Here is a 144,179-nt window from a genome sequence, read left to right on the forward strand (position 1 = left end):
TACCTAATCTAAAGACCCTAAAACTAATCACCTAACCGACAAATCGCTAACCTATACTAAATCCTAAGAGACAAATAACTAGACCTACACTAATGGTAAAAAAGCCTCGACCAAGAGAACACCATCGACTGCGGATATATAATACTGTACTTTTCTACATTACATACCTGCACTCATCACCTGGTGACTGTCAGTCGAAGCAAAACCTAATATAGGGGACATCAGTATATGAAAGGGAACCAGACGAGTCAAATCTTTCCATATACGTCAGCTGTCGGCCCTAATTAGAATAACTTAGCAAGATGTTTTATTTGCATATGTAAAATAAGTGAAGAACCTCGCCCAACACACCACCATCGACTACAAGTGCCCAATACCTTTCTATATTGCACACTTGCACTCATCAGCCGGTGACTGTCAGGCGAGGAACAGGGTTTAATATAGGGGACATCTGTATTAGAAATAGATCAGTGGGAGGAGGAACTATTTCAAATATGTCAACTGTCAACCCTAATTAATAGTACAATATAATGTAAACACACACACACACACTTTTTATTTTTAATCTTACATTATTTATAAACAAAAATACCTAAAGACCCTAAAACTAATCACCTAACAGACAAATCGCTACCCTATACTAAATCCTAAGAGACAAATAACTAGACCTACACTAATGGTAAAAAAGCCTCGACCAAGAGAACACCATCGACTGCTGATATATAATACCTTTCTACATTACATATCTGCACTCATCACCTGGTGACTGTCAGTCGAGGCACAACCTAATATAGGTGACAGACGAGTCAGGAACATTTCCATATACGTCAGCTATCGGCCCTAATTAGAATAACTTAGCAATATTTGCATATGTAAAAAAAAGTGAAGAACCTCTCCCGACAGGCCACCATCGACTAAAAGTGCTCAATACCTTTCTATAATGCACACTTGCACTCATCAGCTGGTGATTGTCAGGCGAGGAACAGGCTTTAATGTAGGGGACACTATATTAGAAATAAATCAGTGGGAGGAGGAACTATTTCAAATGTCAACTGTCAACCCTAATTAATAGTACAATATATACATATTTACAGTTGATAAAAACCATAACCACACAGTAAAAAGGTCACATCACTGATCAGTCCGGTCTCTCTCAAGAAAGCCATCAATTTATCAGTCATATCAATGTCCCCATCACCCAGGATGGTGGAAAGGGTGGAGAGAATGGAATTGGTGGGAGAGGTGGAGAGAATGGAATTGGTGGGAGAGTTCAAATACCTAAGTAGTGATAGAAGAGAAGAAAATGTGCAAAAGAAGTGGAAAGTAGAGTGACACAAGGAAGGAAAGTAGCTGGTGTTTATGCTCTGATAAAAAACAAAAGGCTTGAGTGTTGCAGCTGCACGAGACTTACATGGAATGTAACAGATGCGAGACTATGGTGTGGCATGAAAATGAAAAGTAAAGAGTAAGAGCAGTGGAGATGGGCCTGCTGAGGAATGTATGTGGAGTACAAAGAGTGGATAGGATACGAAATAATGTGATTCATGAAAGATGCGGAGTGAGGAAGTCAATGGACTCCACAAAATATACTAAGATGGCTTGGTCATATGGAGAGAATGGATGACAAAAGTGGTGAAAAATGCATATCTAAGCGAATATGAAGGGAGGTAGGAAAAGGTGGAAGCATAATGGTGGATGAGTGTGCGAGTAAGAGAGGTATGGAAGCTTGTGAAGCTAAGGGACTGACAAAAGGCCGAGTTGGTTGGATAAATTTTGTACGGTAAAGCGCTTAACCAGGGATTCAGGACCCGTTTGAATGTGACAATGTTCGAACTATCAGATAGGTATATGTGAAGGTAGTCCCCCCCACCCCCCCCTACCTGATGAAGCCAGGATTCCGGGGGCTTGAATGATGAGTGAATGTAAGCGTGGCCCATTGAACTGGGCAAAACTTAAGCTGTCTGAACGCTGCTACTTCTCATCCTGCCCTAGGATGGAGGAGGTCCGGATGATGACTTACATTATACTGTTACCATAAAAAACAATCATTATGAATGTGTATCCCATTCAAAATGCCTATTTCTTGCCACCTTATTCAAGCCACTACACTGTTTCCCTCAAGTACAAAAGGGCCCCGGGCTCTGAAGGCTTACAATTACTTCAATGTCCTCCACTGACCCATTTATCAATGACTAAAGTTTGACACAACCTTTCTAACGACTATGTTAGAAGTTACCTTTTGCCTAAACAAAAAAAAATCCCTCAGGTCTGAATGATACCGTTTACTGATATATCTGCATCCCATTCTTAACAAAATACACATTAATCTGAGCAAATATATTAGCTTGCATGAAACCGGTCCAACATTTCATTAGTAAATGGTGTCAAATAATATCAAGCTAAGAACCCGGTCACATAACAGCACTGAAAACGATGTTCTTGAATAAATTTTTATCCAAAGAAGCCATATATAAGATATACATCTTAAATGATAACACAAGGCTTGAAACATCGTTTATATTAATTAATTTCCTAATTCACTTCACCATTTTAGAGAAATCAAATTTCAATTTCTTGTTCCTAATTTTCCACTTCCAACCCATTTAAAGCGGTCCTTCCCACATTTTTCACATAAACTTGGCCTAAAATTGCCATTAATCCATCCTGAATGCTGTTCTAATAATCTACTAATGAGAGTAGAATATTATGATAGTCGTCTATAATAATAAATAAGTTAAAACTGTTAACACAAAACAAGACTTCAAATATCATTTATGGCAATTACATTTCCTGTATTTATTTTCAATAAATCAAACTTCACTATCTCCAACACCAAATTTTCCATTCCCAATCTAATTCGGCCACACCCCTTCTCACTAATGTCACATTAACATGGCCTGAAATTGCCATTACTCCAATCTGAATGAAATTCTACTTCATTAATGCCGCAGAAGAATACTGTATTATGCTAGTCATGAAGGAGTGCTATGGAAAGGTCATGGATGCTACAGTGTTGTCTATATCTACCACTGAGCTCACACACACGATCTTACCACCCAATTCGAATCATCCTCATCACACAGTTCAAACTAGCCCCTCCACTCAGGTAAATACGCATGTGTGTTTTCCAATAAACACCAACTTTCTGTTAAAGTGGCTTTTTCCAGAGATTACTACTACATATCTTCCCACTTTCGCGTTTATAAGGGATTCCTTGCATGCAGCAGACTGGTTTTCTATATGGACGCTTGTACTCTGAAGCAGTTAGAACCACAGGTTTATACTCCTTTTCAAGTTTTCATCAGTACAGCACCTGTGAACAAGTGGGACTTAGTTAACATAAGTTATCTGTAGATCTACCTATCTATCTGCAAATCTCTTACCCACATGAGGAGTGGACACAAACAAATCACTTCCACGTCACTATGTCCTCTACCACCTGACTACTGTCTCTCCAACTTATATCCCACTCATATACGAGAACTTTTTCCACCCTATCGCTCCATCTCGTCCTGTCTCCCCCTCAACCACACTAACATTCTCCTTGTCAATCTCTCATTCACCATCCCTTCCACAAGGCCAACCCATCTCAGAGTTTCCCTCCAATGTTTTCTAGCACATCCACACCAACACCACTGCACCTTCACTTGAGGAATATAAGCAATGTACATCTGACCCCCTGAATCATCCGTTTACAGTTTCATATTGCTGCTACCAATCTATTCTATGCACCTTCGCATATTTTTTTGAAATGGAATGGTCGGATACAGCCTGAAAAAAAGTTCCTCAACACAAAAGGCCTTTCTTCACCCTTGCCAAGCTGCATACTTCTAGGTACAATGAAGGTCTGCTCGGGCTAAGACGCAAGACTCACAAGAGGTACAATTTACAAAACAGTGACTCGGGGAGGTTAACCACCTTACAAAGATTCTGCCCAGAAGGGGTAAAGTCGAATAATCAAGAAGTAGCAAGAATAAGCTGAACAAGACTTGATCTGGATTAGAGTCAATCTATTAAATCAATGACATAATTTCCTACTGAACACTAAGAGTTACTCCAACATTCGTCAAGTAAAAATTATGACTTGGAATAACATTTAAACAAGGCTTAGGCTACTGATGAAATACTGTCAATACAGAGCTTGTTGAAATTATAAGTTAGTATCAAGTACTGATGGACGTCACATGTAAATGTCAAAATCTGCTTTATACCAAATCTATTGGTATTACAATTATAAATTATACTGCTCTATAAAAAAAAGTATGCATCTAAAGACAAGGATAACAAGCCACAAACACCTTATGAACGTTAAACAGGCAATTAATTCCAAGCTAAGCTGCCCAGTCCAGATATTTAGGGCAAGAATGACAAAGCCAGATGCATCTGAGCAATATAATATGAGATTAATTCAGTTGCAGCACCTTTCATGAGTCCACCAGGTGTCAATTTGTTTGTTATGTGATTACTGCACAGAAACAAACATTACACACCTGAGTAAACTGATGAATGTTCCTCCTGTATGGCTGAAGGTCACCATCAAATGGTAACATTATCCTCCCATCCACCAACCTCTTCTTTACATGTTGTTTCCTCTGGTTAAAAAGCAAGTTTCTGTGTAGCAATTCCATCCCCCAATTCTGTGAAATTATGATTATTTGGGCTTAAAGCAATTACCATAAATATCCTCAACCATCCTTCATCCTCCCCACACGATAACCATGACAATTGCCTCCAAACTTCTATCCTCATATACAGTATCCCTGCCGTGCTTTTAATCCCTTACATGTGTCAGAAGTAACATTTTCACACAGCATCCTCTTCACCACTAAAATATCCTGCCCTCTAAATGCTACCAACTGTTTTCCTCTATCGCTTACCATTTGAATGCAAATTCTTTAAATTTCAACCAAATCGAGATGACACTGAGGTGACAAATTATAAATAATGTATTGGCAACCCTCACTTTGTGATAATGATACATTGCCCAAAAATGCATCATTAAGCCGGAAGGCAAGAACATGGGTTCAATGGGAATACATTACATACCAAACATTTCAGTTTACCTTCTGGGGGAAACTGGTACCAAAAAAGTGAAAATATTAAACATTGCATTCTGACAATCTTCTATGGCTTTGAAAACCATTTAACTGTAATGCAAAAGATCAATGTTTATGTCCAAAACTGTATATTTACTTTTAACTTACTGTACCCACCTGTTCCACCCAGAAGCACAACAATCTGGTGCTGCAGGTTTACTTGGCCACTGTGGCTGCCATGCTGCTCTGCTTAAACGTATCCTCTCAGCCCACTGGATTCACGTCCAGATGACTCTGGAGCAAAATACAACAACAGCAACAACAACACATCCACTACAAGCATCTCTCGCTTAATGACAAGATGTCAATGATCCTCAAACTTATCATTAAATGATGGGCTTGTATTCCCAGAGCTGATCCTTTGGAGAATTATACTTAATGCACATCCAAAAATGGCCGATAGAAGAGTTCATAATTTAACTTAGGCCGGGGTAATGGTGACAAACTGTGATAATAAGCAAAACATGCTGTAGAAACTCAAAATGGGCAAACAGATTAAAGAACATACACTAGCCTAAATTCAGACCTTACATACTCGGAATAAAAGTTTCCAATCCTTCCCCACTCTTTTCCTATCAAATACTGCTCCAGTCTATCAACCACTACATTTATCATCATGATCTGTCAACCAATAGACTCGATTCTTCTGACTCTCAGCTAATCCTCACCGAGTATGATCACTTGCGACCAATGCATCTCAACTCCATTTCCAGTCTTCTTCCATCCTCTAAAGCCATCGTTGCTCTGACTTAATTCAACCAATCATTGCTCACTACAATCTATCAACCATTCTTTGCACAGTTCTCTTCCAATCAAAACTTTGTCACTCTTCACAAGTCCTTTCTTCTTTCTCACAACCAAACTTTTCATTTTTTCACCCAATAAATTCTTTCTGCATCCTCACTTACTCCAAAAACAATGCATGCCACCTTTCTCTCCATCCTGATCCACCCTTTGCCAATATTCTAGCTACTGTACTGTATATATATCTTTCAGTCTCTCCTGAACAAACCTTCCCTTTCTTCAGCAATCTTACCAAATTCTACCATCCATACCATCATATCTCTCCTGCAAATTCTTCTTTCACTACTAACCTACCAAGAGGACTCGACTTAGGGGTAAGCCCGAAACAGGTGGAGGACATGGTGGGACCCAACTTCAGGATAAACCCAAAGAAGGGTATAACAACTGAGAGATCAAGCCCAGGGTGGATAACAGCAGGAAAGCGGAGCGAGCAACCCAGAGGGTTTCAACCTCGCAGGTTCCGCGGGGTCAGGGCCGAACCTTTTCCATTTATTCCTATTGGTTACACGGTACTCGGAACGACCCCTTACACTCCCAAGCGGACAATCGAGAACCCACTCCAATCTGCTGATCCCCAATCCGAGAACTTTCACCCCACAGAAGCAGCACCACCCGAACCCAATCCACCTTCTACCCTGGTTATGCTCCCTGATGAGGGGCACTCAGCCATCTTTCAACTCGCTATTTATATTCTAACCAATCCTCTTTTTCAACCATTCACTCATCTTTTCCAATTAATCATTCTCCAGTCTGTCTCCTAACCAGCCAGTCTAGTCTCTTCCTGAAATAATATCTACACTGTACTGTCCGATTCCTTTCCTATCCTCACTCGTCAAACCTATCTACCATTCCTTCCATTCACATTACTTATTACCTCAAATTATAGTCCTCCTGAAATAATCATACCTACGCACTACTATTGTTTTTCTATCCTTACTCTAGATATCTACCTACCATTCAACTTACTTATTGCATCAATTTTTTGGTCAACTAATTCTTACGGAATCCTATCCTCCATCTAAGCAATCCATCGCTGCTCTATATGTTTTCCTAATCATAACCAAGCCATTATCCTCTCTTCCATCTATCCTTCTTAAAACAATCATTACTAAATTATTATCCTCTCTTCCATCAACCCAATCCATCATTCCTTTCACATTTTCCCAATCATTTGCAATAATTCTCTTGTCTACCTAACCAATTCATCCTTCCTCTCACTTTCTCCCAATCATAACCAAGTCATTATTCCCTCTTCAAGCTATACTTCTTAAACAATCATTCTTGAGTCATTATCCTCACTTCCATCTAACCAATCACTTTCTCCCAATCATTTTTCATAATCCTCTTGTCTACCTAAGTAATCCATCCTTCCTCTCACTTTCTCCCAAACAATAACTGCTGTCATCATCTCTCGTAACTGTCTTGTCCTATATGTCAACCAATTCATGAAAATTCTTATCACTTCCAACCACTGCCTGCTTAACCTGATCTATCTCCTAATCCTTCAAATTCAGTCACTTTCACTCCTTCCCCCCACTTTTCTCTCTCCACACTTCCAGTCTCCAATCCATCTTTTGACTCCATACTTAATTTTTACGAATGCTGTTTGAAAGAAGAAATACTGTTAAGTGCCCATCCCCCCCCCCCACCATCCCCTCTTTTGTTATGGAAGGAGGGAACCAAAGGCCAAAGTCTGCAAGACTACTCCTTCCATGAAGTAAATAAATTACAGCCAACTTCAAGATCCGTTCATTTCGAGATGCCCAGAGACACTATTTAAAAGACTTGTGATCAGAGGCAGTAAGAAATACAGACAGAGGAAGACAGTTCCAGAGTTGACCTGTTGCATACATGAAAGATTAGGAGCAACAGTTAACTCTTGCATTAGAGAACTGGACAGAAAAGGGATAAAAGTTTGCTGCTATACGGGTGTAACGTGTCCACCGTAGTGGTGGAGGGATGCAAGCAGACAGTCCAGAGAAGAGGCAGTGAGCACTAAACCAGCGACAGAAAGGCGATGCAACAGAGTGGCGAAGTTGAAGGGAGCCAGTAAGAGGAGGGGAGTTAATGAGACGAAAAGCCTTTGACTCCACTTTGTTGAGAAGAGCTGTATGTGGACAGCCTCCCCACATGAGAGTTATTCTCTAGCAGGGGCGGAGGGTTAGTAACTCTCCCCATAACAAACGACCACCCCTTACGGGGTTGTGGCGTCTGGCTGTAGGTAGATTGATAAAGTCGACAACTGAGCAGGGATAAAGAAGACACAGGGATGGCTTAGAATTTACGAGATGTAATGTGATCTTTCCAAGATAAATCCCGAGAATGAAACCCGAAGTATGTTCAATGATGATGCAGGACTGAGGTGGATATTAGAGGAAACAGCTATGTATGCCTGTTTTGGTAAGAGCAAATATTTATACGACTTATTTAGGTTAATTACAGGAAAAAATTTATGTATCAACAATTTACTGTAATTTATTTAAACCATCACTGCCAAGAGCTCAATTGCATTTTCCCTGCAGTTCCCAATCAAAGAAGGTGGCATACTCAATTATTGTGGCATTCTCTATAATGTGCAATTGCCACACTCCACAAGTGGATTCCATTACCACAAACTCAACTGCATTGTCCCCGCAGTTCACAATCAAAGAAAGTGGCATCCTCAAACAATTATTGTGGCATTCTACACACACTCAGGTTGATCCCATAATTTGTTCGTATGCTGTCACTGTCGTGATGATATTAAGAAGCGTTAACAGTATGAAGAGTCGTCTTATATTACTGCATATCATTCAACCACTATCAGAAAACGATTGCAGACACCTTGAGCTTCACATCTTTCCCAGTTCTGGTATTTCACGGTCGCAGATGTGGCATCATACAACTGTGGACTCCACATATGTTTGAGCATACTAGCGTCGAGTGCGACTCCAGATCTCCATATTTTCGTTTACGCATATGGTCATTAATCTTATCTAATATTTAATAAAACACGAATCTCCACAGAGAAGAATCTTAATTACAATTATTTCTACACAACACAACACCGGCATTTTCATTTATCACGTATTTTCTAGCTAGAGAAGGCTGGATTTGGACGTCCATTCTGTTCTGCACACGATGTCCATGGGTCCCCGAGTGATACCCGCTTTAATGTAAGTCACTTCCTAACTTTCTGTCTAGCCTTATTCAACATAACACTTACACTTAAACTTATTTTCGAGCCTCATTCAGCATAACTTTCAATTTAGCATTTGTTTTCTGAACTCACTTAATGTAACACTCACTTTAGCGTTTGTTTCTAGCTTTAACATAACAATATCTGCATATTGAAGCACCATATCTACATGCACATAATCACTTATGGCTCCTTATTAACACTATAATTATACTCATAGATACTTTATTTTCCCTATTTTAAAAGAAGTTTAGTTTCTGCACACAGGAGCACCATACACGTATATTTACTGGACCCATAATGACTCCTTTATTATAGTTCACATTTTCCAAATTTATTCTAACAATAACACTTATTTTCGTCATTCCTCCTTTTCACATTTCCACACAAGCTTTCGTCATGTTTAGCCAACTGCAACACCTGGGTACAGTCTTTTTTCACTTAACTTTAAAATTTATCTCACAAGCTTTGCATCCAGTCGGCCACTTCCGCCTAATTTTAAAATCCTGTATTAGCACACTCTCAGTCAAACTTTGCCCCAGTCCAATCTGTCATAACCACTCTTTGCACAGTCCTCTCTTCATCGTAGTTTCCAGTCTCACTTATTTGATCACTTCTCTCTCAACCATAGTCTTCTATAATTCACTCTGCCAGTTCTTCTCGTCGTCTACCTACTAATTCTTCAACCTTTCTCTCATCCTCAAAAACGACTCTTTCAATCACTCTCTCCCTCCAGACTTATCGTTTGCCGTTTTTCTCACATGACCCTACCTTCCAGTCTTCCTCCCCGAATCAAGCATCTTTACTTACCCTACCCTCCCTCTTTTTTCATGACTATTGTCCAGCTCTCTTGCTCAATTATACTCTCAACCAACCAATCTTTCCTCTCTCAATCGATCATGTCTACTTCCCACAGTCCTTTTTTTTTTTTTTTACCGTAGCTTCCAATCTCACTTACCTAATCACTTCTCTCTCAACCCTAGTCTTCTGTACTTCATTTAGCCAATTTTTCTCGTCTACCTACTAATTCTTCTAGCAATCCCTCATCCTCAAAAACGACCCTTTCAGTCACTCTCTCCTTCCGTACTTATCTTTAGCCAGTCTTCTCACATGACCCTACCATCCAGTCTCCCTCTCCGAATCAAGCATCTTTACTTTCTCACATGACCCTACCTTCCAGTCTTCCTCTCCGAATCAAGCATCTTTACTTTCCATACCCTTCCTCTCTTTTTTCATGACTATATCTTCTACCTTTCTTGCTCAATTATACTCTCAACCAACCAATCTTTCCTCTCAATCGATCATCTCTACTTTCCATATCTTCCCCTATGAAGACCAGGGCTGCGGTGAATTATGAATTGAACTGACTGAATTGGAAAATATATAAATATTTTTTAATGTGAACTGGATTTGAGGAAAATATAAAAATAACTAACTGAACTGAACTGGAATTGATATAAATGAACTGATGACTGAGATGATAAAATATTTTATGCTGTAATATGCGAATTCATTACTGTACAATAATTAACTTACAGTATACCCAAATAAACAGTAAAATATAGTTTGCTGTACTGGGTAGATTAAAACTGATTTTTAATTGAATACATTTTAACTGAATGAATTATCGATCATAATGGATTGAACTGAATTGGAATTGAAGATTTCTTATTTTACAAATGAATTGAACTGAAATCAATTCAGATTTTATTCTTAATTGAAATTGAATTGAAATTAATTCAAATTTTATTCTTAACTGGAATTGAATTGACAAAAGTGAACTGACCCCAGCCCTGATTTAAGACATTATCTTTTTACTCTCCGCTAAACAGTTAACACCGAACCTGCTGAGGGAACTCAACTTCAGGGTAAACCTGAAGCATACGTTGTCTACTTCAAGATAAACCCGAAGTAGTGGGGGTAACGACTGGGACCCTACTTAGGGATACACCCAAAGAAGGGGGATAAAACAACTAGGAGATCAGTCCATGGTGGATCACAGCAGGAAAGCGAAGCGAGCAACCCAGGGGGTTTCCACCTCGCAGGTTCCACGGGGTCAGAACCGAACCTTTCCCGTTTATCCCAAATGGTTACACGGTACTCAGAACCCCTTCCACTCAAGCGGACAATCGAGAACCCACTCCAACCTGCTGATCTTCAACCTGAGAACTTTCACCCCATAGCAGCTACACCCAAATCCAATCCACCCCTTCTACACTGGTATTGCACCCTGGCGAAAGGGCACTCCTCAGCCATCTTTCATCTAGCTATTTATCTCCTAACCAATCTTTATCAGCCACTCATTCATCTTCTCCAGTTAAACTTCACCAATCTATCTCCTAACCAATCAATTTAGTATCTTCCTGAATTGACAAAATTTACATTCTCTACCAACCAATTCCTATCTATCCTCACTCAAGACAAACTTCTCTACCTTTCAATCCATTCCAATCACTTACTGCCCCAATTTTTTGGTCAGTTAATTTTCACGGAATCCTATCTTCCATCTAAGCGATCCATAGTTCCTCTCATTTTTCCTGTCATTACAAGGTCATTATCCTATCTTCCACCTAACCAATCTAATCTATCCTTCTCTCACTTTCCCCTAATCAGTAATTCTCTCTTCCACCTAACCAATCCACCTTTTCTCCCATTTGTTCCCAGTCATTCCTGAGTCATTGCCCTCTCTTCCGTCTACCCTATCCTCTCATTTACTCCAAAACACTCATTCCTGCGTCATTATTCTTTCTTTCATCTAATCGAGCCATCCTTTCTTTCGCTTCTTCTCAAACAATCATTCTTGTCATCCTCTCCTCCACCTCCATCCTTCCTGTCGCTTTTCCCCCCAATCATTCTTGTCATCCCCTCTTCCACCAAACAATCATTTCTTCCTCTCAGTTTCTTTTATCAGCCACTCATTCATCTTCTCCAATTAATCATTCTCCAGTCTATCTCCTAACCAATCAATCCAGTACCTTCTGAAGTAACAAAATCTACAATACTAATCAATTCCTTTCCTAACCTTGCTCGACCAACCGCTCTACCTTTCGGTCCAGTTCAATCACTTACTGCCTCAACCTTTTGGCCAACCAGTTCTTACAGAATCTTCTCTTCCATCTATGTAATCCATCGTTCTTTCACCTCTTCCCACTTGTTTTAAGGTTATGGTATCCTCTCTTGTACTTAACGAATCTAATTTATTCTTCCTTTCATTTTCTATCAATCATTCATCCTTTCATCCATCTATCCATCCTTTCTCTCACTGACTATCACTCTGAATCATTACCCTCTTCCGTCCCACGAAAATCCTCTCATTTACTCTCAAACATTCATTCCTGCGTCATTACCCTTTCTTTCATCTAACCAATCCATCATTCCTTTCGCATTCTCCCAAACAATCAGTCTTGAGTCATCCCCTCTTCCACCCACCAATCCACCATTCCTCTGTTTCTCCCAAATCATTCCTTTGTTGTCACTCTTAACTAATTTTTGTCCTAGCCCTCAACCATTCAATACAAAATTATTCTTGTTCCCAATCCACCTGTGCTCAATCTGATCTCTTTATCTCCCAAATACTCCCTAGCACTGTCTTTTCCTCCACATACACCTTTCTTCCCTCTTTACTAATCCTTTCAGCTCACCATCACAATAGTTTCCCAACTCCTCTCTCCAAATCTCCAGTTGCCAATCCATCTCTTGCCTACATGTTTTTCGTTTTCTCTAATATTCTTCTTCATATCAGTCTCTCTTCTCTCTTATTAACCTTTGTCTCACTTTGGTTTACTTAAGGGGATATATTTATTGACGAGTGTTACTTGGTGTACTTACAGAAAATATTTATGAACTGATGACTTAATTTTTCCTGTAGTGTATTTACACCATCCTTACCGCAAACTATACTGCATTTTCCTCGCAGTTCATCCACCACCCACATTTTTTTTTTCTTTTTCTTTTCTTTTTAAGCATAACACCGAATTTCCAAACAGAAGCACTTTCCTTGCGCTTATTTCAACGCAAGTAGAACACTGGCATTTTCGTGTTTACTTTGTTTCTGAGTTTACTTAACAAGACACACTTTAGCCTATTTTCTAGCCTTATGGAATGTAAAAAAAAAAAATCCTTGAACGATTTTTTTCCTGGCATTATTTGGCATAATTTATACCTATGTTTACTTTTAAATTGAGGTAAAGCAACACTGTTTCCATACAGAAGCACCTATACTTCAACTTATTTTTGTACAGGTGGGTCATTTCACTATAGTTACCGTGCTGATAGTAACTCTTATTTACACTTAATGCTTACAAATTTTCTGCATTTCTGGTCAATGTCCATGTTCTGGACATGGAAGCTACACTCTTAAGTTTACTTAACGAGATACTTTTTCATATTTTCTAGCCTTATTCAATGCAAAACTTACACTTAACGATTTTTTTCTAGCCTTGTTTAGCATAATTTTCACGTTAATGTTTACTTTTAGCATGAGCTAAGGGAACACTAAATTTCCAAACAGAAGTATGTATAAATCAACTTACTTTTGCACAGGTGAGTCCTTTCTTTCTCTAAATTTACGTACAATAACTCTCCTTTATTTACCTTTAATGCTTAAATATTTTCTACATTTCGGGTCGATGTCCAGGTTTTGCACATGGAAGCTACACTTGCTGCACAATTACGAGCACCTTTTATTAACTGCGTTCATAATGCTTTATATTTTCATATTTACATTTTTTGCTCATATTTCAGCACACAGGCACCAAATATACACTTATCACACCACAACCGGATCCTCTCTTACACTATTTATACTGACATATTCTATACTTATGTAACACCATCATATGAAAAATTTGGGATAAATGGGTGCACAATATATGAAGCAGTATTAGGGATACACTACGTGATAATGCTGATTTCGTGTGTGCTGTTTGTTGGGGAAAGCGTGCAGAGATGTCATGCATGAAAGGACTGCTCTTGCTGGTATGTCTCTTGAGTGTAAGAGTTTTATTATTTAGGCGACATATAATGTGTTGGAAGTAGAGCTGGAACTAGCTTTGTGGCTTGTGTAAGAAGTGGTTGGAGGAAGTTCTGGGAGGTGCTGCCTCTCCCGACACTGAGAGGGCTCTCTCTCTCTGTGCTCAGAGATCTTTGTATGCAACCTGTTACGAGTGTAATGCTGTTTGGTAGTAAGACTTAGACAATAAAGGAAGAGGATATTTTTATACCCAAACGTCCAGAAATTAAAATGATTTGTTGGATGTGTAGTGTTTCTAAATGCAAAGCCTGGGGGGGTTAGGTTTACGACTGAAGACTGAGAGGAAGGATAATGCTGAAATGTGCTGGTGTTGTGATGAGCAGGGAGATTGAAATAGTTTGGGCATGTGGAGAGGATGAAGGATGACAGTCGGGTGCGAAAAGCGAGAAGTGTGAATGTTGGGGATAGGGCTGCAAGAGGCAGACCCGAAAAAGACCAGGGACGAGGCCATTGAGTGTGATTAATAATAAGGAACTGAACCAGGAGGCTGCCAGAAATCGACCAGCGTGGAGTCACCATTAGGTAACCAAAGCCGACAGATGCATGCATGTTGAAGCCTTTAAAAACGACACGATACATGTACCCTAACATTTACATGTATTATCTGCATTTACATGTATTATCTGCATTTCTTGTCCTACTTTTTCTGTCCACATCAGCTTTTGACGTGGTTTGGCTCCCGCAACACCTGGGTGTACTGGCATTTCTCACTTTAATGTCTCTCTCAAACTATGCATACACTCTGCAATTTATGTATTTGTAAATATCTGTATCACAGATCTCCCGCTCTCTTCCTCAGTCACGCATTGCCTAATCCAGTCTATGTTCTACCCAATCCTTGTAGACATTATGACCATAACTCTTAATCTCTTGCAACCAAATCCTTCTGCACATCAAACACTACTAATTTTACCCGACTTGTCTCCCTACCAAATATTCCTGCATCCTCATCCTCCAAAACATTCCTTTGCATCATTCGCTCCCCTTACATTCCATGTTCCGATAACCATGTCCTTTGTCCGGTCCTTGGTCGTCATCGTTTGGTCAGTCCTTGTCCGAGGCTTATTGTTTGTTTTTTTAGTTAGTTGTTTTCCGGGGAGGGGCACTAACCCTCCGCCAACCCTTTTAGTCGCCTTTTACGACAAGCAGGGATACTGGGGGAGTATTCTTGAAACCCCCCCCTACCCCAAGGGGTACCATGCTTAATACTTATTGAAGCTCACTTACGTGATTTCATGACTGGACTTCCGTGAGAGATATTGCATGCTGATGACTCAGTGTTGGTTATTGGCTATGTGAAGGTAGAAGAGGGAAAATTTAGGAAATGGAGAGATGGAATAGCGTACAAAAGCTTAAGAGTAAGCATGGATAAAAGAAAAGTGTGATATCTTGGGCAGGTACTGTCTGAGCAAGAGGCGAGTGGCCATGTGCAGTTTATGAAAAGGGCACAGGACATGGGGAAAAGCTCCATTTTGTGCAGTGTTCGTGATAAATGGGTGTAAGATAGGCTGCAGGATAGTGCTGATTTTAAGTGTGCGGTATGTAAAGGAAAGCATACAGCATGAATGAGGCAGGAAATTAATCTTGCTTAAGTCTCTTGAATGCTTGGATGATTTCCCTCTCTTCAGTTGAGGCCACAGGTGGTTGCAATTATTTCGGAAAGATAATCCCTACTGGTGTAGGTGCAGTCTCATGAGGGAGACCAATGAATGAGATACGCAGCTGGAGGAGATCCCAACTTGTAAAGATGAACAACATGAAGCACAACCTCCACTAATAAAGCTGAGTTGTTAGACCCAAAAGACTATTTTAGTTCTGGGAATTCTCAGGGTCCAAACCATCCAATGGGGCAAAGTGGTTAACAATGGCGGCCCCAGTGAACCCTTAGGAGGAAGTACAGAAGCCAGCAGGCTAAATTTGAGCAGCGCCACTGGGCGACGAGCCTTGGGATACGAAGGTTTATTGTAGATCTCTCTCCAGAATTATCTTTCCAGAGTTAAAGTTCACTATGGATGGCACAAACCTCCTAATACAAGTCCCTCAGCCAGCCAGAAGTGATGGTAACTACAAAGAAGCAGATCCTGTTGCGACCAGAGACATGTGTAAAAGAGGAGTAAGCACATCCATGCAAAATGAGATGTGGCCAAATAATACCCGACTGTGGTGTTCCAGGTGTAGGGATGCAAACAAGCAACCTTAATGCCCCCAACATGGTCAAAGATCTGTTGACCAAGGGACAGTTCCACTAGTTACATGGTCGCTGAGGCTGACGTTCAAGAAGATTAGTCGACCTTGACATACTAATGGGATGCAACAGCACTCCTTAGCCATGTCTGATCATGACGTATTACATACGTTCATCCGGCAGTTAAGTTTCTCTTAAATCACATGCGTAAATTAAAGATCTCATGCCACTAATTTTTTCCATACAGAAATGGTCATAAAGTTGTACAATATTATTTACTACGACAACTGGGTACCCTAATGAGATAATCATCCCTGAGCTACCACAATATGCCTTGCCACTTTCGAAGAAGCAAGGAATTTGTCTTTTATACATTCATCTTTTGGCTGCATAGGTATATTCATTTCTATGACTTCCATTTTCATAAAATGGTAAAATACTTTAGTCAGAAATATCTAACATACGGCCAAACTCATTATGAAAATGTTCCAAAACCAACAGATAAAAGCAATTTAAGGAAACAGTGGAACAGCAATACAATTCATGTATGAATAACAGACAAACGGTGGCAAGACACGAATGCTTAAGTTAATATGAAAAATGCAATGAGGGTATAATCAATGGTGAATGAACAATTTAAAGAATTTATGCACTTGTTCGCATCAAACCAATATTACCCCTTCTCATTATAGTTTTTTTTTCTTCTTCTTCTTCTTCTCCCATACAAATACTGGCACCCATTTTTTCTACATCATTTTCCGAATCTTAGGAATTGCTAGCATTTTGTAATTTAAATTCTTTTCGTAACTCAAAGCAGTGGAGAAAAAAATCAGTTAACTTGTAAAAACTTCACCTGCTCCCAGCCACCTTCCTCCACTCCTTATGACACAGTTATCCAAAAAATAAACAGTAAATTTTATGGTATTAAGCGACATTTGTGAAGAGATGTGCGCAATATTTGCTCAGTTCATACACCACCACCATGAAGCCAAAGTCTGTTTAAACACTGGTAACCTTTAGGCAGGAACATTTACATATTTCCTTTGATTTTGTCAGTTAACTATTTAATCCTACCTATCCCTAACAATCTGTCCAGTTACTCTCACTACCAGTAATTCCTCGGTCGCCTCTCATCCACCCTTCCCTATTTAATCTTATCTATCCATAAACCTCTCTCTAACAGTTTGTCCAGTTACACTCACTTCCAGTAATTCCTCGGTCGCCCCTCTCATTCACCCTTCCCTAATCCTCGATCTCTCCCTACCATTCTGTTGAGTTCACTCTCATCCCAACCATCCTCAAGTTATCCGTTCCATCCTATCCTTCTCTTCCTCCTACTTACATCACATCTCTTTGGAACTCACTTCCCCAGAAGTTCCCCCCAAAACTTCAACCTACAGCAGTTCACGTCCAGCTGTTCCAGATTTTTTCATGAACGGAGGACACCTGTAATCTGGTGTATGGATTATTTTCTAATTTGTTTTTTCCTTCCACTGTTCATCTTACTTAAAAAAAGAAAAAAAGAAAAGAGAGAAAAAAAGAGGCCTGTGACATGCACTCAGTCTCTGCCCTCACTTCTCCCTATTGATAGTCACTGGGTTGGTTTCAAAATTCTAACTCCTACTACAACCTACCACAACTCTTTACGGGGCCTTTCTTCCTGCTGACAAATCACTCTCGACTAAGCCTCCCTTATCTTCTATTTCCCAGCCATTTTTTCTAGTTCACTCTCGCTCCCGATCATTCCATAGTCGTCTATCTCATCCTATTTTTCCCTCTTCCTGGCGCTCCAATTCATTCCCTGCAAAGCCCTGTCACACCCAACCCATCTCTGCCCACTTTATCACTTCCTGCCAATAGTCCACCGGGTTGGTTTCAGATTAACTCCTGCTACTACCTTCCACGATCCTTTACGAGGTCTTTTTTCCTGTTGACAAATCTCTCGCCTCCCTAATTCTGCATCTTTCCCTACTATTCTTTGTAGACTTTCACTCTGAATCATTCCTTAGTCGTCTATCCCATCATATCTTTCCCTCATCCCTTCTTCCTAATCCCATCTTATCCAGGCCGAGCCCTGTCACATCCAGTCAATCTCTGCCCACACTTATCTTTCTCCCTACCAGTAGTCCACTGGGTTGAGGTTTCACCCTAACTCCTACTACAACCTTCCACAATTCTTTACGAGTGCTTTCTTCCTGCCGACAAATCTCTCTCTCCCTCTCGCTCGATTAAGCATCACTAATCCTGTCTCTTCCTGCCATTCTTTCTAGTTCACACTCAGTCCTTGGTCGTCTATACCATCCTATCATTCACTCATTCTCCTACTCCCATCCAATCCATGCTGAACTCTGTCACATCCCACGAATCTCTGTCCACACTTAACCTTTCTCCCTACCAGTAATCCACAGAGTTGGTTTCAGACTAACTCCTACTACAATCTTCCCCAATTCTTTATGGGGCTTTTCTTCCGGAAGACCAATCTCTCTCGACTAGCCCTAATCCTCTCTCTCCCTACCATTCTTTCTTGTTCACTCCTAATCGTTCCCTTGTCGTGTATCCCATCCTATCCTTCCTTCATCCTCTCTTCCTGGTGTTTCAGTTAATTCCATGCAAAGCCTTGTCCCATTCAATCAATCTCTTCCCACACTTTCTCTACCAGTAATCCACCGGGTTGGTTTCAGACTAACTCCTACTGATACATTCCACAACTCTTTCGGAGGTCTTTCTTCCTCCTGGCAAACTTCCCTCTCTCTCTCTCTCCCTTGACAAAGCCTTCGAAACTATTCCACTGTCATGACCATTTCTTCCTGTCCTATCTCCTGACACTCATTCTAGTACATTCTGTACGAGGTCTTTCTTGCTCCTGACAAATTCCTCTCCTGACTAAACCTTCCTATTTCACCATCATGATAATTTCTTCCCGTCATATCTCCAGACACTCATTCCTGTACACATGACATCATCCCGTCCTATCGCCACTCACTCACTCCAGTACACATGACATTTACAGGACAGGAAAATAAAGGGCAAAAGCACAGCAGTCCTAAAATATGCCAGAATTGTTCCTATGGTGAAAAACAGTAGATACCCGATAAGAATAGGTTCGGTTAGTCTATGGTTAGTTAGGTTAGATTAAGCTTAGTTTAGACTACAAATTAGGTGTTATTGAACTACATACTAGTATCCTAATCATATGAAGTTGTCTACTGTTTTTCACCCCTAGACACTCCTTTCATATTACAGTACGGGCATAATCGCCTCATTTCCTTGTCCTGGGTGTCATGTGTGACGTTCTTTTGTAATCCCTCTCAACCAATCACACCAGACCAATCCCCCTGGTCTCCCACCTATTTTTCTGTTTTAGTCTTCCTATCAATCATTCCCTCCAGACCAATCTGTGGTCTCTCAACTCCTCTTACCAATCAATTTTGATCAATCATTTCCTCCAGACCAATCTCTCTGGTCTCCCACCTAATTTTTTACTCTCATCAATCATTCCCTTCACACCAATCTGCGGTCTTCCAATCAACCTCTGAATTCTTATCGATCAATCATTCCTTCCAGACCAGACTGTGGTCTCTCAACTCTCTCCTCTTACCAGTCTCGACCAATCATCTCTAGACCAATCTTTCTGGTCTCCCAACCATTATTTCTTAACTCTTAATACCAATCACTCCAGACCAATCCTGGTCTCCCAATTAACTTCTTGACTCAATGCCAATCACTCAAGACCAATCATTTTGGTCCCCCACTTAATCTCTATTGACTTCCAATTATCATACCATCAGACTAATCCTTCTGGTCTGCAACTAATCTCTCAACTCCTGCGACCAATTCATTTCGATCAATCATTTCCACCACATCAGTCAATCATTCCCTTCAGACCAATCTGAGGTCTCCCAACTATTTTCAACTCCTCCAATAAATTTCCAGCAATCATTCCATCCAGACCAATGTGGTCTCCCAACTAATCTCTCAGCTCCTACCAATCAATCTCGACCAATTATCTCCAGACCAATCTTTCTGGTCTCCCAACTAATATTCCTCAACTCTAAATACGAATCACTCTAGACCAATCTTTCTGGTCTCCCAACTAATCTTTATATTCTTCCTATGAATCATTCCCTCAAGACCAGTCTGTGATCCCCCAACTCTTCATACCAATCAATTTCGAACAATCACTCCTCCAGACCAATCTCTCTGGTCTCCCAAATAATACCTCGATTCTTCCTATAAGTCCTTCCGGTCTCTCAACTATTATTTTTGCCCCTTAACTTCCTGACAATCACTTATCCAGGACCAACCATTCTGGCCTCCCAACAAACCGCTAGACTTCCTACCAATCATTCCAAAACCAATCTTTCTGGTCTCCTAACAAACTACTCTTGATTTCTCACCAATCACACCAGACTAACCTTTTTGGTCTCCCAACTAATCTTTGACTTCTTCCTACCGATCTTTCAAGACCAATCATACCCTCCGGACCAATCTTTCTGGTCTCTTAAATATCTCGTCTTCCTATCACTCTTTCCGGTGTCTCAACTAAAAAAAAAATTCTTAACTTCCTGCCAATCACTTATTCCAGATCAATTTTTCTGGCCTCCCAACAAATCCCTATTAACTTCCTTCGAATCACTTCACACCAATCTTTCTGGTCTCCCAACAAATCGCTATTGACTTACCAATTACTCCAGACCAATCTTTTTGGTCCCCCAACTAATTTTTGATTTCTTCCTACCGATCTTTCAAGTCCAATCATACCCTCCAGACCAATCTTTCTGGTTTCCCAAATAATATTTCGATTCTTCCTATCACTCTGTCCGGTCTCTCAACTAAAAAAAAAAAAAAAAAAAATTATCTTCCTGCCAATCACTTATTCCAGACCAGTTTTTCAGGTCTCCCAACAAATCCTTATTAACTTCCTATCAATCACTCCAGACCCAACTTTCTGGTCTCCCAACTAATCGCTAATGACTTTTTACCAATCACTCCAGACCGATCTTTCTGGTCTCCAAACAAATCGTTATTTATTTCTCACCAACCACCCCCAACTAATCTTTGACTTCTTCCTACCGATCTTTCAAGACCAATCATACCCTTCAGACCAATCTTTCTGGTCTCTTAAATAATATCTCTTCTTCCTATCACTCTTTCCGGTGTCTCACCTAAAAAAAAAATTCTTAACTTCCTGCCAATCACTTATTCCAGACCAATTTTTCTGGCCTCCTAACAAATCCCTATTACCAATCACTCCAGACCAATCTTTCTGGCCTCCCAACAAATCCCTACCGACTTCCTACCAATCACTCCAGACCAGTCTTTCTGGTCTCAACTAACCTTTCACATCTCTTCTAGCCAATCTTTCTACCTCCCAACGAGTTATTTGCCATCAAGCTGCCCTTTCTCCAACTCACACTACACTCGTTAACCCTATCCATCTCATCCTTGGTCTAATTTCAGCTGCTTCATCTCATCTGTAATTCCAGCTCTTCATAAAGTTCCTATTATTCAACTGCTGCATGAAACTGATTTTTATTTCTCAGTTATCATTCATCTGCTTCACCTAATCTGTAGTTTTAATTTCTTACGAGCGCCACCTGCAAAGTTTTACTATAACTCAAATTTTTGTAGGGGTGCCAGTCGCAATATTTTAAAATTCAAATGCTTCAGCCTATCAGTATAAAGTAATCCCTCTACTTTCCGGACATTCCCCCCCCCCCCACACACACACTAACCGGACATAATCGTCCCGGGATCCAAAATTCCCAAAATGGTCGGGGGGAGAGAGAGAGAGAGAGAGAGAGAGAGAGAGAGAGAGAGAGAGAGAGCGCGCGCGCGCGCCCGTAATTTGAACTTGGCACACGGGGCGCGGGACAGCTTTGTTGTGGTGCGTCATTCATCCAATGTCTGCTAGAGCGCCCCTGCATCCTCCCCACTTTCTGCCTGTCTCTCGTTGCGAGTGAACGCTCGTCGTCATGGCTGCCCATGTGCTCGCTTTTGTGGTGGTGGCTTACCTGCTGCAGGCACTCCTGCTGCTCTCGTGCCTCTCCTTTGTGTGTGTGATGATGGCCCCGCCACCTGAGAAGAGGAAGAGATTGGTATTGACTCTGGAGAAGCAGGAGATATTGGAGAAAGTAGATGCGGGATGGTCTTCTTCACGCATCCTCCGTGAGTTTAACCTGGCCCGATCTACTTTGTTTGACATTAAGAGATCCCGAGACAAACTCATGCAGTACACGGCTGACTTCTCGTTGAAAAGCTAACGCAACATGGAGAGGAAGATGATGTTTACTCCCAAGTTTGCAGAAGTCAACCACTCCACGTTGATTTGGTATCGACAGCAATGTGCTGCTGGTGTGATGGTACGTGGTACAGAGCTGAAGGCTGCTGCTGAGAAGTTCGCAAGGCTTCACAACGCCCTAGACTTCAAGGCATCCAAGAGTTGGCTCTTCGCATTTAAGTTACGGCATGGCCATACCAACCGTAAGTCTCATGGCGAAGCTTTGGATGCTAACGAGGATGGAGTAGAGGAGTTTCGGCACAAGGTGAAGGGCTTGATCGACAGGGAGGGCCTCAATCTCGGTCAAGTCTACAACGCTGACGAAACTGGTTTATTCTATCGCTCTTTGCCAACGAACACTCTAGCCGAGGAGACGGAGAAGCGTGTACCTGGCCACAAGCTCTCCAAGCAACGGCTATCTGCTTTGTGTTGTGCCAATGCTAACGGCATGCACCAGCTTAAGCCTGTTCTTGTTGGCCGTGCAAAGCAGCCTCGGTGTCTTGGTGGGGTGATGGATGTCCTTCCTGTCGTCTCGTATCATCCTTTGAAGGCATGGTTCACAGCCCAGATCTTCAAAGACTGGTTCCACCGCCATTTCATCAAGGAGGTCATACATTACCAGACAGAGAAACTGGGAATCCCACGCGACCAGGTAAAGGCCCTCCTTCTCCACGACAATGCACCTGCCCACCCGTGCGACAAGGACTTGGTGGCTGAGAATGGCCGCATTAGGTGCATGTTTCTGCCACCTAATACTACTGCTCTCATCCAACAAATGGACCAAGGAGTGATCTTGGCAACGAAGCGCCTATACCGACGGAAGTTCCTGGACAAGGTGATGGTTGTTCTCAAGGACGAGGACGAGCGCAGGGAGGGACGGGACACGCAAGGCCAGCGGACTTTGGAAAACCTTCGCTGCTACAACATCGTCTGCCATTCACAACTGGGCCAGTGCATGGAAGGAAATCCCTGTCAAGACTCTAGAAAATGGTTGGTCTCGTCTGCTTCTCGGAACGGATGCGGAGTACGATTTCCTAGGTTTCGATGTGGATGACTTCCATGCACGTCTACGTGTGCACAGCGATGATGTTGATATGGACGAAGTGCGTGAGTGGTTGGATGACGACGAGGGCGATCCTGGGTATCAGACCCTGTCTGATATCGAGATCACATCTTCAGTTGCAGGTGTCAGTACCCAGCTTGAAGATTCCGACGAGGACGGCAACGATCATGCGGACTCCTCTCAGCATGACAACTCCAGCCATCCTCAAGCTGAGCGCACTCCGGGAACACCTAGAGTTCGTTCTGGACTACCTGGAACACCCAGACTGCGACAGGGAGATGGGGCCCTTGGGACTTGTGGAGGAAGTGTGTGCTTTCAGGCAGCGCATCATAAATAGCCGTTCCTTGCGTCAATCAATGACTGACAGCTTTTTCAGGCCCGTGACCCCCACTATGCCCAGCCCTGGCTCCACTCCGTTACCTCCCTAAGACAGGCCCTCATGCTCCGAGACACAGCCCAGCACATCAGCCAATGTGGAGTCACCGCTCGACGTGAGTATGCGTCTATCTTCAGAGTCGTCTGCAGTGGTTACCTCACCACGACCCAGCGACGCACCCCTAGGTCACCTCCCAGCGATACTCTCAGACTCTGACAGTGATTAAACGGCAAGAACTTCTCCACTAAACCACACGGGAATTTAGTGTTGTACAGTGAAAGAAAAACAGTGCATACAGTATTGTAAAGAAAGTAGAAATTTGAGTGAAAAGACAAAATTTTTGGACTAAATTTAACGTAAATACACTTGCAATTTGTTTTGGAAATGGTTTTATGAGTGGAACGACTTAAAGTGCAGAGTGCAACACTTATTAAGTTACGATGGAGCATAAGTAAGACAGAGTACGCAGTGTGAAGAGAATGGACTTCTGAGTGCGAATGACTAAGTTCAGTGCAAGACTTCATGAACAGTGTACTGAAAATGCTTCAGGAAATCCTTCTTACTGTCAGAGTCTGAGAGGAGGCGGTTATTCATCGAGATGGCCATGGACTTGCTGTAAGTAGGCAGAATGTTTCATACTGTACTCTACTGTATTTTCCATACTATACTTCAAACGCCTCATTTCACTCTTCTATGTCCCTTATTGGTGTGAATCAGTTGTGTCCTAGGTGCTATGCATGTGCAGTAGGGAGGTGTTTTTCTGAGTTAGGCTAGGTTAGGGTCCATAACTACCAGTCCAGGAGCCAGGGACTTGTAAGTACCCAGAATGTTTAATATTGTATGAACCTACCTCAAAAACTTCATTTTATGCTTCTTTTGCATTTATTTCAATCTTTTATGTCCCTTATTGGTGTGATTTGGGTCTTAAATAGGTGCTATGCATGTCCAGAGGGAGTTGTATAGGTGTTTTTTCTGAGTTACGGTCCACAAGTACAAGTGCAGGAGGCTGGTGCCCACTATCCGGACATGCCTATGGCTCAATTACGTCGGATAGTGGAGGGATTACTTTTAGTCTTGCCGGTCGCCATATTTTAACATCAATCGACTGCGCCACCTCTTATCTAATTATTTCTCATACGAATGCCCACTTGCCATATTTTACATTCAACTGCTTCAATTTATCTGTAGGAAAACACTGCAGACAGGACCTTCAGACGATGTACAATGCATCATGAACTATTTGGGACCTTGATAACTTGACGTATAATACATAATGAGCAACTAATCTCGCTGGGACTGGTATGGAGTAATTCACGATCAAGTATATGTGACCCAGGTGCTGGTTCTCATGATGGCCACAGTGAATATTGACTCCAAAAGACGCGTAAATCACAGAACACTTTTGTCAGTGCATCTACAGTTGATCATATAAATATTCACACCGTACAAGCACTCGTACTTATTCGCCAGAAATACTTTTGAGCTTCAGACAATTATCGGTTAACTGTTCATCTGCAATATTAGTTTCCTAAAGATCATATCTTTCACATGACCTGCAATTTTAGATTTCCATATGATCAGGTCATTCACCTGACAGCTTTTAGTTTCTTACAATGTTATATATCATCCATCTGATCTGTATACCTTTCTCATATGGTTACAATCGTTCAACAGCTTCACCTAGCTAATTTTAGCTTTTCATGTTCCTATCACTCAAATGTTATACCGGTACCCTATCAGTTATTTAAAGGTATATGTATTGGTGAACATATTTTTTTTTTACACTCCAAGCAACTCACCATAAATAGGATATGAACAGATCCTTTCTAATATTCCTTTCAACGGGCTGAAATAAGTTATAAGCATTTGGCAGTTGCATATAAGGATAATGAAAAGAACAAACAATCATATACAAACTGGGGGGAATTTATAAGCACAGGACACTATGATTACCCGATGTAAGCCGTGCTAACTGGCCCAATAATAAAGTCTAAGCCAGTTTTTAAACTTTACACAATAACATTATAGATACTGCATAACCTGCCAGAATCCAGTCCCCCAACAGTCGATAATTTACATGGAAACCTAGTTTTCAGTAGTATCAATAATAATAATAAATGTATGCAGACATCACATGTAGTCAACAAAAAAGCATTACACCCCATTGGTTCAATGAACGGTAAATTTTTACAAAGGCGAATCCATTACCCATACTGTACATCTCAAACACAACAGACTGTACTGAACTATTTTATATAACTTAAAGGTACCAAAAGTTAAGTATATGACTTACTTCATCATAGGGTGCTTCATTTATCATGATGTCTTACCCTATTTCAAAGTTACGTTAGGTGGTACCAGAATGAAACATGCTAGCAGCAATGTAAATGCTGCTTAGTTACAAAAACGTCCCCAAACTTCCTCCCTATACACCAAAAGGAGGATGGTGGACTGCATGAAAATGGAAACTTTAGCCTGCAGTACACAAAATTCACATTTTGATGAGATTAGGGCCACAAGTACAGCAGGTGGTAAGGTGTCTTTATTGTTGACTAGCATGTCTTTGTATAATTAACCATGCAAAAAAGTTAACCCATAAACTGCAGCATCAGTGTTCCAATTCATACCAAGTCAAAATATTCTCATGAAAAAGACATGTTAAACCTGTCACAATTTATGGCATTATATTAAATTCTGTTCCCAACATATATGCAAACAGATGATATAGCATATGAGGCTGTTTTATTTACTGTTAATAGTACTGTAGGCTACAAGTACGTACGGCATTACAATGACTTTCTAAAAATTATCACTATCTTACATTCCATATATAGCTTCTGACCCAAACATTCTGAATCACAGTACTGCATTACAGCAGTACTGCACTAAGAGCCTGTTCTTAAGCCGTGCATGGGACATGTTGTTTTGGGAGTACTACATCTGAACTAGCAACTAGTTGATTTTATAAGGGGGGAGGGGAGGAAATTCTACTTAATCCTGGATAGGTGATCGTATTTCATGGTACGCTATAGGTAATCATGGGTCCAGGAGACCCAGCTCAAGAAAATTAGATTTACACAACTACGTTTATTTACCCGACATGATGTAGAAGTAAAATGTAATGCATAAAGGAAATCATATCCAAAAATGGATAGAAAATTCTGATATTTAATTTTAAAAAATATATAAAATTCTCAAAATATGAGCAAACAAGATTGCATTCTTAGACCACCTGGGTGCAAATGGTTTATTATAAATAGGATATGTCTTATCTTTCACATGAAAAGTTGAATTTACTGGTTAGAGGATTACGATCATTGGGGCACTTATTACTTGAAGTCAGGTGGCCAAAACTGGCAATACTGGATTTGTGGGTCTAGAAGACTCACACCTACCTACAGGTAAGTACTTAGACGGCCGGGCGAGAGCTACTTCCCTCGTGCATCTGGTTGCCAAATGCAGCTACACAAGATATCTAGGCTTTGGGGGGGAGGGGGGGGATGAGACTCAGATTACCCATCTAGGGTTCATCTCTAACATACCTACCATCATCATCCAGACCTAAGGATGAGGCGAGTTAAGGTCTCTTCATCCAGACCTCTTTCCCACCTAAGGATGTGGCGAAGGTTGAGAGCAAATTCGTAACCCCTACAAAAGCAGAATATGTGGAATGTACTGTGGCACGGTTTACGAGTTAATAACTGAAAATCAAACACTCACCAGGGGCAACACCGATAAGCTCCAACAGGATGAAGACTAGTAGCATACCTCACCTACAAGACAAAACCAAACATAGAGATGGTCCCTTACCTAAAAAAAAAAAAAATCATACTACAAAGAGTTTCATTTTCCTAAACAAAACACCGTATTGCATTACTGAGAGTTAATGAGCTACTCCTAATTAATAAATCAAGCAGTAACAGAAAACATAGCACTGCAGTTATCAAAAATTAAATATTTTACATCACCCCTCATGGAATTAAGGCTTCCGGCCACATATAGGTATATACAGTATAAATCTCAGAAACTTTAATATACAGCAGGTGGTGTCAAGACCTATATAAACATGTATATATTATTTATATATACACATTAACACATACAAGTACATATGCCTATATTGCACCGTACATGACAGATTTTGCAATGTCCCATCCTTAGCAAGTTTTTCTGCAGTTATACTCAGTATCCCCTACAAGTATATCTTATTAATGCAAATTATGTCTATATGAAAGAGAATGTTGAATCTCTATGTAAAATAAACTGCCAAAAACTATCCTGTTTTATATCAATGCAAGCTATACCAATATTTAAAAATATATGTGTTAAGGCAAAAAAAATTAAAATGGAAATCACAAAGAAAAAGGTGATACGAATCCTACTCAAGTGCTGAAAGGATTACCACACCTGTGCTATCTTCTCCATTGGCAAGGGCGTCTGGGTCATCTCCCGGATGCTCCAGCCTGGACCATTCTCGAAAGCAGTCACAGAACAGGAGGGATGATCACTAGCTGAGGGAGTCCCAGGGTTGTCACCTGCTCATCACTCCTGCAATACAATCAAGAATCATTATCATCGTCTTCAAATCATTATCATCAACTCCAATATCATGAACGCTATATTACTATCATCAGAGTTCATCATCGCCATCCCCTCTTGACCCACTCAGAGAAAATGCAGACTGGAGAGCAATAAGAAAAACACGACAAAGCAAACTCAACAACGTACCAATGAAACAATACACACACATTTCAAGCCTCGGAAATTCAAATCCCTTCCCACAAGCATAACCTTACACACACAAACACTGATGATAATCAATTTTAGAAAGGTTCAACAATAAAAAAAATGTAAATAGGAGCATATCAAAATTACACCTGTAAAAAGTACAGGTGATACAGCTGCCCTTGAAAAAGTCAATGCTCATTCATTAAGCACACTTATTTTAAGCTGGACAGCAGCTTCAAAATTAACTTTCAAACTAATGATTTGCAAGTATGATTAAATAAGAAGTTCGGGATATTATGTGGAACAATACTGTATGAATACATTAAGCTGGATCTGGTTTAATAACCGATAGCCTATTATCTAGAAATCATCGCTAGCTACTTTACAAAAGTTAACTTAAAACTACATTGACAAACCTAACCACCCTAATGGGCACTGTTACTTTAAATACTGTAATTACCACACTTTATTTATTTTTTAAATCGAGGCGAAGATGCACTTGACAGGTTGATGATGACAGGCTGAATGCTACATGTCCGAATAACATCGTTGTACTTCAAATAATTACCAATAATTATTTGAAATGCATCTGTTAATCGGGCATGTTGCATTCAGCCAATCATCACCAACCAGTGAAGTACATCTTCGCTTTGGGGGGAGGGGGGGGGGTATATACTCTAGTTCCATTTTGCTTCAGTCAGGCAAATTCATAAGTGCTGCTGACAGAACTGGGGCCAATTTCACAATACTCTTCACTTTAACGAACTCAAATAGCCACCTCTCCAAACTTAATGTTAAATAGCAACAAGAGACTAATACATCACTGTATAGTGCTAGCCATTAAACTGCTATGGAAAGGATGTAGAACTCCCCTCCCCCCAAAAAATCCTACTGAACATAGCTGCAAGTGAACAGAAATCTTGGCAAAATTTGAGTTAAACGTTTCTCATGCAGCAGGAGCATGTCACTTTACAGCTTCGCCAACAACTAAGCTGTAAAGGGCGACCTTAAGTTAAACTCATTACAGTGGGGATGCTTACCCAAACATAGTACTGTACTTAAATGTCTACAGGTTCTTCCACAGTCCGCACGCCCCATTGCTGCATCTTTTCTTGATAACCAGCATCCAGGATAGGTTGATACTGCCGACTCTGCCCTGACGAACTTGCATGAGCTGGTACTGCAGGTCACTTGGGATAGTACTATTGATGTTACCTAGTCTATTTTCACTGGGAAGCAGTTGAAGTTCTGCTGTTTAAACTGAAGTCATCAGCCAGAAATCTTGTTAATACTCTCCTTCCAAAATGTGCATGAGATGAGGGGACTATTCTGTCTGATGGGAGATGGATCAACCTGAAAGAAGATGCGGAGTTCAACTACTTATCTACCTTCCACCCACGCTACCTATCTTCCCTTTACTCTTTAAACAACCTTTCCCCTCCAGAAAAACTACGAGCGGAAGAGCTCCCACTCTACAATACTGTAAACTTTAACAAGAGCCCATTCCGCTCTGACCAAGGCCAATAAGTCTTATTGGCCTTGGCTATGACCTTAATCGAGGTTAGGACCAACATCTACTGTTTTCAATTAGGATTCCATGAGGCTTGGTTTGAATATGAAATTGATCAGGTTCTATTTTTCAAAAATCTTTCCACCTTTTAAAACTATATATATATATATATATATATATATATATATATATATATATATATATATATATATATATATATATATATATATATATATATATATATATATATATATAATGTGGGTGTTTCATAAAGCACAATATTGTACTGAATTAATAGTGGGAGCTTCCCTATATTACTCCCCCCTCCCCAACAATTTCTTCCCTCCAGAACATACTGACCCTATAATTTGTTCTAAGCAACACTGCTTGCCCTTATTGAACTATAACTTGAATGCTGTTATAATTACAGATTAATGCTAGTGATTGTGACAACGGCTATGAAAAGTTGTATCGCCAGAACATTACTGTAATCCGCCACTCAGCTATATTAAATAGGACACAAGATGACAAATCGGGGCATGATATCTGTGCAGCTACAGAAATAACAATCCACGTTGCCTAAAATTGCCATGTCTTTGATCCTTTATCACTACCTTACTCCGATAATCTGGAAGGCCCTTTCCGGAACTTTTGTTTGGTGAACGTTCTCTAATTTTTATGTAAATTTCAACAGTAGATTTTTAAGCTGACTCCAAATGATTTTTTTTTCCCCCGTTAGGTTACGAAAGTTAATAAAACCAAATAACAAATAATGGAATCAGCTTAAACTATATTAAGGATGAAACTTACATAAAAATGGGAAAACATACACCAATCACAAAAGATCTGAAATGAGCAAAACTATGGAATTCAGTAACCGAATTTCCAATGTCTTGTGTTTGGTGCATGTTCTCCCATTTGTGTAAATTTCGCCCCTAATAGCTTTTTAAGCTGATTCCATTATTTGTTACTATTTGTTTTATTATTTATAAACTAACCTAACTTAAAATTAGCCAACTTTTTAACAATTAATTCAAATTTGGAATCAGCGTAAAAAACTGACGAATATTACATAAAAATCGGAGAACATGCACCAAATAAAAGGTCCGCCGTTTCTTCAATGATTTACAATATTCTGCACATGGCATTTCAATACTTAGGTTTTAAAGACAAATTCCACAATAAATCAAACACACCTAAGAAACCAAAACATTCTGAAAAATTTATCGTGGTATATGGAAGAATTATTAGAGAAAGATACAAGAACACCTAACGAGTGATGAACAGGGCGACTTTAGGAGTGGCAGAGGATGTGCGGATCAAACACAATGAGACAGATAGTGGAGAAGGCTTGTGCGGAAAATAAGGTGTTTATGGCATTTACGGACCTGGAAAAAGCATACGACAATGTAGACAAAAGAATTGTGGAAGGTTTTGCGTAGTTATGGTGCAGATGGTAGGCTGCTACGTGCCTTTAAGATTTTTATGATGGTGGTGAAGCATGTGTAAAGGTAAATGAGCATCTAAGTAAATGGTTCACGTTCAATGTGGGCGTAGGTTGTGTGATGTCCCATGATTGTTCGATATAAATTTGGATGGGATAAGAGAAGTACAAACAAGATTAACGGAGAGAGGGATGGCGCTGGTAATGAATGGAGTATCTCAAAGCTGATATATGCTGATGATGCAGCACTACTTTCACATACCCAACAAAAGCCTGGTAGACAGTTTAGATGTCTGTGAGCGTCGTGCCATGAAAGTAAATGTACAAAAGGGTAGTGATGGTGACTCCCAATGTGATGTTACGGTGAATGGAAAGAAACTGTAATTGGAGTTCAAATACTTGGCAGTGACAGAAAAGAGGAAAATGTGCAAGCAGCAGAAAACAATGACACAATGAAGGAAAGAAGCTGGTGCTAAGGCCTCGGTAAGAAACAGGCTTGAGTGTTGCAGCAGCGCGAGGCTTACATGAAGGAGTGTTAGTACCAACTTTAACATACGGGTGAGACTACGGTGTGGCATGAAAATGAAAAGTCAAGAGTAAGGGCAGAGGAAATGGGACAGTTGAGGAATGTATGTGGAGTCCGGAAAGTGGATAGGATACGGAATAATGTGGTTCGTGAATGATGTGGTGTGAGGAAGTCTGTGGACACCAGAATCGAAGTGTAGTGAAATGGTATGGTCATGTGGAGGGAATGACGACAATAGAGGTGAAAAAGGTATATCTGAGCGATTTTGACGGAAGGGAGTGGAGTAGGCCAAGAAGGTGGAGAGATATGGTGGATGAGTGTGTGAAGTTAGTGAGGCTAAGGGACTGACAAAAAATCGAGCTGACTGGATGAATTTTGTGCGAAGCGAATGACAGGGATTTGGCACCCTTTTTTAATCACATAATATTCAATTAGGAAAGAGCGATTGTCATAGGAAATTTGCAGCGCTGCGTAAGACAAGTCCGCCTGGAAAATTTAAATCTCACATTTCTTCAATTATACTTGTCAACCACCGTGAACGGAAGCGCTAAATCACTACCGTCCGCACTGCTTAAGTCGGAATGTGTTGACCCCTCCCCCCACACACACACACACAAAAAAAAAACGTACCGGCCTCACATCATTTAGACATACAATGGCGGGGTCGGTTCGAACCTCACCGATGAGAGTAGCTACTTGAGGATACGAAGTTATTTGTGATTATGAAATTTTTTTGATCACCTTCCCTATTTTGGAATTTTCCGCATTTTGGGATCAGTCAAATGGCTAATGTTGAGTCAAACAACCCAGTCGAGTTTTTCCAGCAGTCATCGAATCACACGCCTCTACAGCTTCCGCTGCAAATTCTTAATCAGATTTTCAGGTGGCAAATGAAAGTGGAAATGGTTTTTGAATGCAACTAAAGGAGGCCTTTGCAAAACGCAGCAGAAACTGATAGTTATGGTGAAAAAAGCATACGATCAGCCCAACGGAGAGATAATGTTATGTTCCCTCAAGTTAAATTCCATATTCTCAAGTGAAATACCATATTCTAAAGTGGCTGGAATTTAACACGTAAAAAGAAAAATGCTTTTATCATCTGGTTAGGAAATCTTTAGCTTTAGTTGGCAGCTCATTCCGAATAAAATGAACTGGAATGGCGGGCGTTTTAAATTTGAAGTGCCGGTGGGAGACAATAAATGATAAGCTTGTACGTATATTATCTGAAGCGTATTATACGTAAATAATAATAATAATCTCCTAATTCTACGGAGAAATATTCAGTTTAGGCACGATGAGGAAAGGGGCGGCTCATGAGATAGTGGGGCGCGCGGGAAAGGCAGGCAGTTCAACCGCCTTTCCCGCGCGCTGCTCCCCCCCCCCCACCGGTCCAACAAACCGCTCCCTCTCTTCCCGCCAAAACTAAATATTTCCCCGGTGATGTAAGTTTTTCACTTATACCTTGCTAGCTGGTTTTCCAACAGAAAATTTTGAGCTACACATTTTCAACCTTCCATTCCCATGGTGTTATTCATTTAAATTTTGCTAAGGTAGAACTGTTTTCTCCACTGGGTGTAGACCGCTGGTACTGACGTTTTTCATGAGGGTTACATAACCCGTCTACTTCAAAACATCTATCTTAAAAGGAAACTACATCTGGAGATGGCAAGAACAAAAGTACGAATATCACTGGATTCATGGAGTTAGGCTAGTCCACCAATTTCTCAAATTTCCGAAGTCCATATATCACCCATTATCGCCCCCCCCCCCATTCGAATGCTAAATTCCGATAATGAACAGTCGAAGGCGATATTCGTTACGGAAAATGGGTGGTCACGTAGCCACGGTATAGCGCCGGCAACTTCACGTTCCTCCGGCTGAAGCTTACTCCAACTGGTTTCTTACTTTTCCACATCACACTTAAAACCATCCTTCCTTCACAAATACTTATCCTTAATAGTAAAAACAAAATATTTATTTTTTACTAGGACTTACCCGTTTTTTCGGGATAGAGCAGCAGACCCCAGCGTCCCAAACCCCCACCACTGTTAACCTATGAGTTCAAATTTCAAAGTTCCCTGGCTGGGGGCCCGGCGCGTGCTCTCCCTCCGAGTCACGGCGCGCTGTGATTGGCTGATTCGAATTGGCGCCAAAATACCTATAATAATAATGACCCTGACAAAGACCACATAATAGACAGCTCGTAGTCTATGCTCAAACTGAAAACTGCAATTGACTACACCTGGCAATCAATTGTTAAACGTTTGGGATACTTTTGACTGAGTGGACGCACTAAAACTGAAAGTCATTATCATGTCCGTCGTAAAGCAATGGCTGACCTCTATAGGGTGGTAAATTTGCCATTTCGGACCTCTTTGGAAGACAAAATTATCAAACCTAACCTCACCAAGAATAGCTATTCTTGAAAAATCATAAATTTGCTACATAACAATACTGACTGGTAATAAAAAAGAAATTGGAAGTGTCGTCTGAAAGCGCAACAATACCGGCACTTTCAACACTTTTCATGCTTTATGATTGCCTTTGAACGCCGTCTACAAGGTTGACTAGTAATTTCATGCCGACAAAATGCCTGCTCTGCATAAAAAGGCTGAGCCGTCCACGCAACACGACTGAAGTTAAATGTTCGAACCACCCTGTATATTCAATTTTCTCAACTTTATATTTGGGTTCCACTAACATACACCCTTCGTCCCCGATTGTATTATTTCTGCAACCGCTGTTATTTTTCCCCATTTCATGTAGACTTATAGTAAAAGGTATTAATGAAGGCGATATGTAACGCGTCTTTCAAAATATCTATCCTAAATGGGAATCAGATCTGGATACCAAAAATAAATGTAAAAAGGCCACCGGATTCAAGGGGTTAGGCGGGGGCAACTTATAACCCATTCTCAATTTTTCAAAGTATACTCACCACCAATTCTTTCCCTACATTCGAATACTTATTCGCGACAGTAATTAACACTAGAAGGAGACATTCGTGGTGCAAAATGGGTGGTCACGTACAGCCACACTGTAACGCAAGCTGCCGTCATGATCCTCCGGTCAATTTTTCAACTTTTCTTATCACACACTTAACACTACTGTCTTTCCTACACTAGTACTTATAGACATAATACAAACATTTTACTAAAACTTACCCGGTTTCTCTGGAGGTAATGCAAGAGCAGATATGCGCACTCCCTACCCCCCCCCCCACGGTCTACCAGGAACTTTCCCGGGCAGGGGCCAGGGGGCGCGCTCCCTGAGACATGGCGCGCTGTGATTGGCTGATTCGAATAATTGGCGCCAAATCGAATACCCACAATGCTGAACTGACCAAACCCAGACAAATACAAGACAAAAGGCTGCATGCTTAAACTAGAAACAGTAAATAGGCACTTGGTCATCAACAGATCTGAAACGTTAGGGGTATTTTTGATCAGAGTGAACGCTAAATAGTATTTCAAAATTTTCTCAACGGTTGTCGAAAATCAGTGGCCGACTATTATACTGGGTGGGTCAATATATTACGCAACTCGATCTGGAGATGGCAAGAATAAACCAAAATGTCACTGGGCTCCATGGGTAGGCAAGATCTGCCACCATACTTTTCAAACTTCCAAAATCCAATCATCACCCATGAAGTACTTCTTTTTTCCTTCATTCTAATGTTTAATTGCGACAGTAATTAAAATCCGGAGGCGCTATTCGTAGAAGAAAATGGGTGGTCGTACAGCCACGTTGCACCGTCGGCGGCTATGTGAAGTTCCTCCGGCGTTCTCCACACGATTTCTCGCCCTTTTCTCACATCTCTAGTCACATACTTAACACGGCCGTCTTTTTTTTTACTAATATTTACAATCTTTACTCGTAAAAATAAACTACTGTTAGAACTTACCAAATTATTCTGGAGGTAAGGCAGAGCAAACCCCAACACCCCTACCCCCTACCAGGCAACTTGAGACTGAATTCAAATTTTCTAGGCAAGAGGCGCGCTCCCCCGATGCAGAGTCGCGGTGCGCTGTGATTGGCGGATTCGATTAGGCGCCAAAAAGAGCGCCCACAATGAACAACGGGCAAGACTTGCCAAATACCCGCAAAATACTGTCTATATGCTTATCAGTAACTTTCGCCACAGAGAAGTTTATCAATACATCAATGACAGTTTCTTTTATCTGATGGAGCTGCAACAAATACATTTTTTTTTAATGTCATCCTTTTACCGGTCGCCAAATATCAACTAATTTTTTCACATCTAATGGAATTTGGCCACTCAATTTGGAAACATAGCTATATGAAATTTGATGCGCCTTTATGGGCTATGAATAGATCTACTTGGTTACAATACGATTTTATCCCCGTTGAGCCTTATGTCCACGAGAGGGAGTAGGGGTAAACTAAATACCAGAAAATGTTATTTCCAAATTATATAATGCATACCAACGAAACTTTTTCACCTCCACACTTACACCCATTTCCTGCCCAATTCAGTTTCCTCTCCTCACTATTTTCCTCAAGATGTCCTTGTTGATTATATCCGAAATAAAATACGGTAGGGTAGGCCCACAAAGGGCCCGCACCACGCGTTCCTTTGGCCGCCTTTTTCTTCCTGGCTTTTCGACGTAATTTCTTCTAGTTTCACCCTTTTTCTTATTATATGCCTTCTCCACACTCATACCTTACTTTCCCTACCGTTAACAATCATGAACAATGCTTACTTACCTTACATATTGTCCAATACAGGAAGTGCATGGCCCACGCAGGCTACCTTATCTCACCGCCATTGTCGCCATATTGAAATTTTTGAAACTTCTGCAGGACAACAGAGGTGCCAAATCATCGCTAAACATGTTCTCAGATATCGCTGAAATGCAAATCAAACTTCAGAAAATGACAAGGTAGAGGGCCAAGATCCCTGGTATACCCCAAAATCTTTGGATAAACATCTAGAACACAGCAACTGGATTTCTTGCCTTAAAATTGGCATCTGCGTTTACTGTTGCATGGATGGAGAGCGAGCTATGGTTGCGTGAAATTCGGGTCTTTGGTTATGAAGTAGGATTTAAGCAAATCACCCATCCATATTACGTGTCCATGAAGTAAGCTAATGTATTCGAGTGAAAATCTGTTACGACTCAGTATTTCACATGGGGAGACTGCAATTTTTGGACAAGTTGGAGTTAAAAGAATAAAGAATATGCTAATCTCAAAGAAATGCTGAGAAAAATATACAGAGCTGAATTATTGTCTCATTCTGTCACTGAGCTACGGGAAATATGCTGCAAAATGACGAAAATCTCGGCCAAGTTAATGAACTGTAGTTATGACATCTATAGACAGGGAAGTGCCTACGGGTTGGGCGGGAAATTTGAATCTACCAAAGGATTAATTGACAAGATGCACCGCCACCATGAAAAAAAAAAAAAAAGCAAGCTTCTTTCACCCCATAATGTACCTCATTGGGAAATTGATATATTCACAGTTCTTTTATATATCAGTCGAAATATATGATTATTAACAAGGGAAAAAAAAAAGTCAAAAGAGTGTGCTTGGAACGGCTTTATTTCAGTTAGTTTGATCTCACGTCGTGTGAAATCGCCTTTTTTTTTTTTTTTTAATCTTAAATCCTGAGCTGTAGTAATATATTAATGCTAGATTATGGGGCTAGTCACAAAGAAGTTCTATGGAATGGATGTGGTTATAGCAATGTCTTATTCTGACACTGAGCCACAGGAAAATAATCTACAAAAGAACGACAGTCCCCGCCTACACTCCTTTCCCTCCATTTTTGGTGTAAAATTTTCATCTATCCCTGAGTGCTGAGCCGTAACAGTAGACTGACACTTAAATTGACACTAGTCGCGAATTTGTCTTATGGAATGGATGTAGACCTGCAATGTTGGCTTATGCTGAACTACAAGAAATACTCTATACTCTTATGCTGAGCTACAAGAAATACTCTATACTCTGAGAGAGAGAGAGAGAGAGAGAGAGAGAGAGAGAGAGAGAGAGAGAGAGAGAGAGAGAGAGAGAGAGAATCTCCGCCCAAAGTTAATAGAGGATAGCATATCTTTAGACAATTATATTCAACAATTATATTCAGCCCTAGTATGGAAGAAGTTACGTAGGCAGTATCTCATCATTTAAGTTCGAAAGGTCTCTGAGCTGAGAGAAATCGTTTTCATAAAGTCTATATACTCGTATAATGCTCCATTTCCACTCCGAGCGATATCTCGTACGTGTGTTGTGAGGACGGCTCGGCCAGTGTTAATTAATGTCTAACCTGCGTCATTTATTCAATTCCTGTTTCTTCTTACACACCCACGCTGACAGCAGCAGGCTAACCCATCCCTGCAACATTTAAGATACAAACAGGAACATTTTTTGTGAAGCGCTATTTACGGACCACCCCTGACAACGAGCCTTAGCACCTTTCAGCTCGGTTGATGGCAGGGTGTAGTCAGACTGGAGAGTTGTTTTGACTTATAACCAAGGAGACTCATTCCTACCTCATAATTAACGCTCATTGTACTTGATGCAAGCACGACGTTGCATGCAAATTGTGAGTGTGGTTGCAGTTCCCTCAGCTGAAACAAACCAATTACAATAGTAGTAGTAACAGTGGTAGTAGTGATGGCAGCAGCAGCAGCAGCAGCAATATACTACTGCTGCTACTACTACTACTAGTGGTAATAGTTGTAGTAGCAGCAGCAGTAGCTGTAGTTGCAATCCAGGCTTATCTGGACATGAACCCCATGGACTGCAGGCTGAAGTTACCCTTCTCTAGCAGTCCACCACTATCTTTTCGGGGGTTGGGAGGGAGTTGAGGGTTTGCATAACCGGCCAGTGGATCCACTCGATTATACATGTACCACCACGTGAAGGCGTTCCACTCTAGCATCAGAACTTCGAGACTGGTAAGGAAATCGATTGGAATAGGATGAAAAACAAGAAAAAATAGCCACAGTCAACTGACTTCGAAGATTTCGTAATACCTTTCCCTCAGAGATGCATTCAGCACATTACAAGAAAATGCCAAGGTGAAATATGAAAAATAAATCTTTACTTACGAGGTGCCACAAAACTCCCCGTGTCACCTAGAATATAGCCTGGTGAAGAAAGAGAATGGAGAATTAGAGTCTGACTGCGAGAGTGTGAGATGAAAAGGGGGAGGGGCTGCGGGCGACCAAGAATGAGATGGAGAGATGGGATGGAGTAATATATGACAGAATGGTGTGTGTGCTCGGGTGAGGGCAGCTTGTTGGCGGACAGAGTGGCATGGGAGCGATCTGCTTGTAAACTCCCCTTCCAGCCACAAACAGAGAAAGAGAGAGAGAGAGAGAGAGAGAGACCGTGAATATTATTTGATAATATACATGCATATAGATACTACGGACAGAATAGACAGACAGATGAATAGAGAAACAGACAGACACAGATGGATAGGCAGACATGGTCAAATACCGGTAGACATAGACAGACAGATAGTTTGAGTTGCTATACAAACTCCTGAGTCGGTGAACATAATTATGGGCTGCCTGAATGTTAACCAGCTGGAAGAGGGGAAACATTCAACAATTATATTCCCCCCTCTGGCCTGTTCACGCATTGACAGATTTCCTCCATGAACACATTTTTTCTCCCTTAGACCCATATTCCCCCAATGATCCATGTCTCCCATAGATATATTCCCTTGGACCTAGTCAACAATATAAAGCTTTTACTCAGGAACCTATCCTACTTTCTAAAATTATTTTACTCAGGGACCTATTTAACTGTGAAGTGTTTAACTCAAAGAACTATCTTGCCCTCTCATACCGTTTTACTCAGGGACCTATCTTACCCTCTCATACTGTTTTACTCAGGGACCTATCTTACCCTCTCATACTGTTTTACTCAAGGACCTATCATACCATCTCATACTGTTTTACTCAGGAACCTATCTTACCCTCTCATACTGTTTTACTCAGGTCCCTACTTAATTAACTCATGAGGCTGTTTTGCTCATGGACCTATCTTGCCTTCTGAAACTATTTTCCTCATGGACCTACTGTATTATTTTTGTCTATGGAGATTTTTTCATGTGGACCTCTTCTTGGGCTCATTTCCCAAGGGTTATATCCTCTGTGAACCTACTTCTACCATATACCTAGTCACTCCAGGGACCTAATCTCCAAGGACTTATTTTTTCCCCTATCCACCCACCCTGTCAGCTAGCCTACACACCCCATCCTATTTACTGCCCACCCACCCACATTCATCTCACCAAATTCCAACCCATGCCATTTACCCACCCAACCAGCCTCGTCTGCCTGCCCTCCAGCCCCACCAACCCCACCCCACTCCACTCCATTCCTCCCACCAACCCAACCACCCCACCTACTGCGCCCCAGTTCACCCATCACGCTCACTCTGCTTACCTCAGCCACCCCGTTCACCCTGCCCCCTCCACTCACCCATCCACCGCGCCTCACCAACCCCTTCTATCCCGCCAACCGTACCTTGTCCATTAATCCACTCACCTAGCTCATTCTGCCCACCGCACTTATCCGTCCACTAACCTACCCACCCGGCCATCAATATGCACCTTGGAAGTTTACAGACTGAGCGAGAGAGAGAGGGATGCTTTTACTGTAGCCTATAAAAACAAAAGTACTGAAATTAGGCGCTTGAACTTCTATAAAACATATTTATCCATAGAAAGTTGGTTTTCTCTCACGGATAATAAAAAAACGTTTTCTATAACAACACATGTGGCTGTCAGAACGTAAACAACACTGCAAATTCGACCTAACGTTAGCAAATATTTTTCGTTGACAGATTCCTCGGTCTCATCAACGTACATATAGTGATCTCATTGTACCAGGACATTGACTGAACCAAGAACGATAAGTACGTGATTTTTATTTTCCAGGCACATGTAGAAGTGTGAGCCTATTTTTAATGCTTTAGGGTCCACACTATTCTTCTGTGGTTACATGAAAAGCAGTATAGATGAGGTTTGTTTGCTTGTGTGTCTTTACATTTGTTTTTGGCAGGAAGCGACTCTAACATTGTCTGATCTCAAAAATAAGTGCCTGTTATGCTTCTAACCTAGGGGTATCTTGATTAAAAACCAATATGCTTGTAGACCTACCAGTAAAGGTATAAAGATCATGCAAGTTCATGACCTGTACCATTGGCAAAATATAAGTTTAGCCTGTTTGGTCAAAGTAGAGATTGATAATATCGCTTTTTTTTTTTTTCTGCATTAATTCCAATATTAAAATAAAAAGGTCTCTAGTAGCCTTTGCAGTGCAAGCAGAGTTTATGGTAGGCTTGTAACTTAAGTGAATTATTGGTTGCTCCTGTATTACCATAGAACCTTTCAGTGCCATACCAGACTCTGTGATGCATAAACTGTTCCCAGCACCAGAGGTCTTAACTCTGATAACCATATGGAAATACAAATTTTTATGAAAATGTAGGAGTGCTCCCATTCTTAAAAAATATTTTTTTGCCACTATTATTGCCAAATTATCATAGTCATGGCTTTAAAAAGTTGTGAAAATGTTTAATTTTGTAGCTGCTAATTATACTTCATCAGTTTTAGACATAGACAGTGGCAAGTGGTTGCCAACAATGTTGGGCTTTCAGGTCGATTCAACTCCAGGTTCAGTTTGTCACCAGTCACTTTTTCCCTACTAGGCTAACCTGCCCTAACATAATCCAGCCTATCCTAATAGTCTGACCCTAACCTAGTTTAATTTAACCTACCCTAACCTAATGTAACAACCTACTCTAATTTAACCAGGCGACTTGGCAACAAATGAATTCCGTGCCCAAATTGATTTGTTGTCCCCAATTGGATGCTACTACTGGTGTTAAACAGTATGTCTATCTGTCTGTTGCCAGACACCTTAATCTCGTAAGGGGTGGCCACAAACAAATCGCCTCCTTGTTGCCCTGTCCAACGCCATTTCACTGTTAAACAAACCTAACCATATTACAGTACGGTACTTTTAGTATCATTTGTTATTTGTATGGAATTTGAATGTCAGATGAGTTACACAATTATGATTCTAACGTCAAAATTTTCACTATTCGTTGATGGGGGGTCTCCTATGTTTTATCCCAGTCTTTCAATGTGGGATGAGACCTTGGCCTTCAGAGCTGAGCTGGGATTTGTTTTAGGAATACATTGCAACTCTGTTCACTTTTGAATAGTACCCAGTTCAGTACCTAACTATTTCTAAAGTATCAGTATTATAAAGTTTGTAGATTAGCACATTGCAAATACTGTAATCAGTGATTATTTCAGTTATTTCTTAAATCTAAACTGGTAAGCCTATTAAAGCTCGAGTAATTTGTCAAATTTGCATAAAAGATTGCCTTTAAAAATGATGAGGTGTTGCAGACTGTTAGATGCTCATCTCTTCAGTCTACAGTATACAGTAGGTACAGCTGCTTGTTACTTTTTCTGTGCCCTTCTGTATTTGCTCTAAGATATTTGCTCTGTGTTAATAACAATGCTGATCCAGCAATTGGCCAGCAGACAACAGTGATGTTGGATGATGGTCAGGCGACAATGCTGGTAGAGGCAGGACCAGATGATGATGATGATGAGGCCCCTGAGCTGGTGGAGGCCCCAGAACTTCCCCGTGTCCCTGTGACCATTCTGTCAGGGTACCTTGGAGCTGGCAAGACCACTCTCCTTAACTATATCCTCACACAGCAACATAACAAGAAGATTGCAGTCATTCTCAATGAATTTGGTGAAGGTGAGAAAGTGACTTACAGTATTGTCTTTCAGTTGAGTTTCATCTGGGCAATCAAGACACCCAATTATATTGCTGTTCATTACTTATACTGTAGCTTGAGCAATTCATCATGCTGCCATGTTGCCTTTATTTTCTTATTTAATTATTCCATAAAAAATGACTGAGACACTTTTAAGTAGTATTCTGAAGTACAACTTTTCTGCTTAATGCTCAAAATAAGCACTGTGACTGTAAAGCCGTTGCTACAACATATTTCGGTTAACCCTCAGAGGACAGTTAGGACACTTAGGATTTTGTTCTGGGAATCACTGGATAGTATTTTTCTTTCATGTAAAGGAATAAGAAATGATCCTTTTAAGGGAGCAGACATTTCTTTCTAGCACTGTTTAAAAGCAGAAATGTACATGGACAGGTTCACATTTTTGTAGAACATTTGATAGATGAAAAATTAGGATAACAAGAGTTGCAACCCAGAGATGGAGTGAGAAGAAGTGTAGGAAGAAAACCAGATGAAGGAACAAAGTCTATAAATATGATGAGTAGAGGTGGAACAGGCTGGCATTCAGCACTGTATGTAGGGAAAGTTTGGAGAGACCTCTGTCCTGTAGTCCATCCATCCATCATCAAATCCTATGTCGCCCCATGAGGAGCGTAGGAAACTGGGGCTAGGCAAGTTGATCCTGACGTTTAAGATGAGAGTGACCAGCCTCACTCATCCCTGAGTGGCATTTACATGAGCAGTAAACCCTAACTACCCCCTGGATATAAACTTACACAGGCTCAGTCCGATTGGAATGCCTTAATTACCCACGGAACCACCAGCACCATAATTTGCTTATATGGTTACCGTACCACCCAGTGTAGTAAATAGTTTCCTGGTGTACGGGAAACCATTTGGCTTGTCACTCAGTGTAGAGTCACCCACAGGCAGAAGGAAGAGGAAAGAATGAAGGAAAGAAAGACAGAAGGAGTGTAAAGTCTGTAGTAGACTGATAAAATCTGATGGTTATGATAATGAAATCAAAAGCCTTTGAGGTCTTAGGAGCAGTATTTTGTTGGTAAGTGAAATTATTTTATATTATGAAGCTCTTTGTTATATAGATTATTGTATAATGAAGAATGTTATTGTACAGTGTCATGTTAAAATATGTAAAGAACCTCCAGTTCTGGTACTACGAAGAAATGTTTGTTTCATGGTAAAGTATGACATGGACCTTGACTGCCAACAGTCTGAATAAACATAAAATGCTGTTGACTGATCTATCACATTATTCGCAGGGAGCTCCATTGAGAAGAGTCTAAATGTGGGCCATGCAGGTGAACTGTATGAGGAGTGGTTGGAGCTGAGAAATGGATGCCTTTGCTGCTCTGTAAAGTTAGTTAACTGCATGTTTACTTTTGTGTTCACTTTAGTTAAATGCAAAATTTACAGTACCTGCAGAACTTTTCACTGTTTGACATTTTGAGAAATTCTCTTCGGCACACAGACATTGATGTGGCATAATATTAGTATGAAAAATGGAGTGTAAGAGCATTTCTATGTATGTGTTTTTCACAGATTTAGCCTGTGATTCACCACCTGAATTTTGGATTGTTAGGCCATGAACTCCTTAAGAAATGCAGGAAGTGTACTGCATTATGAAGAATAGGCTGATACTGGGAGATGGGTGGAAGCAGGTAAAAAGGCTGTTTATGTTGGTTTGATATTATTATGCCAGTGAGTGTAAGGTAAGCACAATAGAGTTCATTATGCCCAAGTTATGCTTGCTGTAAATACTGGTTTGCTGCATACTAAAAATTCTTTGAAAGTTGCTTGTAATCTTTTGTTATGTGGGATGCAAGTACAGTACTTTCAGTGCCATATCATGAGAATCAGTGGCAGTGCCATATGCCCCTTATTGGAGCAGTGAATCATACTAAAACTATCAAGGTCTGTTTTTGGGGAGCCAGTCCAGGTATTTAATGACGAAAAAGTTGTTTTGTTGCTTTCGTTGTTGGCTTATACTAGCACGTAAAGAGTTTGTGAAAGTGGAGCCAGGATTCTGGGGGCTTCACAAGTGAGTGAATTGGAGTGTAGCTCCTTCAGTTGAACAACCTTTAAAATCTCATTCTGTCAAGCTTTTTCTGGCTCTCTGGACCTTACCTCAGCCCACCTTGGGGTAGGAAAGGTCTGGATGATGATGATGATTATGTGGAAGTGCTGGCAGAGAAATTGCACTCAAATACTGTTGATAATGGCAGCTATGACACAACAGATATAAAGTTGTTACGAAAGTGACCTGTTGTTTTGAGGAAAAAGCATATAATTAGAGTGTACCATCTCACTTGTGACATTGTTTTTATCGTAAACTGTCCAAAGGAAACATGACAGTGGCGTTGGGTGCTCTGGGAGGTGGAGACTGCATGCTGAAGCTTTTGGGTGTTCATGAGTCTTTACATCTGTGTGCTTTGCAGCATCGGGACCCATACTACTAGGGGATGTGCTTGACAATGATGAAACTTATGTTAGTGACAAGCCTGCCGAGGATTGACTGAGTTAGCCACATTTACAAAGGCTTCTGAGATTTACTGAAAGGCTGTCTGGAACTTAACATTCCACCTGTGGTGGTCAAAATGCCTGAATATGTTGTCCATTAGTTCTCAAAGTTGAATTTCCCCTATTGAGAGCAGAGTGAAGTGGTTGTTGGAAATATATAAGAAGGCATGGATGAGTGAAACTGTGCCAGCAGAGTGGAAGAAGGCTGTGATTGTACCCTTGTACAAAAATAAAGATGAGCAAAGTGAGTGCAAGAATTATCGTGGCATAAGTTTGTTGAGTGTTTAAGGGAAGGTGTATGGAAGAGTTATTGTAAAGAAAGTAAGAGAGATATCAGAAGTCCTGGTGAGTGATGAACAGGGTGGCTTTAGGAGTGGCAAAGGATGTGTGGATCAAATATTTGCAGTAAGACAGACATTGGAGAAGGCATGTGAGAACGTCTGTGAGGCGTTTATGGCATTCGTGGATCTGGAAAAAGCTTACAACAAAGTAGACAGAGAAGGATTGTGGAAGATTTTTCGTATGTATGGTGTAGATGGTGAGCTGCTAGGTGCCATCATGAGTTTTTATGATGGTATGGTGGTACCATTCATTACGGAGGTTATTCTCTCGGGCATTGAAGCATACTTTCCTTTCTCATATCCTTTGACTAATGCAAGAAAGCCTTGGTTTAATCACGCTTGTTCTAATGCTGTCCGCAACAAGGAGAGGGCCTACAAAAGGTACCGGAGCCAACCCACCCCTGAATCACATCATCTTTACGTTTCTGCCCGGAATCGTGCTAAGTCTGTTCTTCGCTCTACTAAAAATAATTTCATCCGTACTAAATGCTCTCAACTCTCCAACTCGAATTCTTCCTGCTCCTTCTGGCACCTTGCCAAAAATCTTTCTAACGACTTTACCTCATCATCCTTCCCTCCTCTTTTCTACTCTGATGGTTCTGTAGCTATTTCTTCTACTGATAAAGCAGATCTCTTTGCACAGACTTTCTCCTCCAATTCCACCTTAGACGATTCCGGTGCTGTTCCTCCATCTCTTCCCCCCTCTGACTTCCTCATGGCTGACATTAAAATTTCTTCAGTTGATGTATTTTCTGCCATTACTGGCCTCAGTACTAACAAGGCATATGGGCCTGATGGGGTCCTTCCTGTTGTTCTCAAGAACTGTGCTTCTGTGCTTACACCCTGCCTAGGCAAACTCTTTCGCCTTTGTCTGTCAACTTGTACCTTTCCTTCTTGCTGGAAGTTTGCTCTCATTCAGCCAGTCCCAAAGAAGGGTGACCACTCCCAACCCTCCAACTATGGTCCAATTGCTTTAACGTCTTGTATTTCAAAAGTTTTTGAGTCAATTCTCAATAGAAAAATTTTAAGGCATCTTTCCTATCACAACCTTCTTTCCGATCGTCAGTACGGGTTCCGTCAGGGACGCTCCACTGGCGATCTTCTCACCTACCTTTCAGACTCCTGGTCATCCTCCTTTCGGGACTTTGGCGAAAGCTTTGCCATTGCACTTGACATCTCAAAGGCTTTCGATCGAGCCTGGCATAAATCTTTAATTTCCAAACTGCCCTCCTACGGTTTCTATCCTTCTATCTGTGCCTTCATCGCTAGCTTCCTTTCTGGTCGTTCTATAGCCGCTGTTGTAGACGGCCATCATTCTTCTCCTAGATCTATCAACAGTGGTGTTCCTCAGGGCTCTGTCCTATCACCTGCTCTCTTCCTTTTATTCATCAATGATCTTCTAAGCTGTACATCTAACCCTATCCACTCATACGCTGATGACTCCACCCTTCACCTTTCCATTCGGTTCCCGCAACGCCCATCTCAACAGTTACTTCAACAAACAAGGGATGAGGCTATGGGACACCTAATGTCTGACTTGGCTCGTATCTCTGACTGGGGTAAAAATAATTTGGTTGTTTTTAATGCATCTAAGACTCAGTTCTTACACCTATCAACCCGACAAAATCTTCCACAGGTATACCCACTAATGTTTAATAATATTCAGCTTAATCCTGCATCATCCTTGAACATACTTGGGTTTTCATTTACTCGGGGCTTATCTTGGAAAGATCATATTACATCTCTTGTAAAATCTGCTTCCAAGAGATTGGGTGTGCTAAGCCGACTCCGCTCTTTCTTTACCCCTGCACAATTGTTGACTCTATACAGGGGTTTTATCCACCCCCTGTGTGAAGTACAACTCTCATGTGTGGGGAGGCTCCCCACATACAGCTCTACTCGATAGGGTGGAATCAAAGGCTTTTCGTCTCATTAACTCTCCTCCTCTTACTGACTCCCTTCAACCTCTGTCTCTTCGCCGCACTGTTGCATCTTTATCTCTTTTCTATCGCTACTTTAATGGTCACTGCTCCTCTGAACTGTCTGCTTGCATTCCTCCACCTCTACGACGGGCCCGTAGCACCCGTCTGGCAGCAAACTCTCATCCCTTTTCTGTCCAACTCTCTAATGCAAGAGTTAACCGTTACTCCCAGTCTTTCATGTATGCAACAGGTCAGCTCTGGAACTGTCTCCCTCTGTCTGTATTTCCTGCAGCCTATGATCTCCAGTCTTTCAAAAGCAGTGTGTCCAGGCATCAGATCTTGAATTTGGCTCTCTATTGTATTTTGTTTTTCTCTTGGAGGGAACTGTTACTGCGGGCTCATGGCCTTTGGTTCCTTCTTCCTCGCATTAAAAAAAAAAAAAAAAAAAAAAAAAAAAACTGGCAGTTTGGGTGGGGCACGAACCTCTGTACAGTGTTGTTACGTTTTCCATACCCGCAATGCCTCTCTCTCTCTCTGTCTTGGGGGGAGATGTGCATCACCCTAGGGAATTTTGTTTCTTTTATGTTTTTTTTTTTTTTTTTTTAAATAACAGAACGGAGGAAGGAAAAACAAATGGAGAAAAAAAATAATCCATACACCAGATTACTGGTGTCCTCTGTTCATAAAATATCTGTAACAGTTAGACTTGAACAGTTGTAGGTTGAAATTTGGAGGAAAACAACTCTGGGGAAGCGAGTTCCAGAGAGATGCAGTTCGGGGAATGAAAGAATTCTGATAGGCAGAAGTTCTGCAATATGGTTGAGTGACATTCCAGTCATGAGCGCTACCAGATGCCCGTGTAGCACGAGGGAAGGCATGGAGAGGTGGCACCATGGACGCAACTTCATCTGAGCATTTGCCAAAAAAATATCTGTAAAATAATGCAAGGGAGGCAACATTCCTTCTTACTTGCAGGGGAGGTAGTTTATATGTAATGGCAGGGTTGTTAATGATTCTAACAGCTTTATTCTGAATTTTGTCTAGTTGTCTTAATGCAACCTCTCCACAACCATTCCACAAGGGTGAGCAATATTCAAGCTGAGAGCGCACATGACTCTTATAAATTATAGCTAACTGCTCATCGGCGAAGAAGTTACGGACTCTGTACAATAATCCAAGTTTCTTTGAGGCGGTTTTAGCAAGTGATCTGACATGAGAGGTCCAGCTGAGGGCACTGTTAAGTGAGACACCAAGAATTTCAATACTTTTGGAGATGGGAACATTAGTAGCACTGAAGGTAATGTACGAATCTGGCAATATCTGTCTATTAGTAAACTGTATATATTTAGTTTTACTAGCATTAAAAGAGACAAGGTTGTTTTGTCCCCATTCACTGATTGTAGATAGATCTTGATTTATGGAGATAGCTGTATTGAGCCGAGAGGTAGAGATATTAGACTTTGTAAATGGATGTCTGAGTGTGAATGAACTATGTAGTGTTGAGTCATCTGCATATGAGTGAATGGGATTGTGAGTGACAGATAAGAGATCATTAATATGAACCAGAAATAGGGTTGGCACCAGAACTGATCCCTGCGGCACGCCGGCGTTAATTGAGTGGAAATTCGAATATACATCATCTACTTTTACTCTTATTTTCCTGTCACTAAGATAAGAAGAAATCAAAGGAACAAAAGATGTTAGTCCATAGCAAGGGAGTTTGGACAGCAGGGAACGGTGCCATACTCTGTCGAAAGCTTTAGAGATATCAAGAGCTACTGCATGAGTTTCTCCAAAAAGATCAATTGATTGATGGATGGTATGAGTTAAGAGATTGAGTATGTCAATGGTGGATCTTTCGTGGCGAAAACCATATTGTCTATCATTAATTAAGTTGTTGGATTCAAGATGTTTAACAATATGCTTATTAATTAAAGTTTCAAATACCTTACCAAGAGAAGATGTGATAGCTATTGGTCTGTAATTGGAGGGGTCAGACGAACTTCCTTTCTTCGGAACTGGGTGGATATTGGCTTCTTTCCATGAATTTGGGAATAAAGACGTACGTATGCATAGTCTGAATAATTTAGCTAGGACAGAGGCAAGTTCAGGGGAACACTTTTTCAAAACAATTGGCGGAATTCCATCTGGACCTGGAGCTTTGTTGGTAGGTAAATTGTCTAGGATGGATTTTACAAATCTTGTCTGTATTTTAAGTGGGGCAATGTGTCTTATAAACTTGTGCTTTCATTTCTTTATTTTGTTTTTTATTATATTATTGTTTTACATATGGCGCCAGATGACCTCGGTGTTGCGGCGCCTTGATTTGTTTTCATTGAATCATTCTCGCCCTCCTTCCTTCCCTCCCTTCATCTTTCCCTCAGCTTGACAATGCACTCAACACTGCCCCTGGCCTGCCTTCTCTCTTTCTCTCTCTCTCTCTCCTGGGGGGAGATGTGCATCACCCTTGGGAATTTTGTTTCTTTTATGAGTGACATAAATTTGTGCTTTCATTTCTTTATTTTGTTTTTATTATATCTAATTATATTTCAAAATATTATTGTTTTACATATGGCGCCAGATGACCTCACTATTGTGGCACCATGATTTGTTTCATTCAATCACTCTATCCCTCCTTCGTCCCCTCCTTTCCTCCATCTCTCACTCAGCTGCACTCAACACTGCCCCTGATCTGCCTTCCCCCCCCCCCTCTCTCTCTCTCTCTCTCCTCTGTGGTATTTTAGGATACATTTTGGTTATTTTCTTTTACGTTATAATGTACATATTGTAAATTTGACTTTATTTCCACACCACCCAGGAGGTAAAAGTCTTGGTGCATTTTTTTTAAAGTGTCCCCAAACAGGCCTAGGATAGAGGAAGCTCTGGCCAGGTGGGACTGGGTGTGTGTGAGTGTTGCCACGTACGAGGGTTTAATGTATTATTATTTTTTTTTAATAAGAAATTGACATATTTTTACTTATATTCCTGCACATTATCTTATAATCATAATTGTGACATTATTACCAACCCCAGAAATATGGTAACAGCCAATAAAAGTGACTACTTTTTTTTTAAGCAACACTGTAAAATATTTATGCCACATTTCTGTATTGCCATATAAATATTTTACACATAATATGTTTACTGTTCTTTCGTATATTATAATACACACGTTACCATTATATTCTTATGTGTTTATCTTATTGTGATGCCTATTACATATATCAGAGCTGTTCACATAGCGGGTATGGAACACGTGGCAACACTGTACAGAGGTTCGTGCCCCACCCAAACCGCCACTTAAGAGTGGTACCACCATAGTGAAGCATGTGTATGGGTAAATGGGCATCTAAGTGAGTGGTTCACGATCGGTGTGGGCGTGTGGCAAGGTTGTGTGATGTCCCCATGGTTGTTCAAAATATACATGGATGGGGTCATGAGAGAAGTTAAAACATGAGTAATGGAGTGATGGATGGAATATTTCAAATTTGTTGTATGCTGATGATGCAGTACTACTTGCAAATACTAGCCAAGAGCTTGGTAGACTAGTGCAGAGTTTTGCTGATGTCTGTAAGTGTTGTGCCTTAAAAGTAAATGTAGAAAAGAGGAAAGTGATAGTTATTAAGAGAGAAGGTGACTCCCAGTGTGATGTTACAGTGAATGGAGAGAGACTGGAATTTGTGAGTTCAAATACTTGGGTACAGTGATAGAAAAAGAGGAAAATGTGCAGAAGAAGTGAAAAAGTAGAGTGACATAAGGAAGGAAAGTAGCTGGTGCATTGAAGACCTTGATAAGAAACAGAGTCTTGAGTGTTGCAGCAGCGCGAAGCTTACGTGAAGGAATGTTAGTGCCAACACTAACATACGGATGTGAGCCTACGGTGTGGCATGAAAATGAAAAGTCAAGAGTGAGAGCAGTGGAGATGGGACTGCTGAGTAATGTAAGTGGAGTACAGAGAGTGGATAGAATACGAAGTTGTGGTTTGTGAAAGATGTGGAGTGAGGGGGTCTGTGGACACCAGAATCAAAGAGAGTGTACTGAGATGGTATGGTCATGTGGAGAGAATGGATAACGATAGAGTGGTGAAAAGGTATATCTGAGAAAATCTGAAGGAGGGGGGAGGCGAGGTAGGCCAAGGAGAGGGTGGAGGGATATGGTGGATGAGTGAGTGAGGAAGAGAGGTTAGGAAGTTGATGACACTAGGGGACTGAGAATGCAAGCTGGCTGGATGAATATTGTGAGGAGAAGTGCATGATGAGGGATTTGGCACCCCTTTTTAACGTGACAGCATCCGGATTGACTCAATTGGATATGTTTATGTGAAGCTACAGAATGTGGTGAATATTTTTGGGTATCAGATAGAGCCAGGATTCTGGGGGTTTGAATGGTGAGTGAATGGAAGTGTGGCCCATTGGATTGGGCAAATTCGGGCTGTCTGGATGTTTCTACTCCTCACCCTGCCCTAGGGTGGGAAAGGAGGTCCCGATGATGGTGATGATGCTGATGATGATGAACAATACATCCGTTTTAAAGTCCATTGACCAGGAAACCGTATTACCTGTGGTAAGAAAATTTTTTCAGTAGACTTTTAAAGTCTTACGCATTATACGGGAAACTTATTATAGATGTGTATTTGAGATTTTACGTACAAATGTGGGCAATTGTGTGTGTGTATGCACCAACGCAAGATCGTGCTAGAAGAGTGAGAGAAGAGTTCTGGACAAATGTGGAAGTGTGCATGGAAAAGTTTGGAAGGAATGAGAGAGTGTTTTTGATTGGTGATATGAATGGAAAAGTGGGGAATGTGAAGGTGGATGGAATAGTTGGTGAGTGGGGTGTGCCTGCTGAGATAGATGAGAATGGGAGTGCGTTAGTGGACATTTGTGCTGGGAGGGGGTTGGTGATAGCCAATACCCTCTTCAGGCATAAAATGATCCACAGGTATACATGGCGAGTGATGAGAAGGGTGGGTGGTGAACTGAATGAAAGGAAGGCAATGATTGATTATGTGTGTGTGGATGAAAGGATGCGAAGATGTGTAAAGGATGCAAGAGTGTATAGAGGTTGGGGGAGTGGACTTTCTGACCACTACTTGGTGGTGGCCAGAATTAGAATGCAAGTAAGGTGGAGGAATAGAAGAAGGGAAAGACGAGAGGAAGGAGTAGTTGCAAGGAGAGTGGAAAGGTTACAAGAGGATGAGAAAAAGGCAGAGTATAAGAGAGAAGTGGAGGAACGATTGGGCAAATATGAATTGGAGCAGATGGGAGACGTGGAAGGTGTGTGTAAGATATTTACAGAAGAAATGTGTGCAGCATGTGATGCGGTGTGTGGAAGGAAGAGAAGACGGAGGGGGGTACAAGGAACAGCGTGGTGGACTGAAGAGGTGAAACAGGCTGTGGCACAAAAGAAGAAAGCATACAGTGAATGGATGAGAAATAGGGGCGTGGAAGAAGTTGAGAGGCGGAAGAGAGAGTTATATGTGGAAAGAAGGAGAGAGGTGAAAAGATTAGTAAGAGGGAGTAAGAAGAGAGTGGATGAGGAATTTGGAAGGAATTTGAGTGTAAAGTGGAGGGACTGTAAGAAAATGTTCTGGAGAGAAGTGAAAAGAGTAAGACAAGGTGGAAGTGAAGTTAGCAGGGGAGTGAAAGATAAAAATGGTAGATTACTAGTGGAGAAGGGAGAAAAAGTGAACAGATGGAGAGAACACTTTAAGGAATTGTTGAACGTAGAGGATGGAAGTAATGCGAGTATAAGTGGCTGGGGAATGGCTGGGAGAAGGAGGGAGGTGAGAAGACAGGAAGAAATCATTAGGATAGAAGTTGTGGAAGCAATGAAGAAAGTTAAATCGGGGAAAGCCCCAGGAATTGATGGAGTGTGTGGTGAAATGCTGAAGCATGGGGGAGAGATAGTAGTAGAATGGATGTGGAAGATGTGCAGATTGGCCTGGGAGGAAGGTAGAGTCCCGGAGGATTGGAAGTCAGGTATAATTATTCCCTTGTACAAAGGAAAAGGGGAAAAAGAAGTGTGTGGTAATCATAGGGGCATTTGTCTTCTTAGTATAATAGGAAAAGTGTATGGTAGGATACTTATAGACAGAGTTAGAGAAAGAACAGAGAAATTAGTTGGAGAAGAACAGGCAGGCTTTAGGAAGGGAAGAGGTTGTGTAGATCAGATATTCATTCTTAGATCTTTAGTGGAAAAGTTTCTAGAGAAGGGAAAGAAGTTGTATGGGGCTTTCATGGATTTGGAGAAAGCATATGACAGGGTGGGTAGACAAGGATTGTGGAAAGTGTTAAGAATATATGGAGTAGATGGGAAGTTGTTGAATGCTGTGAAGAGTATGTACGATGGTGCGAAGGCTGCAGTGCGTGTGGATGGTGAACTAAGTGAATTTTTCTCTTTGAAAGTTGGTTTGAAACAGGGATGTGTCATGTCTCCATGGTTGTTCAATCTGTACATGGATGGGGTAATAAAAGAGGTACTACAAGGTAGGGTAGTGGATGTTGGAGTGGCCCTGGTGAGAGAGGATAGTGTTTGGAAACTCCCTGTACTGTTGTTTGCAGATGATACTGTGTTGTTGAGTGAAGACGAAGGGGACCTGCAAGGCTTGGTGGATGAGTTTGGGAGAGTGTGTAAGAAACGGAATCTAAAGGTGAATGTAGGGAAGAGTAAAGTGATGGTCTTTGAGAGAGGTGAAGTTAGTGAATGTACAGCGAGGTTGGATGGTGAGGAATTGGAAAATGTGAGTACGTTTAAGTACTTGGGTAGTGTGATGAGTAAGGATGGAGGTTTGGAGGGTGAAGTGCATGAAAGGGTACAGCAGGGAAGAAAGGTTGCTGGTTCTTTGAAAGCAGTGATAAGAAACAGGGAAGTGAGCATGGAAGTGAAAAAGTTACTACATGACAGTATTGTGATACCAACTCTAACGTACAGTAGTGAAGCTTGGACATTGTTGGAAGGACACAAGTCAAGGATGAGAGCAGTGGAAATGAGTTATTTAAGAGGAGCCTGTGGAGTCACGTGGAGAGACAGGCTGACGAATGAGGATATAAAGGAGCGTTGTGGTGTGGATGTGGATGTGATAGGAAGCGTTATGAGGAACACACTGAGGTGGTTTGGGCATGTGGAGAGGATGGAGGGTGAAAGACTGACGAAGAGAGTGTATGTGAGTGAGGTGGAGGGGGGAAGAGGGAGGGGGAGGCCGAGGATGAGATGGAGGGATGGGGTGGAGAGGTATATGAGAGAGGGGGGTGTGAGTTGGGAGCAGGGCAGTGAAATGGCGGGGGACAGGGCGACTTGGAGGCGATTTGTTTGTGGCCACCCCAAACGGGATTGAGGCGTCTGGCAATAGATAGATAGATAGATAGATGTACATTTGACAAGAAGAACGGTAGAGTGCTGATAGTGTATCCCGCTGATAAATTGCTGTATAGCTACTTGACTTGTAATACATACTGTTCAGAAGTTGGTGGATTTTTTATTGCAGATTGTAGAAAATAAGTACCATGGTTGCAGTACTAATTCGTTTTTTCTGAGGGTGCATACAGTCAGTTGATAATTTATTCATTGCAGTCTCTCCATGCAGTGGGAGATAGTGCTTCCAGTACAGCTGCAGCTTCAGCATGCAAATCATGAGTACAGTACATATTTAAGTGGCACCTTATGTTGTGCAGCATATCTTCAAGCTGCCTACAGTTACATACTTCATGATTCTTAGCCAGATTTGTCTATGATGTCTGCTTGTTTATAGCCAGATGCCATAATCCCATAATGGATGGCCATTTGTCTGTGAGTTAATTGTTTTATGGGGAGGGACACTAACCCTCCACTGACCCACTTGTTGACACGTAGAGAACACGTATAGGTTGGTTATATGTTTACCACCCAGCATTGTGGTTTCCTGGCTTACAGATTTGTAAGCACATCAAATCAAAATGCAATCAATGATACTTTGCTTCCTGATATCGAATCTGTATATTGATGTTGTCCATGGTATAGTTGATGTGTTGTATGGACTATCAGGCTAATTGCTTCCCAGCAATTGCTGCAATTGTTGGAAAAAAGATAGAAGTCATATGTAAAAAAATTTGTAGCAGTGTAAGAGTCTCTGACTGGACATTTAATTGCTTATGACTGAGAGTCCTGCCTAAAAGCGATGATTGTTTGGCAAGTTACCAAGCTTGTAGCCACATCTCATTCTCATGGTAGTACCTCCCAGGGTTGATGGTATGAAGTAGGGTTAGGCCTCATAAAGTACCACCACATTATGCACCATTTACACTTTTTTATAAATATGTTATTTGGGTATTCACTTGGCAGTAGAACATGCTATTACATCCAACAGTATGAATAGGCTGTCCTTGTTAAATGTCAGGGAAGTGTTTCAGAATATCACTTTTTCATACAACTGAAAGAAACTGGTTGAACAGTAAAATTTCTGAAAAGTACTATGGATCCAGTTGCAAAATGTAGTACAAAAAAGGTGATTTAATATTGAGGACTGCCTGTGGTTTCCATTTTGGGAGTGGTGTGAATAGTCATTCTTTCAGTAACAGTCATGATTGTATGTTGAAAATGCTGGAGGGTTTGATAATAAAACAGTATGCAGACAGAACACCAGGCGCATAACCCAGTCATCTCCTCTGGTAAACATTACAGTGTATTGAGACAAAATGCTTTACTCCAAATTGTTTTTGATGTGTCCTGGAAAAGATTGTTTAATTTGAGATGGGCGTACTGTAGTTTGTAGTGTACATTCCAAAAGTTTCTTTGAGAAATTCCTAGGTTCTTTAGAATAAAAGTGGCCTTAATTACAGTTACAGTTTATTGCATTTTAGCAAGTAACAGAACCCACATTAATTCCCATGGGCACCATTTGTGCATCACAGTGATAGAGTTAACTTGCAAAGAACCCATTCAACCTGAGGACATCTTTCTCATTTTGTTCAGACTAACAACAGATTATGTTCAGCTTAGGAGGGCCCATCTTAAAGAAAGGGATAATGAAGGCTGTATGTAAACCCTCTGATTTGAAAGTCTCTCCTGATCTGGGTGCAGTCTTCAGAGTGAAAAGGCCAACGATACCAATTACCATATACAGTATTTCTTCCTTGTGGGCAACACAGAACCCTCTTGAATACCAGTAGTTACAGTTAGGGGTAAAATTTGCCAAATGCTTCACCTCTTCTACTTGCTTTCATCTGCATGCCAGTGCTCAAAAGTTGAGAGAGGCTTGGTATGTTTCTCTGCCCATAGACTATTTTCTTTGACATGGTGTGTCAAGGAGGAGTGAGACAGACATAATCATAGGTAAGGACCTGGTAGATTTATCTGTCTATCTATCTATTGCCAGATGCCTTAATCTCGTAAGGGGTGGCCACAAACAAAGCGCCTCCATTTCGCCCTTTCCCCTGCCATTTCACTGCCTTGCTCCCAACTCACACCCCACTCTCTCATATACCTCTCCACTCCATCCCTCCATCTTATCCTTGGCCTCCCCCTCCCTGTCCCTCCTCCACCTCACATACACTGTCCTTGTCAGTCTCTCACTCTCCATCCTCTCCACATGGGCACACCACCTCAGTGTGTTCTCCTAACACAGGTAGATGCAGTGGAATAATAGGCAGACTTTTGTCCCGGACTGTATCAGTTTACTTAGAAAGACTTAACTTGTTAAGAATACAGCTTCAGTAATACCAGTTACCATATATTACATTCTAGTAGGTGACACAATACCCTCTAGAATTCTTGTAGGTACCGTATACACATTCGCAAATGTTCTCTCCTACATTCCACTGTGAGAGGTAGGGACATCTGCATTCTCCACGTTGCCACACCTTCCCATTTGGGCAGCTGGGACGGGACAGACCTGGGGTGTAAGCAGAGGGAGAGTGTGAGCATTTTGGGAGGGGAAGGGAATGGGAGAGCATCTTGTCAGGGAAACGGTAAGCATTTTGAGATTGGAAAGGAATGATAAGCATTGCATAATGGGTTGAGTCTTGGTTTGGGAAAGGACAGAGTGAGTGCTTTGGGAGAGGAAGGGAAAGGGGATAAGTAATTTGCTATTCCAAGAGAGTGTATGACTATTTTGAAACATGAAGAGATACCTATGGATGGGAAGGAAGGGTAAGCATTTAAGGATGAGAAGGAAAAGTTTGAGCATTTAGGGATAAACAAGGGAAGTGAAAACAGTTTTGCAATAAGGGTGGAATGGATGATTTTTTTAGGTTGGCAGTAGGTGAGCGTTTTGGAATGGGAAAGGAATTATGAGCATTTGGGGAGGAGAATGATGAAGGTAATTATTTTCAGATGGGAACGGAAAGGCAAGGGCAACATAGGAAAAAGATGGTAATGCAAAGTTAGGTTGTTCACAAGGACAGGAGGAGAAGAGGGAATTATTATAGGGTAATGTGAAGACTATTGCTGATATGCAGTGCAAGCCAGAGCACAGAAAATGTGCCATACAGGATTGATATTACCACACCTCATTCTTTGGCAGGAAAAGAAGGTTAGAATGATAACTGATGATGATAATGACAATAGATATTGATGAAAATTCCCCCCATTATTATAAATTTTCTGTACTTTATTTTTTGGTAGTTTGTAGAAATACTAATTGATACACAGTGAATGAGAATGATGTTTATCTCTGGTTAGGAGTATGATATAATTAGTTACTGGATCATGGTAGCAATACTGATATAACATCCTGGATATGAGAGATCTTTCTTAAGCCAAGTAAGATTGTTTGATGATAGTTAGACTAGTATTGTCTATGTATTTATCTGTAGCCAGATGCCATAATCCCCTAAGGGGTGGCCATTTGCCTTTGAGTTAGTGATTTTATAGGGAGGGGCACAAACCCTCCGCCAACCCATTTGTTGACGTGTAGAGAATACGTGTGGGTTGGTTATATGGTTACCACCCTGAGTTGTATTGGTTTCCTGGCTTACAGGAATCCATTTGGCTTGTCACTCAATATAAAACCACCTGAAAAGGAAAGAAGAATAAAAAGTGACGGGAAAGATGGGAGAACTAGGAAGAGAGAGGACTAACACAGAAAAAGAATGATAAAGGTGAAGGAAGAAGCAGGCAGCATTACTGTACATCAGGTGAGAGGATAATGGCTGCCACCACTTACCACTGCTAGTATTGTAAATGGGTAAGATATTATTACTGGTTGTACTCTTTGCAGATAAAATTTTTTTGGGCAGAGTGTGAAAGATTAGAAAATTTTGGCAGAATGTGAAAATACCTTTCAAGTTGTTTATTGTGTAAATAGTAACATGAAAAGTGTTGTCAAATTACTAGAGAACTTTTAATGCACTATAATTTTTTAAGTACTTGTATTAATCATGGAATTTAGATTTACTTTACCTTAATTAGAAAAAAAGATGTCTGTAAGAAATGTAAGTGAAGAGTCTCACCTCTGGATCGTGAGCGATGCCTGAAGTAGGACTGAGTGTTGCGTGATGTTCCCACATATTTGCGTGGCAAAACCCACTGCTTTCCCACCCTGTCAGGTGGCATGTGCTGATTAGTGACCCTTGTGATCCCATCAAAGCTGCTGATGTTTGTTTGGTCATTGCCACTCTGGCCTGTTTCTATGTTGGCTCTGCTTCTGTAGTCTCTTCTCGTATTTGTTCGTGACAGTGCGGTCACTAAATCTAGTCTGTGTGACTTAGGTGTATTAAGGTTAGACAATCTTGGTCTGACCCTGTTACGACCCCACCATAAACTTGTGTAAGATAGTCTCTCGTTACTCCGGTGAGCCATGTGGGGTTGGTAGGTCTGAGTGTCAACGTGGGGCCTGTAGGAGATGTAGTTTTTTCCCTCCTGACTGGATGGTGTGAAATAAGATGAATATGGAACAATGCTATGAGAAACAGATTGATCTGAGGCAGTGTTTTGTGCTGAAGAGTAGCTAGAAGGCTGGTATTGGCTAAGCAGACGAGAGGGGTAGGATAGACGAAGATGATGGTTGGGGTAGTGAGGGAACTGACGAACAGAAGCTGATTGTCGTAATCCTGGCCTGGGAACATTACGGCTGTAGGTTTGTCGCTGTTGCGTTCTCAGGTGTTGATTGAGGGACTGCAAGGATGGCACTTGTCCTGACCACTGGGAATGACCATGGCTTTGTTGTTGATGATTTGTGATGGGTTGTGATGAAACAGCATTTACAGCAACAGCAGCCACGGTGAGAAGTGCCGTCCAGTGTCTGTTGTGAGGAAGGTTATTTTATTAATATAGTTCTGTATTATTGTCATTGATTAACATTACTCTGTATAACATTGCCTTACCTGTTGTATTGTATAAAATTGTGTTGCAAAATTTTGTGAATAATGCTGGTTAAAGCTAGTCGTTAATAGTGGTTGCATTGTAGGAGATGCATATGCTGAGGAATTGTTTTAACTTTCACTATTGATTGTCGGTTGGATACATGTATGACAGTCAGTGTGCATGATGTTGCATTTGAGGTCTGACATCAAGTGGGACCATTTTTAGCTTTTCATGTGCTTGTGTATCTGTCTTCATACAAGTTTTTGCAGTACATTGAGATTTTTTGTTGCTCTTGTGGCCCCAGGATCACCTGGATGTGACCCTGGTGGACTGCAGGGTGAAGCTTCCCTTCTGCAGTTCATTATCACCCTTTCCAGGGATAAGAATTGAGTAGAGGGATGTATGTACGACTAGTAGAGATGTACCGATGTATCTGTATCGGTGGTATCGGCTCATTTTTAGAGTATCGGTATTGGAATTGGCATTAGCTGATTTTCTGCCGATACTACCAATACTTAACCCCTTAACCGCGGGGCGTCACTTTTGTGACGCTTGGGAGCAAGGGATCATACCGCGGGGTGTTGCTTTTGTGATTCTGTGTTATTTTGAATTCACCCGGGCTTCCAAGTGGGGGCTTGTATCATCTATCAGTACTGCCAATGTCCAACACTAGTCAGCACTCCTAATCTCATCTGTACTCCCATCCATTGTTGACAATGTAGCCATTTCTCCCCGTTCTTGACTCCCCTCCCTACCCCCCCTCCATTACCCTATCCTCTCGCCTGCCTGGCCGTGCTACGCTAAGTAAATCTTCCCTGGAATTTTTCACTGATTTCATCCATTGAAATAAGCCCTATGCCCTATTCTTATACCAAATAATATATACAAGAAAGAAATAAGGTAAGTGAGAGTGCCATACACCTGGAATTGGCTAATTATCACCTGACAACACTTCACGTGCACTCGTTCGCTAATTTTTGCTGTTTATTTCCCCTTGAAATATGCCGTATAATCTATTTTCGTAATAAATATACATATAAGGAGGGAAGGGAGAAGCCTAAGTGATATTTACATTCACCTGGAACTACCTACTTTATAATGTATTGTCTAGATTTCCTGCCAATCATTTCACTGCTATAAATAGCTGTGTCAAGAGGCTCAACGTTGGCAGTACCGATTTCCCTAGGTAGGCCTCCACCCCGGCCCACCCTTATCAGTTCACTCTCATCTTCCAGTGTGGGGGTACGTCTGTTCGCTCTTGCTAGCTTCAGGGCCTTTTCACCCCCATGCAAAGGCCCCTGTGACCTTTACCCCCTACTAAACCTCGTGTAGAAAGAGGTAAAGGGCTGACAATTGATAAAAGAGCAACTATGATCTTTCTATTGAGTAAAACAGTGCAAATGGAATTGTAAATAATGTGTAAGTAATGTGTAAACAGCAAGTGAAAGTAATGAATGTAAATATATGTGAACAGTGGAAAATAGTTTTATAAGTTACTTCAAGTGACAGTGCATAACACAGTGTAAATAAAATAGAAATGTAAATAACGTAAATAAAATAGAGAACGTAAATAGAAATGTAAATGAGTAGTATTATAAGAATATGAGTATATACCCTAGGAGTAATGAAAGTGAAAGTTTCACTCTAGCATGTCTGAATACTGTGAGTTATGAGAGGGAAATTGAAAGTGACATTCACTCTCAATGCTAGTATACAGGACAAGAAAGTGAATGCTACGTATTTTACTGAAAGAAATTGAATCCCTACAGTGACAATAAACTAATACTACTGAAGGAAACTTATGGATAAAGACTGTAGATATATATAAGTGTTATATAGTAATAGAAACATAAAGTGTGAGGGGTTTTATGAATAATAAATGACAGAGTACCAAGAGCGAAGTAGCGCAAGTGCGACGGTCAGACGCGCTCGTAATTTTCATTGCTTTCACAGTTGTTGTTTTTTTTGGAGTATGGATCCCAAACTACTTGAAAATCATAGAGTAGTGTTTATAGTGTTAATATCTGGCTGTGGTAATCATATTACGGGTTGTCGGGAAGTGTAAAGTGGAGACTTCGTTACCCAACTTCAGAGGTCTCCACAAGTCCTACGGTAACCGATGAAGGCTCAACAAACATTCCAGGAGAAAGCTGAAGGTATGTGCCATAAGCATATGTAATTTTAATATTCTAGGACTAGTAACTGATTTTTGGCAAATATTTTTTGAGAGTGTGTCGGAGCCCGAATAACCCCGCGGCACACGCAAAACATTGGTAAACATGCCCGCGGTGTAGGGGTTAAAAGGAATTTAGTGCGTAGCATATCACTCATTGGAAGTTATTTTGTTAGATAAAATTTGGATGTTTTATAGAGATAAAAAATAAATTATTGATAATATTCAATTCTTTAGTATCATATTATTTTGAGTACATGGTGCGTAGAAATACGGTACATTCTTTGGTAATGAGTCACATCTGCTATCATGGACATGTATGAGACAGGTTGGTAGCCTCGCATCAGTGGCTCAGGGCCCTGCCACAGCCCTCAGATGGCATGCATCACCCTCCCTCAATGGTATCGATATCGGTATCGGCAGTAGTATGGGTATGGGTATCGGTATTGGTCAAAATTTTGGTATTGGTACATCTCTAATGAATAGGCTTTTAACTTACCCGGTTGTATTGGTGTGACTATGTGAAGGTGTCCCTCTTTAACTCTTCAGCATAGTGAGAAGAAAGCATATTAGATATATCATTGAGCTTATTTGTTATGAATAACAAACAGGTATAGGTTAGAGGTACTGTACTATAACAAGGGAAGTAATATATATATATATATATATATATACATACATACATACATACAGTGGTTCCTCATATTTCGACATATTTTACTTCGACGCCTCGTTTTTCGTGCAAGAAAAAAGTTTCCGAGGTGTCTCACACTTCGCGAATTTCCCTACATTTCGATGCTCCCAGCTGGCAGCCGACGACACATGCCTGAGGCTACCAACATCCTATCGACCTTGAGTGATCTGAAGTATCAAGTGATGGCCGTCTACAACAGAAACATACAGGAGCAGAGACAAGCCCAGATCACACAGATCACATGATATTTTCAGGAGAGACAGAATGTGGCTGCTATTCTGCAAGACTTAGATGTGCCAGCAGGGGTGGATGAAGGAGGAGAAGTGGACAGAGAGGAAGTGGAGGTGCTGGAGCCTGAGTTCGACTTCGAGGGCTTTGGCCTAGGTGATGGGGCTAGAGGATGGAGGGAATGGAGAATGAAAGACAAGAGGGACGTCATTCATTCATTCCAAGGGAGGAAGGAACGCTGAGCCATTCCTCTATTTTATTCTCTCTCTCTCTGTCTGAGACAACGGCTCTCACGCCTTATCTCCTCATTTGCGCAAGGGATGCATTTTATGCTATTTCTTTATTTACTCTCTCTCTCTCTCTCTCTCTTGTGTGTGTGTGTGTGTGTGTGTGCAAATTCCTTCTCTCTCTCTCTCTCTCTCTCTCGTGTGTGTGTGTGTGTGTGTGTGCAGATTCCCTGTATCTGTCTGTCTGTTTCTCTCTCTCTCTCTCATGTGTGTGTGTGTGTGTGTGTGCAGATCAACTTTACCCCTCTCTCTCTCCCGTGTGTGTGTGTGTGTGTGTGTGCAGATCAACTTTCTCTCTCTCTCTGTCTCTCTCTCTCTCTCGTGTGTGTGTGTGTGTGTGTGTGTGTGCGTGCAGATCAACTTTACCTCTCTCTCTCTCTCTCTCGTGTGTGTGTGTGTGCAGATCCCTTAGTGCCAGGTTGGGGTTGGCAGCGTCACGGGAGGGTAGGGCCTGTTTGGTGTTATAGTACTTTCTGATAGGGTAGGTACGTGTCCCACCGGAACGCTCCTCTATTTTTCCCATTGATTCTTAACTTCACATTTCGACGTTTCACATTTCGAGTGGTTTTGGCAGAACATCCAAGCAGCGAAAAATGAGGAACCACTGTATATATATATATATATACTGTATATACATATATACAGTACCTGTATATATTTATATATATTCAGTATCTACACACACACACACACACACACACACACACAGCAAAACCTCACTATAACAGACTAATTGGGGGTAAGCTTGATCCAATACATTACAGCCGAAAGTCCGTTATATCCGATGGTTCCCCAGTGAGGTGATATTTCAAGCACGTGTTTGAAAACAAATGAGTACAGCAGCATGGTCTAGCATTAGAAATGAAAACTATACCCATTTTACACTAATATGACCCTGTAATTTTGGCCTTTTGCAGTTTATTTCACATCCATGTTATTGCAATTTTTCATGAAACATGTATTGCGACGCATTGTGAACCATTGAACCCTTTAACCGCGGGCATTGTTTTTCCCCGACTGGCCTCTCCTGCAGGGGTTCCAGCCAAAATGTAAACAAACTTTAAACCTTTATAACTCTGCACAGAAGAAATCTAGAGCGAAAAATAAGGTACCATTAGAAAGTACTAACCTTCGGCTTTGGAATGATGTAGGTTTCATGATTTCGTTGACTATCACTGGATGGGCAGTGCCATTAGAAGTGAGCGATCTAAAATCACTATTTTTCGCTCACACACCATTACCAAATGCCAACCTCATTCTGATAATAATACTGTAAACATATATGAACACTGCACATACGATAAACACCCACTCTGTGTTCACTGAGGCAGGTAAAAGGCATTGTAATTGCCCGCACTTCACTGCCACATCAGCGGTGTTGTCACTCACACAGCTGGACAGATACTGATGTGTGTTTGGTCAGGGGTAGGGTGGGGGGCCTGGAGGGTGGGAGGTGGGGGTCGGCTGGAGTGAAAGAACTTAATAGCTACTCTCCCTTGAAACAATTGGCGCGCGGAAAAAACGCGCGGTATTCAAAATATTCACAAACATTCGAGAATGACACCCGCGGTTTGGTCCAGTTTTTGCAATGTCATTCTGGGATGACACCCGCGGTTAAAGGGTTAATGGACATTGTTCATTATAGCCAATGAAAATCCAGTGGCCTCATAGTGTCCATGTAAATCCAATATCTGGTCCATCGAGGTACATTAAATCGAGGTTTTACTGTCTCTCTCTATGATACTGTATGCAGTATTTATATATATATATATATATATATATATATATATATATATATATATATACAGTATATATATATATATAGTGTATATATATATATATAGTGTATATATATATATATATATATATATATATATATATATATATATATATATATATATATCTATCTGTCTATAGCCCGACGCCCTAATCCTGCAAAGGGTGGCCGCAGACAAAACGCCTCCAAGTCACTCTGTCACCCACCATTTGACGCCCCTCCCCCCAACTCACCCCCCCTCCCTCATATACCTCTCAACTCCATCCCTCCACCTCATCCTCGGTCTACCCCTCCCTCTCCCTCCCTCCACCTCACCTACATACACCCTCTTAGTCAGTCTTTCATTCTCCATTCTCTCCACATGTCCAAACCACCTCAGTGTATTTCTCCTAATCTTTTCAACCACATCCACATCTACCCCACAACGTTCCTTCACTTCTTCATTCGTCAACCTGTCCCTCCACGTCACTCCACATGCTCCTCTCAAGTAACTCATTTCCACTGCTCTCACTCTTGACTTGTTCCCCTCTTGCAAGGTCCACACCTCGCTTCCATATGTCAGGGTAGGGATCACAATACCATCATGCAGTGACTTCTTAACTTCCATACTCACCTCCCTATTTCTCATCACTGCTTTCAGTGTACCAACAACCTTTCTTCCCTGCTGTACCCTTTCACGTACTTCATCCCCCAAAGTTCCATCCTTACTCATCACACTACCCAAGTACTTGAATGCACTCACATTCTCCATATCCTCACCATCGAACCTCACTGCACACTCTGTGACTTCATTCCTCTCAAACACCATAACTTTACTTTTGTTTACATTAACTTTCAGCTTCCTCCTCCTACACACTGTCCCAAATTCATTCACCAAACCTTGCAACTCCCATTCATCTTCACTCAACAATACTGTATCATCAGCAAACAGCAACACCAGAAGCTTCCAAATCTCACCCTCATTCATTAGGGCCACCCCCACATCCACTGCCCTATATATATATATATATATATATATATATATATATATACAGTATATATATATATATACAGTATATATATACTGTATATACACTCAGACTTCGATTTAAGGGACTAAGTAGGGAATCAACTTGTCCCTTACTTGAAAATGCCCCTTACTCGAAAGTGTCCATTGTTTTACCACATATAAAGACAATCTTATTATGAAAGGCAATGATTGTTTCACTTATCTTGCTTATTTATATGATTATGAATATAATTTTACAGGTACTGTATAAAGAAACGTTTATGTTCATAACCTAGACATTACATATCATTTTTGAATGGTCTTGTCTACTTGTCAGATAGAATATGGAGTCCCTTAAATCCGAAATCACTTAAATGGAGGTCCTTTAAATCAAGGTTTGAGTGTATATAAATATATCTCACAGATGGGCACTTCTGCAATCACTTCGACAAACCACAAATTCTGTTACTGCGTAAGTGTGATTTTGTTTTTGGAGTTGCATTTGTGACAAATTTTATGGATATTTGTGGTTTCGCGCTCCATCCCTCTTTCTCATCCTGGGCCTTCCTCTCCCTCTCCCTCCCTCCACCTCACTCACATATGCTCTCCATCCTATCCGCATGACCAAACCACCTCATTATATTTTTCCTAATGCTTTCCATCACATCCACATTCACACCACAACTCTACTTCACTTTCTCAATGGTCAGTCTGTCCCTCTATGTAACTCCACATGCTCCACTCAAATAACTAATTTCCACTGCTCTTTCTCTCCTGACTTGTGTCCTTCCAGCAAAGTCCAGTATTCACTTCCGTATGTTAGAGTTGGTATCACAGTACTATCATGCAGTGACTTTTTGTACTTCCATGCTCACTTCCCTATTTCTTATACCTGCCTTCAGTGAACCAGCAATGTGTCTTCCTTGTTGAACCCTTTCAGCACTTCATCCTCCAAACTTCCATCCTTACTCATCAAGCTACTGAAGTACTTAGATGCACTTACATTTTCCAATTCCTCATATCCAACCTCACTGTACATTCAGTGACTTAATTTCTCTATCGTATTATTTGTATAGTTTATAAAGGATACAACATGCTTGCATGCATTGGTCTTTGTCACATAATGGTGCCTCTCCTCGCTGCTTGATTGCTGGCAGCCTCACTATTCAATCCCATATCCCTGAGGTCACACTCGACCTCATCCCAGGTCTTTTTTGGTCTGCCTCTTACAACTCTACCTTCATCGTTCACACTTCTCACTTTCCGCACCCAATTGTCATCCTCCATCTTCTCAGCATGTTCATACCATCTCAGTCAACTCCACACCACAACACCAATAGATACATACATATAAATCTATCTATCTATAGCCCAATGCCCTAATCTCGCAAAGGGTGGCCGCAGACAAAACGCCTCCAAGTCGCTTTGTCACCCACCATTTGATTACCCTCCCCCCAACTCACTCCCCTCTCCCTCATATACCTCTCAACTCCATCCCTCCACTTCATCCTCGGTCTACCCCTCCCTCTCCCTCCCTCCACCTCACCTACATACACCCTCTTAGTCAGTCTTTCATTCTCCATTCTCTCCACATGTCCAAACCACCTCAGTGTATTTCTCCTAATCTTCTCAACCACATCCACATCCACCCCACAACGTTCCTTCATTTCTTCATTCATCAACCTGTCCCTCCATGTCACTCCACATTCTCCTCTCAAGTAACGCATTTCCACTGCACTCACTCTTGACTTGTTCCCCTCTTGCAAGGTCCACGCCTCGCTTCTATACATCAGGGTAGGGATCACAATACTATAATGCAGTTGCTTCTTCCATACTCACCTCCCTATTTCTCATCACTGCTTTCAGTGAACCAACAACCTTCCTTCCCTGCTGTACCCTTTCACGCACTTCATCCCCCAACGTTCCATCCTTATTCATCACACTACTCAAGTACTTGAATGCATTCACATTCTCCATATCCTTACCATCCAACCTCACTGTACATTCTGTGACTTCATTCCTCTCAAACACAATAACTTTACTCTTGTTTACATTAACTTTCAGATTCCTCTTCCTACACACTGTCCCAAATTCATTCACCAAACCTTGCAACTCCCATTCATCTTCACTCAACAATACTGTATCATCAGCAAACAGCAACACTGGAATCTTCCAAATCTCACCCTCATTCATTAGAGCCACCCCAACATCCACTGCCCTACCTTGCACCTCCTTTACAACCCCATCCATGTATATATTAAACAGCCATGGAGACATCACACAACGCTGTTTCAGTCCCACATTGAGATCAAAGAACTCACTCAGCTCACCATCCACTCGCACCATAGCCCTAGCTTCTTCGTATGTACTCTTCACAGCACTCAACAATTTCCCCTCCACTCCATATATTCTTAATACCTTCCACATACCTTGCTTGTCTATTCTGTCATAAGGTTTCTCCAGGTCCATGAAGGCAGCATACACTTTCTTTCCCTTCTCTGGATACTTCTCCACTAAACATCTTATAACAAATATCTGATTTACACACCCTTTTCCCTTCCTAAATCCTCCTTGTTCTTCTCCAACTAGCTCCTATGTCATATGCCTAACCCTATCAATGAGTATTCTACCATATATTTTTCCAGTCACACTAAGAAGGCAAATACCCCTATGGTTACCACATACTTCTCTCTCCCCTTTTCCTTTGTATAAAGGAACAATTATACCTGATTTCCAGTCCTCTGAAACCCTTCCCTCTTCCCAAGCCAATCTACACAACTTCCATATCCACTCTACAACAATCTCACCCCCATACCTCAGCATTTCACCACACACACCATCAATTCCTGGGGCCATTCCCTGGGAAATATAAATAAATAAAAAATAAATTAATTTATATTTATATATCTATATCTGTCTTTCTGTCTGTCTCTCCTTCTATCTATCTATCCATGTATCTCTGTCTATCTGTCTGTCTGTATATTCATCTATCCATCTGTTTATATCTATCTATCTATCTATCTATATACAGCATATATATATATATATATTAAAATGCAAAGATGTAGAGAAGAGTGCTGTTCTGTACCTTGATATCATGGTGTGTGTGCCTGTGATGATGGAGTGCTGGTGAATGATACTGTGTTACCTTGATGCCTGGCCTCTCACTCCTTATCCCCCTACCTCTCAGCTTCATCCTCTCCTTATCTCACACTCCTTTTTTCCCTCTCCCTCACTTCTCTGTGTGCTTCCATTTCCCTTTCTTTCATCCTAAACACATCTTTTAATTTTTTCCATTTTCTTTTGTGTACAGTACTACCTTTTCCATTTCTTTCATTCTGTTTCCACCTGTCGTGCTTCCCTCCATGTTTTCTATTGCCTTTATTCCTCTATCCTCTCCATCTTTTATTTTTTGCTTCTGCCTCTCTTGTGTCAGTCTTTCTATTGTTGCTATACATCTTTCTCCTTTTTACTGTTTTCTCTTTGTTTTGACCCCCCTTGCTCTTGTCTTCATCGTTCTCTTGTGCCTTTGTTTTTCACTTTTTCCTCCACTGTTTCTCTTGCCTTCACCCTTCCCTCTTGCATTCAGATTCCTTGCATCTCTTGCTTCCTCTTCTTTACTGTTTTATGTCTTAACCTTTTCTGTCATATCTCCACCTGTTCTCCATATCTTCTCCTTCCCTTTAGTAATTATTGCCTCAGTCTGTACCTGTACTCTGCTGTCTGACATGTATGTTCTTCTTATTCCCGTTTCCGTTTCATCATTCTTGATCTTCTATCTCTTCTCTTTTCATTCCCCTTAGTAGTTACTGTATTTTGATATCTTTTGCACAGTTACTGGAACTTTCCTGTCAGTGCTACCCAGTTTAGTATCAGTGTGACTTTCTTATCACAGAGGTCTGATCCAGGGAAGTAAATACTGTAATTGGGTGGAGCAGTTCTTCAGTAACTTGGCGACATACATAGTACTGAAGGTCATATGCTTAAACATTAAAATGGAAAGGAGATGGCTAGACCCCAATTGTAATGCTGACATCCAAACCATGTAATGATAATAGAATGTGACTGTGCTTTGTCTTTAATTGCTGACTGTACTCTGTAGTGTGGGTGCCAGATGGGTAAAATTTGATAACCATAAGTATTCCACAGATGTTCAAAAAAAAAAAAAAGGGCTTACCCCCCTTTTTTGTTTTTGTATAGGGTGGTTAGTAGGATAACCATAGGTATTCTACAAATGTTTAAAAAAAAAATGTAGGGCTTATCCACTTTTTTTTTTTTAAATATATGTATACAGTATACGAGGTGTGACAAGAAAGAAACGAGACTTTGGCTGCTAATGACACAATTCATCAGCCACACAGTAATGAAGTATATCACAGTGTTGTCCAACATCTCAGCACTGTATGAGAAAAGCAGCAGTTCAATTAACCTATTATCATTCTTTTCACAGGTGGTTTTGTAGCTCCTGTCAAGTGCCCTCTGTCACAGAATGAGCCTTGAGCAAAGGATTAACATCAGGTTCTTGGCTAACATGGGAAAAACTCCTGCAGAAACCCTTGCCATGCTGAAGGATGTGTACGGAGAGGAAACAACGTCCTGTACACGTGTCTATGAGTGGTACAAGAGGCTCAGGATGGGGCGGGGTGACATGAAGGAGGACCCAAATCCAGGATGTCCCTCAACAACATGAAATGATGCCAACATCCAGAAGGTCAAGGAATTGGTGCAGAGTGATCGCAGACTGACGATCAGAATAATGGCTGAGCAACAGGGATTAAATAAGGAGTCAATGAGGTCCATCTCATTGAAAGATTTGGCCATGCGGAAGATTTGTGCAAAGTTGGTGCCCAAACTGCCCTCCGAGGACCAAAAGATCTGTCATGTGGATGTGTCACGGGACATTTTGGAGCATCACCCGGCCCCATCCTGAACCTCTTGTGCCTCTCATAGACACGTGTGCAGGACACTGTTTTCTGTCCCCACACATCCTTCAGCATGGCAAGGATTTCTGCAGGAGTTTTAACAAGTTAGCCTAGAACTTGACGTTAATCCTTTGCTCAAGGCTCATTCTGTGACAGAGGGCACTTGACAGGAGCTACAAAACCACCTGTGAAAAGAATGATAATAGGTTAATTGAACTGCTGCTTTTCTCATACAGTGCTGAGATGTTGGGCAACACTGTGATATACTTCATTACTGTGTGGCTGATGAATTGTGTCATTAGCAGCCAAAGTCTCGTTTCTTTTTTGTCACACCTCGTGTGTATATATATATATATATATATATATATATATGTATAGGGTAGTTAGTAGGAGGAGAAAAGGTTTGGTCAGGAACCTTCATGATGTATGTTTTAGTCCTTTAGTCTGGTGATTTTATTCTGCTTAAGGGAAATCTAATTTAGTTAGGGTTTAAATAAAGACAGCATCCATCCCCTTCAGTCTGAAAAAAGTTTCCATTAGCTGAATAAAAATAATCTGTGAGACAGCAAGATTTTTTTTTTTTAAATGTCACTGGATTGAAGGGATTATGCAGATAGCTCTGTTTGATTTTTTAATTTAATGTGTCTTTCAGTATTGCGCATCACAGTTGTGCTTACTCATTTCAAGCATGAATGTCGAGTTGTGAGGCTATCTTATCATCAGTTACTGACTGAGGACATTCAAGGAGCATGAATGTTGATGAGATGTCTGTATAAAAACGTTATCTTGGTTGAAGTGGTGGAGTCAAAGGATTTCTGATAAGGTTACTGAACCTTTGTTGAGTAGTTTGCTGTGGTTGTGTACAGTGAGTCCTTAGTATATCCTGCCATTCACCCTTTTTTGCCATGAAGTTGACAGTAATTAACAGAGGAAGTGCCATTTAGAACTATTATTGCTACATATAAATCTGATTTACTGGTTTTCCCCAGTTTACATTTTCATTTGTATGAAAAGCATTGTAATTTACCATGGGGTAGGTATCTATGAAGTTCATTGCATGGGCTTTATCACTTGAATACATTTCCATAAAAACTTGTGATCCTGATGTGGCCATCATGTGTAATGTGTTGATGATGAGCAACCAGTGGCAGAACTGATAAATATTGGCCATGTGCATAAGTATGAGAGGGACATTAAAACAGATCGTAAGCCGGTGTTAACCCTTTGAACCTAATAAAATTGTTTTGAATGATTATTTGGCCAATACCAGACAGTTTGATTTAACGTATGTATAACATGCTGCATAATGTGAAGGAGCATCTTTAATATTGTAAGCATTTTATTACTGTATTGAACATTACTGTGAATCTATACAGTTTCCAAGTACAGTAATTTACACTTTATCTTGTTGGTACAGTACCATAATAATGGCATTACATCTATAGAAATTAAGCCTAGACTAACTTTATGTTTAAATATAAGACATGATGGTTCATTGTCAGATAAAACCATGTTACTTGAATATTGCAGTACCTGTATTTTGGTAATAGGTCATCACTGTACAGTGTGCAGGCAGATTAGGAACAGAATAAACATATTATAGTACTAATTTGACAGAGTATGTCAGAGCTTGGACACTGTTGGAAGGACGCAAGTCAAGAATGAAAGCAGTGGAAGTGAGTTGTTTGAAACATGTAAAGTTACATGGAGAGACAGACAGACAATTGAGGAAGTAAAAGAGCATTGTGGTATTGATATGGATATGATTGAGAGTCTTATAAAGAAATTTTCTGAGATGGTTTGGCCATGTGGAGAAGATGGAGAATAAGAGACTGACTATGTGAGCGAGAGGGAAGGGGAGACCTAGGATGTGCTGCAGGGATGAAATCAAGAGAAATATGAGAAAGGGTGATGCAACAAGTTGGAGGGGGGGATAGCCAAGTGGCAGAAGACAGGGCAATTTGGAAGTGATTTGCTTGTGGCCATCCGCCGTGGGATTAAGGCATGTGGCTGTAGATAAATAGATGTAGTTTTGTGAATGTTGCGAGTTTCCTGCAGCCTGATCAACCTTAGCCCTTTTACTGGGAAAGGTTTCCCTTATCTTAATGAAATGGTCTGGTGTTAGCTGCAAGAAAAGTTCTATTGGTGTCTCAGCTAGCCTACTGAAGGAGTTAATTTTAGGAGAGCATCTTTCACAAGCAAAGATTCCCACAGCTAAATAACTAATCTGGGGTTATCAAGAAAGCAGTCCACCCAAGTAATACCTCCACCTTCATAGTGTAGAGGTCCTGAGACAAGGCTACTGTAGTTCAGAATTCACAAGAGTAGGAGACTAACCTACTCCCCAGGTAGCATTACTTAACAGAAACTGTCAGTCACCTCTCATTGTTAAAAAAAAAAAAAAAAAAATTGCAACTATTATTCTACTGTTAGCATTTCCCCTGATGTCTTTAACACTTGAAGAGAAAGCTGTATTCTGGGATTTATGTAGTATGCTGTTGTAATTATGATTTAGATGGTAGGTCAAATTATATGTACTGTAGTTCACTAGTAAGAACAGTACATGATGTATTTAAATATGTAAAGTTTTGTAAAAAGAAAAAATCTTGTCCTTTTATATGATGTGATTGACATAAAAAAGGTTCAGGTTTGGGATTAGGTACTAACTGATGGTTTATTTTCATTGATAAGGTGCAGTGGAGGTTTGACATACGGTATTAGAAAGGTAGCGATAAGAATCCTGCCTGTACATTGGTCAGAGTAACATTACACTATATTTTTCAGCTTTCATTTCTTTTACACCTGGACAGAGAACAATTAACCAGTTAGATACTGAAGAAAGGGTATTAACTGAACATTTATAAAGTTTGGCTTATGCATTTGTTTTGTTTTGTTTCATTTTTGTCTAGATTATTATTTTTTTTTTGGTGCATTTTTCTGCTGCAGTGGTAATTTCATTTTTTTTTTTTTTTTTAGTGAATGTTTCATTTATTTTTTTGGTGCACTGTAGTAATGAAAAAAAAAAATCAACCACTTATTTTGCAAGGACACTCTATGCACTTTCGGAAGGCTCTTGGACATATGAAGACTTCGTTTTTTGGGCTGTTTGTTAGCAGCTGAATACATTATAAGATTGACAATGGAGCTGTGGATGTGAACACTGACAGTGATTTCCAGATATGGTTGGTGGCGTGTTCTGGTGGGTAGCATAACTTCCTGGCATCAAAGCTTATCTGCCTTATCTTGAGGATAGTGAGCAGGTGCTGGGAGAGATGGAAGGTGAAATGAAGGGAAGGAGGAAGTGAGGGAGGCCTAGGTGAGATAAGGAGGTGGATGCTGTTTAGAAGGTGTGTGTGGGCAAGGAAAGCAGACAATAAATATAAAAGAAAAATTACATGTGAAGTGACAGTGATTGGGGAGATGTTCAGAGTAGGCAGAGAGGCAGGGAGAGGAGTAGAGAAAGATAGAAAATAATGCATGAGGGGGGCTGAGGAAATGACGGGGGAGGGGAAAAGAATATGAGTAGTGGAGTGAAGAGAAGATATAGATAGGACATTAGGAGGAGAAACGAAGAATGATGTAAGAAAGAAGGAAGAAGAGGTGAAGTAACGATACTTTGAGGTAAAAGGAGAGATAGGAAGGGGAGAAGAAATTAAGTGATGAGACTGGGAAGAAGGAGAGGAAGTGTTTGATAGACTGGGAGGGGGAAGAGAGAGAAGTCAAGGAAATACTGTATGTTAGGAGAAGCAGGAGAGATATAAAGAGACGATGGCAGTGCTAGAATATAGTTGGAGACAGGGAGGGAAGAAAGGTTAAGCAGGCAGTCGTGATGAAAAGAGAGAGAAGTTAAGGAGAAATGACAGGAGAAACAGGAGAGACATAAAGGGAAGTGGACAGTGTTACAATAATAGAAGGAAAAATGGAAGAAAAGTGAGGATAAGGAGAGGATGATGACTGAGGTAACAGAATCTGGTAAAAAAGGAGAGAGAGAGTGAGAGAGAGAGATTCATATTAATTTTTTTTTTTTTCATCCTCAGGGACAATGGAGTGAAGGCCATAGAAAATTTGATGAAGAAAAGGGGAAAGTTTGACTACATTCTGCTAGAAACAACCGGACTGGCTGATCCTGGTGAGTGTGAAGTAAGGAAAGGAGAGGGAAGGAAACAGGAGAGAGGGAGGGGAAGGAAGAGAAACAGGAAGTGGAAGAACTAGGGGAGGGGATGAGAGGGAAGGGAAGAGAAGAGAAGTGGAAGGAGGAAAAAGAGAAGAGGAAAAGATTGGGTAGGCAAAGGGTTAAGAAGGGAGATGAAAAGAGATAAGATAAAGAAGAGGAATAGAGGGAAAGTTGAGGGAGAAGAGGAGAGGGGAGAGAAAGAGAGAGGGATTGAGGGGAGTGATTGATTGAGATAGGAGGTAAGGATTAAAATGGATGTGAAAGACAGTGAGGAAGAAGATACATCTCAAAAATAATATCTTGAATTTAGCTCTTTTGTATGTTTTTTCTTGGAGGGAACTACTTTGCCGGCTTCAAGCCTTTGGTACCTTCTCTGCATAGAAGAGAGAGAGAGAGAGAGAGAGGGAGGGAGAAGAGCACTTGGGGGAAAGAAGTTTAGGAAGAGATGGAGAAGAAGGGGGGAAGGGAAAGGAGAGATGAAGGGAAGAAATGGAACAAACGGGTGGGGAAGAGAGAAGGGAGTGAAATGTAAAGTAAGAGATAGAGGGGAAAGAGTAAGGATGGGAGGGAAAGGTTTAACATAAATAACATGGGAAGAAAGTGGGACTGCTAATATAAGTTAGATAATGTTGAAAGAGGGAAGGAATGGATGAAAGAGAGGAAGTAGGCAGGGGAAAAAGATAAGCAAAAGGATAATAGAAGTGAGTAATGAGTGAGTGCTTAAGGAGGGAGACAAAGTGAATGAAGAAGGTGAAATGGAGGGGAAAACTGGGAGATATATGGAAGGTCAAAAAAGAATTAAGGAGAGAAAAATTGGAGAATAAATAGCAACTGGATGTGGAGGATATGGGGAACAGAAGGGGAACAGTAGTGAGAGATGGAAAGGAAGAGAAGTGAAGGCAAATTGAAGAGGGAGTGTTAAGGGATAGGAAAGGAGGGGGAAGAGATAGAAGGAGTGGGAGAGTGAGGTGGGGATAGGAAGCAGTGAAGAACACAGGAACAAGTGATTGAGTGAGTGAGGGAGAAGGGTGAGAGATTATGAAGGAGTAGGAAAAGAAGAGGGAAGGAAGGAGGGAATAAGCAAGTGATGGACAGGGTTGGGAAAATTCTGATGGGTTATAGGGAAATGAGGGTGAAGGAAGTGGAAGAAAAAGGATGGTGAGGAGAACAGGGGTGAGAGAAAGGTAGGAAATGATCATGTCATTCTCCTGAAATATTGCCAAGAAAGGTAGTTGGATTCTTAGATTATCTGGGATATGGTGGCCATGTCATATAAAGAGAAATATAGGGTTGGCTGTTACCATTTACTGTACTGTACTGTATTGTTATTAGCTGTACTGGTATATTGTATTGTATTACATAGTAATGATAAGTGACTATTTTGTAAAAATCTCGACAATATCATTGATTTGAATTCATCCTTGTGAAATTTGATAGATTGAAAATAAATTATTATGTGAGGAGAACTATGGCAGTTCCTGACTAGCATAACCTAATCTCTGTTCACATACAGATGTAGTACAAATGATGAAAACTTTTGGTAAATTATGGTGTCCAGCAGTAATCTTGTCCAGTTTATTATATTACTTTCTTATATTGTGCTTCTGGCAGGCCCTATCGCATCTCTCTTCTGGGTTGATAAGCAGTTGGAGAGTGAAGTGTATCTCGATGGTGAGTGTTCACCTTACTTGATTTTCTTTCCCTCCAACTGTCCTGCATGTTACACTTTGTCTCGAACCCTTTCAGGTCAAGGACATCTTTTTTTTTTTTTTTTTTTTTTTTTTTTAAATTCTGGTTAGTGCTAAGCAATTTTTTTCAGATTAAGAAAATTGTGTTCAGGCTGAAGGTGTTAGCTTACAGCTGAAGGGGCCTCTCCAAAGTTGAATAACATTGTCTGGTGGTAACTAGAATAAATTACAAAATATATCCTTGGGCTGAAAGGGATTGCTTATTTAACGAGTAGTTTATGTGTACTGTATATAGAATTTGGCTGACAATGTCACACCAGGTAAGATCGCTACTGTATCTTATCATAACAAATTGTGGCTAATTACTGATATCATGGAGTGGCTGTTCAGGGAATCCACTACAGTAACTTTGTAAAATGATGCATGTCAATGGTTTTGTTTTATTAATGAAAATGAGATGAAGAAAAAAATGTTCTAGTTGACTGTGATATCCAAGTTGATATATTAATGTCTATAGAATGTAGTTGCTGTATTTGTTTTTATTTGTTTAGAAACCATTGCATATCACACAGTGCTGACAAAGACCCTTCATGTAGTAGCACTACTGCATTGCCCTGGATGGAGCAGAGCAGCTGTGGAGTTCACCCAGGAGTCAAACATCTTCATATATCCCTGCACCTCACCATGGGAATGGTTCCTGATCTGACCCTAGTGAGGCATTGTGTACCACAAGGGGGCACGAGTTCCTTGCATGATGCATGTACTTTGCTATACATGTAGGGCAGCCTCACAGGAGCAGTTGTTTACTTGTGGTCAGTGGGTCTGCTTGGCCAGAAAGACTGGATTAAGCAACAGCATTCAACATTGTTGTTGGGTCCCTGGGTAGGGATAGGTGTGTGTGTGGGGGGGTGAGGGGTGAGGATGGAAACAAAGGTAGGGTTGATGGAGGTGTGTAGGTGTATAGGTATCTCACTGCCATATCACTTCCATTTTTACCCCGTGGCCCTTTTCAGAGTGTCATCCCCCAGCTCCTTTCAACTGTCATCGGAAGCTTGTTAGAGCTAAACAGTAGTTGATATTTCCACCCATTTCACTTGGTTCATTTCTTCTGCTTTTGAACATCCTCCATCTCATGATCTTTTCTTTCTCCCATTGTCTTATCTTCCATTACTTTTTCACGTTTTCCCACTTCATATTTTCACCTCATCTTTTCGTTTCTTTCTCCTTTTCCATTACTGTAGTTCATATGATACTTTTCATGCCCGTCCCTTCACGCTGTATTTTATCATAGTTATCATCATTTTTTTTTTCTATTTTTATATTATTCCATTTTTATGGTTTATCTGTATTGTTTATATTCTAAATAAACCCATTTTTAAGCGGTATTTTTTTTTTTTTTTACTGTGTGTGTGTGTGTGTTTTGTGTGTGTGTGTGTGTGTGTGTGTGTGTGTGTGTGTGTGTGTGTGTGTGTGTGTGTGTGTGTGTGTGTGTGTCTGTGTGTGTGTGTGTGTGTGTGTGTGTGAGTCAGCAGAGAGAGAGAGAGAGAGAGAGAGAGCTTATCAACACCTAGTCTCCTTATCACACTCACTGTCAGTTAACTGGTATTAGTCACGTAGCCTTACGTCCTTTTAATTAAAATTTTCCTTGTCTTTTTTTTTTTCGTTCAATTGTCATGTTTCACTCAGAATGCTTCAGTCGTATACGTCAGTTACTGGTATTTGTGTGTGTGTGTGTGTGTGTGTGTGTGTGTGTGTGTGTGTGTGTGTGTGGTTTTTTCTTTTATAGATATAGGTCAATTTGCCGTTTCAGTAATAACTCGTCCTGTTTGACCCTTTCCCTACGAGAGGTTCTAGATACCCTTGAATCACATAACGTGTTTTAATGGATGAGATGGAGGGGAGAGATACAGGCGGGAAGAGGAGGAGGTATGAATTGGAGGGAGGGCAGCCAAATAGCAGAGGACAGGGTGAAGTTGAGGCCATTTTACTTGTGGCCATCCCATACGGGATAATAGGGAGACTAAATTATTTTTTATTGATATTTGTAGACTGATTTACCAGGCCTTGGAAAGAACTCGTGTACTGAAATTGTAATGAAGGTTGCTATATTTACAGGTATCTTATTACAGTACTTTATTTCTAAAATTGCCTTCTGAAATAGCTAATTGAAATCGTATGGGGAGGGTAGAAATAAAAAATAAAAACACGTCATCGTCTTGAATGGGTTAATGTAATTGTCTTCTGCTAACAAGATAAGACAATAGAAAAAAATGTAGTAATGGGGTTGAGTGAGATGTCCTAATTCAGACCACAGCAAGCAGAAGTCGTCCTTTTTTAGTACTTCATTACCAGATGTTCTTGGACTTTATAAAATCGTCTGGTGGTAGCATGGTAAAAATAAAGATAATCGTAGTGAAGGGGTGGAATGATATTTAATTCCTTGAGAGAGAGAGAGAGAGAGAGTCTTTGTAAACCGAATTAATGTGTTGGAAGGTAACCATAACGAAATACAAATGTGATGGTGTGTGGTATGTAGAACTGTTGCTTCTTAGATGACGAAGTGTCATGCCATTGCCCAGTCTTCCGTTGAGGATAAGTCTGAACAGTCTTTTATCAACCTTTTTATTGTGAAGACGTATTTATGTTTCATTCTTGCTTGCCACCAGACGATTTTTATTCTGCTTTGAAGAGTTCCACGTAGTGAAGGAGTTAGTGATTACTGTATCTGACCATTCATTTTGAAAACTCTGGTAAGGTGAATTAAGTTGTCAGAAAAGAAGAATCAAGACTAAATTAAAACAGATATGATAATGATGGGATGAATCTTATAGGTCAGTGGTTTCCAACCTTTTCTAATTCTCTCTCCCCCTCACTGCATGACACGTTCCCTGCGCCCCCCTTCCTCAAATACTGTATTTTACTGGCATAGTTGGCACGTCAACTAATATCATAGATTGTTAATCTTTGAAATTGTTTATATATTCAGATAACTAGATTTCTATTTCATATCTGAAATATTTTCTCCATATTTAGAAATTACTGAATTCCATCATAATTCATAGTTTTCAAATATAATTACCCTCTTTATCAAGCCTTCGCGCCCCCCCAAGCAGCCCTTCGTGCCCCCCTAGGTTGGAAACCACTGATGTAGGTACTGTCCGGTCAATTACTAAAGTCTGTTCGCCTCACTTGCCTCTGTTTCATCGCCGGAGCTCTGTGACATGCTGGACTGAGGTGTATATTATCATTCATCTGTGGGTGATAATATGCTTCTTTGTCCACTACGTCTCATTCAAGCATCTGTGAATCCGGCAGTAAGAAAGAGGCAGGGGAGGCTAACAGACTGTAGTATTTGATTGTACTGTAGCTAGAGCGTCTCTCTCCACCACTGTATTCCGTAATTCTTCAGTACATTTTAAGATCTTAGGTTGAATAAAATCGTCTGGAGGTAGCGAGGGTAAGCCGCACTACACGTTATCTGATCTAAGGGGTTAATTGTCAGTCATTATATCGTCTTGCTGTTACCAAATTATTTTAGTCGAGGTGGGTGGGTTAAGTATAGCCTTGAATTAACCCCATCACTACTGGAGATCCTTCCTATGTTGAATAAAATCATGTGGAGGAAGCAAGAATAGCTAAACTAATACGTCATCGTAGTTAACCGCCACCCATCACTACTAGAGAGCCATCCTCAGTTAAGTCGTGCGGCAGTGCAGTACCTGTATCCGTCTAGATTAGGTTCACTGCAGGTTATGACCACTTGTCGGTGTAGTACGGATTAGGAAAGTGGTGCCTGTACTCAAGGAAGCGATCCGTGTCAGAGTCAAAATTTTGTACAGGTTGTGTGTGTGTGTGTGTGTGTGTGTGTGTGTGTGTGTGTGTGTGTGTGTGTGTGTGTGTGTGTGTGTGTGTGTGTGTGTGTGCGTACTTAATTACCGGTGGAACTGAGGCGACCACGCAAGCACCTGAAAGTTCATACTTGCAGCACCGACTATGAATGCCCGCCACAGTTTGGGTTAAAACCCTCGACTCGGGACACACGCATTGCGAGACGAGTGTGCTACTGACCGAACTGAAAAAACAAAACTAGTATGTCCTCACAGTGAAGGGGTGAACCGCCAGCCAGCCGTGTGAACCGCCACTCAGCCGGTTCAAGCGTGCGCCAGTCTTCGAGAAATTTCCCTCATCAAACCCAAGAAACAAAGGTGACGAATCCTCTTGTCTCGCTCCCTTTCTCTCTCTCTCTCTCCCTCTTTCTCTCTTTCTCACACCCCGGCATATTTATCGGCCAATTAGCATAGCGCCACGGAGCATAAAAACAGATTACGGAAACTCGATCGTCGGGAGCGTTCTTGTAGCAAATCCCCCTTAAAATCCAACAACCCGATTGAATCCAAAAAAATGAACTGGTGTTGAGGGGGGGAATATTTTATATTATTTTTGTGCTAAATTCTTATAAGCCCCAGCGTGATGTAATTTTTTTTCTTATAACATTTCTTCCTCTCAGGTTCCCAAAAAGTTTACAAATCGGTCGAAATAAGTGATTTTGTGGGTCCTTTTGAAGCTCCCTCGGCGGCGTTCTCGTATTCGTCTGGTTGAAAGAGGAGGGGGCGAAGAAAAAGAGACGAGGATTCCCGCCAATCTAAGTGTTGCCTGTCCCTCCCACCCTTACATCTCTTATTGTCCCTCCTCTTTCCTTTCTTTCCATCCTGCATTCCCTGAACTTGTATGTATATATTGTATTTTACTTCCTGCAATAGAGCGGCGGTGGTTTTTGCCGTCATAGTGTTCGTTACTAGAATACGTTTCATTAAATAATGTCTTTTCTCCGTTTTCTCTAATTTCTTTTTATTTCTTCTTTGCTTTCTTTCTTGTGCGTTGTCTCTTTTTCCTTCTTTCCTGCTGTGTATCTTTTGCTTGTATCCCGTTTTTGCATCTTTCTTTCCTTCTTAACACTTCCCTTTTGTTTATTCTTTTTATCTTTGCCCCCCCTCTGTCATTTTTCTTGAGTGTGTCCTTTTTGTAGGTCCTTCTCAGTTCCTTTGCATTCCTCTTCCTACGCTTCCCTCTCTTGTCGGTGTGTGTGTGTGTGTGTGTGTGTGTGTGTGTGTGTGTGTGTGTGTGTGTGTGTGTGTGTGTGTGTGTGTTTCCTCGTCTTTTGTTTGCAGACATACCTTCGTCTTTTCTGTCTCTCCTTGCCGTTGCATTCTCATTCTTCCCTCTTCCTTCCACTTAATCCTCGTGTTTTCCTTCATTTTTCACCTCTTTCTTGTTCCTCCTCTCTCCTTTCGCATTACTCTGCCCCATCTTTCATTGCTTCCATTCTCTGCTTAATATAGTTTCTTGTTTCCCTATTTTCCTGTGTGTCTGTTTCCGTTTCCGTGTATCTCTGCTTTAATTAATCTCTGCTTTAATTTTCCTTCTGTACCTTGTTTCTCCTTAAATATACTTTCCTTCCCTTATTCAGTTGCTGCATTGCACTTTTTCCGTCCGTTTCCTTCTTTTAGTTGCATCGTTCTGTTTTTCCTTCAAAGGATTTCCCTATTAGTTTTCCCATGTTTCCTGACTTCTCTTCCTTCTGCCTCTACACCGACTCGCCTAATTTGTTACTTTTACAATCCCTCTCATCTCTACTTTTTCCCTTCTCTTCCCAATCCATCTACCACTTCCTCGTATATTAGCTCGATTCTCTCTCTCTCTCTCTCTCTCTCTCTCACCTCTTCTCCCCCTCATGTTTTCCCCTTTTCTTCACCCTTGCTCATTTATTCCTCTCTATCTCACCTCTCTCTTTCTTCCATTATTTCGTTCTGCACCTTCTTTCTCCCATTGTTTTCCCTCTCACCCATTCCATTTCTCGTTCCTTTTCCCTTTTCTCCTTCCCGTTTACTATTTAGTCACTTTCTCCCTTCTCTCGCCTTTCTTCCCCTTTTCTTTTATTTCTATTCACTTCCACATCCTTCCTCTTCCCATCATTTTCCCATTTTTATCTTTTCATTCCTCCTTTTTACTTTCCTCCTCCTCTCGTTCCTTCATCCTCTTTCTTTCTCATCTCCCATTTTTTTCTCCTGCCTTTCTTCCTTTATCACTTTCTCTACCCTTCTTTTTATCATCATTTCCCCCCTCTTTCCTTACGTCTTATTTTTCTGTCCTTCCATCTCAGTTCTTCGTCCCCTCACCTTTTTCACCCTAGATTAGTTTTTCTTTTTTCCTACAGCTCTTTACTTCATTTACCTTTTTATGTATCGTTTTCCATTCTTTCCATCCTCTTTTCTCTTCTTTCCTGCATTCCGCAACGTTACATCCCCTCGCTTCATTCTCTCTCTCTCTCTCTCTCAGGCCGCCTCTTCCCCCTATCTCCCCTCTCCATCACCTCACCTCCGTCTCTCCCTCTCCTCTCCCTCTCCCTCTCCCAATAATCTGCCTGCGCGTGTATTGGAGTGGAACAACCCTCTTAATTTGAAAATCCCGCCGTTCATTTGAATTTCGCGCCCTTCCTCGTAATTTGATTTGAATTTTGCCCCGCGCGACTCCCCTCTTGTTTGACGTTGAAGGTGTCGTTAACGGATTTTTAAATTTATGGAAAAAAAAAAACACAGACGGTTTCGTGTTTATGTAAAGGTTCTGACTAATGGGTAGATGATTGATGCTTTTGTTTTTTCTGAGGTTAATTTGGCGACGAGATGGTTTTGTTTTGGCTGGTTCGTTGGAAGAAAAAAAAATTGATTTGGGTAAAAGTCGTTCCTCTGGCAGACACGTCCTAGGAGACTCCGCCCCTTATCTTGTGTCTTGAGGGAGGGAGGGAGGAAGTGAAGGAGAGGGAGGGGAGGGAGGGAGGGAGAGGTAGGAGGAAGAGTAAAAGACTGGGAGGGGGAGGAAGAGGGGGGAGAGAGAAGTAGGGAAGAAAGGTGAGGGAGAGGTAAGGAGGAGGAGTGAGGGAGAAAGTGGGAAAGGATTAGGGAGGAGAGGAAGAGGTAGAGAGGGGGGGGAGGAAGAAGAATGAAAGGATATAGGAAAGAGGCACATGGACTGCTAAGGTGAGAGAGAGAGAGAGAGAGAGAGAGAGAGAGAGGTAAGGTGGGAGAGGAAGGGAAAGGAAGAATGTAGGGAGAAGTGATGGAAGGGAGAGGAGAGTAAAAGAGAGAGATTGGGTGAGAGGAGGAGGGCGAGAAAGGGGAAGGAATGCAAAGGGGAATTATATAGGGAGGAAGTGAGTGAGAAGAGAGGCGAGGTAGGGTGAGAAGAGGGAGGTCTACGAAAAAAAAGAGACAGGTACGGAAGAGAGGGGGAGGAGGAGGAAGATTTTGAGAAGGGGATGAGAAAGAGGAAGTGAAAGAGGGGAAAGGAGAGAGATAAGTAGGTAGGAAGGGAGGGGAAAATTGAGGTAGGGAGGAAGTAAGGGACGCGAAAGGAAAATCAGTAGTTAAGGGAAGGAGGAAAGATAGGGGTAGGAAAATGTAGATATTGGAAGTAAGAGGAGGGAAGGGAAGGTGAGGAAAATGTGTATAGAGCTAAAAGATAGATGTGAGGGATGGGACAGGATACAGGAGGAAAAGAGAAAATGATAAAAGAGAGAGAGAGAGAGGAAAGATATGACTGTTTTTAATTATGCCCCCGGAATGTACGATTAAGTGACCCCTGTGCCTTAACACGTGATTACTTTTTTTTTGGTCTGTTTTCTTTGTTATTATTGCTCTTCCTTACTGATTTGTTCTTACCCATCTCTCTCTCACACACACACACACACACACACACACACACACACACACACACACACACACACACACACACACACACACACACACACACACACACACACACACACACACACACACACACACACCCTTCTCTCATCTCTTTCCAGCTCGTCCCTTCCCTTCCCTTCCCTTTTCCTCCTCATCCCATCCCTTCCATTGTCTTCCCGTCCATCCTTTCATTTCTTTCCTTTCCTTCCCTTCCATCCTCAACTCTCCTCTTACCTCTTTCCCTTCCCTTCCTCCCCTCCACTTCACTCTCTTTCCCACCCTCCGTTATTTCCTGTCCTCTTCATCCCTCCCTCTGCTCTCCCCTCCTCTCCCCTCCTTCAGTCCCATCCCATTCCGTCCCCGTATCCCTCCTCCTCTCCCTGTTACCTCCTTCCCTCCCTCCCATCACTCCCTTCCATCCTGTTTACACCCTCCACCCTCGTCCATCCTCTCCTAATGATCTCCCTTTCCTCATTTCCCAGTTGTCATATACTTTTCTCCTGTTGTAGGCCTATTTTCTTTCCATTTTAACTGCACCAAAATTTCCTTCTTCTCTTCTCCATCTTTTCTTAATTTTTTTTTTCCTCTTCACCTCCTTGTCAACCGCCTTTGTTCTCTCCATTTTCTTCCTCCTTCTCCTTTCTTCTTTATCTTCCCATAATCCTTTTCCTTCTTCTCTTTCGTCTCCCCTTCTGTCTCCTTCCCCTTCCTTGTCTTCCTTCTGTTTATTCTTCCCCGTGAGCCCTTCCCTGTCTTCTTTTATATTCCCCTTTCATTCTTTCTTCCCCATCCCCATCTGCCCTCCTCACCTATCTCCCTTCCTCGTCCCCCTTCTCTCTTTCTCTCTCCCCCCTCTGTCTTACTCTCATTCTCCCTCTCCCACGTTTCCTTTCTCCTTTCTTCTCACCTACCCTCCCTCGTTCTAGTTTTCCTCTCCCCATCCTTCTTTTACCCTCTATTTTCCTCCCTTCTTCCTCCCCATTCCACATTTTTCTACTCCCTCCCTCCCTTCTCAGCTCCCCTTCCCTTTACCTCCCACCCCATTTTCTCCCGCATTGTTTTCTCTTCTATCCTTGCTCCCCCTTCCTCTCTCCTCTCACCTTTTCCCCCTACCACCTCCCTCCTATCCCTCTCTCCCTTTCCCTCTCCTTCACCCCCTCCCCCCGTTTCTTCACACCCCATCAGAGGGAAAAGAAAAAGCTGGTTGAAAGTCTTGAAGGCCGCGTCTTTTCCAGTGGTCGAACATATTGGATTGTTGCTCGAGGGGAAGCCAGAGCGAGGGGAGATGAGGGAGGGGAGAGAAAGAGAAGGGGTTAAAGTAAGGGGGAGGGAGGATGAGGGGGTTTCGTTAGCGTGGAGAGAGGGGGGAAAAAGAGGGGGAGGAGGACACGAGGGAGGGGTTATGTAGGGGAGATGAAGGGGTAAGTTACTGGAAGGGGAAAGGTTAAGTGAAAGAAATAGGAAGGGATTAAATGGAAGGGAGAGAGGGGTGGAGACAGGGGTCTGAGGAAGAGGGAAGGGGAGGGAAAGGGCTGAGTGGAAGGATGGAGGAAGAAAAGGTATGTAAGGGAGGGAACAGGGATGAAGTTAGAGGACGAGGGGTTAATTGAGGGAGACAGGAGTGAGAGATTATTACTTTTTTTTATGCATGGAAGAAGGAACCAAATGCCAGAAGCCCGTAAAGTTGTTCCCTCCAAGAAAAAACAAAACCAAGATAACAGAGAGCCAAATTCAAAATATATTCATTTCTAGATAGTCTGTACACACTGCTTTTGAAAGACTGGAGGTCATTGACAGTAGGAAATACAGATAGAGGAAGATAGTTCAGGAGTTGAACTGTTGCATACTTGAAGGATTGGGAGTAACGGTTAACTCTTTCATTAGAGGGATGGACAGAAAAGAGATGAGAGTTTGTTGCTAGACGGGTGCTCCATGCCCGCTGTAGTGGTGGAGGGATGCAAACAGACAGTTCAGAGGAACAACTATAGACCATTGAAATATAGAAAATAGATAAAGATGCAACAGTGCGGGGAAGAGAGAGAGGCTTATGGGAGCCAGTAGGAGGAGGAGAGCTAATGAGACGAAAGGCCTTTGACTCCACCTTGTTGAGAAGAGCTGTATGTGGGGAGCCTTGTACTCCACACAGGGGCGAATGAAACCCGTGTACGAAGTCAACAGCTGTGCGGGGGTAATGAAGGCACGGAGTCGGCTTAGCACACTTAATCTCTTGGAAGCAAATTTTACAAGAGAGGTAATCATTATTATCTCTCCAAGATAAACTCCTAGAGAATGAAGCCCCAGGTATGACTAAAGATGATGTAGGGTTGAGATGGATGTTCTTAAAAATTAGAGAATACTCGTGCGGAAGAATTTGACGAGTTGAAAGATGTAAGAACTGAGTTTTTAAAGCATTAAAAATAACAAGGCTACTTTTACCCCAATCAGAGATATAAACCATGTCAGACATTGTGTCATAGCCTCATCCCTTGTTTGTTGAAGTAACTGAAGAGATGGACGCTGCGGGAAACGATTGGAAAGATGAAGGGTGGAGTCATCAGTGTATGAGTGGATAGGGTTAGATGTACAGCTTAGAGGGTCATTGATGAATAGAAGGAAGAGAACTGGCGATCGAATAGAACCTTATGAGGGAGAGGGGAAGTAAAAGTAATGAAATGAGGGCTGGAAAGAGGTTATGAGAAGGGGAAGAGAAGAGAAAACTTAAGGATTGGCTGTAGAGAAATGGATTAATAGGAGTAAGGAAAAGGGAAAGGGAATTGGAGAGAGAGAGAGAGAGAGAGAGAGAGAGAGAGAGAGAGAGAGAACTTTTAGGGTGGGGGAGAGGGGGGACATTGAGGGGTGGAAAAGGGGGGCGGAACTCAGCCAATATTGGTTAGACGCTTGGGGGTGAGGGGGAAATTAACCAGGGAGGGGGGCAGGGGGAATGGGGGTGTGGAGGGTAGAGGGAGCGTGAGAGTGGTAGAGAGAGGGAGCGGAATGGAGTAGTTAAGGATGGAGCAAAGGGAGGGGGAGTGGAGAGAGGGAAGGAAAGGGAGGTAAGAGGGATGAGGAGTAGAGTGAGGACTAGGGGAGAGGGGGTGGAGGGAATGTAAGAGGGGCAGAGAAGGGGGAGGGAGGCAGGGTGGGAGTAGGGAGGAAGAGGAGAGGTGACGGAGAGGAAAAGGGAGAGAAGTTTGAGGAGAGAATAGGGCATTTAGGAATGGAGAGGAGGGAGAGGAAATATTGGAAGGGGAAAGATTGGCAGAGGAAATGTGTCTGTGGTCCTTCTCACATTTTCCTGCCGGGTTTGGTTGGAGGGATTAGTGAATGGGAGGAGTCTGCCTATTCAGTTCTTCTCAGTTTCCTCCCATTTTATTTTCACCAGAATCCCTCCTTTTCTTACCAGTATTTTTTTTTTTTCAGTCCCCATTTGTTCTTTATTTTTTCATTTTCATTTTTCTCTTTCCCATTCATCGTTTCTACATTTATTATCTCTCTCTCTCTCTCTCTCTCTCTCTCTCTCTCTCTCTCTCTCTCTCTCTCTCTCTCTCTCTCTCTCTCTCTCTCATTTTATTTTCCTTCCTCCCCTTTCACTTCTCTGTCTCCTCCCACCATCAGACCTCCTCTCCCTCTCTCCCACCCACTCATTCTTTTCTCTCCCTTCATTATAGCCATCCCTTACTCCCCTCCTCTCTCTATCCCCCTTCCTCCATCTCTCCCTCACCCTTCCCTCTCCTTCCTCCCCCCACATTCTATCCTCCCCCTTCTCCCTCATTCTTCCCTCCCCCTCCTCTCTCCCTCCTTCCTCTTCTCTGGTACCTAATTAAATCTTATTTGACGCCTGCGGACCTACACTTGTGGGAGAGAGAGAGAGAGAGAGAGAGAGAGAGAGAGAGAGAGAGAGAGAGAGAGAGAGAGAGAGAGAGAGAGAGTTTGGCGTTTGTTGTGTTGTGAACAAGTTAGAAAAATAGTTAGATAGGTCGATAGGTAGGTAGGTGGGTAGATAGGTAGCCAGACAGATGTAAATGGAGAGAGAGAGAGAGAGAGAGAGAGAGAGAGAGAGAGAGAGAGAGAGAGAAGGAAATTTTGAGGCGTGAGCGAGTTCAGTGGGATTTCTCTCTCCTTTGATGTGGTGCTCCTGATTGGCTGACGTGGTGTTGTGGTGTCTTCTGATAGATAGATAGATAGATAGGTAGGTAGGTAGATAGATACAAAGGTAGATTGGAGGTAAGTGGGTAGGTAGTTACGTATAGATTTATGTATTTATAAATGTAGATAGATAGATAGATAGACAGATACAGTATATAAAATAGATAGGTAGAGAAGATGGGTAGACAGATAAATAGAATATATGTATTGATAAGTTGTATAAATTTATTAATACACCCATTGACCTGTTCTTTATTCCATTTTGATGTCTTTCGCAGGTATCATCACAGTACTGGACTCCAAATACGCAGAGAAGGTCAGTCTGAGACCCACTTTACGGACTTTGAAGAACTTATCACTTACCTAGATTTGATTCGAGAGTATATCGCTGCAGACGAAAGAAACATTTTCTTTTTTTTTTTTTAAGATTTGATATAGTATTTTTTTCCTCCACGTATCTGAAAATTTTAATTGCATATCTCTCCCGTGGCTGCTTTTCTGTATTAGTTTTCCTTTCAGAGACAAAAAAAAAAAAATCAGGTGACCAGTTCTGTTTCTTTTCTCGGTATAACTAAGAATTTACCTTTCTTCAGTTTACTAATGCAGCAGTTAGTCTTTAAGCACAATTTTTCCCCATTATTTTGCTGATACCATTACTCGTTTATTCCCCGTCTCCCTCCCCTATCTTGCTCTCCATCTTTTTATGGCCAGTTTCTCCCTACCCTGTATGTTGATTTTGTTATTAGGTTTTACACGTACAATAATTGGGTCTGTGTTTAGGTAATGTCACCTTCATACAAATGTTCAGTATTCGATCGTTACTCTTGCACTTTGGAGTAGAAAATGCTTCCCGTATATATTTTACTGTGTGTGACTGTGATATGTCATGAAGTACTGGTAAAGCTTCTGTTGTTAATAATTTGCAGTGCCATTACAGTATTTTTGTTTCCTAAACCTCGGTATTACATAATCTTGCAGAACCTGACGGAAACGCGGCCAGAAGGACAAGTTAATGAGGCGGTCAGGTCAGTTTTACACACACACACAAAGTTTTCCTCCCTAACATTTGTCCTCATTTTTATTGTTTTCGTTTTAGATACACTGTTACTTTCTGATAACAGAGCAGTAACATTTCCAGAAGGTATTGAGCATCATATATTTTTTTGAAATATGCTAATGATCTGAAATTTTGTGTTTACTTCATTGTGAATATCTGTAAATAATTCTTGCTCTTTTAATGAAAACGATATATTATAGTTTTGCATGAGTAATCATGCCCAGATAATGTGCAAAATAATGAAAGTAATAATATAAATAGATATAATTTTAATCATATAAAATACTATTAGTTATAATAATGTACAGTATTTAAGTTTGCAAGATCAGGGCCAGTATTCTCGTCAGTTGAGGAAGCTCCCTAATACCTGTTCCCATGAGATATACTAGGCTTATTATACCTTACTTCTGTGGTACATAAATCCCTCTAATATCGTCATACTCTGCATACAGTATTTAACACACAAAAGAATATTATCCAGCAGTATCTAAAAATAAATTGGTAAGAAGGAGGTGGTAGGGAGCCTCCTTGAGCTATTAGAATATGGGTCCAGATAATAAACAGTATAGATTAAAATACTGTTTTTGAGAAGTAACTCTGACCAGATATAGTAAATCAGAACACAATTTTCCAGTGTTGGTAAGTAACTGTGACTGGTGTAGTAAATGTTAAAACATGCCTTTCCCTTTGCACAGGCAAGTAGCGCTGGGTGACCTGCTAATCCTGAACAAAACTGACCTGGTTGACGAACACCAGCTACTCCTCACCACTCAGCTTGTCAGGTCAGTCATGGATAGGCAGGGACAGACAGGGGTAAGCAGGAACAGACAGGGATAGGGAGGAACAGACAGGGACAAGCCAGGATAGGCAGGGGTAGGAAGGGATAGGCGTGGAAAACAAGGGAAATACAGAGATAAATGGGGATACATTCAGGAAGGTAGGGTAGACATGAGAGGTCAGGACTAAATAAGAAAAGACAGGGATAAGTAGCCTGGTAGGAGAAAGTATCGGAAAATAGGAGGATGAGATAGGAGGAGGGTAAGGAGGAGAAAAGCAGACAGAAGAGAGACAAGGGAAGAGGCAGAAATGCTATAGGTAGCCTGTTAGGGGGATGTATGGAATGATGGGAGGATTTGGAAGGACCTGGTTAGACAGGACAGAGGAAGGAAAGGAAGAGGCAGGAATAGTCAGCTAATGTGGTCCATTAAGGTAAATAGAAAACTGGGGGATGGAAAGAAAAGAAAAAATAAACTGAAGAGAGGAAGAGCTAAGGAAAATGAATGTAAAAAATAATCGGATGAAACTAGAGGGAACTACTGGAAAGAAAAAAGGATATATATACAGTATGTATATATTTTGAGTTTTACACCATGTCCTCTTTTTTCAATAAGGGCTGAGGTGTTGCCCCTGGGTAGAGGACTTAGGTTTGGAGCGTGTAGCACTGTATAACCGAATGCCCTTCCTGATGTCTGCCAATGACCCTTGGGTGGACTCGAATCTCTGACCCTTTGGCCAGAGCGGAGCACTCTGCCTCACTGAGCCATATATATATATATATATATATATATATATATATATATACAGTATATATCAGAGAGAGAGAGAGAGAGAGAGAGAGAGATATTCAAAAAAGAAATAGGAAAGAAGGCTAGGGAAGAGGGAGGGAGGGGAATGACGAGTGAGGGGAGAAGTGAATGATTGACTTGATACCTGAGGGTCAAGTAGGGGAGTGAGGGATGGAGGGAGAGGGGAAAAAGGCATTGAGAGAGAAGGGGAGTGGGAAAGAAAAAGGGAGGAATTCAAGACAGGGAGATAGAGAGATGTGCTGAAGGAGATTAATAAAATTAGGTAAATAAACTGAGATTTGATTTGTGATTTGTTCTGTGTGAGAAATGTACATGAATATGTAAGTTAGCTCTGACCTACCTGATAGATTCAAAGATAAGAGTTAGGTAATATATACAGTACAGTATAAGAAATTATTATTTCTCTGCCTTAGTTATAGAAACAAGTTATCATTCTAAAAAAATATAAATTTTATCTCTATATCCCTCCAGAATATTGCAAAATTATATAGAGCCATTAGGTATAAGTATAGAAACAGAACTGATTAGCTGTTGTAATATCCCTCTGTACAGAAACATCAACAGCTCAGCTCCAATCATCCAAACGTTGCGCTGTCGGTAAGTTCATAAATCATGGTTTAATAGTTTCTTGTAAAATTGGGATGTTGATATTCACTGTGTACCACTGGGACTGCGAGTATAATGCATCTGACGTTAGACACAAAGTTGGAAGCACATATTCAAAGTTCAGTAGTCCTTCTGTTTGTGTCAGCTCTGAAGCCATGCATAATATGGTACAGTTCACACTGTCTGTGTTCATAAGAGAATGACTACCTGGTATCTCACTCATTTGTAATGTTATAAATGTAGGCATTTCGATGAAGTATACACTACCAGTAAAAAGTTAATGCTGTCAAGGGGAATAAGTTGATCATCCATCCCTCACTGTATAATTGTGGACTCCAGGGGTCCAGGCTCAGGCCTCTCCATCTAAAGCAGGGCAAAATGATTTGCATTACAATATTTTACTGTTACACTTCACTCTTTAAAAATGATGCTTTCTCTGTTTTATATAATGAGTACATTACTGCCAGATGAGTACATTACTGCCAGATGATTTTGTCCATCTTAATATGAACATCTATATTTTGCTTATTAGAAATAAAATTCCAGAGCTGTTCCTAAATTAAGTGTTGGTTGTTTGGATCAATGGCTGACAATTTCTTGACTGTGCCATACTTCCTACAAAAGAAAACACTGTATGTAGTAATGGACAGTACCTCAGTCTAGTAATACCAGGACTTACTGAAGATCTGGGTGTGGCTGAAGTTCTTACTTTTTAATAAATGAGAGTTAAGTTTTTATTTTGGTCTAATGTATGCATTAGTTCTAAGTAATTCTTTGTTACTTTTGTATTTAATGGTATGTGTATCTGTAATGATGAATACACTATAACTATTATGTCAATTTTGTATTTCATCGGACTGTAATTGTACAGTACTGTGTTTTGTGTGATGAAATATCTTATCCTTTTTACTCTATATGTATTTCCTGGCCTCCTGTTTGATATGCATCCTCTCATTTACTTCCCCTCCATCTCACCTGCCTACATGTCATGCTGCTTCACAGCCTGTCCTTTGCCCTCGGCATCTAACCTTGGCCTCGGAATATTAAGTTGAAAGGAAGGGGGACAAGGAGAAGGGATCAATGCTGCTGAAATGGTTTTAGAGTAATGTACATTTTTGTAAAAAGAGAAAAATATTTACCATTTCCTTTGTAAGTGCAGTATGGGTTTGTTATCTCAGGTATGGTTTTAAGAAACAGGGCTCTCCCAGTTCAGTTTCCATTTGATGATATAAGTAATGTATGAAAATATATTTACACAAAGTGGATTTGTGTCAAGTAGGGATATAGGTGATTGTTGCCAAAGAGATAAGACCCCTACGGAGGGAAGATAGAGGGGACTGAGGAAGGAAGGGAAGAGAAGAGGGAGAGAGTAATGTTGAAGGTGACCTGGGGTGGTAGGTCACATTAGCATGCATAAGACTGTCATGGGGAATGATGTGTCACTCAGGGAAGGAATTACTTGCTGCCCAGTGAGGAGGAAGGAAATGGCTATATAGGCAGAAATCGGAAGGTCAGAATAAGTTAGAACAGGTGAGAAGGACGCAAGCTAGAAAAGAGCAGGAAATGAGAGGTAATTTGAGTCGGGAATGCTGGGGCAAAACTGAGCAGAGCAGGTTAGTGGTGATTAAGATTAATTTACTAAGGTGGTTTACACATTTTGGTCATAGGGTGAATGAAAGTTTAGTTCCTGCACCATATGGTGTCCATCTTGAGCTGAATAAAATGATTTCAGAAGTAGAATGAAATATAAAAAAAGTCATTGCCATGTTGAAGAGATTAAGATTGGTTGTTTTTAGTCCTATCATTCAGAAGTGTCCTGGAGCCCGATGGAATTATCAGGTGATAGAAAGAATGAAATTTAAAAATCAGCATCACATATAAGGGAGGGAGACCAACAGTAAGATCGAAGGATGGGGTTTGAGACTTATGGATGAGGATGGTTTGAGTTGAAGAGAGGGCAGCGTAATGGCAGAGGACAGCATGGCATGGAGGCAGTTCATTAGTGGCCGCTCCTTCTGGCATTAAGGCTGTAGATATAGATAGATCATCATAGTGAAGGGATTGAAGCAGTGAAGTTTATGGAAGACAGGTGATGAAGACTATGAACAGGCTAGAAGGGATATGGTGGGAAGAATGCTAGAGAGAGTGCAGTTTGGTGTGGAGGGAGGGGATGAGAGGAGTTTGGAGGTAATTTGTTGCAACCACCTGAATGAACTCTGGGACAGGTGAAGATTGACATGGAAGAACATTTTGGGAAGGCAGTGGCAGTGTTCAGTGGAGGGTGGGAATAATAGAGGAGCATGGAGGCATTTTTGCTGCAACCACCCAAATGAGCTTAAGGATTAGATTGAAGATAGAGCAGGGTTGGTTAAGATAAGACAGGACAGAATGTTTCAGAAGTATGTCAGACAGGCCAAGAAACAAACTAGTAAATAACATTAAATAAGGAGCATATTGATAATCTAAAAGAATACTAGAGAAATAAGAATGTAGAAGGGTATTGTTGAGATAAAGCTGGGCAGGTGAAAGTAAGATGTAGCAAAATGAAATAAAAGTAAGCAGAACAAAACAAGAAACAGAATGGTAAATATAACTAGAAACAGATTGGTATATACGATAAAAAATAAATTGATGTAAGGAAGCTAGAGAAATTAGAGTGGAAAGGGATATGGTAGAGATAAAGCAGGAAAAATGAAGACAAAACATGTATGAATGAGACAGAAGTATGCAAGATAGAACAAGAAGCAAATTTGTAAAGAGTATTATGTGCAACCCTCAGCAACTTATCCCTTGGAATAGGAGAGAACAAGTATGAACAACTGCAGTACAGTGTTCTTATATTATAAAAATCAGCTAAAGGAGACGAAATGGGAATTGAAACCCCTCTCCTTCGCTCTTTGTATTGGCATAATGGTTTTGGTGATGCCACTGCAAGGTCTCTCTTGTGGTACTGGAGGGGAGGGGTGCAGGAGATGGGGTAGATTCTGCCCAGAGTTATCAAGTAGCCTTTGCTATAGATCTACTTAACCAGTGTGAGAAAGTGAGCCAGTGATTTACAGCAAGATTATGTTTTTAATTGCCCCAAATGATGACACCATTGCACCTTTGTGTAGTAGACATAAAGGCCTCTCAAGTAGCCATGACCTTGGCTGACTCTTTCCCTTCCATTGTGTCTTTTAACCTTTACCACCGACACATTTTTAGCTGACATGGGGGGGGGGTGAGGGTGGCTAGTATCTGGGATGAAAAGTCAGTGGTACAACCATAATCTGGATAATAGTAGTGATCTCTGCTCTTTCTCATGTCATTTAATTCCTATGCTTCATGTTTTCCAGCCTTCTCTCTCTCTCTCTCTCTCTCCATCCTCTTCCTTTGTATTTCACTTCCCCCACTCTTCTTTTCACTGGTTATCTCATCCTTTTCTCTCCATCCTCTTCCTTTCCTTGTCTTCCTTTGCCCTTCTTTTCCTAGATTCCCTCAGGCGTTTTTCTATATTCTCTCCCTTCTCCCATCTTTTCCTGTCTTAACCTCACCTTTCTCTCCCATCGAGTATGTGTATTCTCCCTTCCTATACTATTCAGTAAAAATATCTCCTTTCCATAACCCTCCCACACTTTTTCCTTTCCTTGAATGTCTCCCCTCTCATCGTGTCAGTCTCTGCTTCCCTTCTCTCTCTCATCTCGCCATCCCTAAACTCTCCCCACCTCTCTCTCTCTCTCCGCACTGCTGCTCACTCTTCTCTTTCTTCTCTGCATACCCTCTTATTTTCCTTTTCTGTTTCTCGTCCTGTCTGTCTTCTTCTTTTTCGTCTTTTTTCACTTTCATCGTTAATCCTTCCCTCCCTTCATCTCTTCCACTATCCCGGTGCTCCTGTCCCCATTCTCTACCTCACCTTTCCCTTCTTTCCTTGCTTCACCTCTTTTTTATTTTTTTCCTTCCTCACGCCCTCTCCTTTCTCTCCCTGCCTCACCTCCCTCTCCATTCTTTCCCTGCCTAACCTCTCACTCCTTTTTCTCCCTCCCTGAAATCTTCCCCTTCCCTCCATCCAGTCTCTCTCTCTTCGGCTTCAATTGTCTCCTCTCCACATATTTTCTCTTACTCTCTTCCTACACTCTACTTTGCTTACCTCCCCTCTCCTCATTTCTCCCTCTTCCTACTCTCTCTTTTCTCTCCCTGTCGTATCTTTCCGTCTTCTGGTGTTCCCTTCTCCATCTCCCTTGCTTTTTGTCATTTCCCTGTCCTACTTACTCCCTCTTCCATTTCTAATTTTCTTTTCCCACGTACCCCCTTCCTATTTATGTTCTTGCCTACCTTGTTTTCTCTCTGTTTTCCTCATCCCCACTTCCACTTCCTCTCTCCACCTCTCTCTCCCTCCCATACCCCTTTTCTCCACCGGCCTGTCCTCCATTCTTCGTTGTTACCTTCTTCCACCTCTCCTTTTCTCACCCCCCCCTAACCCTTCCTCCTCTCTTTTTTCTCCATTCAGCCATCTCCCCTGTTTTTCTCCCTTTCTCGCTTCCTCCTCCATTTCCTCTCTTCCTTTTCCTTTCTCCCTCTCATACCTCTTCCCACCCCTTTCTCCCCCTCCCCATCATCACTGCTCTTTCTTCCCCTTGCCCCATCTCAGTTCCCCCCCCCCTTTTTCTTCTCTCTCCTTCTCTCCTTTTCTCTCGATCTTCCCCTTCTTTTCCCTCCCTCCTCATCTCTCCTCTTTCTTTTGCTCTCCTCTCCTCTTCTCTCATCTCCCCCGTCTGGTCTCCCCGTGTGTGTGAGTGGGGTGGGGTGGGGTGGGGTGTGAGTGACAAATTTGATCATCCCCGGCGGAGCGTGGACGCATCATCTCTTTCTGTGGCACTCCTGCAAATCAAATCACCGCCACCACAGCCACCACAGACGGGAGAGAGCTGGGGGAGGGGAGAGAGGAGAGGAGTGAAGTGGAGTTGAGAGGAGAGGAGAGGAGAGGAAGGGAGAGGAGCAAGGAATGGAGAGGAGAGGAGAGCCTCCCTCCCTCCCGTGTCCTCCTTCCTCTGCATTCCTTCTTTCTTGTTTCATCTACCTGTCCTCCTCTCCCTTCCTCTTCTCCATATTCTCTGCTTCCCACCACACCCACCATCTTTGCCTTCCTCACCCCCCTTCTCCTTCCATTCCTTCCTGAGCTCATTCCCATCCTTTTCCCTCTTTTCCTCTATTCCCATTCTATGCTTACCTCCACACCCACATCCTCCCTCCCTTTCTGATATTGTCTCTCTCACCTCCTTCCTCCTCCCGACCCCCTCACTTCATCCCCACCTCTCTCCTCAATGCCACCCTTCCTTTTCTGTATTTTCTCTTACCTCCACACCCACTGCCTGCCTCCCTCATTTCCCACCACTTACTACATTTCCCTACAGCCTCCTTGAGCTCATCTCCATCCCTCACCCCCAAGCCATTTTTCTCCACTTTCTTACCACCTTTCTCCCGTCTTCCCCTCTCTTTCCTTTTCCTCCACACCTTCCGCCTCCCCCACTCCTTCCCTTATCCTCCTCTCCCTCCTTAACCCCCTCTCCCTCCCTCATCCCCCCAAGCTCATTAGCACCTTCCCTCACCTCCCTCTGTTTGCCCGCCCTCAGAACCGAATAATGAGGTGCCCCCACAACAAAATTCACACCCTCCTTTTCAACATTTCTTTCCCCAACCCTTGCACGCAATCTTTATTTGAGTTTTTATCCTTCATAATCAGCCCATTGCATTTAATAAATATTAACTATAATCATCATCTTTATTATTAGTATCGGTTCATAAGTATTCTCCATCATCATCATCATCATCATCATCTCGATCATAACCCCTTTTCCCAGTAAACATTGCGGTGGATAGTTTTTTAGATACAGCACTTTGCATTGTCTAAGTATACTCATACATTTATTTTTATTACATACATTTCCCCCCATTTTGTCACACCGTGTTCATGTTAATATAATTTATTGCCACGGCAACTAATTCCAACCCTTTTGCCTTTTATTATTTTCCCAAACTTTTGCACGCTTTTTTTTTTTTTTTCTTTTTTTTTCATATTTTGCTGCTGTTTTCATATATGTTTTTACTTTTATTTTGTTCTGTCCTCTGTGTCACCATTTTATTGTCCTGTTCATTTACTTGTTAGTTTTACTCGCAGATCCCTCTTCACATTCAGATTACTTTCCTTTCCCAGTTTGTTTATCTTGCCACTTCTTCCCAGTTTATCAGCGTATCTCTTCGATCGTTATTACCAACACTTCCAATTAGCATGAATGTTGTTGAGGTTAACTTTCTCCATCTGCATAAAATTTCGTTTGTTACTTACCGCTTACTGTGGTATTGTGTTTACATCTTTGTCCATGAATTTGCAGACATTCTTTTGTACACCAAACCTTTTTAGAGTCAAAATCCGTGTTATTGGTCAGATAAAATCCTTTCTGTTCATATCATTTCAGCTATGTGATACGTATGTAATTTTGTATCATCACATTTTTTTTTTTCTTAACTAGGTAATTTTTTTTTTTTTTTTTTTTTTTTTTTTACAACACACCACCAGTCAGTTAATTTTTTTCGTGTTATTACTCACTGCCCAGTTTTGATGATTGCAGGGTAGACATAACTTTATCAGATCCCTATTTTCTGTGCTTCAGGGTGGACTTAGACAAACTCTTGGACCTCCATGCCTACGACCAGTTTGACTCAAGGGGCTATGAGATGACACTGGAGGGACGGTTTGTACAAGGGGCCCCACATTTGGACCAGGTGAGGAGCGAGAATAAGTAGGAGAAGGCGAGGGGGGGAAGTGAGGAGGGACAGAAGAAATTTTGGGAGTGAAAGGAAAGAGGAGAATGGAGAAGCTTTGGAGGGGGAAGGGAGGAGGTGATAGAGAAGAAAGTTAGGGAGTGTAAGAAAAAGAGTGAAGATACAAAAGGGAGAATGAGAGATTGATGGGATAAGAGATGCTGAAGGAGGGAAAAGAAGTAATGAAAGTGATGGAGAAGGTTAAAAGGGATAGGTGATGGAAATAAAATAGCAAGGTGAGAGAGGGGAAGGATGAGAGTGAGAGAGAATGAAAGTAAGAGAAGGGAGGGAAGGAAAGGTGAAGGAGAAGAAGGAAAGTCCGGGATAGGAAGGAGGGAGGGGAAGGAAGAATTGTAGTGAGAATGAAACAAAAGGAAGAGAAGGAAGAAGGCGAAAGAGGAAAGGAAGAAGGTGAAAGAGGAAAGGAAGAAGGTGAAAGGGGAAGGAAGAAAATAAAAGTAGGGGAAAGAATATGGATAGAGATAAAGTATAGGTGGGGATGAGAGAGGGAGGGATAATAGGGAAGCCTTACATAAGTATTGTACTAAGAAGAGAGAGAGAATGTATACAGCACTTAGGTTCATTGAATATCTTGCTAATGGACTGGGTATGCAAAATGAGAAAGAGAGGTATGAAATGGAGAGGAAAGTAATTATGATGATTGGTGCCACCACATGAAGGCATCCCTCTCCAAAAGAAAATACAAATGCAGGAGACCTAAATGGAGGGTCAGTGAAATGAGCCATGCATCCATTCACTCATCATCTCACCCTTCAAAGTTCTTTGTCCACCAAATACTGAATAGTATGTGGTTGATTTAGTTAAGTCACTCATACAACACAGGGAATAAAACTAATCCTTGACTGTCAAATTATGTGAAAAAAGGTGCAGTTGCTGTCATGTGGATTTCTGTATACTGTGTATTTCACCCATCTGTTTAATTAGGAGTACTGTAGTTTTAAGTAAAAATAGTGTAAGTGCATGTGTGTTTGTTTATTTGTGATTTTATTTACTTTCTGTACTGTATTAAACTTTTCAGTTTAATAAATATGTACAGTATGTGACTTTACTTGCAGCGTGTGAAAACAGTAACGGTGGAGGTTGATGGTAGTGTGACCCAGTCGGGCCTGGATACTTTGGCTGAAGTGTTATTGTGGGAGAGATCGTTGGCTACACCAACTGGTCAATCTCCTCTTGTTTACCGCATGAAGGTACTATGGCTTGATTGTAAAGCAGTACAGTAGTTCAGTAGTACTGCATATTAGTAAGCTGAAAATACCAGTAAGTTGATTACAGATGTGTATGTCCTTGTTTTCTCTTAATTTTGGGAAATTTATACTGGATCAGAATGGAAAATTCTTTACTCTTTGTCACAGATATACTACTTCATTCATATACAGTTTTACTAAACAGGAATAGTTTTCTGTGGATAAATAGTTTTGTGTAAAAGTCCTATCTAATGCAGTTTATCTGTCTTATTCTTTTAACATTAGAAAGAACAGATTTGAAGGGAATATTGGTACTATTTTCTTATTGGTGTGATTACCATCTTGCTGTTCATGTTATTGCTTTCGAATTGTAATTATCATTGTCTGAAGTGTTCTGCATGTGCCGTATCTTTATTATGACCCTTAGATGTGCAGCAGGGTGATGTAGAAAAACACCAGCTATGGACAAAGTTTTATTCCTGACCAGTTTCAACATTGATCTTCAGAGAAGCATCCTCTTCTCTTTATTGTACTTTTATTTAGAATTATTTATTTAGAATTATTTATTCATGGAAAGTAATTCCATCTCATGCAGTGTTTGTGATAAGTGGGTGCATAAGAGATGTACTGGTATTATAAATGGACTGCAAGGTAATGCTGATTTCACATGTGCAGTGTGTTGGGGAGAGCTTGTGGAGATCGTCAGACGTGAAAGGTTGATCTTGCTGGTGAGTTTCTCAAGTGTGTGGAAGAGTTTTGTTATTTGAGAGACATGTTATGTGCTAGAGATGGAGCTGGCCAGAGTGAGGCTAGCGTGAGGAGTGGTTGGAAGAAGTTCAGGGAGCTGTTGCCTTTCCTGACATTGAGAGAGCTCTCTCTCCATACTAAAGGATCTTTGTATGCAGCATGTGTTCAGAGCGTAATTTTGTATGGTAGTGAGACCTGAGCAGTAAAGGAAGAGGATATTCACAGGCTCAAATGTACAGAAATGACAATGATTAGGTGGATGTACAGTGTGTCTTTGAGTGTGAGGTCTAGGGAGGCTAGGTTTACAATGGAAGTGGTAGGATGGGACTGGAGTGTATTGGTGTTGTGATGAGGAGAGGTAGATTGAGATAGTTTGGGCATTTGGAGAGGATGGGGGATGACAATTGGGTGCAGGCAGTGAGAAGTGTTAACGTTAGGAGTAGGATTGCGAGAGGTAGACTGAAAAAGACCTAGGATGATGTCATTGAGGTGGTCTCAGGGGTAAGGTACTGAATAGGAATGTTGGCAGAAATCAAGCAGCATGGAGTGCCATCAGGTAACCAAGGCTGATGCGTGCATGCATGTTGGAACCTTTAATAATGAAATGAAATAAAACTATTTATTTGTATTTGAAGAAACACATGGGCAAAACTAGTCAGGAAAAATGTTTTATCGCTAAGCCATATTTTCTTAACATTACCCTCATAGAACTCTCCCAGGGTCATATTAATGTTGGGATTGGCCTATCTTTTTATGCATGTGGCACACTAATATTTCGTTCTATGTTTCTTATACAGTGTCTATATCAAAATGTTGTTTGTGACATACAAGAGAATGATGAGCTGTAATATGCAAAATACATCACTTAGAGAGAGGTGTTAGAAAAACTCTTCGCTAACAAGAATACTGCCTTAAGTGTCACAATGTGAGACTGATGCTAAACCCTCTTAGCCCATTTGATGGGCAAGATTACAGTACAATAGTCAGATTGGAGTGTTGATTTGACTAGTAGTCAGAGAAACTCATTCATGTCTCATAACTAAGGTTCATCTCATTTCTTCCAGCAACTTAATATTCAGATTGTAAGAGTGGCCCAGTTTTGTTAGGTAGACTCAAACTAACTATAGTAATGCCATTTTAGGGGCTGGTCTCAGTGGTGGGCGAGGAGCGACGAGTAATGCTACAAGCAGTCAAAGAACTGTATGAAGCTGAGCCTGTTGATCCTTGGCCAGCACACACTCCAAGGACGTGCAAGCTCATCATCATAGGTGAGTTGGGGAGAGGAGGGTCTAACTAGGGTAGAGGTAATTGTTTATGGGTGCAGTTGATAAAGCTGTGAGCCATAGGGCAACTTGTTAACCCATTCATTTGATGATGTAATTTTTCAGTACTTGTTTAAACCCAATAGTTTTTCTTCTCTTAGGGAAGACTTCCAGATGTGCAAGGGGTTATTAAGCCTATACCTAACTCCCCCAGTATGAAAAATCTCCCCTAAGCTAAGTATAATCATTTGGAATCTGTAATGGGAAGGAAATGAAAAATGTGTTTGTGGATTGAGGATTTAAAAAAAATATCTAGGTACGTAATGGAATAGATTAGTATATAAAGAGGATGGATAATTTGTTCAGTGTCAGGAATTGGATATTTTACGTATGGGGTTGTCATCATTCATTAATGAGCGTCAGTTTAGATGATTGTTACATGTTTTTTAATATAATTACAGTATACTGTACTGTATTGTTATTGATGAAAAAAAAAATAGTGGATTATGATGTATCGATTAATTTAGATAGAATTAATGTTACTTTTGTGTTAATAGTTCTTTTTTCCACACAGGAGAGAACCTGGATGAGGACACCATCAGGCAGTTCATCAGCTCCCTCATCACCAACACCCCCATCACCATTCCCTGATGCCATATATATATTGATATACAGTATTTTTATGCATTTTCATGACCACTATTCCCTGATACGTCTTGCAGTTATATTTTTCTCAGCTTCAGACCTGTAATAGTATCAGATGGGTAACAGCCAGTCCTGAATTACTCTCTTTGAGATGTCAGGGCCTAAGATTTGGCTACCATAGTCCAGTCTATTTTGCTTGGTGGCATTACATGATATATAGCCTTCAGTCAACTCTTGGGATGAAAGTTGTACACATATCATCATAAATATGTATTCTTGTAAACATCTCCACTTAAGATACACAGACACATACCAATATAATGAAACAACCTCTTATGATCTTGTGTAGGTGAAAGCACATAGGATTCCCATAAAGGACTGTAATGTAAACTTCGGAATAAACACTTCTGGATCATCATTAAGTGTTTGTGTAATACTGTACTGTATCATAATTTTTACTTTTGTACAACCTAAAGAACAGTTCATGCATCATCAGTCTTTATATGTTGTCTTATTTGTAAAGGAACAAGTGCATCCTTATCTCATGCTCATTTTATTTTTGTTTTTATTCCAAAGTTAATAATAGAAGTTTGCAGAGATCTCAGTAACAAAAGTTCTGCCTCGAATATGGTTATTTTTACTTTATTCCAGTACTGAAGATGCATATTTTATTTTAAGCACACTTTACCATATTTTATATCCATTCAAATTTTTTCACCCATTGTTATTTAGTACTGGTACTAGATGTAGTAACAAATGGTGTAATTTGGGTACAGTAGAGAAAAGAGCAGTGAGGGTAGACTGTCAGTAGTAAAATTTGACCAGTACATTTTTTCATAAACTGCATCTTTATCCTTTTATGTTGTTTTGCTTTAGCATACCATATGTGTATTTAACGTTTATGTGGTGGGCTCATTTAAAACCAAATCTTAGATTAAGTAACAAGCCACAAAGCATTTGTGCTTATTTTATCTGTCATATTTTATTGCAACTGTATGGTTTCCTAGCAAATGGAGTGATGAGAGATAGAAACATGTATAGATGAAGCAGCTGGGAAGTGTTTCTTCCACTACCATCCCTTGTTGATAGGATCTCAGGAGGAGACAGGGCATCAGAGATAGTTGTGATGATAACTTAAGTTTGGTAGTATTTGTCAAATTGTATTGTATACTGTTCATTTTCTTCAGTTTTTGCTGCAGCTGAATTCATGTGGCTCTCTTGTACTAAAATTGAACATCTTTGCTATTTCTGTTTTATTGTAAACTGATGCTGTATACTATAATTTCATACTCTCTCTTAATGTCTTCACCAGCATCTTTTTCACAGTAAACACTGTATTGTCTGGAGCATCCTGGACCTTCTTCTGCTCATTCTAATTCATGCACTTTCCAGTCTTCTATCTTGAGACTCAGCTTCTTATTGATGTTCTTTCTTATGGCATTTTTCTGCAATTGCCCTTTGCCCTCTGCAGACTGTTTATACACTGTAGAATCAGCCAGTCATTTTGATACTTCCAGAAGTGTTAGGAAGCCTTAAGAAATATTCAGAATACAGGCCTTTGTGCCTGTCCTTCTTGGAGTTTTACAATGCTTAGCATTGTCCCCCCTTTAGAATCTCAGTTTCTACTCTTATGCTTCCTTCCATTTATCTGGCAGTCTCTGCAACTGGTAATATAGCATTCAGTTCACTCAGTGAATTTTGTAACTGTCTGAAATATTCTCCCTTTCTCTCCAGTTCATCACTGAAATTTTCTCTTGATCTCTTTGATACCTAATTTTTACTGACACCTTGCCATCTAATCCTTTCAGTCATTATGCTCATGCCAGGGAGGGATGTCTTTATACTGTGACACCAGCACAACTGGGTGGCTCTGCTGCCTGGTTTTATGGATGTCCTGCTACTCACATCTATATCTCCTGAATGAGAATGGTGGACTGCAAATGAAGAAATCTTCAGTCTGCAGGCCACTAGGTTCATGTACAGATGAGCCTGGGACCACAACAACAGCAATAATCCTTTGCTGCTTCCACCTCCAGCTTTCAGTTTCATTTGTACTTTCTGACTCCGCTCTCATCTCTTCCTTCTCGACTTACCGGTAATTGTTTCTTTCCAATGTTGTCACTGTATTTGTGTTGGAATGTGGTGAGCCCACCACCCAGCACTTCTGTTGCATGCAGCCTGGTACCTGTTATGCCATATGCTTAAAGGGAGATGAGATGGTACTTGGGTCTGCCTCTCTTTTCTGGTTCATGTCCTCATTGAGGGGAACGCTGTGCTATGGATATCCCTGCCCCATGTGAATGTGGAAAAGTGTGTTTAGATGATTATGATTTATTTATTTGTTTACATTTTTGATATTTTGTAAGCATTTACCTGTACTTGTAGACAGCAGTGGAGATGGGGAACTGAAGAAGCAAAAAGTGGTTGAAAGTAAGATTAACCTCATGCTGATAAGTGATACGGTGCACTCACATCTCAGACTTCTTTATTCATTCATCTATCATCCAGTCCATCATTGCCATATCAAAAGCATAGTGCCGCAGGGGTAGGCTACTCAGTCCAGACATGTAAGGTGAAAGTGACTAGTTGCTTTCCTCTTAGTGCCATTATGTGATCAGTATACCAAAACCATCCCCTGGATTTAGATCTGTATGAGTCATAGATCACCAGGCATCCAGAAAATTTTACGAGGGCAAAGGGGCTTATGTACTGTGTCAGTACACAGTATGGAGGCCCTCCCTTGACCTCTCTGCATGCATCAGAGAACTTGCCAAAAAAGGGAAGAGTATCGAAGTATGGCAGGAGAGCTTCTTAATGAATTTCATATGATAAATCTAACCTTTTCATGATTGCTTTTGATTTGTCTGTTAAAATGTAAATACATGTATGAAAATGAATAGCAAGTTTTATTTTACTTCATTTAATTCCATGCAGAATATTGAATTAGGAAAGACCACGGCAGAATGGAGATATGTAACTGGCCTTGTAGTGTGGCCATGATTCTTTGCACATTACCATATTATATTGTCAGTGTTCATTGTAATATACAGCAGTTGCCTCGAGCACTGACTCCACTTTAAATTTTAATGCATTTTGGCATATTTAATGCTGCTATAGTAGGACATCACTTGTGTACTTACTGTAAATGGATTTCATAAGCTTCCTATCTGAGGAAGATAAACATCAGTGTATTGGCCATACTGCACTGTAAAAGTTTTAAATGGAGTACCGTATTTATATTTCACATAATGGAAGTGGCAACATACTGTGTTTTGTCAGTACTGTTTGGCAGTCTTTCCTTTGTATGTACAGTACTAGTAATATCAAATACAGATGTAGAGCTAAGACACTAAAGCAGAATGAATCTTGATGATCCTTTAATAAACCTTGCCGTATTCAAAATATGGGTGGATAAGATGAAAAATAATAGAAAAAGACCATGGTATAGTAAATGTCTGTAATTTGTACTAAGATTATGATACATGTAGTTTTCTGTTTTCTGGAACTCAGTCTGAAAATTGCTTTGGATACTTTGAAAATATCAGCACAAAGCATGTCAAATCTTGTGTACTTCGATCAAATAGTTGAACACTGTTGATAGTTATCCTACATTTGTAGTTTCTTGTGTATTAATCCTACCCATGCCATTTTTTTTTTCTCAAGAATTTGGGTTAGGATGATGATACTGTTAATGATCATGGCACTGTATGCAGACTAACATAAGTGTACACTGAGGAAGCTGTTTGGTACCTAACCCACTGGCAGAGTGAGATTTCCATTGATTGTACAGTACTTCAGAAAGCTTGTAGAAGGTATTGTTGTATTTCTGACCACATTAAAGTAGCATCCTATCCACAACACAGTGCTCTCACGTTTGTCCCATGACACTGCTGTCATACCTCACTCATGTCTCCATTTTGTCGTGTACATTTTAAAGATTCAGCTTGCTTCTGGGGGAACTGGTAAATGCCCAAAGGGAAAATACATGTACTGTAATTCTTATCTGTCAGATCCTGTGTATGATGATGATACTGTGTATGAAAGGTGGTGATAGATATTTCTTTGGCAAGCAAATGCTGTATAGCTATAGCAGTAGATTGAATACATATTCAACTGTGTCCATTATCTAAAACAACTAAAAACAAGTGTTAAATGGAGGGAATTTTATCTGTCTCGGAGGGTGGATGGTGAAGACAGGTGAGGTTGGATAAGTCACAAGGCTGTTTCTGGTATTTATGTTTGAGGGAGGGTGTTGCAGATAGGCTGACGATTGGTTATACAGTACTGTATTGTGTGACTGTCGTTTCCTGTTAAGGAGGAGGTAGGAGACTGTCCGGTAAAAGCAGCTTCCATCATTCTCGTAAGTTTTGCGTTATTCATAACTCATGTCTAAAGGTAAGTGGATTTACCAGTTATTGATCAACCCGTCTGTCTGGATGAGCAGACCTGTCAATGGCAGGCAAACAACCGCCCCTGCTGGGCCATTCTGTTCAGTGAACTGATGTTCCCCGTGGTGACAGCACCTTGCTGCAATGAGGTTTGGAGAAAGGAGTGGAGGTTTGATTCCTGGATGGATGCTGCATTTGTGTGTCTCCACCCATTTAGCAGGGGCACCTAAACAGGCTCAACTTCACTCTGTAATATGGTTATATGGTTACCAAGCAGCGTTACAAATGGTTTCCTGGGTTAGAGGAAGCCACTGGGCTTGTTTCGGGTAGAGCTACCAGAAGTGGAAAGAAGGGTAATAAAAAGTGACACGAAGATAAGAAAGAGGTAGGAAGGCAGGTGTGCAAACACAAAAAAAGAATGAGAAAGTGGAAGGAAGAAGTAGGCATCACAACATCGTGAGTGTATGATGGTCACCACTACCTACCACCAGATTTATTGGTGAATTTGTGTTATGTCTCATCTCCGTTTATACTTCTTTGAGGAGGGCCTTTATGAGGAAATTGTGTCATGTTTCCAAACTACCGTGAACAATTCATCCTCAAACAGCAGTTTCCCATCCTTTCTCTTAAAGAAGCCACTGGCGGGTAGAAATTTAATGACAGGGTTCCTTTCTTATTCTAGCACTTTACCTTTTCTATACTCCAGCCACCAGACTCTTACCTTTTTAACATGCAAAGTTTTATCATTGTTAAATGAAATAGTTTGGCATGAGCATGAATAAAATGCCCAAGTCAGACCATCGGTGAAATTTAATCTAAAACAGTAATCACTGGCTGAGTAAGCTAGGGGAGGTTTCCTTTGCCCAGTTCGTTGCTTGAAATCGTCTATTGTTAGTCAGACTCATCCATTAATTTGATGATGCCAGTGAAGAGTTAGCCTACTGAATAATGACTGCCAGTCTTCCATATCCTACCGTCGACGTTAGGCATATTTCTAAAATGTTTAAAGGACCTGAAATCTGTGTCTGTCTGCCTCTCTGCAGAACAAAATTAATAAGTATTTGAACTTTTGCTAGGAAAAAAATAGTATGACATTCTGTTGAAATTTGCCTAGTGGGGGCAAGCATTCGTTATTGATAGAATTGGTGATATTCGGTAGCTTTTTCATAATATTACGAATTAACGTATGATAAAGAAAGTGAACAGTGTAAGAAACTGAACAGGTGAGCTGGTAGCGGTACTGCTGGATGAATCTTTGTGACCTCGAATCAAGAGTCCTTTTGCAAACATTAATCCATGTATTTACCAACATGAGACATGCAAGGTTAGGAACATAAATTAAATGACATGTTGACGAAGAATATGATCAAATAATCTGCTAGGTACGGAAGAATTTATAAATAATTTCCGCATAATCGAATCTGGGAACCCTCAAACTACGTCGTGGAATTCATTGGGCTGACAGCGCCGTGAGTTACTGCTACAGTTTTTTGCGTTTACCTCACTTGAAAACAATCATATACAGTACTTGCCTCTTATATATTTGTTACTGTTGTGACACTGTGGATGTGCCGTGAAAAAGAAAACCCATAAGTTCTGATTCAAGGCAAAAAGCAACGAAGAAATGTGTGCGTGTTCGATCGTTTACAGTCGACACGAAGTGATGCTTTAAAGAGAGACATCGGTCATTTGCGTGGAGAATACGGGACTGTGATGCCTCGAGTGTGACAGACCAAGTGCAAAGGAAAATACATTAAGTTGTGCAAATGTAGTGTATTTACTTAACTGATGTGACAATAACAAAGGTAAGAGATCTGTCGAGTTGATGAAAACTACATCAGTACATGTCCAAAACAGTATTAATGTATTTAAATGACCAAAACAAGATAAATGATGTGATTATACGTCTTTGGTACGGTTACAGAAAAATGAATTAAGTGCATGTGTGACGAATAAGTGATTGCTCTCGAATCGGAGTGCAACCTTGTGCATCTTCACCATACCATCTCCGCACCTGTTTAACTCTACGTCCGTAGCCGTCTGAAACACCAATGTCTCGGTCAAATTCGGGAAGGAAGTAAAGGTAAATATTTTTATGCCACATTTATAAATATTATGTTTAGTTGCACAGCCTTACTTATGAGTATCAGAGTTTAACAATACCAAACAGCCTTAAAAAAAAAAAAAAAAAAAAAAAATCGGCCCTAACCTTGACATCTTCGGCCGTAACCTTGACAATGAATGAAAGAAAAGTGATTCATAGTTACACTGAGCCCTCGGATTTTGTATTTGTAAAGATTAATAAGGCTTGGCAAATACCGCCACTTCATTCCTGTTTAGCGTAAGGAAAACTAAAGTTGCAACTGCAAAAATATCCAAAAAATCGGGGTATTTTAGTATTATAAATCTATAGGCACAGTGTTCAGTGTCATGTATTTTAGAATTTATACCTGCATTCACGTTAAGTCCATCATGTCACTGAGCACAGATGACGATGTGCTGGATTTTGTTTTGACTGGAGATTTGAGCAGTTGCAACTTCACTGTTTTATCAGCTTGACTGTTTCAAAAATTTTATGGGTTTAGTTAAACTAAATCTTTTGGGAATTTGTATGGTTGACTGCTGAATATATGGCAGTCTGAAGGCTTGTTTACGGAAACTCAGTCTTCTGACAGTTAGGGTATTTGTATGCCAGTTGCAGTACATGGTAACGGATATATCTTACAGTACTGCGACTGAGTGCCATGGACAAATTACAAGATTAAGTAATGCATTTCCATGTTTAAGCGTCTTTTTGTGTTACTTATAGCTTGCCTTGATATTTTTGTCATAAACAGAAGGATTTTGACGTTTTATATAAATAAATAAATTATATATACAGTATATATATATATATATATATATATATATATATATATATATATATATATATATATATATATATATATATATATATATAATATACTCGTATATATATTTAAGGACAAATTGTGTTTAGAAGTTGTTGGCTGTTTTTGCCACGGATGCTGATAGTTTTTTTTTTTTTTTTTTTTTTCTGCTTCCCTTGCAGTGTCATGATGAATTTAATAGATGAATATCGCAATACATTGCTATTGTTGCACCGAATAATATTAGTAAAGAAGGATAACCTTACGTCAGACCTACAGCCAATTTACGGTATTAGCCTACAAGCAGTTCGCACAATATCAAGGTAGCCAACAAGTTGTCAGTAGAATCACTAATTTAGAATCGCTGATGTACAGTAAGTACCTCCTAGGATCGCGTTCATCGGCTGTTAAGCTACTGAATAAGCCTGCACAATAAAAGTGCATAGGCCTACTTATGGCTTACAGCACTTACCATACTGACACCCTTTTTCATATTTATAATTTGTCCATGCACCACATGCATCATGTTCACATCCACACCACGCATAGCAGTTACTTTTTTTTTTTTTTGTCCGCCTCACACGTGAGCTATTTTCAACATTATGCTGGAGAGGGACGCCTTCAACACGGTGGCACCGATATGACCGGTCGGTGGAGAAGTCCTGTCGTGCAAACGTCCTTTAATCCCCTCCCTATCCCCTGAAAGGAGGAGGTTGAGTTGCGGATGAAGGGCAGCCTCGCCCTGAAGTCCAGCTGGTTCACCTTCAGATGAGTCTTGGGCTACACCTTGGCCTACACGTACTACTATTACTACTACTACTACTACTACAGCTAGTGCTATTACTTAGTCACTCATTCGCTTACTTACTCATATCACACATATTGTTCGAATCCTCTTTGGGTCAGGAGGCTTGCTACTTAGCACCTCTTCCATACTAGTGTAGTTATGTATCTCTTACGTTGACAGTTCTTGTGTTGTTTATGCAGTGTGGATTGGTACAAAAAGTAAAAATAACATGCAGAAGAATAGTAAAGTTGCATTTAGCAAAATAAGACACAAATGAAATACGGTATTGCTACGAAGCGTCATGTGCCACTTAGAATACGGCCCATCACTGTGACATCTACACCACATTGTAGATCACTTATTTGAAGTAGACGGAGATTTTAATCCCTTTTGAACGTATTTCCCACAGCTTAGTGACAGAAAATAATAATGCTCCAGCTCTACATGCTTTCCATAACACTGCTTCGTGACCAGCATCATAATCTAGTGTTAATTTCTTGTCACAGCACAGTACTGACGATTGTGATGTGTCACATTTTCGCCTAGTTTAAGTGAACAGGATAAAGCTACATAAACACCGTACTTGAGTTTCATCATTAGTTAAACGACTTGTGAAAGGGAGGGAGGGAAGATGGGCATGAGAGAGGAAGGAATGACATGAGGAAAGGAAGGAGAGAGGGAAAGAAAATGGAGAAGGGAGAGAAGGAAGATAGACAGGAGGGAAAAAGAAAAAGTGCATGGACAAGGACGATGGAGGGGGAGAGGAGGGAGGAAGGGAAAGAAAATGCACTGAAGGGAGAGAGGGAAGATAGACATGAAGGAAAGAGAGAGGGAAAAGTGGACTGGAGAGATTGAGGTGGGGGGAAGGGGAGAAAGAATGGAGGAAAAATGAGTGGAAGGAGGGAGTGAAAGGATATGGAGTGAAAGGAGAGAGGGAGGAAAAATTAACATGGCTGAAAGAGAGAAGGAAAATGGTAGGAGGGAGGGAAGGGGGGAACTGAAGGAGAGACATGAAGGAAAATTGAGAGGAGGGAAGGAGGGAAATGATATGGACTGTAGGGAGAGAGGAAGGAAAAATGGACATGGGGGAGGGAGGGAAGATGGTAGGAGGGAGACAATGGAGGGAGGTGGGTGGAGGGATAAGAGGTGATAAAGGGAAGAGATCATGGTAATTAGGGAAGGACTTGGCCTAAATCCTTATTATGTACTCTCTCTCTCTCTCTCTCTCTCTCTCTCTCTCCACATTTTTCCCACAATTCCTAGTTTTCTTTCAGCTCTCTCTTCCTCATACTTCCATGTCCATTTTTTTTTTTCAATTATTTACTTCCAACATAAACAACTCACACTTGTCTCACCTCTTTAGTCTTCGACTTCCATCTTTATCTTTCTTCTTTCATATACTTCTCTTTCCTTTAATTTTATCACTTCTTTGTCGTCTCCCTACTTCCATCTCTCATTAACTTTCATCTTCCTTTCTCCCCTTCTCCCTTCATTCCCTCTTCTTCATTTCCTGTTCTTCATACTTTCCCTCTTATATCTTCTTCTTACTCCTTTTCTTCGTTTTCTCCCTACTTCCTTCCCTCATCTCTTCTTTCTACGTCCCAGTTTTTTCATATGATATCTTCTTTGTTCCTTTGTTTCCCCTTTCTTCCAACTCCTCTTCTGCGTTTCCTTTTCTTTATCTTTTGTCACCGCCTTCCCTTTTCTTCTCTTCTCATTCTTTCTCCTTTTTTCATCTCATCTCCCCACTTTCCCCTGTCTTCATCGTCTCCCTCCCTTTCATCTCTTCTTTTCCCATATTCTTCCTTTCTTCTCCCCGCTACCCTTTGCTTCATGTCTTCCATACTCCTTCCTTTCTCATTTTCTTTCGTCCCTATTTCCCATGTCTTCATCTCTTTCTGCTGCCCCTTTCATCGCCTCCCTCCCTGCCATTTTTTCCGTTCCATCTCTCTGCTTGTCCGTTCTTCTTTTTCTTATCTCCCAACTTCCTCTTTCTTCATCGCCTCTTTCATTATTTTCCCTTCTTCGTCTCCTATTCTCTGTACTTCTCCGTCTTCATCTTCTCATTACTCTTCCTTTCTTCATCGTCATCTGCCCCTTTCTCCACCTTTGCTCTTCTTATTCTTTCTTCATATCCTTCCAGCTTCCCCTTTTCATATCGTCTCCCTTCTTCCCCTTTTTTCATCTCCTCTGCCCACTTCCCAGTTCTTCATCCCCTTTTCTCTTTTCTCACCCTGTCTTCATCTCCTCTTATCCTTGTTTCCATCTTTCTCCATTTCTTTTTACATTTATTTCCTCCTTCATCATCTTTTTTCCATACTTCCATCTTCCTCTTTCCTCTTCTTTCTACAGCCATTTCCCCCTTCTTCATCTCTTCTACCAGCCTCCCACTCCATCCCCCCATGCCAATACCCGTACCCCCCCTAAAAGGACAAATGGCCTGGGAGTGATCAAACCAATCGCTCCCCGTCACACGCTCTGATTGGCTTCGGACCTGCATGTCGGACCGAATACACGGAAAATTATCCATCTGTTTCCTCTGTGCTCACTCCTGCCTCAAATTCAAACCATAATTCGAAAAACGTCCTTGATGGAGTACTTTCTGAGAGGTGTTGACGCATTTGGTAATCATTGACGCTGATTGGCTGGAAACAATAAGCACCGTGAACGAAGGTATAAGTGATTTGATTTCGCGGTTTCGGAGCGGACCTATAAACGAGCAGAGTGGGATTAGGTGACAGTCTTTTGTCACCGGGAAGGAGGCGGGAGAGTTAAGGGGAGGGGGAGTGTGGAAAGGAGGAGGGGAGAGAGGGTAGCCAAAATGGGGGAGGGGGATAGGGAGGGAGGGAAACGGGAGAGGAGGAAGGAAGCTTATGGCCAACACCAGATTGCTTCTCTCTCTGAATGTCGATTTTAGCGAATGATCTTGGAGTATTAGTGATCCCACTACCCTCTCTCTCCGTCGCCACAATCTCCACCTCTCTTCTTTCCCTTTTCTCTCCTTTTTGGTTTCTTCTGTCTGTTTTTATTTATTTTTATTTTTTTGTCTAGGCCTACCATGTTCCTAAAAGAAATTTTGCGTGTAGGAAAGCCCAAGATCCCCAATTTGTGTGAAAATCATTGTGGAACCCATTTCTTTTTATGTATACGACTCAGGTTATAGAGTAGATCGCCCGTTTCCTGAGGCCTAACAGTCCTCCTAATCGCAGCAACTGGCGGGAGACACCTTCACATGTTATTGTTTGCGCACATACCCACAGTCCATTGCATTAAAAAAGTTAATAGTGTGACAAATTACTGTAATCTGTACTATATTTCTTTGTAACTAGAGACCAAAAGTTACGAAATAGAAGGTAGGTATGACAGTTTAATTGACAAGGAGTGCACCCCTTTTAAAAAAATCTTCAGGTTGCGAAAGAGCAAGCGCAGGCCATATTATAATCCCAGCAGGTCGAAAAGCCTCTTAAGCTGAATAAAACTGTCTTTTGGTAATGAGAATAAAAAAAAAATCTCGGACTACAGGTGAAGGTAATCTGCTACTCCGCAGGTATTGTAATTGCAATCCAATCAGATGAAGCACTTTAGAAAGACTCTTATCTATCCATCTGTCAGTCTATCTGTCCTTGTACATATATAGCCAATAATAGTGAAACCCCAAACCCATGTGAACATGAACCCAGTGGACTGCAGGAAACCAACACTGCTGTCCACTATCCATTCGAGAAGAGAGGAGTTAGGGGGTCGAGGGATGTTTGGGAATTCAGGTACGGTAGGTCTTCCATCCGGGTGCACTGACATCACCACATGAAGGCATCATTCTCCATCGCCAAATATATAGCCAGATAAGGAAATTAACAGTGATTGATGCATAAATGAGAGGCAGATAAATATGTATTAGATACCGGTATATAGCCAAGATAGGTAATTGTAACGCCAAAATACATACCAGTAGTTTAAATGACAAACAGAACGGTAGATAGGCTGAATGACACTGATGCATAATAAACAAATGCAAAGAAAATGGTAGACTAGATAATAAAGAGATATATGTCAGAAAGTCGAATTTTCACCTGAGTGGTAAATATATTCCTCTCTCTCTCTCTCTCTCTCTCTCTCTCACGTAAGCTCACCCTTCCTCCCTCTATCCCTTTCTTTCTTTCTTCCACTCTCCCTTCCTGTATTTCACTCTTCATTCCTCCTACCCTTTTCTTGCACTTCCTGCCTTCTCACCTTCTCATGTAATCCTACTTCCCTTTTCTCTCCCTCGTCTTTCTTCCACCCTGCCTCCCTTCCTTCATTCCCATTCTTTTTTTCTACTTTTCATTCCAATCTTCCTAACGTCTCTCACTCTGCCTTTCTTTAATTCTCTCACTTTCTCTCTCTCACTCTCTTGTGCTCTTCCTACTTTTCTCCTTTCGTCTCCTCCCTCCCTCTCTTCTTTCCTTCTCTCCATAGCGTCCTCATATTGCTCTCTCTCTCTCTCTCTCTCTCTCTCTCTCTCCATTCCTATATTTCACTTTTTTTTCCTCTCTTCCTTCTCCCTCCCTCCCTCCCTCCCTCCCTCCCTTCTCATCTTTCCTCCCTCCTGCCCTCCCTCCCTCCCTCCCACCTTCCAAACCTTTTTAAATCCCTACCCAATTTGCATACTCGAGCAGTTAATTAGATGCAAGGATTGTTGTGGTGAGGTAGATAGATAGATAGAGAGAGAGAGAGAGAGAGAGAGAGAGAGAGAGAGAGAGAGAGAGAGAGAGAGAGAGATGAGAAACAGGTGATGAAAGAGATGTTAATAATAATAATACAGGTAGCTTAAAAATGAGAGAGAGAGAGAGAGAGAGAGAGAGAGAGAGAGAGAGAGAGAGAGAGAGAGAGAGAGAGAGAGAAATATATCCTCGTTTCATTACCTCAGAAGTCACCATCCATTGTCGGCCGCAGCTGATTGGCTAGCGGGGGGAGGAGGAGGAGGAATGAGAGGGAAGAAGAGGAAGGAGGGACATGGGGAGAGAAGAGAGGGAGATGGAGGGAAAAGAGGAAGGGAGAGGGAAGAAGTGGAAGAAGGAAGAGAAAGTGAAAGGGGAGGGGGAAAAGAGGAGGGAGAGAAAGGGGGGGAGGAAGAGGGAGAGGGAAGAAATGGAGGAAGGGAGAAAGGGAGAGAGGGGATGAAGATGGAAGAAGGGGAAGAAGGGAGGGAGGAAGGGAGAGAGGGGAGGGAGAGAAAAGGAGAGAGGGCAGGGAGAGTGGAAAAGAGGGAGGGAGAGGAAGGAAGTGGAGGTCGGGAGAGAAGGGAGGGAGAGGAATGAAGAGGAGGGAGGGAGAGAAAAAGAGAGGAGAGGGAGAAAGAAGAAGAGGACGGCGATACAAAAAGGGAGAGGGAAGAGTGATAGTTTGGAAGGACGGGAGAGGAATGAGTGTGACAGGAGAGAACAGGGGAAGGGGTAGAGAGATGGGATGGGGGGAGGGGATGGAAAGAAGGGAGAAGAGTGGGAAGGGAGGAAAGGAAAGGTACTGATTTTGGAGAAGGATGAGGAGGTGAGGGTGCGATGAGGAAGGGAGGGAAAGGAGAGGGAGAGAAGATACATATTGGAGAGAGGAGGGACGGGGGAGAAGAGGAGAGAGAGATGGGTGTCGGGGTGGAGGGAAGTAGCAGAGACAGACGAAGAGGTGGGATGAGAGAGAAAGAGGAACATTGTTGTTGGAAAGGAAGGGAGAGAAAAGAGTGTTACAGGGAAAGGAGGGAAAGGGGAAGAGAGAGAGAGAGAGAGAGAGAGAGAGAGAGAGAGAGAGAGAGAGAGAGAGAGATTTAATCGGTACTGAAGGTGCTAGGGAGTCTTCTAAGTCAGCAAGAATACGACCCTTTCTAGTCACAACTTAAGTGGGGATGGATAGAATAAATCGGTAATGGGGAGGTGCTACGGAGACTCCTGAAATTAGATCCCTGGGAGTCACTTGAGAGGAGGGAGGAACAAACTCTGTGCTGAGCCTGAAATCTGTGAGTGTAAGACAAATAAAAGAGAAGCCATAGGGTGGAGAGAGAGAGAGAGAGAGAGAGAGAGAGATGAAGAAAGTGCAGAGCGAGGGAGGTAAAGAGTTAGAGGGAGGAAAAGAGGCATCCGAGGGAGGAAGGAAATGAGTGAGGGAGAGAAAGAGGAGAAAGAAGGAGAGAGTGAGAAGGAAAATGGGAAGGAGGTAAGGAAAAAGTTAAAGGGAAGGAAGGAAGAAATCAGGACGGGAAGAGAAAGAAAAGAAGAGAATGAGAGGGAAGAGAAGAGGGAAGGAATGAAACAGAGGGAAGGAGGAGGAGAATAAGAAAAAGGAGGATGAGAGAGAGAGAGAGAGAGAGAGAGAGAGAGAGAGAGAGAGAGAAAGAGAGAGAGAGATGTAGGGAGGGAGGGAGAGAAAAAAAAAAAATAGGAAAGGAGGGAGAGAATGAGAGAAAGGGAAAGGGAGAGGGAGGGATGGAGGGAGGGATCATGTTGAGAAGCCAAGCATGTGTGTTGGTCAGGTATATGAGAAGGGGAGGGGAGGAAGGAGGGAGGGAGGGTGAGTGAAGGAAAGAGAAGAGGAAAGTGAGAAGTAGGGGAAGAGAGGAGGGAGGGAGGGAGTGTGAGGGAAGAGGATAGAAAACGAGAGGAAAGTGAGAACGGAAGAGAAGAGAGAAGAAGAGGAAGGTGAGAACGGAAGAGAAGAGAAGACGGGAGTAGGACGGAGATGGGAAGTAGCTTGGTTCACATAAAGAGCCAAACAGAGAGAACGCGAAAAAGATGGTGTACAGATCAATAATATGCAAACAGAGATAAGCTTAGGAGACAGGAAATACCGAGAGGAAAAAAAAAATCATCATCATCATCATCATCATCATCACTATTATTATTCTACCTAAAAATTTACGGTAGTGTTAAAAAAAAAAATGGACTGGGTTTTTGTATTATATAAAGGAAAATTTCAGTTCCATTACGGTCCTATCCACTTTTCTGTTTATGTATCAGGATAAATGTGAGCCACAAATCGAAACGCTTCAGCGAGTTTCGTTCACGTCTGGTGGTAAAGTTAACCTATTCGCGCCCAGTGTCCTCGATATAGGACGGAACTGGGCATTTTCAAAATTTAATAAAGAAGGGAACCCCGTGGTAGGGACCTATGAGCTTTGCGACTATGAGCCGACAGTCGGAGGGCGGTACGCCTAGCACCCTTTCAGCAAAATCCCTCACACTGGAAATCTGGGAGCCTATGGGTTAATGAAAATCATACAAAACACACTCAATAGAGTCTACGGCCTCTAGAAGTCATGTTTCACCAGTATTGCCATCATCTTCATCATCATCATCATCCAGTTTCCCAGTGTTATAAATGAGAGTGGGAAGAATCAAGACATACGGTATGATATGGAAAACAAAAGTTGATCAGAAACGATGGTCTGTGTGTGTGTGTGTGTGTGTGTGTGTGTTTGTGTTTTAACCTCAAAATCATGAAAAAAAAAAAAAAACTATAACAGAGGTATGTTTGATATGACCATGCACTGTATCATTCAACTACTCCAGCCTTAACTTCACATCTTCAACCACCCCCACACTCACCTCGACCTGAGTATCTGTTACGTATGAGAGTCTAAGCCTGAAATCTCACCCTAGCTAAGCTCTTTCTGCTAAGCCCTCCCCTCTCTGTCTAAGGCTTCCAAAGATTATTTTAAGGAGCCCTGATTTCTCATGCTCCAGTCGACACTTCCTCCCTTCTTCCTCAAGTCTCTACCATAATATCAAGCTTCTCCTGATCGTAGGCTTGAGGATCTCCTATTGTAAGTTTGGGAAATATTGCCTTAATAAGTATTCCTCAAGGAGATATTTTGGAACCACTTTTGTGTTAGATTTTCCGTCCTTGCTCCAGCACCTCCTCCCTTCTTCCTCGAGACCCTACCTCACCTTCCAACCTCTCACTCCACTAAGGTTGACACTCCCCTTGGCAGAGAGTTGGGGGACATGTCGTAAAGGGTGTGTGTATCGGGTGTGTGTTTGTGGCCCTCTAGCGGCGAGTGAGGGAGGCGTGTAAGGCTTCAGTTGTGTGGCGGGAGGCAGCTCTCGTCTCCCTAACACAAACACATGTACATTTCTTCTCCTCCCGCCGTCAGTTCTCGGTCTTCCGCTAACGTTCTTTTTTACACCTGTCAATAGTTATCGTCTTACTTTTTTCTTCTCCTCTCCCTCTCTCTCTTTTTTTTTTTTGTCTTTGTGCTTTCTCGCTTCTTTCCTCTCGCTACAGTATATTCGATTAAACTTGATTTTCCTCTAACTTTCTTTTTAATGACGCCGAAGATGTTACTGTGATCGAGTCCGTTTCTGTGTATGTATATCACTATCCCTGTCTGTCTGTCTGTCTGTCTATCCATCTATTTATCTATCTGTATGTATCTGTGTTAAAAATATCTCATGAATGTCTGACCTGATTCGGATCAAAACTTGCACATACGTTGGGTGTGGATCTGGGAAGAAGTGATTGCATTTCGGGGACAGGTCAATCAAAGGTCAAGGTCACAGGTCAAGGTCAGAGGTCAGGGTAGTTCAGGACGCGGCATTACCTTATGAAAACCTGATTCGACCTGGATAAGACTTGGTACATACATCGTGTTGGGGAATGGGAAGAAGTTATTTGATTTTTTCTTTCTTTCTTTTTCATTTTGGTGCAGATTGATCAGTCGTAAAGTTCGCGGGCTAAGGTCAAAATTTTAATGTGGCGTTGCTGTAGGGTATGAGTTTTTTTTTTTTTTCTTTTTGATCTGGTTCATCTGCGTCGTACCGTATCATTTCACTTTTTTCTTTTCTTATTTCTTTCTCCCCTGTCCTCCCCCCCCCTCTTTTTTATTTTTTTTCTCATTCCCTTATTTCTTGATCTTTCTGCAACATATATTTTTTCTTTCTTTTTAACCTTTGTCCTCAGTTGTCATCTTTTTCCTTTTCCGTCCTCCCATCTACCCCTAGCCTCTTCCACCTCTCTTTCCTTCCCTCCCTCTAACCTTATTTCATCTTTTGTTCCTGCCTTCTCACCCTCTCTCATCCTTTCTCCCTCTATTGTCTCTTAGTCATTCTTTCACCATCTTTCCATGTGTTCTCACCTTCCCTCAGTCTACCCCTCCCCTTTTCTTTCCAACTCATATCTTCCTTCTCCCCCTTCTCTCTCCCTCCTCCATATTCTTTTCCTTCTAAATCTTTCTTCTCATTCCCGTCTTCCTCCAGTCTTGCCTTCCGTCCCTTTTCTCTCCTTTACTTCATATTCATTCCTCTCCAGTCTCCATAATTTTTCTCTCTACATCAGTCCTTGTCCACAGGTAATTCAAGCTCCTATAACGATGTGTCACAAAGACCTTTCCTCCCAACTTCTTTAATGTCTCCATCCCTTTTCTCCCTTTCCTCCATGTTTCTCCTCTCCCTGTTTCGGATCTCTCCTCTTATAACGTGTCGTATGGCCCTCTCCTTCCCCGCTCCCATATTCCTTCAATCTTTTCCTCTCTCCCCTTTGTACCCCTGCCCCCTCTCTTCTGTCTCTTCCGCCTTCTCTATACCTGCCTCTGCCCCCCTCATCCCCTCCACTGTAACGAGCTGTCATACGTCGCCCTCCCTCCGTTTTCTTCCCTTTCTCTTCATATTCTTTCCTTCTCCCCTCCCTCCATATTCCCATTTTCTCATCCTCTCTCGAATATCTCCCTTTTCGTTTCATATTCTCTCCTTCTCTCCCTCCCTCCATATTCTCCTTTTTTCTCCCCTCCAATCTCCCTTCCTTCTTTACCTACCTCAGCAAGCCATCCACAGGCCATCCTAGCCCACTAACGAGCTGTCATATAGGCCTCCTCCCTCTTCACACCCAGACGTTAGAATTCCACCCCGAGGTAGTTAGAGACGAGAGAACACTTGAGTCGCCGAGCAGAGGTGTTGTTAGGTTCAAGTACGCGTCTGCCAGTCCGCCTATACATGCCCGAGCGTGGTGAAGGTAAGGCGGTGCGAGGCTGAATGTATGTGGTGAAAAGGGTAGGCTATATGTGGATGAGTCTGAGGGCGGAGAGGAGACGTGGAAGGCCAAGAAGAAGATGGCTTAGTGTGGTGATGAAGGCAAGTGTATAATGAGACAGACTAGCAGGGATATTAACTCAAAATTTTCCTAGATAATCATGTATGAATATTAGAACCTTTATGCATGATCTCAAACACAGGCTTAAAGCTTCTTGACTTGCAATATTTAAGGGACAGGCAACCTACAGGATATCTTTTTCATGACGGTTTGCTTTTTTTCCTTTCTGATCTCTCTCTCTCTCTCTCTCTCTCTCTCTCTCTCTCTCTCAGAGCAGAATAATATTGGCTGGAGATTATGAGGGGAAAAAAAATTAATATACGTCATCGGACTGAAGGGGATTATAGGGAAATATTCATAACTCTAGCTATGAAAAGAAGATATAAAACACCGTAATTCATCAGTGTGCTTATCTCACAAGAAATTAATATTGATGTAGGTGTGGTACAATAGAGACAGACTATACGAGGACCATATCAGATTATTAATGTGAAAAGTGTTGTTGCAGAGGAGGAGAGAAACTGACTTGAATCGATTGTACGAGTAGTATAACCTGTAAGTAGTATAATTTATGAGTATGCTTATCTCACGGGAAAAATGCGGTAGTAAATGATACAGAGTGTTATATTAATCAAGTGATGTGCATAAAGGTGTTGGAGAGGAGCAGAGAAAATGGTTTGACACCGATTATAATTATTAACAGAAAGGGAGACCACAGGGATGGCAGAGTTGCAATGATTGATGCAACAGACGCTTAGCTATGAAACACGACGTAAATCTACTCTAACATTCCCTTGAAAATGCGTCTCCTGGGCCACAATTATACGTTCTTGAGTGTAAATTGTTCCCCTGAGGATCATTGGTGAAAAACTGCAAGAGGTGTGTAGTACTAACAGGATTGGCGAGCAAGCTGTATGTGCCATTAGTCAAAGCTGTGTGCGTCAGGGGGTGTGTGCGTGCATGGTGGGGATTAGCGAGTATGTGTGTGTGTGTGTGTGTGTGTGTGTGTGTGTGTGTGTGTGTGTGTGTGTGTGTGTGTGTGTGTGAGAGAGAGAGAGAGAGAGAGAGAGAGAGAGAGAGAGAGAGAGAGAGAGAGAGAGAGGGATGGTTGTTGCCTTGTGTTACCGGCTGTGTGTGTGTGTGTGTGTGTGTGTGTGTGTGTGTGTGTGTGTGTGTGTGTGTGTGAGGAGTGCTTGTGTGTGTGTGTGAGAGAGAGAGAGAGAGAGAGAGAGAGAGAGGGATGGTTGTTGCCTTGTGTTACCGGCTGTGTGTGTGTGTGTGTGTGTGTGTGTGTGTGTGTGTGTGTGTGTGTGTGTGTGCGCGTGCTCACTCATTTACCCAGTTGTAGTATACAGGATTTGAGCCAGGCATGTGTTATCCTGTCTTCATATGAACATTTATCCAGTTTGTGTGTGTGTGTGTGTGTGTGTGTGTGTGTGTGTGTGTGTGTGTTTATTATTCATCATAGAACTTGACGGGTTATTTTATGTTTATTTGGTGTGTGTGTGTGTGGGGGGGGAGAGGGGGGCAATGAAAGTGCACATGTAAACAAGTCCTCTCACGCATGACCATACTCTAGCTGACATAAAAGACTTCGTAGCACCTTTGCCATTGCGGTTTATTTTGTAGTCAATATTCTCTTGTGTGGGGTGCATCAGTAACATACATGAGGATATTGAGGTTTAATGTTTAGAATAAATCGCTAAAGAAGTGGTGATAGAAACTGTCGGAAACTACAGGTGGTACAGGAAACTTAGCAGCACCTCTCCCTCTGCAATGGCTATATACATTATACCATTTTATCACCCTGTATGTTACTGGGGCAGGTGTCTGTACTGAAGTAAATGTAAATAACACAGAAGAGAGTATCAGGTGGTAATGTGCATAGTACGGTACGTGGGTAAGAAGAAGCTGCTGAGAGGCCTCCAGTGCCATCTGTTCTCTTGTCACCCTTTTTGTCGTTTTGTGGATTATTTCACTTACCTCTGTGGCAGAATAATAACAATACCAGGCCTTTACATCTTTTCCATAGCACATTTTCGTGACTACTGTCATATTCTGTTGTTGTTCTCTTGTTACAACAAAACATTCAAGGTGATTACAAGTGTTGGCCAAGTTAAAGTGAAAAGAATACAGTCAACCTCATCCTCATCCCGGTCACCGTCTGCGGCCGGAGGTGGCGCCGGCTGCACTAGCATCTGGCCCCGCCCCCAGACTCGTTGCCCCGCCTCTCCCGCCCCACCCCTAGGTGGCGTTGGGCGGTGAGTGGGTGCCGGGGTGTGGGGCGGTGCGGGGCGGTGCGGGGCTGGGCGGGCGGACGTATTGATTGGGCAGTTATGACAGCCTGAGCGCAGAGGTACACCCGCCCCGCCGACCAACTCAAACTTTGGCGACAAGAATGAAAATGTGTGTGTGTCCCGGGCAGCGGCGCCGGCCGGGGCACAAAGTGCGATAAAACCATTAAAATAATAGTGAGGCGGCCAGTGAGCTGCCGCCTGCCGCCCGCCTCGCACAGCTCCTGACGCCCCTGGGCAACACTGAGCCACTCGTCAGTGCCAGGTCGGCAGTGCCACAGTGTACAGTTGTGAGTGCCACCGCGGATACATGTGGGCCTAAGCACGCATCGCCGCTGCCATGGCCAGCGACTCCGACATGGGCGGGGCAGCGCTCGGGGGCAGCGCCGCTGGCCTAGAGGGGGCGCTGGCTCCCCCGACATTGTACCCTCGTGGTCTTTACGATGCCCCCCGCCTGTACGACCCTCGGCCACAGCAGGAGCGCCGCGTTCCGCCTGACCCAACAAAGTTTTTGTGTGACCCGCTTTACATGGACAGACCAATAGGGGAACGACCCTTGGCTGACAGACCGTACCCTGACCGGAGTTTACTGGAGCGATCTTTTCTGGAGCGCCTTCGGCTGGAGCGAGGCATCCCGGAGCGACTAGGGGCCCAGGAAAGCAACCCGCTTGAAGGCTCCGTGCTGGAACGGTCTCTGGTGGAGAGATCTGTGTTAGAGCGACAGGTTCAGGAGAGAGCACATGCCGCCAGGGTGCTATTCCACTGTCAGCAGCAACAACAACAACAACAGCAGCAGCAGCAGCATTTAGAGGCTCAGATGTCGTTCTTGCGAGGCCGTCACAGCCCCTCCCCTCCCCCGGACCTGTGCAGGGAGGAAGGGCGCGATGACCACTCCATGTTAGTAGACCACCCACACCCTATCATAACGCCCTTCACACACGCCCTGACACACACCCTTCCTAGGCAACAGCTGCAACAACAACAGCAACAACCACAACAAGAGGACGCCGAAGTAGAGGACATCCAGTGTGACCCCCTGGAAGGACGTGACCTGTGTGGGAGGGAAACGCCGCCCCCCAGGGAAGGTGAGACGTCCCTGGGGCCGCCCGAAGATACTGGACGCTTGGGGGACACAGCGAGCCCTCTGCCACATCCTGCATCGCCAGGGGAAGGCCAGGATAAGGTTGGTGAGGCAGGGGAGGGTGATATGGACAAAGGTGGTGGTGAGAGTCGTGGTGATGGTGGTGATGCGTCCAGTGGTGACGGCTCTGGTGGTGACGGGAAAGGCTCATCGGGCGGTCTGGTGAAGCCGCCGTACTCGTACATCGCCCTCATCACCATGGCCATCCTTCAGGCGGACAAGAAGCGAGTGACGCTGAGCGAGATCTGCGAGTTCATCATGACGCGGTTCCCGTACTACAAGGCCAAGTTCCCCGCCTGGCAGAACTCCATCAGACACAACCTCAGCCTCAACGACTGCTTCGTGAAGGTGCCCCGCGAGCCAGGCAACCCCGGCAAAGGCAACTACTGGACTCTCGACCCCGGCGCCATCGACATGTTCGACAACGGATCCTTCCTGAGGCGACGCAAGCGATACAAGCGGCAGCCACCGCCAGACTTCTTCTCCGACCCCCACGTGTTCTCTCTGTTTACTTCCGGCGTGCTGGACCCATTCCAGCAGCAGCAGCTGCAGCAGGCGGCGGCGCTGCTGGGCCCACACCACCCCCTTCTTAGCCGCCCCCCACTTCCCCCCGCCCTCCTCCCACCACCACACTACCTTCCTCCCTTAGCCGGCCTGCCCCTCGCCCTGCCACACTTGGACCTCGCCCGTCAGGTGCGTCCCCTCCTGCCGCTACAGGGGGGTGGCACCCCCCTGCTGCACCCCACGCCCGTCAAGCCTCTAGCTCTGCCGGCGGGACTGGGTCCGCCAGGCATGACGGGTCCTGGTCGGTCGCCATGCGGGCCGCCCTCCCTGCAGCCGCCATCCTCGCCGCCGTCGCCGCCGGCGGGACACACGCAGGCCCCGCCCCGCCCCCTCAACACCTTCACCATCGACGCACTCATCGGCCGCGACGATGTGGCGGGGGGTGAGGGGGGACGCGAATCCCCACGCTCCATCAGTCCACCGCCCTCATCTCCCTCTCACGCCCTCACCGCCATGCCACCATCGCCCCTACACGCCCTGGGTCGTGTCCCTGTCTCCCTTCACCAGTCCTCCGTCAGCCCCGCGGGACAGGCTGGGACGGGTCTCACTAACTTCACTGACTCCGACCACCGGCCCTTCCAACATGCAGCTCTTCTTCACTCCATGGCTCAGTAGCCTTTCCACCTATCGCCACTCCCTCACCAACTCACAACCACACTTCATCTTTTCTAACTCCTTTCTCCTCCTCTCCTCTCTTCACGTCCCTCCCGTCTCCTCTCACTTCTCCATATCCCTATATCGCTCACCCGTTTTACCTCATCCCAGCAGTCCTTTTCTGACCTGCAATACACGCCCACATCCCGTCTCCCTTCCTCTCCCCTCTTTCTCATAAACCTGTATCCCCCTCCCGACCCTTTCCTTTCCCTCCCGTCTCATCTTCCCTTTCCCTTCCACCCAGACCTTCTGTCACTCCTCCGCTCCCCTCCTTTCCTGTCCCACTGACCTCCCCTCTCCCCCTCCCCTCATCTCTCCCGTCATCCTCGAACTCTTCTCTCTCATAAATCTACTACTATGAAAAACTCCACTCCCTTTAAAATTCTACGAGCTTTTATAGCCCTTATCTCTTACGTTATTTTCTTACCCTTTTGCTGTGTCTTTTGTTTCTCTGAACTATTAGCCCATGTAAAAATCTTTATTTATCATATATTAACATCTGATTTGTTAACTGAATATTTCTGTGTCTTCTGAAGTAACTTATTTTACGCCCCAGGATCTTAGTCAGTCAAGTTGTCTTCTTTCCTGTATGCCTAGTTATTGCATTTGTTTTAGTCGATGTTTTTTCCCATCCTGTACCTCACAAACTTTTCATTTATTCCAGTCATATCTTCCGTTCTGTATCTTTATTAGGTTCTCTCAAAATTTTTCTTTTCCTTCCTTCCATGTTGAATTTGATTTTAATTTTGTTTTTCATTCTACCGTATATAAGTTTCCATCGTTTTTCTTGGCTGTTCCCAATTTTCTTTCCCTCTCCTTCATTCCAAGCATATTTTGTCTCCCTTTTCTTCACCTCTAACATTTGTCCTTCATTTTCTTCATGCCTGACTTTTTCCTCCCATTTTCTTCATTTCCTGTTCCCAATATTTTTGCTGTCTTATCCCTTATTCCGTATTTCTACCTTTTCCCTCCCTTTTTTTTTTTTCCTCGTCCATCTCCTCATTCCTCCTTTTCCTTTCCATTCCCCTTTTCCTTCCTCGTACCTGATCCTCTCCTCCTTCCCTGGTCCACAGTTCAGCCTTTTTCCCCTCTCTCCTGTCCTCCCCCCCCCCATATCCCTTTTCCATTGTTCTCTCTCCTTGTTCCTCACTTCTAATTTCTCTTCTTCCGGTTCCTTCGTTCTTCCTTTTCCTCATGCCCCGCTTTCCTCTGCCCTTTCATTCCTTGATTTCTCCTCCGTTGTCCCCTCTTCTTTCCCCCCCTCTCCCCCTCCATTCCCTTTCCTCTTCTTTCCATTTTCCCTCCCCTCCCTCCTTCCAACTCCTCCCTCCCCGTCCTTCATCCCTCCCTAGCTAGTCCCCACCCCCCTCCCTAGCTAGTCCTACTCCACACGGTTTGCTCGACCAAAATATTCCAAGTCGACACAGTTGATCGACTTCTCTGTAATTATCTTAAAAAAGAATATACTATCACTACCTTGTACAAAGATAACCCCCCATGTCCCCTTTATTTATACTCGAATAAAAGTGTAGATTTATTATCATCTTGAGATTATTAGTATTTATTTGTAATTAAATAGGAGGATTCTTGTAAGAAAACGGTGTACATAAAAAAAAGATTGTATCATTGTTTACGTGTGTGTGTTTGTATATGTGCGTGTGTGTATTCCTCCGCCGTTTGGGAGCCACCTGATTGGCGGAGACAGACGCTTTACTATGTAGGGTTTATACGTCCGCACAAAAAACTAGGTCCTGTACATTTTTAATTGTATTTGTCATTAACCTTTTCACTCCGATGACGTGCTTTTCGAATTACTCCTGCTGCCACCGCACGATTCCCTTCAACTCAGGCGAGACTCAGAGAATTGGCTACAACCTTCATAAACCCCTTTTGCGAGGGGTGCTGTCTCAGTCTGAAAGTAAATCGTCTGGTAGCAGCAAGAACAACATGAAAAAAAAAAAAAATGGTCACGGGATTGAAAAGGTTAATTAATTCCTTCACTGCGATGACGTGTTTTTTTTTCTTTTTTTATCATGCGATTTTATTCAGCTGATGGAAATTAATCTTAACAAGGAGGGTTAATGGAGGTTGTTTCTGATCCCCTCTCTACCAAAACCCTATGCCAGTCTGAGTAAAATTGTCTGGAGGTAGCAGGCTTAAAGTATAAAAGACGTCATCGTGCTGAAGGGGTTGATAGTAGATAGGGAGAGAATTGTAAAGATGCTGATGGATTACTGGAATGATTTTTTTTTTTTTTTTGTCTTTTTGTGTACACATTCCACTCAACGGGGTGAGGGGAGACGCTCTCGGGGGCTTTACACATCAAACTGTCAAGTCGAGGACGATGTTTTATTTTGTTCTAGCCATCCTCAGACGGTTTTCCTCAGCTCAGGGGACTACTGGTATTGGAGGGGTTAGTTCTAGCCTACCAGGGTGCTCTCCTAAGCGGCAAAAATCGTCCGGGTGCGGCAAGAATGAGATACAAATGTCATCGCGTTGAAGGGGTATATATGACAGTTCAGAAATCGATCTCATGTAAGAAGCACATTCACTGCATATACACAAGGTCATATTCTCGTCAGGGTTGGTTGATTTATAGCATTTCTCCGTTACTGTTATTTTTTTTTGTAAAGGTTATGGCATCTGTATTTAACCAGATATATTTCATTCAGAGGACGCCCTTATTTATTGTATTTTTGCTACCATCACGCCATTGTATTGAGTTTAGGATTTTTGTTCCATTTTTAACGCTAAGTGTGAGTCTCTCCTAAGTTGAATAAAATCGTCTGGAGAAAAAAAAAAAGGTAACTCTAGTAATACGTCTTGGCACTGAAGGGGTGAAAAGAGATGAAAAAGATACAGAGGGGAACATGAAGGCGAAACAGAGACAGTAAAATGCAGAGTAACAGACGCTCTCAAGCCTCCTACACCCACGGGAATATGTGTCCTATTGCGCCATTCTAAGTGGGTGTGAAAATTTCGTAACATCCATATTGGCGAATCATTTTGCGTATTTCACATAAGCATTCCCTTGTATGTTATATATGTCTTATAAATACCGATATAGTTCACGTCTATAACAAATAATAGGATAGCAAGGCGTAATATCTGTAAAATGAGTTGCTGAGGAGGTGTTGCGAAGTTTCCGGTTTTACATAGAGAATGGGACCTAATATGAAGCAAAAGAGACTGCAAACACAGGCTCACGAAACTGAAAATCACACATAAATTAACAAATCGCTTCAGTAAAGTGACCTATTGTATCTCAAGCCTTGATACCACCAGACAATTTTCCTCTGTTTAGGTGAGACTTTAAAAAATTGGAATATATTAGGTATTTCCTAAGCTGAATATAGGAGTCTGCAGGTAGGCTAGCACACATAACTAAAGCTGTCATGGTACTGAAAAGGTTAATACGATTCTTTTGGTTGTTTTCCCCCCCCCCTTTCTAAAATCGTGTTTCTTATCACCAGGCGATTTTACTCTGCTTTTGGGAGACTCCTTAGTGGAGATAATTTTAACCATGAACAACATCTCTTAGGCTTACAAAATTCATATGAGGTCAGCAAGAATAAAATGCCGGAAGACGTTATCGTAGTGAAGCTGTTAAATACTCAACATAATTGTCTTACGTTCTTCTAAGTTGCTCAGTCATGTCGTGTCTCATCATGACGCAGTATCAGTGATCTCTGTCTTTTAAATATTAATGTCATTTTAAAGTTCATGTGTCATAAGAGTGGAATTTGACATTTTTTCCCATGCAATATGTATATTTTTTCACTGGTTCAGCAATATTTCCATGTCACTACGAATAGATGAGAGAAGATATATGTTTGAAATGTGTATTTTGATTTTGTGAATTCATGGAAAGAAAAAAGAAGAGTAGATGTGAGCAAAAATATTCATGGTTTATCTGACTTGGAGCTACACGTGGATCAGAAACAGAGCTCATATGTAACCTTTACGTATGTTTTTGTAAGGGTAGTGACACGCTTAGATACACACACGACTGCACCAGGTAAAGGTTTTAAAGCACCGCCCAATGTGCAGCCACCCGAGTGCCCTGCGTCTCCCCTTAACCCCAGCCTCATGCCAAAGAGCCGTATTCTCCATGGCGTAGCAGGTTTCTTACCATTTCTTCCTTGGCGGTTTATTTTGCTTACTATGCCTTAGTATTCTCTTGTGTTATTTATGCCCATTAAATGTTGAAGTTATTAATCCATCGACTTTGGTAGGCTTCACAGCGGTGAGCAAAATTGTCTGGCTCACCAGACAATTTTGCGTCAGCCAAGGTTATAGGGTTAGTCTTAATCGAGAAGTTTGTTTATCCTTAGATTTCGAGAAGTTTCTCAGTGGCGACTTAGTCGTCTGGCGTTAGTAAGAGCTTAATAGACAAGTCGTCAGCGGAGGTTGAAGTGTAATAAGCAAAATAAGTTTCTATGAAAGAGGTGGAACGAAATCAACTGATCCAAGGAGAATACATGGCAAAGACTTGACCACTGGTCCTTTTTGTGACTGTTATTTTATGTTTGGGGTGATTATTTATCCTTTAGCTGTAAACCCCCGGCCTCTCCCCTCTGTTTGTTTGTGCTGGTGGCGGGGGCAGCGGGGGACCTCTTGTGCTGATGGATGACGTCACCACAACACCACAATAAACAACTTTCCAACATTTTCTTTCTTATACCCTAAGACTGATTTGCTTTGGCTGATGGAAGAACTACACTAAGCAGCATAATCATTTTCTCTGTCTTGTCTAAGATTGATTCGCTTTGGCTGATACAAGAAATACTCTTAGCAACTTGATGATCATCTATCTCCAACGTAAGACTGATTTGCTTTGGCAAGAGCTACACTAAATAACATGATCATTCTTTTTCTCTCTCCGACGTATGGCTAATTTACTTTGGTTGCTAAAGAACTACAGGCGTATGGATGAGGATCACAAATGGCTTAGCCGCGGTTAATTTCCTTTCGTTACTAAGACTGACTTGGCTTTGTTCCTGGGATAAAGAGAGGCACGGGAAGCACAAGCTATATTCTCGATGACGGGAGATTTAGAGAACAGTAGAGGATAATTTTCTCTCGAGACTGATTTGTTTTGGCTGGAGGGACAAGCGGTGTGGAGTAATTCACGAACACGATTTAAGATAGCTTTCTCTCTTTCGGTTGTGTAAAGCAAAAGCATAGCCAACAGGAAAGACTACTGTTTACCTAAGTGCAAGAATCTGGGATCGCCTTTATTTCGTAGGTAAGATGTGGGGACGTATTTCAAATGATAGAGGAGACTTCGTGACACCTCTTCCTAATTGAATTATTTTGCCTAGTAGATCCTCTCATTTTCTTGTAGGTTACGCTTATAGTTTTAATGTAGAAAAAGTTGCTATGAGTAAAATACAAGAAGATCAAGAACCTACAGGAAGATACTGAAATGTAAGGTGAAGAAAAGGCGCTAGAGAAGAGGTTACGAAGTCTCCACAGTCACTAGGAGCACCGTACGATCCTTGGTTTGTTTAGTATGCACTTTATACACTTCTGATTAGGGTGGGAAGCACATAGCGACTTAGTAGCATTTTTCCAGTCTGAGGCATGACATCGTTATTGTTATTATTATTATTATTTTTATTATTATTATTATTATTATTCCTCCTCCTCCTCCTCCTCCTCCTCCTCCTCCTCCTCCTCCTCCTCCCTCTACGACGACGACGACAACGACTACTACTACTATTACTACTACTATTACTGTATTATTATTATTATTATTATTATTTCCAGGAATAACCAGAAGTCTGGAGTGTCAAAAAATAACTTGGATAAGTGCCACTCGTAATTAGAATTTGATTTGGCTGGAAGAACGATGATTAGTTATTTATTTATAAATTTATTGTGCGGAAAGAGCAAGGTATATGAGGTTTTGGGGTCTTGATTCTTGCTTCTCTTTCGTGCTAAAATTCTTGAAACGTAGTATTTTTGCGCAAAGGGACGTAGGAGTAACTGCGATTCGTTTTTGTCGAAGAAACTCTCTCTCTCTCTCTCTCTCCGAAAAGACTTGTACCTGATTTCTTTTTTGGGAGAGGAACGAAAATACATAATTATTGGGAACTGCACTCTCTTTTATTTATTTATTTATATATTTCTTATTTTCTGGCTTGATAGGAATGCCAAGCCAAAACACAGTTAGTTAATTTGTTTGTGGACACACACACACACACACACACACACACACACACACACACACACACACACACACACACACACACACACACACACACACACACACACACACACACACACACACACACACACCGTTTTAGTCAAGCAGTCGGTGTCCTTAACCTCAAGCGATCAGACGCGTATCCTAGTTTGTTTTTTTTTTTTTTTTTTTTTTTTTTTTTATAGTCCAGACGTGCTGCTGCGATCAGTGTCTTCTCATTCTCTCTCAGTCAGTCAGGAGTATTTTTATGTGTTTTTGGACAATCTCACATCTTGGTCTGTTTAGTTACCAGCGCTCCTCTATCTTCAGCCAATCAGATGCTGCCTATTGTTCTCTCAGCCGATCAGATTTGTCCCCTCACACTCCTAGCTAATCAGACGCACCCCCTTGGTTTCTGGGGCTGCTTAGACAGATTATAGCCACTCAGGTTTCAGCAAATCAGATCCTGCCTCTACTCTTTCAGCCAATCAGATCGATCTCCTCGCGACCTCAGCCATTCGTATAGATTCCTCTTCTTTTCAGTCAGTCAGTAAAAATGTTAGATTACTCTCTCGACCAATCAGATTTAATGTCCTCTAACTCTCATAGCCAGTCAGAAATGTCACAGTCCCCTCTCAGCCAGTCAGACTCATCCTCCCTGCACTTTCGGTCAGTCAGAGATATACGAGTACCCTCAGTTTTTCAGCCAGTCACCTTCTCAGTCAATCGCACACCCTTGACCTCTCAGCCAGTCAGAAGTGTCTCCCCGCTTCTTCAGCCAATCAGAAATGTCCTCATACTTTCTCCACATATCAGACTTGTCCTCCTGCTCTATCGGCCAATCAGATTTTTACCTGTGCCATCTCAGCTTGTCAGGTTTATCTTCTCACTTTTTCGGCCAATCAGTAACTTTCCCTTATCCTCTCAGCCAATCATATATGTCCCTCTGCCGTCTCTAGCACCAAGATTTATCCACCTGTTCTCGAGGCCAATCAGATTCCCTACCCCAATTTTCTTGGTCACATCAGAACAGTCCCTCACTCTCTTATCCAATCAGAGATGTCCGCACACTTTCTTTGCCAGTCAGAAGTATTCCCCTACTCTCTTGGTCAGTCAGAAAAGTCCCCCCTTTCTTAACCATTCAGAAATGTCTCCACACATTCATAGCCAATCAGAAACATTCCCCCGCTTCCTGTGCCAGTCAGAAAATCCCCCTTTCTTATTCAATCAGATATATAGTCAAACTTTCTTAGCTAATCAGAAATGCTCTCCTACTCTCTTGGCCAATCAGAAGAGCCTCCTCACCTCCTCAGCCAATCAGATTACTTCTCCGCTTTTTCGGCCAATCAGAAATGTCTCCTCACTTCCTCAGCCAATCAGATCTCTCTCCCGCTCTTTCGGCCAATCAGAAATGTCTCCTCACTTCCTCAGCCAATCAGATCTCTCCCCCGCTCTTTCGGCCAATCAGAAATGTCTCCTCACCTCCTCAAACAATCATATTTGTCCCCCGGTTTCTCTCGGCCGGTCAGAAACGTCTCCTCATCTTCTCAGCCAATCAGATTTCTCCCTTGATCTTTCGGCCAATCAGAAGTGTCTCCTCACCATCTCAGCCAATCAGACTTGTCCCCTGCTTACTTGGCCAGTCAGGAATGTCTTCTCACCTCCTCAACCAGTCATATTTGTTTCTCGGCCAGTCAGAAGTGTTCATCATTTTTTCAACCAGTCAGATTTCTCCTCTGCTCATTGGGCCAGTCAGAAACGTCTCCTCACCTCCCCAGCCAATCAGATTTGTCCCCTGCTGTCTCGACCTATCATCTCCTCACCTCCTCAACCAAGCATATTTGTTTCTCGCCAGTCAGAAGTGTCTCCTCATTTTCTCAACCAATCAGATTCACTCCCCTGCTCTCTCGGCCAATCAGACGCTTTCCTGAGTGTGCCGTGGCCGCTGTGTCGTGTATATAGAAGCTAGGCGGTTCTCTTGCTGGGAATATATTATACGCTCACAAAAATGACCCCGTGGTGTTTCCTTTCTATCCTCATTTGTATAGATTTTGAATGATGTGGTTTTGGGTGAGTGGCTTATAGAATGTGATGGTAAATGATAGAAAATAGTAAAATGATAATAATTCAAGAATAAATACAACTGAAAAATAATGGAATATAATGGTAAATGATAGAAAATGCTAAAAATGATAGATGATACATGAATGAATATAACTGATAAATAATGGAATATAATGGTAAATGATAGAAAATGGTAAAATGATAGATGATACATGTATAAATATAACTGAAAAATAATGGACTATAATGGTAAATGATAGAAAATGCTAAAAATGATAGATGATACTTATATACTGAAATTTAATGGAATGTAATGGTAAATGATAGAAAATGGTAAAATGATTGATGATACATTAAAAATATAACTGGAATTAAATGGATTATAATGATAAATGAAAGAATATGCTAAAAATGAAAGATAATACTTATATATTATACTGGAATTTAATGGACTATGACAGAAAATGCTGAATGATAAGAAAAAAATAAATGATGCTGGAATTTGATCTGTGACGGACTTTGGACGTGTTAGGCTACGGCGTTTAGGTAAATACTGAACTAATGGCGTTTCCTTTTTCTTCCCTTTTCATGGTTTGGAATAAAAAGAAATGATGTGGAAAATATCGGAACAGGGTGAAAATAATGACCTTTGAGCGGTTAATTAAATGTGAAAAAATAGTTACAGGGTGCTAAGGGTAATGAAAGGTGATTAATAATGAATGTAATGAATAATAGGTTAATAATGAATGTAATGAATAATAAGTTAAAAATGAATGTAGCTAATGAATAATAGGTTAATTACGAATGTAATGAAAAGTAGCTTAAAAATGAATGTAGCAAATGAATAATAGGTTAATTATGAATCTAATGAACAATAGATTAATAATGAATGCTGTGAATAATGATAAAATAAATATACTGGAGTCTGATGAACTCTGACGCAAACTGAACGTACTGTGACGGAATCTGATGCACTGTGACGGAAACTTACATATTATGACGGAATTAGACGCATTTTGTCGGGTAAGCTGTTTGACGTATTCTGACGCAATCTGACGTGTTTTGACGCACTGTTACGGCATTTAACGTACCGTGAGGGAAGCTGAGATATATAATGACCTAATTTAACGCACTTTGAAGGAATTAGAGGAGCAGTGAAGGAATTGAACGCACTGTGAGGGAATTTAATACCTATGATAATAAAACAACGCACTGTGAGGGAATTTAATATCTATAATGATAAAATAACGCACAGAATTTAATACCTATAATGATAAAATAACGCACAGAATTTAATGCCTGTAATGATAAAATAACGCTTTTTGAGGGAATTTAATACCTGTAATGATAAAATAACGCACAGAATTTAATACCTATGATGATAAATAACGCACAGAATTTAATACCTATAATGATAAATAACGCACAGAATTTAATACCTATAATGATAAATAACGCACTGTGAGGGAATTTAATGCCTATAATAAGTGAATTTAATGGTTTAATAACTTAATTGAACGCACTGTGAGGGAATTTGATATGTTAATGACTTAATTTAACGCATTCTGACGGAATTAAGCGCACTGTGAGGGAATTTAGCGCACTGTGAGGGAATTTAGCGCACTGTGAGGGAATTTAGCGCACTGTGAGGGAATATAACACACTGTGAGGGAATATAACACACTGTGAGGGAATTTAACGCACTGTGAGGGAATTTAACGCATTCTGACGGAATTTAACGCACTGTGAGGGAATGTAACGCACTGTGAAGGGAATTTAACGCACTGTGAGGGAATTTAACGCACTGTGAGGGAATTTAACGCACATTGAAGGCATCAAACACACTGTGAGGGAATTTAACGCACTGTGAGGGAATTCAACGCACTTTGAGGGAATTTAACGCACTGTGAAAGAAGTTAACGCACTGAGAGCGATCTTAACGCACTGTGAGGGAATTTAACGCACTGTGAAGGATTTTAACGCACTGTGAGGGAATTTTACGCACTGTGAGGGAAATCTGAGCACTGTTTTTGTTGTTACCATTATTATTATTATTATTATTATTATTATTATTATCATTATCATTATTACTATTATTATTATTATTATTATTATTATTACTATTATTATTTACAACTGCCACTACAACTGTAACTACTACAGTTATTGCGCTAAATTTAAACTGGAGAAGTAAAAAACAAAAAAACAAAAAACAGGAAGGCTCCAGCAAAGGATGACACTCGTTAAGAAAATATCGATTTTTCTTGAGGCACTGCAAGGAATATTGACTCACTGATTCGGATATTGACGCATTTTGACGGAGAGTGACGCAGTTTGACAGTGACGCCTTGTTGTGACGTGGTGTGACGGATACTGGCCCATTGTGACCGATGTTGTACTTCGGATAGTGACGCATTGTGACGCATATTGACACACCGTGATATGATGCACTGAATTCAGACGATTTTTCACGCATTACAGTTTTCTGAAATCCTGTATATACATTGACGTCTTATATTTCATTCTCCTTTCTGCCAGATTATTTTATTGCAGGATGAGAGTACGAGTATAGTTCTTTCACCTTGACTTGGCCCAGATTTTCGTCCTTAGGCAGCATATTTCACGCTGACCAGTGGCGGAAAAGGACAGTACTACGGTTCGACGTCCTTACGACAACCCTTTCCTCGTGACTAGCATGGTGTTCTAGTGGTAATATATTGCTAATGCATATTTCACGTAGATCAGTGGCAGAAAAAGACAGTACTACGGGTCTACACGTAGTCTGCATCAATTTTTCGTGACGTATATTCTAATGTCAATCTGTTGTTAAACCCAGCGTACAAAATGGGGAGATGGCAATTATAGGCTAAGATGAAATGAAAAAAGTGTTATTTCCATTGTTAACTTGAATAGAAGGACGGCTTTATTTTATTCTTGCTGCTTTCCTGTGATTTTATTCAGGGTGTTGGAGGTATCGCGAAGTGAAGGGGTTAGAAGCGAGTAGTTTTAGTAGTAACAGCAACAGCAGCGGCAGCAGCATTATCATTATTATTGGTATATTAGTGTTAATATTAGTAGTAAATAGTCCCACTCATCTGAACGTCAAGTCGGTGGACCTCAGGTTGACGTTATCCTTCTTCAGCAATCCATTTTCCTCCTTTCAAGGGATCGGGAGGAGATTAAGGAACGTTTGTATAATCGGGCAGCTCCATCGCCCGGTCATAATGGTATCACCCCATGAAGGCGTCCCTCAAGAGCACATATTTACTGGCGGTAGCAAAAAAAAAAAAAAAAAAAAAAAAAAAAAAAAAAAAAAATAGCCTCTTCAGCACAAGCGGTCTCTCAAGTTGAATAAAATCGTCTGGCGGTAGCAAGAAGAATACATAGGTGGTGGAGAGGGAGGCCTTCACATAGTGGCATCGATATGATAACGTGGCTCCACTGCCTGGCTATACAAAGGTTCCTCTGCTCCCTCCCTGTCGCCCGCAAGGTGGCTGGTGGACGGCAAGAGGAAGGCAATTTCAACTGAGCCTGCTGTCCACCGGGTTCGCGTTTCATATGAGCCTGGCGCCACAGAAACAACGACAGCAAAAGGAATAAAATATACGAGAAATAAACGCACCGAATGGATAAACGTTTGTAAATCTGACGAACGTTTTTGCCTGCGATTTTGAGCACGTGGCGTGATATTGGTGGCTGTGGAAATTAAAGACAGTTATCGGAGGCCAAGAATACTGGGGTTATATTTTATACCAGTATCTCATGCCTGGTAAAGCGACGTAGCGACGTTTACCGATACTCCTTGTTTATGAAAGCAACGTACCTGCTTCATCCTGACGTACGGTGTGATTATGATCTGACGTACGTACCTATATGACGCTCCGATCTTTTCAGTGCCAGAGGTTTTCGTCCATGTGCGTCTCTGTCTGTTTATCTGTCTGTTTATCTATCAGTCAGTCAGCCAGTCAGTCAGTCGGTAAATCAGTCAGTCTATCTGTCTACCTGTCTATCTGTCTATCTAACTAATAGCTGCTACGGTCAACTTAATCATCCTACCTGTATATACTGTATTTTAATCTGAGCATGGACAGAAGATTATATTCAGGTAAAAAACTATCATGTGAAAATGATCTCGAAAAACCATTTAGTTTCCATGGACAGTAAGGGTATGTTACTGTACACTTGTTACCTCCACACACTTTTAGTCAGTTAAAAGAAATCCTCTAAGCTAAGTAAAATCGTCTAACAGTGCAAAAATATATATATAAATAAAGTCCTGTTACGCGAGAAATTAACGCCTCTAGATTAACGCTTTACTGACACTGAACTGACACAAGACGGAATTGACTATACTCCATTTACTATAACGTGGCCGAAAATTGCAACCCTTTCATTCTGAGCTGTAGCAATATATGAACACTGAAATATTTTGCTGTCATGAATAAGTGAAACGGAAGGGATGTGGAATCGTAGCATTGTCCTTTCCTGCCATTGAGCGACATGAGATGAACAGCAAAAACGCGAAATTCTAGCCCAGGTAAAAACATATAGATCTCGACGTAACGACACATACACTTAAACACATATCGACGCAGACACTCACACAGAGGCCCGTATTCTCGTTGGTTGAGGAAGCTCCCTAACACCTGTTCCTAAGTGCTTTATTTTGTTTATTACACTCTACTTCCCTCTTCTGTGTTACATAAATCCGTGTAATATCGCCATACTCTGCGTATTTAACGCAGAAAAGGATATTAACGACGCATATCCAAAAATAAATCGCTAAGGAAATGGTGTTACAAAGAGGAAATTAATGGAAGAGGGGTTAGAAAGAGGATATTAAACACCCATATTAAAAAGTAAATCAATAAGGAAGAGGTGTAAGAAAGAGGACAGTCATCAACTATATCCAAAAATATATCGCAAAGGAAGAGGAGTTAGAAAGAGATATTAACCACCCATATCCAAAAATAAGTCGCACAGGAGGAGATGTTAAAAAGAGGACAGTAATCAACCATATCCAAAAATAAATCGCAAAGGAAGAGGGATTAGAAAGAGGCCAGTAATCACCCATACCCAAAAATAAATCGCCAAGGAAGGGGTGTTAGGGACCCTCTTTAAGCAACGAGAGAGGCGAGGCTGGAACTGAATCATCACACTCCTTTAATTAATGTGGCCGGGCCGTAGGAGAAGGGACGTAGGTATAATAGCAGTACATCTCTATATACGTCACTCCAGTCTGCCGGGATGACGTGATATGTGTTAGCATTGTGGAATTGAAGATACCGTAACGCCTCTTCCTAAGCGCTTTGTTTCGCATATTTGGAGATTTTCTAACACCATTTCCCAAGCGATTTGTTTTGCATAGTCCCCAGCGATTTCATTTCGGATATGGGTGATTAATATCCCCTTCCTAACACTTCTTCCATAGCGATTTCTTTTTGGACGTGGGTGATAAGTAACCTTTTGTACGCCAAATCTGCAAAGTATGGCGATATTAGTAGGATTTATGTAACACGGAAGAGGGCAGCAGGGTGTAATAAGCAAAATAAATCGCTTGGGAAAAGGTGTTAGAGGGCTTCCTCAACCGATGAGAATAGGAGCCTGTGTGTGTGTGTGTGTGTGTGTGTGTGTGTGTGTGTGTGTGTGTGTGTGTGTGTGTGTGTGTGTGTGTGTGAAACGTGCAACAGAATATTAAACTTATCAGAACAAACCGCTGAGGAAGCCGAGTTGTGGTTCGCGCAGGGCGGGGACTTACTGTAAATTGAAAGATAGGTTTTTAGGGAGGTATGTGAAGGAAGAAAAATAAAAATCTGTGATATCGGGGATGAGAAAGAGGATGATACATAATTATTGTGATGATGGCAGTTACCGGTATGACATAGTAAGGTGCTGATGATAATGAGGATTTGTTATTTACTATTTTCTGCCCTGCTATTGAAGATGACAGGCTATAGCGAAAGCGATTTTCATGTAAAAGTTTGATGATGATAATGTTGGTGATGATAATGAAGATTACAGTGATGATTGTGGCGACGACAGTGATGATGACTACGATGGTGATTATGAAGATGGTAATAATAATGATGATGATGATGATGATGATGATGGTGACAACTACGACGACGACGACGATGATAATGATGATGATGATAACGACGATGATGACGGTGATAATGATGGTGATGATGAAGATGATGATGATAATGATGACTCTTGATATAATCCCCAGTAAATGATAACAAGACTTCTGATTACACGGATAAACTCTTCACCACATTTTTATTTCATTATTTTTCATTATTTTCACGATCCCCCTAAAACTTTAAATTCAGTGTGGGAGAGACCATTCGTAGTGAAGAGATTAAGTAATTATAGTCTTCCTTAACTAGTTCATTTTTTAGGTATCTCTTTTAAGCTGAATAAAATCGTTCTGCGGTAGTGAGGATGTGAAATGTACTCTTGGCACTGGCTAGGTTAAATATCAGAAAATTACAGTAATGAATAACTATAGTAATCACCATCATCATCATAATCATCATCATCAGTATTAAGACATTTTAATAATGATCAGCTGCAGTAACAGTCATCATCATCATCATCATCATCATCATCATCGTCATCATCATCATCATCATCGTTATCATCATCATCATCATCATCATCATCATCATCATCATCATCGTCATCATCATCATCATCATCATCATCATCATCATCATCATCATCATCATCATCATCATCATCATCGTCATTATCATCATCGTCATCATCATCATCATCATCAGTATGAAGAAATTAGAATAATAATCAGCTACGGTAACAATCATCATCATTTCTATCCTCCTCTTCCTCCTCCCCATCATCATCATCATCGTCATCATCATCATCATCTAGACATAGGAAAGGGAAAAACACAGAAACAGGAGAACCTTAAGCTGAGTGCCTAGGAAAAATAGGTCACGCCTGCATTCACTATCATCCCCTCCTTTGAAATTGTCAGTAATGAATAAATACGATAATGATAAAGATAATGATAAACAAGCTTTGATAAAAAAGCTAAAGATAGAGATAATGATAAACAGACGGCAATAAATACGATGAAGATTAAATAAATGAAGGTGAAGGTGATGGTAAATAAATAAGCAATAAATAAGGAAACCGTGAAGTAAATGATAATAATAATAATAATAATAATAATAATAATGATAATAATAATAATAGTAATAAGAGGGTACCGGTAAGTGGTAAGAAGAGCTTTCAGAATAATTATTAGGCAGTATATAGTACCGGTAGATAAAGAGAGAGGTAATGTTCAATAATGGTTATCAGTTACTTTTTCAATACTTAAGAAAAAAATAATTTAATGAATAAATAAATAAGTTCCCTTGTCAATTAATTACTGTGAAATAGGCTTAGGAAGACGATACTATATTAATGATTAATTAAATAAATAAACAAATCAGCAAATAACCAAATAAATAGGTAAATGATTAAATAAATAGATAAATAAATAAATAACCCAGGCCAGTAACTAGAAAGCGCTCAGAGAGCTTATACCTCCGCCAATTCCATTGCCATTAAAAAGGATCTGGATCTGGATCCGTGGAAATATTTTGTGGAATACGTACGATCCGGATCCACCCCAAAATTTAGTCAATTGTTCCTTGACCCATGGCCCACTCTTCCAAAATGTTTTATTGAAATTCATTGAGAACTTTTGGAGATATTGTGCGGGATACACAGGATCCAGATCCGCTCCAAAATTTAATAAATTTTTCCTTGACCCATGGCCCACCCTTCCACAAAATTTCATTGAAATTCATTGAAAACTATTGGAGATATCGTGTGGACAAACAAACAAACAAACAAACAAACAGATAAACATGGATGAATACATACCCTCTTCCAACTTCGATGGCGGAGGTAATTAGGGGGTAATAGAGTTAAGAAAATAAACAAATGAAAAAAAAAGAAAATAAATAGAGATAAATAACAGTCCAGTATTTATGGGGAATAGGATTAGGAAAATAAATAAATAAATACATAATGCATTACAAGCTTACACATCCAGGTATAATATCCAACGCCTGCCTAACACGTAGCTAATGATCCGGAAGAGCATGGCTGGTTAATTATACCTGTAGAAAAAATATTAACCTTCTTTACACCCAAATGGATCATCAGGAAATATCGCTGCCTCTCATTAACCCCACTGAGTCAGAGGATTTCATTTAAACAGTACTATTAGTTTCTCTGCCACCAGACGATTTTATTCAGCTTAGGAGTGTCATTTGGAACTGGAAGGGTTAATAATAAGCTTAATCCGATGACGATTTTTTTTCTGTATTTATTCCTCCCATTTCAGACGATTTTGTTTACTTAGGTGAGACTTCGAACTGGAGGGGTTAGATGATACCTTAATCCGATGACGAATTATTTCTGTATTCCTAAGACGATTTTATTCAGCTTACGAGAGAGGTTTTTCTAACTGGAGGGGTTTTGGTATACAGTTGCGTTCACTGACTCCTTCAAAAATTCTTCTACCAGTAGCAAGACTATTTAATCATGGGCTTGAAGGGGCTAGTCTAATTTTCCTGTTATTTTATTCTTAAGTACAGTGATGATGATGATGATGATGATGATGATGATGATGATAATGATGAAGTTGATGATGATGATGATTATGATGATGATGATGATGATGATGATGATGTGTGGCATTATAAAAGATTACGAATAACCGTGTCTTATAAGTAGGAAATCATGTCAAGTAGATGTTTCTTGAAATTAACACACAATAAGGTAAAGATAAAAGAATACGAAAGACGACAGAAAATAAAAGCCACGAGAGAGAGAGCGAGAGAGAGAGAGAGAGAGAGAGAGAGAGAGAGAGAGAGAGAGAGAGAGAGAGAGAAGAAGAAGAAGAAGAAGAAGAAGAAGATGTCGAAGCGCGGAGGTTGGAAAATGAAGGGGGAATTAGGGAAGCTGCGTTGTCCAGTATTGATGACTATATCTGACCATTTACCAGTCTATTTATCACTGTATCTGTTTATCTACCTATCTATTTACCTTTTTATCTACCTGTCTGTATAAATCTCTCTCTCTCTCTCTCTCTCTCTCTCTCTCGTGTTTATATCTCTCTACCTACCTGCCTCTTTATCAGTCAGTCAGCCAATCAGATTATCCACTACCCTACGCCGCATCCAGTGAGGGAGAGCCTCGACGAAAGGATCTGCAGCCACTGCCGTCCCTACTCATGAACGACCTCTCCTCGAACCCACGCCATGGACGCCAGCCTCCCTCATGCACCCTCTTCTGCCTCATCATTTCACCTCGTTCATGGGCATTCCCTAAATTTACTTGCTATTAGTGATCTCATAAGACCTCGTATGCAATTTCGTTTTTCTCTTATTTCCCACGCACCAGTATCACCTCAAAGTATTTTTCATCTCTCTCTCTCTCTCTCTCTCTCTAATGGAAGTAAAATTAGGACTTTCCAAACGATATAAGAATGAAATTATTACGAAACTTAAAGGAAAGAATGCTTATGAATAGGAAGACATGCTACTTATAATGGAAACGCTGAAAATAAAAATGGTACTGTATGTTCTTGTAAAAACTTTAATGCTTGTGTTTTACAGGAATTACACGACATTTAAATCAAAGCGTTGTTCTTAGTCCCTCTTCTACGACGCGTCTCTTTGAAGCTGGAGAAACAGAAGGAAATGAAACAGAAATAGAACAGAATCGAATACAATAGAAGGGAATAGAATTAGAGACGTCATAGCGCTGAAGTGGTTAATAGGGCTTGATATTAAGCCTTTTATAGCATTGTTTTTTTAACTGAGAAAATTCGCCTGGTTGTTTTTGAAGAATAATAAGAGGCGTTATCATACTGAAAGGGTTAAAGGTGTAATAGGTTTAGGAAATATAAAGGGAAATGAGGATGTACTGCTTTGAAAATACCTGAGACTAAAGGGAATTGGTAAAAATATTTGAAGAGAGAGAGAGAGAGAGAGAGAGAGAGAGAGAGAGAGAGAGAGAGAGAGAGAGAGAGAGAGAGAGAGAGAGAGAGAAGGATTAGGTTGAAAATACAAAATTTAATGTACAAGAATTTTACTGAAAGGAAGAAATCGTCACGAGATATCACTTGGTTGTTCCTTCATGCTGTTGGGCTGGATAATTTTTCTGCCCATCTTCCCTTTATTTTTCCCGTCTTCCTGTTCCTTATCCTGCAGTCTGGTTCACTTTTATTCTTATCCCCTCCTTACTTATCCTTCCCCAAACTTTTACTTATTTTCTCCCTTTTCTTTGTCGTTTCTTCATTAACCCATTCCTTAATTGTTTTCGTTCCTCACTCCT

General features: G+C 41.4%; 2 protein-coding genes across 2 annotated transcripts; both read left to right on the top strand.

Annotated features, from left to right (window-relative positions):
• Window positions 1-41,031: 41,031 nt before the first annotated feature.
• On the top strand, window positions 41,032-103,079 carry LOC145413373 (zinc-regulated GTPase metalloprotein activator 1-like). Its single transcript, XM_080283052.1, has 13 exons — window positions 41,032-41,120; window positions 42,763-42,988; window positions 44,267-44,363; window positions 75,173-75,264; window positions 76,921-76,980; window positions 89,164-89,201; window positions 89,864-89,910; window positions 90,638-90,724; window positions 92,081-92,125; window positions 98,782-98,893; window positions 100,009-100,143; window positions 102,029-102,155; window positions 102,724-103,079. Exons 2-13 carry the CDS (start codon window positions 42,772-42,774, stop codon window positions 102,798-102,800), a joined length of 1,134 nt encoding a protein of 377 aa, XP_080139178.1. The 5' UTR covers window positions 41,032-41,120; window positions 42,763-42,771; the 3' UTR covers window positions 102,801-103,079.
• Window positions 103,080-123,541: 20,462 nt separating this feature from the next.
• On the top strand, window positions 123,542-125,521 carry LOC145413503 (uncharacterized). Its single transcript, XM_080283199.1, has 2 exons — window positions 123,542-124,418; window positions 124,488-125,521. The coding sequence occupies exons 1-2, from the start codon at window positions 123,542-123,544 to the stop codon at window positions 125,519-125,521; spliced, it is 1,911 nt and encodes a 636-aa protein (XP_080139325.1).
• The last annotated feature ends 18,658 nt before the right edge of the window (window positions 125,522-144,179 follow it).

This window comes from Coenobita brevimanus, chromosome 96 (genome assembly GCF_032717465.1).
Source record: "Coenobita brevimanus isolate Jiangsu-jjx chromosome 96, ASM3271746v2, whole genome shotgun sequence".
In the NCBI taxonomy this organism is placed as follows: domain Eukaryota; kingdom Metazoa; phylum Arthropoda; class Malacostraca; order Decapoda; family Coenobitidae; genus Coenobita; species Coenobita brevimanus.

What these genes read in the sequence shown, in the direction of transcription:
- LOC145413373 (XM_080283052.1), top strand. Translation starts at nt 42,772, where the DNA reads ATGTTGGATGATGGTCAGGCGACAATGCTGGTAGAGGCAGGACCAGAT. An exon ending in AACCGGACTGGCTGATCCTG is followed by an intron (nt 75,265 to 76,920) that starts GTGAGTGTGAAG and finishes TGCTTCTGGCAG; the next exon opens with GCCCTATCGCATCTCTCTTC. An exon ending in CAAGTTAATGAGGCGGTCAG is followed by an intron (nt 89,911 to 90,637) that starts GTCAGTTTTACA and finishes CCCTTTGCACAG; the next exon opens with GCAAGTAGCGCTGGGTGACC.
- LOC145413503 (XM_080283199.1), top strand. Translation starts at nt 123,542, where the DNA reads ATGGCCAGCGACTCCGACATGGGCGGGGCAGCGCTCGGGGGCAGCGCC. An exon ending in GGAGGGTGATATGGACAAAG is followed by an intron (nt 124,419 to 124,487) that starts GTGGTGGTGAGA and finishes GTGACGGGAAAG; the next exon opens with GCTCATCGGGCGGTCTGGTG.